General features: G+C 43.0%; 3 protein-coding genes across 3 annotated transcripts in view; all 3 read right to left on the bottom strand.

Moving 5' to 3' along the window:
- The window catches only part of LOC147235856 (E3 SUMO-protein ligase PIAS1-like), a 21920-nt gene extending 20813 nt beyond the window's left edge, over positions 1-1107 (bottom strand). The window contains exon 1 of the mRNA XM_086144185.1: positions 616-1107. Coding sequence (XP_086000311.1) covers positions 616-1102 — 487 coding nt within the window. The 5' untranslated portion in view covers positions 1103-1107. The remainder of the gene's footprint in view (positions 1-615) is intronic.
- A 34735-nt stretch (positions 1108-35842) lies between these two features.
- Positions 35843-42893, bottom strand: LOC147235857 (SKI family transcriptional corepressor 1 homolog-B-like). Its single transcript, XM_086144186.1, has 9 exons — positions 42639-42893; positions 40423-42117; positions 39853-39928; positions 39661-39723; positions 39307-39369; positions 38242-38316; positions 37829-37903; positions 37172-37237; positions 35843-36930 (listed from the first exon to the last, which is right to left on the bottom strand). The coding sequence occupies exons 2-9, from the start codon at positions 42076-42078 to the stop codon at positions 36833-36835; spliced, it is 2172 nt and encodes a 723-aa protein (XP_086000312.1). The 5' UTR covers positions 42079-42117; positions 42639-42893; the 3' UTR covers positions 35843-36832.
- Positions 42894-49067: 6174 nt separating this feature from the next.
- map2k5 (mitogen-activated protein kinase kinase 5) lies at positions 49068-101984 on the bottom strand. Its single transcript, XM_086144187.1, has 22 exons — positions 101342-101984; positions 101026-101074; positions 99499-99566; positions 95314-95383; positions 94804-94844; positions 93304-93371; positions 93139-93187; positions 92111-92175; positions 85515-85554; positions 84761-84829; positions 82504-82585; positions 81373-81434; positions 78671-78719; positions 78467-78540; positions 77320-77370; positions 77128-77199; positions 76058-76087; positions 70206-70232; positions 69848-69880; positions 65498-65559; positions 63680-63725; positions 49068-52377 (listed from the first exon to the last, which is right to left on the bottom strand). The coding sequence occupies exons 1-22, from the start codon at positions 101465-101467 to the stop codon at positions 52267-52269; spliced, it is 1344 nt and encodes a 447-aa protein (XP_086000313.1). The 5' UTR covers positions 101468-101984; the 3' UTR covers positions 49068-52266.
- Positions 101985-121709: the final 19725 nt, after the last annotated feature.

A 121709-nucleotide genomic window follows, 5' to 3' on the forward strand; every position in this document is an offset into this window, starting at 1 on the left:
GAAATGTCAGCGATGAAATGACAGATGAGGAGCCTATCGGTGGAACTGCGGAGACAAAGCACTTCGCCAAACACACTGACAACATGTGTATAAAGTCTCCCCCTGCTTTCTTTTATTTAAACTGTGCTAATATATTACTATCATATCGAATAATGCTGCAGTTATAACCTTTAGGTCTTTAATGAAAAAGACAATCCAATTGTTCAAAAAAAAAGAAAAAAAAGAAAAAAAAACTGACCCCGATCTTCTAAAAGTCTAAAAGTAGTCTGTTTCACCGCCGCCCTTATTATCAAAGATCTGGAGGGTACGGTTTTACCGAGGTCAGAGAAATGCTGCTGTCAAAATGATGTACTACAACCATTACTCTCAGGCTTCCAAAAATATATGTTTAAATAATTAAATCAATATAAAACACATCAGCCTACTCGTCTTATGGAGACTCCTGCATGGTCAGGGGCAGCTGGGAAACTAAAAAGAACATTGCTTTATCTGGTTAATTATCAAAACCCTTTTCTCATTTTTCCATCTTTACCAAGCACTCAGTTCTAGCGCAAGGACAGAAAGGCTTAACAAACACATCTCCTGTTGAATCCGAACAAAGATGCATCTTCTCACCGAGGCTGGTCGGCTTGATGAGCTCGTCCAGCATGTCATAGAACGGCAGCCTCTGGAGCTTCACATCTGGGTGGACCGGGTGCAGCGAGGCGGAGGTGGGCAGGTGGTGCGTTAATCCCGTCAGCTCGTGTTTCCCGGGGCCGAGCAGGGAGAGGGGTAGCAGGGCGGCCGGCGACGGGGCTCCGCTGTGACCCGCGTGACCCTCGTACGCCAGCTGCGTCAGGCCGGCGGGCAACGCGGCCCCGCCTCCTCCCACCACTCCAGCTGTGGCCGGATGATGCGGTCCGGGCAGGGCGAGCTCCGAGTGAGACACCATTTTTGCGGGGAAGCGCCGGCGGTACAGCTCTTTGATCTTCATGTGCACGGCGGGGCTGCAGCCGGCCTTCAGCAAATGCAGCGCCTTGGTTAGAAGCTCATGCTTGCGTCCGTGCTTGTTTCGTCCGGCGTAACCCAGCAGCACCTGCAGCTCCGACACCCGCAGGCTCATCACCATTTGCTGCGACAGATGGAGGGTGCGAGAAAGATAATGAGAAATTATTTTTCAAAGCTGAGTGCTTGTCTGATCAAAGAACCAATCAGAGCGGTCATTAATCAATGAGGATATATCGCTACTAGCATGATTAGCAGCTCTAGTCGCATATAATAAGCGGATTTTTTTACGTGCGTAAACATGGGCTCAACAGTTTCTGCGGGCATCTAAATCTACCGGCATAGAAATCAGCACTTAACAGCTTTGTTTGCATTGGAAACAGTTTTTGATTTTTACTTGAAAACAAAAGCAGGTTGTTGAATTCCAAGCCGAATTCTTGTGCTTTCTTTCATCGTGCACCAGTTCCAGCAGGATACTGGGAGATTGAAAATGTATGAGGTATTTCCCCGCAGGTCTTCATGAGACCAAGGCGGGACAGGACCTCTCACCCTCTGCTGCCCACTTGAAAAACACTTTTTGTGAGTCTTTCGAAGTGAAACAGAGCCCTTTCATAGAAATACATTCTTCAGCCGGCTGGTGATGTTTGTCTTCAAATGAAGGGCTGAATCAAGATGAAATCTTTTTCAATTAAATCTGAATGAGAGATGCATCGATTGCGTAGTTGATTAACCACTTCTATCAATTATAGAATGAATATTTAATCTGCAGTCTTGCCATCGGAGAAGGCATGTAGGGAAAGGCAAAACCCATGAAAGCACCTTATTATCCTCTTAATTCATTCTTAAGACTGTTTAATTCCACTGTTAGAGTATCTGTGTTTATTTACAAGGGGCAGGATATTTTCTCAGTGAAGCAACTATGCAATAACACATTTTAAAATATCTTGTTTTCATAGTGTGACTACTGCAGGTGGGGTGCAGTGAAACAGGAAGGTGGCCATTAGAACACGGTTAAAGCACTAAAATACCAAATGTATATTTTACCGCTGTTTCCCCGGATTAAACAGTTTTTACGAGTGTGAACAATGTCGTTTTGGAACGTCAGTGTGAATATCCCAACCTGTGATTTACCCAATTCTCTGTGAGTTTAACCGTAATGTGCAATGAAGACTGCGGCAAGGTCGGTCACCCGACAGAACGACATCTGCCCATAGCACAACAAAGTGGTCAAACTCGTCCCCGATTTTGAAGGAATCACAAGTTAACCGGCAAAACTACAAAAGCGCGCACCCGCTAAACTTAGCAGGAACATGTGTAGAACATGCTCCATAAACGCAACGCGAGAGGCTTTTTTCGACAAGACACCGCCTCGGGCTAGCTTGACATTAGAAGACATGATATAACCCACGCATATGAAAAGAAAAAAAAAAAACCCAAGCGAACAGAACATAGGCTGTCAGTACTTCACAAACAGAATAAGGATGTCGTTAAAACGAGCAGCAGTGCTCATCTTTGAAAAAGACCAGATCGTCAGACCCTCTGACAACCCTGTCATCAATAATTATCTACATAAAACATCTCTTTCCAGTCAAGTTTTCATGCAGCAGCTGACATGAAACATCCAATCTGAAATGCGGAACAGGCAAAGCCTGGCGTCTTTCGTATGGACGGGGGCCAATGGTGCGGCAGCCGATCCGGAATAGCGGTCCGAGACGTTTATTTCAAAAAGCTATGAAATATGTTTCGCATCGACGCAGGGGTGTTGGAAAATACAGCGCCGTGACGTGTTGAGGTTCAGACGTTTTGGTCAACACGCTTTGACAACACTCACAGTCATAGTAATAAATCAGAAAAATGAGAAAAGTCTGCATTAGTCCCAGATGAATGATTTTGCAAAAACATCCCTTATCAGTCCAAATGGCCAGTGAATTCTGGACCAACGTCAGAGTTTACCACGAAATACATACATTTTAAGAATTACCGACAGCCCTAGCCATCAGCCATTCAGGATGAAACCAATGTTTTGGTGTTACTTCGGCTTGAAGAAACACTCAGTCGTGGCTGCTTGGACCCTTGCGAGGACGATGTGCCAAGCAGCTGGGCTTAGTCAACCAAAGCTATGCTAACATGACTCGGTGGAGTCAATGATGATCACAGAGGATCACAAACAACTAGCCAATTATCACAGTTTGTCTTTTTGGAGGACTTGTGGGGTCCAAGAGTTGTGTATTGGACATGGCTGCTAAGTAAACTGAAATGGACTTGGACTTCAGGGAGGGCTTTATCCCATGAACACCTCTGTATTGTACTTTGACTGTATCTTCCAAAGAAAATCTAGTTGGTGTAAAGTTTTTCGGGGCAGGAATATTGACCAGGTGTGTCCGATTGCTAACATCTCTACTTGTGTAGCTATTTAGCGCACCCTATTGAGGCGGACGGCGAAGAACACAACGCCAAACAACGGATCCTCTGCTCTTCAATTAAGACCCAATTTCTGAACTTTTGCGGCAGAGCGCTAAAATAATTCTGCTGAAGGTGTAGCTGACGAACCCTGTAAATGGAGTGCTGTAGGAGCGTTATCAGGCCGCCCCTGCTAGTGCTGCTCACGGGAGTCAAGACCCCCCTGGATGGAATGGCAGCGAAGGCTTATCTCTGCTCTGCAGAGGACACCGATGTTCTTTTTGGGTGTTTGTCAGGAGCGCGGCAGCGCAAATTAAGACGACGAAGGGTGGAAGCGCCACTTGTGTTCGGTTCTGCTTAAACAATGGAACAAAGCATCTCAGTAGGGGGAGGGAGGGATCTATGTAAAACAGCCTCCAACTTGGGGGTAACAGAATTATTTGGGACGTCAAAAGTATTTTAGATTGTACCACGGTGCAGCAGATACCTAACAAAAACTTTCCCTTCTGTGCACATACAGTGACGCTGTACTCGGCGTTATCATTTATCAATACAGTGTAGGTTGAATTAAAAAAAAAAAAAAGAACAAATGAAGAATTGATGTGATTAAAAACAGATTTTAAAAAAGGAAATCCAATATAACATGGAGAAAATTTTACAAGGTCCGTAGCTTTCCATATTTCTCAAAACATGTCTGAAAGGGATGTTTAAGATTCAATAATTCAATCGAAAGTTTTCAAATTAAACTGACATTTACAATAACATTTGTGACAGCCGCCGGCTATGGCCTAAACAAAGCAGGCAATACAGACGCAGGGTTTTCTGCTCCATCTTCTTATCAAATAATCTAAGAAGTAAACACCTCCTCCCCAAAAGAACTTATTCGCGTCAGCATTTATGTTACGCCCCTCGTCTTCCCTGCAGGTTCTTTCTCGGGGACATTTACTTGCAAACTTGTGGAGGATAGAAGTGAAGCTCATTTTATTCCTGCCAAACGTCAATGTCGACGTGTTAACCCGCTGGAATGACAAACACAGCTAACACCTCTTGCAAGTGTGTCAAATATGTGCAGTTTAAACATGAAATGAGACATCCGTCTATTACGTTACATTTATTTTGCGGGATCAATATTTTAAAAAATAATTTTGCCGACTTTTTCACCCAATTATTGCAACTCCTTTATTAATCTAATTTTAATGAACTCTTCAAGGCAAAAAAACATCAGTGTCTTAGAATCACAGATGATTCATTCAGATATGCAATCAGAAGGACATCACATATTTCTGACAAAGCAGACAACACGGTTCGGTCTTAATGGAGGGAAAAAACATCAGCAAGCAGACGTCCATGTGTGAAAGCTATTCTGGAGGCTCCCTCTAAACAACACGACGGTTATAAAGACACATCAGTCAAACAGATGCTCCTGTGGCAGGATGAGGCCATCGCAGGTGCAGCGCAGAAGGCAGAAACTGTTTGTAAGCAGATTCTAAACATTTATGGATTTTTATTAATGAAATAACTTGAGAATATACCGCTGTTGTGTTTATTATCTGCACAAAGAAGAGGAACTTTCCTGCTGGCGACATAAAATGACCGGTTCCATAAAATATGCATGTGGTAGAAAAGAGGGGGATGTGAAAAAAAAAAAAAAAAAAAATGATGACACTGGCTGTCCACCATTTCAAACACACACACACACACACACACACACACAAACACACACACACATGCGCAAAGCCTGCCGCCCACTCTCCCTCCAAAGCAAACATGCACATAAAAGACAAAATACACACCAGCATAAACACTGGCTCACATTAATCGGACACACAAAAAAACAAGGGACACACACACATACTTCCACCACACTGCGGATGTGTAACATTCCTTTGCCAGGAAAAGCGGGAAAACAAACACAGGGGAGAAAACACTGGAGAAGGTGGAGGAAGAGGAGAGATAGGCGGGAAGCACACAGGTCTCCATATCTCCCCTTTCATTTTCGGTCATTAAAAGAAAATCAACCTCAGCGCCGCTGTGACTGCGGACTGTTTTCACGCAGCACTTAGAAAAAGCCTCCATTGTTTCGGTGGAGGCGACTTCTGACCTGTTTTCAGATACCAGGATCTTTTTATCTTTCCTTGGTATCAGACCATTTAACTCGTTTGGATTTTTTACAATTACATAAGGACCCAGTTAGTACTCAATAACGCGGTCCAAACCTCACGACCAAACCGGAGTGGTAGCTTGTACATGGGGTCTGTGGCATTCAGCACAGGGACAAAACAGGTTTTTCCACTCTTTATATGGGCCCCCGTGTCTTCGGTGATGTAAAACACCTGACCATCTGTAAATACGTGATGCTCCTTTTAGGGCTGTCATTGTCTAGCCTGGCTGGCACAGCAACACCTTTCTTCCCCTTGGCTGCAGCCTCTATCTGAAACGCCACGGCTTTTTCAGGGAAACACTCCTTTCTTATGTTTTTTACATTTTGTTTTTTTCACCTGTGTCCGCAGTAGACGATGCGGTCCCTGGAGGAGGGGGAAGGGCACCGGCTGTGAGCCGTCGCGCTGAAAATCGTTTTAAAAGAAAAAGTGTTCTCAAACCCCAACTTTGAATAGACGGGATTACAATAGGAGCAGGTTTAGGAGAGAAGATGGACAGCGGGAATTTTTGGTGCAGAAATCTGGAACGGACGATTTCCGATGTCCATGGATTTGGTCGGAGATGCTGAAGAAATAATTATGGAAATACAAACCCCAGCCCGAACGCGGGCCCGTTTGTTTGATTTGAAATACCGTGTATTGTTTTTCCACGGCCGGCTGATGAACTTCTGAGAGTGTGGTCAGATCAAATACATCTCCTTTATTTCCTGATTGCGTCTCTTGGTTTGCTCAGCTAAGACTTAACAGATGCCCCCGATTAGCGATTCTTTGTCCGCATATCATTTCTAAAACACAGCTTTGGGTGTGACGTTAAAATAAAACATCTCATATCAGTTCTAGAACCCCGACGTTTCTAATATTTAGATATGCCGGTATGCAGGGGGGAAAAAAAACAACCCTTACGATTTGGGGGAAAATAGAATTCTATGTGCCTGGCATCATCAGAACACATCAAAGAATTCAAGGTGTGTGTGAGTGTGTGTGCGTGTGTGTCTGTGTTGTAGGGGGGTAACAACAGCCACAGAAAGAACACTCCTCTGGAAAAAATGAAAAGGATTTCACGATGCAGATCTAATACCATCAGGCGCACAGCAAAGACATATTTCTTTTAAACAAAATCTTTAGGGGGTGATTTTTTTTTTCCTTGTTTTTTTAAAGTACACACGCTTTCCTAACAAATGCAGAGAATGTTTTGGCGTTGGCTTGTATTTACAAAAATACCTCAACATCGTTGGACATTGCTGTGTTTTGGTAACGGCCAATTCCTGTGTCAAGGTAAGAAATAATTCAAAAAAAAAAAGAACAACAATAACTGGGGCATTTTCTATATCTGAGGTATCTTTTGAATAAAAAGCAACTAAAATGAAAAAAAAAAAAAAAACATAAGATAAATCACAAACGTGTCAGCATGGGGAAACAAAAAGCAGAATACTGCAGCACCAGAGACAAGATTGCAGACGTGCCTCCGTGTGAGAGAAAGAACAAGGCCGTTTTAAACACCGAGACTTTTATATTTCACAATAGCCTTCGGTGTGTGACGTTTAACCGATTGAAAACATGGAAAAACTCATCAGTTTCCCATTTTAAATATTCTCATTTAAGGATATAACTGTATCACTAAATAAAAGACTGCACGACAACAGCGTCAATAGAAAAAAAGAGAGAAAAAAAATCAATGTAATTTAATTCAAGTCACACTGAAAATTGCTTCAGCTACAGAATACTAAATTATTCAGTAAGTCATGACAGCCACCCGCATTCCCCCGTCTTTCAAAATGTACCACTTTGACATCTTCTTTTTGGGGTCTCTATTTTTAAGAGTGAAAAAATATCAGTTTCCCTGACAATACCGCCGGCGACGGGTTTATTTTCTGTTTTTTTTTTTTTTTTTTGCAAACACGCTCCCTCTACAACACGCAAAGGAGGAAACTGTGAAAAGCACAATGCGCTCCAAAAAGCACCACTTGTTCGTTTGGCAGCACTTTTTCCGTTCCTTCCCGAACCTTAGCATCTGGATCTGGGTGACCGGCGCGGAGGACCGGTTGAGGTTTCCATAGGAGACATCGATGTGTCGACTCTGCTCAACCACATAGGCTGGAGGAACAGGAACATTCTGACCGGATCCAGCCGAAAGCACGGACGAACTTATCTTTTCGGCTAAAGCTTGAAAATCTTTGAAATATAGATTACATTTCTCAATAATGTATCCTGAGGTAGGCTTGACCTGCTAAGGCCGCTGCGGCTATTTTCTTTTCATGAAACTTTCTTACTTTCAAAAATGAAAGTAAGTCGCTGTCTGTTGATGTGGGCAGATTGAATTTTAAACAATGATTTAATTAATCCGATCTCGCCCGGTAAATTAGGAAGATTCTCGTATACAGAGAAGAGTGGCATGGAGGCTGATAATTTGCTAGTGAGAATGACGGATGAAGGGATGGGGGGATGGGGAGAGGGAGAGGGAGAAAGAGAGAGAGAGAGCAACTGAGCCTCCAAACCTAATGAAATTCTCCACAGCTCCAGTGAAAACAGAGCTGGGAGGGCGGAGGAAGGAGGAGGGAGAGGAAGAGGGGGAGGAGGAGAGCGGCGGGGCTGGAAGTTGCAGCTTAGATGGACACATCATGTGAGACGTACAAGATATTTTCACTGGAAGCTTCTCTTAAACACACACACACACACACACACACACACACACACACACACACACAGGAAGTTTCAACCTGCTGCACAGCACTTCTAGCTCGCCTCGGTATTCAAGATTATTTGATGGAAAAACAAAGATGTGTTAGTGGGGATTTCGGCGTATTTTTAAGAGTTTGGATTTTCGATTGAAATCAGGCGGGGTTTTTTTTTTTCTTCTTTTTTCGACCTAAACGGCCATGCGACCGGACTCCGGCCAATCGGATCCAGGCGGTCTGTCACCACATTGGGATGAAGGCCATGTTTACAGTGTCCGATGCCCAGCATTCCGTATGAATAAACACCTCTTGTGATGTTAACGGCTTTACAGCTGGAAATTTTTTCTGAAATGTGAGAAGTTCCGATATGATATGTGAACACCTACAGTCTACGAGCCTGTGAGGAAGATCTGAAACAGTGTAATTCGCAAGTGAAAGCAGCACAGGCAAGAGTAGCCACAGACAGTAGCATAAAGCCATGTGAACGTTACCATGGTTGCAGTGGAATTTCTCCAGTGAAGACACATGTATACAATTTGTGATATATATCCATCCAAATTAGGCCCCGGAGCAAGAACCACAGAAATGTTTAGAACAACAAAATAATTCAGCACTACTCCGGCACAATAACGATTTGAAGATTTACGGCATGTAAGCGCACTTTGATTTCATTACTGTAATGGAGGACGAGGCATGTAAACGCCAGACATGTTGATCTTGCTCATCCATCTGTGACAGGCCTTCCCGAGATAAGAAGAGAATTACCACAACTGCTTCTCAGCATGGCTGAAGTTCAACAAGCCTTTCACAGATGTTTCGGTGACGTGAGGGGAACCAAACCAAAAATGTAGAAAATACCACAAATTTTATATTGACTTGTATCAGACTCTGGCAATTCCTTGCCATGCGTGTCAGTCCGGTTCATATGCCAAGGTCAAATGTCTGACCAGCTGTGTGGTTATCATACATCAACAAACTCATGGCGCCACAATGGCCATCTCTGTTAGTTTGTTTTCAGTTTTTTTTCCACACAATCATAGGATAATGACATTATTCAATTATTAATTCATTCATTATCTTTACTGAGTATCCTGCACTCAGAGTGGCTGGGGGGCTGGAGTCTATTCCAGTTGTCATTTGGCGAGCGCTAACCACCTAGCCGCCCTACCGACATTATCATAATTGGCAATTCTGCAAAGAGAAGAAAAAAGCGATTGAAGTCTGGATTAAAAAGAAGTGCAAAAGGATCCTAAAGATGCCCGAAAAGCATATTTTAAGGCGTGCAAACACCGGCTAACTTTAAGAGAAAAAAAACTTTCTGTTGGATCTTAGCTTTTCAAACCCTCAGGTGTGCATATAATGGAGCCAAACACCCCGGCAAACAAATGAGAAAAACAACAAATGTAATTTTCAGTGTGAGACTCTGAATTTGGAAGAAGAGACTCCAAGGAGACTGCAGGGGCTGGAGTAGGTTGAAACAGCCCCAGTTCCTGATTAAAATGCTCAAAAAAAGCTCGGAGGATTATTTGAGTGGCCAAGTCACGAATTCTGGAAAAAAAATCCACAACTGGTGCTGCAGCAGGAAAGCCTTATTTCAGTTCCATCGTGATCCAGAGAGGTCTTTTCCGTGCCGATCTCCCATATTCGACAGTTCACACAAAAACTATCTAGAGTCGATATATTTGAAATAAAATCCCTTTAAAAACAAGCCATTTTATCGGAAAATTTAAATTAGATGTTAAGGTAAATGGCCATGAGACTATTGTCCGAATCAATTTGAGAAGGAAAAAACAATCCAGCTCTTGGACCCTCAACTCAAGGCACTGTTCATACTGTCAAATTATAAATGAAACTACAGTGGAAGAACAAAATAAATAAACAGAGAGGAGGTAATTAAAATCTGAAAAAGCCTCATTGTTTTGGTCGCAGTGCAGCATTATGGACTGCACTTTTCATGCATTCAAATAACTAAAAATCAGCCTGCAATAACAACTTGCGCTGATCCAAACACCAGGGCTTTTCCATCCGCCAAGACAAATTTACACGTAAATTGTGCCCGTGATGAAGACGTTTCAGAGTCTACATACTGTATGCATCGCTGGCGCAGGTGTATTTGCATTCATCCTGATGTCGGATAAGCGTTTCCTGACCATCTCTAATGATATGTGGACTCCGGTACCCCTCCCTCTTGCCATGAACGTATTGTGCCAGGGTGGCTAGGTGGCGGCGGGGAGCAGTCGGCTTCACCGGAGCCGCAAACGAAAGAAAACAGGAAGCATGCAGGCCTGTTAAATGAGGAGAAACAGGTTGGAACTGGCCAGCGGCCGAGGCAGCTTTGAATGGGCTATTTTATCTTGCAGGGGGAGACACTGGGCTCCAAAAACGCTGACCGTCCAGCCCCGAGCTCCGGTTTCTCAACACAAAGGGACAGGAGGCGAGTGAGTCGTCTGGCGGACGCCACGTGAACCTTCATCTGTTTGGACTGCACGTATGTAAAATTTACTGTAGTTCCTCTATTTATGGAACTGCGGTGATGTTCAGTACTACTTCTTTCTTTCACTTGCTTTGTTCCCGTAGCTGTGGCCTTGTTTTCGTCATCTTGATCTTTTTTAACTTTTTGTTTTGAAGATGAAAGGTTCATGAGCTGTTTTTATTTATATTCTTCCTCAAGTTGATCAGAGCATCACCTATTGAGGTTTCTTCTAAAATCTTTTTTCCGAAATATGATGTGTCTTTCTGGGAATGTGACGGTCTGAAAAATGTGGGTTGGTTCAATCTTTTGGTTTGAGGTCATGGTTTATGGTTAGGTGTGTTTTTGTAATGGTAGGGGAGGGGCACCTATGGTTTCCAACAATACAACTAATGTATTTATCTGAAATAAACAGTTTAGCTGAATAAAATAGATATAAGTTGTGTTGACAGGCCTTCAATGTCTCTTAACAACGTTTAAGAATTACTGTGAGACTTTCTGTTCAAACGAGTCGACGCACTTTAATCATATGCTGTTGCCCTCCATCCTCCGGGACTGTATCGAGCTACGATTCTTTCAAAATAAACACATGCTTTCTGACCGACCCTGCATAAAGAGGATGTTTAAACGCAGAGGGGAGAGGCGGCTGTTCTTTCCCTCCCTGCTCTGATTTCTTTTTCTTCAGAGAGGGTTGTTCCCTTTAAACAGCACTCCATTTTAGAAATGTTACTACTAGCATTAGCCACACATGCTACACCGTGTTTTTACACTTGCGCCACTTTGACAGCCACTCTCATAGTTAATTTGCGGTTCCGCAATGTTCCCTGTGACAGTAGAGCACCGTGGTGTTGACTGACAGCGAGGCTCCACAACTCCTTCCTGTAAACTCCCAAATTTTCCTTTGTACTTTTGAGGCGAGAACTTTATATCATAACTTTTACCCCCTCCCTCACTGACATTTGATTACATTTAAATTAAAAATACACTACATGTGCTTTGTGTAATTTGTATTAATTAAGACAATTTCGCAAGCAGGCTTTTTTTTCCGGACAAGCAGAAAGACAGACGTGGACTTTTTTAAACTGAAAGTGACTGCTATCTTGGAACGATCCAGTCGGCTATGCGGAGAGCACCAGCGTGAGTAGCTAAATGGAATTCAACTGTCATTTAATGCATGAATTATTCTTGTCTTTCATTTTCTGTCTGATTGGCTGTTTTTTTTTTTTTTTATCTGAACTCACATTCTTACACACAAGTGTAGAAACAATTTCAGACGTGAAACTGCAGAACATGTGCACTCGAGTGAACTCGGGTGTTGCACGGTTATCGTGCAAGGTGACGTCATAGAGACGGCACATGCACGCCACAAATGTGGCGCACACAACGCTGGCATGCAAGCACAACACCCTCACACAACCCTGCAGTCTATGCACGACACCAGACATCAGCTTCGCACCGCTTGCCCGTGCTGGCCGACAGGCTTGAGCACACAGGCTGAAACGCACTGCTTGGTCACCTGACTGTCATATGACGTGACACACGTATGCACGCATGCACACACACAGACAATGGCAATTCCTGCAAGTGTGTGAATAACTGTGCTGAAAAACCACAGCTAGTTAAATCATTTGCATTCAAACAGCAGATTAAAAAAATACAGTACAGAAAAGGAACCAGAAAGGATGCTTCCTTATACAAAGAAATCTTACATTTTTTTGAACTTCGTAAGGAAAGTTATTTGCCTAAATGTGTCATTGACTTGTCCGGAAAAATTGGAAACAACTGGTCAGACACAAAAATGAACTTGGACATGCTCACAAACAAGAGCAACCCAATTGAATCAGTTCTAAATGTAAAAAGGTAAAATGCCTAATGGAGACAATTGGTGAAACGCTTATCTACCTATGCCAGTAATTAAATACACTTTACAATGTTGTCTCACCTACCCTTTTATAAGGGTTTGCCTATATTGGACTCTATCAGTTCCAATTCTGGTTGACTTGCTGCCAACCATTCTACAAACAGCATCTGCAAGCAGAGGTTGTCCGAGGCAGTTGCAGCTAGGACGCGAATGGCTGGAACCATTATTGCTGTTGTGCGCAAACAACACTGTTCTGGCCCCATCAAAAGGTGAGCACGAGCTGCACCGTGTGAATAAATGGAGCACAGAATCCAAAAAGAGACAGCGCACTGGACACTTGTTTATTTTTAGCCTGGAACACGTGTCTGAAATAGGCTCAACCCTCTGAAACTCTCGGTGGATTATTTAAGTACATTTAGTTGAAAATGCATCGCCCAGTGATTTTAAAATGTCTTTTTTTTTTTTTTTAGCGCTGTTAAGACTTTGCTTTTTCAGGCACGGAGGTTAAAGGTCTGCCTCGTCGAATTTTACTCAATAAACCGAAGGAGTCGAGGAGATCCACAAGCACTCCAAATGTGGAAAAACAAACGAAAGATATTCCTATCATCCCATCGGTAACACGAACAATATGCTCCTTCTGCTTTTCGGGATTTGCTCGCTAATACAAGCAGAGTCCAGCGGCCTGGAGGACAGCCATGGGTTGAAGGCAAAGGCGGGAGAGGAACCCTGGCACCGCTGCATGTTTTTTTCCCCCACCGTTTCAAGCAACACGGGGTGACGTCATTGACTTGCAACACCAAAGTGACAGGAAACAGCGAAGGCCTTATCTTGTGGATCCAAAAAAAGATTATTTAAACAGGATTATGCTAACAATGGGTGTAGAAGGCAGGGCCATCACCTGGCCTAATGGGCTAGAAATAAACATAACAAACGCGCCCGAGGATGTTTTCTTTCCACTAATCCAAAAGACAGCAATATATTAATAATCTCAAAATCAACCAGAGCTTAGAAATTCTATAATGGTCTGATGGGTCTCACATAACAAAGTGATTAGGCAGTGATACGGGGTTAACCTGTTAGCACTGTCCAAAAACTGAGCACAAAATGCTAATTGCGTAGGCGGCCGACATCCCTTCCCTTTGAGCTGGACGTGTTTGCTAGCTGGACTAAAAATCTGTTCCACTTCACTCAGTTTTGAAAGGGTGAACAGTAATGCAGTTCTTTTGAGTCCCCTCGAGACAGAGAGATGGTGAGGCTAATAATGTTGTGCCAAGCAGTTTCTGCAAAGGTTTCTGCATGGTGCGTGTGTGTTTGTGTACATGTGGGTGTGCATAGTTTGTGTATACGTGGGGTGTCTGTGTGTGGGAGCAGTGGGGCGGGTGGGGGTGGGGGTTCACACTACCTGGCCATTATATAAAGCTCCCACTCTCAGCTAGAGGGCTGTATACCGAGTGCCAGATCCCTCCCCATCCTACTCTCCGCTGTCCTCCCATCCCCCCTCCTCTTAGCCTTCTAGCTTCTGTGACACTGAAATACCTCCGCCTGTTGTTTTTGCTCCTCTCGCCCGTGGTATCAAAATCGCTGCGCTATTGGTAGCTCAGAAAACGGCAGAGTTCCCACTATGTGCGGGAAAAGGGCCATCCTTTAACCGAGCGCGGCTGGTTCCAGGTACCCAGCAGGACAGAGCTCAAAGAGATTAATCTTCTTGATCATTAGCACATTATAAATGCAGCACCACCGCACCTGAGGCTAGAGAGGTCCTGCCCTGGCTCGCCACAGGCAGGGGGTGGGAGACTGGTCTGTAATCTGGTGCCAAAAACTTCTAAGCAAATGCTGCCCTAGAGACAAAACAACATGGTACCAAAGCTGTTTTTTATTTTTTTTATTTTATTGTTTCGGGGTGTTTTGGTGACAAAGACAGTTGGAAGGATGAATCTGGACAACCGCTGCATGGTCGGAACTACGGAACGAGAACAAAACAGGAAGACACTTGTTGAATAATCAGTGACCTCACCATTGTGCTGGAGCTGAGAAGGAACAAACATTAATCAAAAGGTAGTAAGAACAAAGACCCGAGGCTCGCAGTCCCACTATGCCGGTCCGGCAAGAAAAAGAGAAAATTGAAGGACGATGCCAGTGAGTTACTCGTGGCCTTTTCATCCTGTGGCGCTGGCAGTGATCGGCCGACGCCGAGATGAAGGGGAGTCGGAGAGAGCGGCAAAGACTGCAGGGCGCAAAGCAAAACATGAAACTGGGGGAGTGGAGAAGAGCTCAAGATACCTTTTTATCCTCTCAGTGGCCCATCTGGATGTGGGGCTCAATCTAAGGAGGGCCTGGGGACTGGTATTACATAAGTGGAGTCTGGTCATTAAAACTGGCACATTGGGATGGACTGTGAAGAATTAAGTCCTGAAATGTAATTTCTAGTTTGCCATCCACCTCACTGCCACAGATTGACTGAAGGGGCACAATTAATTCGAGTACACCGGAGGGAAGGTGTATACATTTTTCCTGGGTTGTATTCTAAAGATTCCCATTTAACATAATCCTACTTCCTGAATTACTTCAGCAGGATTTCCAATGAAGTAATTTTTTTTTTTTGGCAATGCCATGAGACTTTAATTTAAGGTTGCAGCGTGGTATCTAAATCTTATATGATATGTGTACTCTTCATAAAAAAAGGTTGCTAAATGAAAAAAGCCACAACATAATTGTGTGATACTATCATCTGACCGAATGGGAAACATCGAAACAAAAGAACGATAACGATCCAAATAAGAAGTGTCAAAACATGGGGCCGTCATGTGTGCTCAAAAGAACATGTCAGCAACCGTCACATGAAAAATAAAGATGGAGGCTTATGTGTATTCCCCATCATATAATGGCTTAATACAGACACCCCATGACGCAGCCATGTGACGAGCTTATACTAGCATGTGTTCTCGCCATAAGCGCCACCCCATGTGCGTTATCACAAGGCTGATACATACCAAAACTTCATTGTACCGTCTTTTAAAATAACATAATGATGCCAGAGGGTTAGGGTTCAAAAAAGGCACAGGGGGCTCGGAAAGGTCAAGAAAACAAGAGGATGGTCGAAAGGAACTTAGAAAAATGGCCGATAAGTAAAACAGAAAATGGCTCCTGTAGAAATGTGACACTCCAGGGTGACTTACTTAACCTAAGGAGGGAAAAGGGCAAAACATGGACACCAGAATCAGGATTTGTCAAATAAAGGATAAGAAGAAGACACCTATAAAAGAAATTGAAAACACAAGGAAAAAGGGGTTTGACCGACAACCTGGTCCTCCAAATCCTGACCCAAAAAAAACCACTGAAACAACAACTGACAGGATTTTTTTTTTTGTGGCCACCTTGACTGTGCACAGATTAAGATGATACCCCCAAAATGAACAACATTCTGCTCATGGAGAGACAGAAAGAAGGGCAGAAAAAAATGTTTCAACGTATTCTGTTCAAATCTTTAAAAAAAAAAGGGGGGGGGGGGGTCCTTGACCTTGGACTGCTTTGTGCTTTTAACTGAGATATCAGCTGCCGTTCTTTACAGCGACTATCTATCTTGGCCCTCAAAAAAGACCATCTTTTTCAATTCTTTACTCTGACTTGCTTTCAGGCATGCAGACTTGATACAATAGTCCCATTTCACTTAACGGTTTGAAACACTTGTTGACAACTTCTTTGCACACAATTGGCAGAGATCAGAATCTTGACCCCGCCATCCCCTGACAGTCATATAAATGTGATAACAGGTTGGCTACAGCCTCTGAAGATGTTGCTCTGGTGACAAGAGAAATCCTCAAAGAGGACGACAAACAGGACAATAAAACTGCAGTACTTGAGACTGTGTATGTCTACTGATACATTTATGGAGAAAAATAATACAGAAACCCAGAGAATTACAAATGCAGTTTTCAGACACTGCATTCCTAAAACAACAAATTGTCTTCACAAATGCTGAGACATCCACGTTGGACGGTTTTGATCTAGATGGGACTGAAATAGTAACGAAACTCAAGTATTACACTTGCTACTGACCCAAATCATAGAGCTTTTTTTTAAAAAAACAAAAAAAATTATAAAAATAATTTGGTATCTGGAGCGATCCTAACAATTGAGTTAATCAGCTGAGTAGCTTCCTGCATCTAAATGTCTTGCATGCTCACAATATGGAAAATGTGTCCCTTTTGTCTGCACCTACTAAAATTCGAAAAAATGCATTAACCAAAAAATGCAAATTTGATTTCCCCCCTCTTTTCAGAGGCTTTTTTTATGTCTCTGACAGACACAGTCACATTCTGCTGTTTGCATGTAGTAACCACTGGTGCATTCATCATAAAATGCTCTGACTGGCAGAGCAGATCCAGGGCGAGGTGCTACTGTGCTACTGAAGGGTGAATTAGTATACGCCTCAATTGCAAACCAGCACACCTTGGTCTCCCGCTCACTACTGACAGTCGTCAGTCATTCTCACTTTTCCGCTCAGTCTCTCCATCTCTGTGACCGTCACCTTTTAACTCTGTTGCTACGGATGCTAATTAGCCAATCCTTTCAGTTGACACTTACAGTGCTACAAACTAGTGACTGACACCAACGGGCAAAGCAAGGTTGAATTGCAGCTTCGGCACAAGTTAGTTCAGTCCAAAGAAACTGACGTTAAAAAAATCTGAACACTTTAGGAGTAATAACGGCGACACTAAAATTAGCTGAGCAAAAAGTCCCTGATTCTGTCCTCTAGCACAACATTAGTTGCTCAGACATTAAAACACAGATGCGTCAAGGCATGTGTCCAATAAAATTCCAGTTGCCTGGAACCATTCTCATTTGAAAGGCTATGGAGTCATTTGCCTATCGCCCTGCAGGTAATAATAACTTAAGTTTACTTGCCTTGTTTACTTTGTTTAATACCCTACTTGGCATGGAGATAGACAGGAGGAGTTATGCTGATTTCTGCTGAAGTTCATTATTTCCTTAAACCAGTCTTGAAAAATTCTCTAAAACAGACACACAAACACTGTATATATTAATACTTCTAAGTCTCCTTACCATATGGTTGAATTTTTTAGCTAAGTTGAGTCTTATTATAGTAGCGACAGCTGAAGTATAAATAGTTTCAGACAAAATAACCGTTCACAAGACCTGCATCCCTCTGTCATATGTACCATTCATTCTGCTCACAGTGGTGCAAGGGGGTTGGAGACAGTCCCTGCTGACAACGAGTGTGAGGTGAGGTCACCCTGAACCTACTGCCGATCAGTCAATGGGTGACAATAATGGGATGAATACTTGTTAAAGCGGTGTCCAGTGTTAATTTCCAGTAAGGTATGAAACAGTCACGGTCATACCGAGGTGTGAATCGAATATCTTATTCGGGGCATTTTGCTGACGAACCAAGAATGCTCATAAAGATTAATGCTATGCATCAAGCTAACTGTGTGTGGAGAATATCACGAACTTTATGATAAATAAAAAACAAACCATTTTTAAACAGCAAAGACAGTGGCTCGAAACAATTTGCAGCAAACACGTCTGTGGCTCTTCGGTTTTATTTTTCAAAAACCACTGCACCAAACGGCATGCTGGGTACAGCTCTGTAGCCGCCAGGTTACAGCAGCCTATTAGGAGGCGGGAGAGAGGCTGCAGTGGATATGACGTTCAGGAGAGGAGAACAGCGGGGGGAAAGCAAGAAAAGCTGCAGAGGCACCTGAGGAAAATGTGCACAGTGGAGCATCTGCGTCTGCTGGGGGGGGGGGGGGGGGGGGGGGAGTTAAGCAGATTTTATAAAGTCACATGTGGAATAAAGGTTTATTGAGCCATTGTGTTTGCCATCGGTGAAAACACCGGCAGCTGATCTCCATAGGCATCAGCGAGCGGCTTGAAAGAGCATCCATATATATTTCAGTAAGGTGGAGGAACAAACGGATCTGATATTGTCCAAATTAAACTTTTACATTTTGTAACTCTTTCATGCATTCTGATTCAAAAGCTTCTAATATATACTGTACACAAGTTTTGTTATTTTAGCTGTTTACGAAAACACATTCGGGATACAATTATATAATCAATATGGGCTTAAAGTGCAGACCCTGAGCTGTAATTTGAGAGTATTTACATCCAGATTGGAGCAAGGGTTTAGGAATTACAGCTTTAATATGTAGTCGCCTCTTTTTCAAGGGACCAAAAGTAATTGGTCAAGTGACTCAGAAGGCTGCAAAAAAAATAACATGGCTGCACAGGCTCTTCCCTCGGTAACCTGTCAACAATTAAGCAGATAAAAGGTCTGGCGTTGATTCCAGGTGTGGCGTTTGTATTTGGAAGCTGTTGCTGTGAACACACAACATGCAGTCAAAGGAGATCTCAGTGGAGGTGAAATAGACAATCCTGAGGCTGGAAAAAAGAAAGAAAGAAAGAAAGAAATCCATCAGAGAGATAGCAGAAATGTTAGGAGTGGCCAACCTGGACGTCCACAGAAGACAAGAGTGGTGGGTGATTGCAGAGTCCTTTCCATGGTGAAGAAAACCCCTTCACAACATTCCACTCAAGTGAAGAACACTCTCCAGGAAGCAGGTGTGTCTGTATCTAAGTCTACCCTCAAGAAAAGACTTCATGAGAGTAAATACAAAGGATTCACGGCAAGGAGCAAACCATTAATCAACCTCAAAAAAAGAAAGTTCAGAATTGCCAAAAAACACCTGTGAAGAAGCCAGCCCAGTTCTGGAACAGCAGTCTTTGGACGGATGAGACTAAGATCAGCGTGTAACAGAATGATGGGAAGAAGAAAGTTTGGAGAAGATTTGGAACGGCTCACGATCCAAAGCACACCGCATCTTCTGTAGAACATGGTGGAGGCAGTGTGATGGCACGGGCATGCGTGGCTTCCAATGGCACTGAGTCACTTGTGTTTATTGATGATGTGACAAAAGACAGAAGCAGCCAGATGAATTCTGAAGAGTGTAGGGATATACTTTCTGCTCAGATTTAGCAAAATGCAGCAAAGTTGAATGGACGGCGCTTCACAGTACAGACGGACAATGATCCAAAACATACTGCAAAAGAAACCTAGGAGTCTCTTAAAGCAAAGAGGTGGAATATTCTGCTATGGCCGGCTACATACAATGTTTATATAGATATTTTCATCTATGAACCTTTGCTCAGTTACACATATAAATATGGTGATACAAAACACCAAGCATTGCGCTGGGGTGTTGATATTAAACTTGTCACTCTGATGTCTATGATGAAGGCAGCTCAGAGTTCTCCATTAATGCACTGCACAGTTCTGGTCAGCGGGAGTTGACCCAGAGTTCCTGGGGAGAACCGTCGTGGACACAAGTCGAGGTCGAACCCAGGACAGAGATCTCAGCACCGCGTTCCCCTCAAAGAAGCGGTTCAAACAGAATTAGACCATTAAGACTCTACATAACTCAAAAAAGGTTAAATTGTGGTCCCTCTTAGGCTGTTTGAAAATAAATCGAGACAAATGTAAACGACTGTTTTAGCTGCAGACCTACAGGCTTTGTGATCTCAGAGTGCTCTTTTACTTTCATCCAAGCACAAGTCTCTGATTGTTGTCTTTTACCCTGTCAGTCATTGCTCAAGCATTTAGATGAGGCTTAAAATAGTTTGATTGATTGGTGTTTCAGTCCATATTAATAATTAGTCGGCACACTGATGTTACATGAAGTACAAGTCACAAGAGGACAATATGATATGTATGTCTGTGTTTCTTTCTCCTCGCAGACAATTTACCCTGATTGCTTATCGTCTGTGATTTGCAAGTAGAACATAGATTGAGGACAAGCGTTCGCGTCTCCGCCGTCAGGCTTCGATTCTGTGAAAAATACTGCAAATTATACTTTCATCCGTTCATGCGGAGCTAGGAGATGACATTTGGAGGAAATACTGAAATAGACTCAAGACGCTCTGAAAAGAAAGAGATCTTGACCTTGGAGCGATTTGTGCTTTTACTGTAACTATGAGCAGTTCAGCTGCCAGTCTTGACAGTAACCGTATTAAGGTTTTCTTTTTGATTGAATTCTCTTTGAATTCACTTCAGACAGCAGCTTTGCTTATCGATAAGGGTTGTAAGGAGTACATGGATACTACATAGAAACAAAGAGAATGCAATTTTTATTCATTAGCCACGATATCAAAAAAAAAAATACAGAAGCTCTGAAAAAAAAAAGGTCAGCGATCAAAGTTTAAAAGCAAGGACGGGGGGGAAGAAATTCCATCAGAAAAAGACTGATCATCAACTGGTGATTGTTACAGGAAGTGTAAGTCATCTGACAAAACCCATGTGAAATGACAACGTGAGCCTATATGGAATTTTCTTCCCCTTTTTGATGTTGTAAGCTGAATTTAAAAAGAACTGGTTCAATTCTACCCTTTTTTTGCAACATATCTCAGCGATATCTTGCTGTGGAAGAGGCGTAGGAGAAACACTGGAAAGGTGTTAGAGCCATCTAATTAGAGGGTAAAGTGTGTGTGAGTGTTTGCAAGCCGGCACCCGGTACAGCTTTTGCCAATTTTTAGGGGGTGGGTGTGTGCCTGTGTGCGTAGAAGATAGTGCTTTGAGTGGTCAGTGGACCAGAGGATCAGTATCTGCGAATGCAGACCAGCAGGGGGGCCGTCTCATGTCCACTGCAGTGGGCCACGAACTGACACATAACCCGTGCCCATCTAAAATGTGACCTGTTTCCACGGCAACCGAACAAAGTCACTCCATGAGCCAAAGGCTTCGTCTCACCAAATCCAGCTGGACGGAGGGACGGCCCCGGATGGCTGGTTTGACTGGGCCGAACACAGGACCTCCTGTGGCTCCACAGACGAGCGGACAACCTTCATGAAATGCTGAGACCGAGGGGGAACGTCAATAAGTCTGTCGATGACTCTGTTTTAGTTAACAAGAGCTCTTTGCAGAACTACAGAACAAAGCTCTGGGACTTCCCAGTGTGTGTCTTAAATCCGTGTGATGTGTTAAAGGCGACGTGCCGCACTACTATCTGTTAGATTTAAAGGTTTTAAATGCCACTCGGATACATCGAGGATGAAGGGATTTTACTTATAGGAGACGATTGAAATTGTATCTTTGACACCAAATTAAGACCGATTATGGGCTATGAGACCTCTATCAAAAGTGTCACATTCATTCGGCGTGATCGAAGAGTCAGACCTCGTAGCAGATCTGTTGCATCTTCAACCTGGCAAGAAAATTTAACCTCCTGCTCCAAGAACATGGGTTCTACTCAAGAAAAGGCGAGTTTTGGATTTTCAGATAAAAAACATGAACGGAGGTCAGATCATGATCCAGTCTTATCGGACAACGGCAATCATATTAAATATTCGGGGGTAAAAGTCTCGTCACCGACTGCCCTTCAGATTAATCGAGGAGCCACAGTCAGGATATTGCCGCTGATGACGAGGGTAACGTCTCTTTTTTGATGGTATGGGACGCCAGTGAGGCCAAATTGAGGGGTAACATTATCGCTGGAGGATCTTGACTGAACACACAGAGGCTTACAGGGCAAGGAAGAATTGGAAAATGAAATAAAAAGATTGGAGAAAAACAAAACAACATAAGGGGGGAAGGATACTTTAAGAAAATGAAATAAAGCTGGACTACAATTGGATAAGGCACTAACATAAGGCAGGGGCAGTGGGGGGGCTTTTAGGTTTATTAATAGAAAATGACACAGAAAATAAAGCAAAGACGGTCGCCGGCTTTTGGTGGAGATCCACCAAAAGGAAATATCTGACTCTGTTGTGAAATATCATGAACAATTAAATAAGGGTCAAGGAGTGGAATCAAAGACTGGGAAAAAAAAAGGTTTCAGGCCTCAAAATAAAAAGAAGTTTCAAATGATGATGATTAAATGGCAGAGTCCTCAAAATAGACAACTAGCAAGCTAAAGATAGCACTATTTGCATGTGATATTTTACTTTTTGCGATGAAAAATACATTTTAAAAAGAATACATGCTTATCTCTGTTTGTATGCGCAACTACGGCTGATAGGACATGATAAAACATTTTTTAAAATCAATCGGACGGTTTATGGACATTTGTGAAAACAGATATTTGTCTGGTACAGACAAGGATATAGGGTACTGGGGGCCAATCCTTCCAACAGTCCCCATCCAGATATGTAACGGCAATTATAATACGCTAATTAAGAAATTAAAAATACCTTGACACAAAGGAAACCCCTACGCCTTTCCTTAGCTTGGCAGAGCTGAGACGAGTCTATTGCCCACACTTCTCTTATTATTTCCTCCTTTGCCGCTCAGAGTGCCCCTCTCCATTTTCAACATGACACAAATTAATTTCAAAAATTCATTTGGCAGAGAAGGAGGCAGACAATGAGACTTAGCACACTGGAGGTCCGGGCACGCCGAGCCTCAGACAGTAATTCTGGTTAACTACAATATTGAAACGGATCCGAGATGACCGGGAGCCAGTCGGGGTCCGCACCGAGCGGAGCACGTAAAATCGACGTCCACGTAAAGGATATAAAGTGATAACGACTGGCGAAACACAGTTTGGAGGTTTGGACGACAGTTAAAAACCATTTTTCAAGGGTCCAGGATGAAACTCGAGGGACTATTCAGGGGAACTCAAAGAGCCACACCTGCAGCACAGGACCTCTAAAGAAACGTCAGAATTAAAACTTCAAATAACAAGCCACAAAAAGAAGAGAAACCGTCGACGAAAATCTTGGATTTTGTTCGCGAGACTGAAAAATTTTACCTGATGAAAACCTGTTTTTAACAGTCTTTACCAGTCATTAAAAAAACACTGCCAAATAATCCAACGGGCGCAGAGACTGAAGTAGCTTTAAATCATATAAAGAAGCACAGCAAGTCTAGTTAATGTGATACACTATATTCACATATTCAATTACTGGGAAACAGGCCATGGCATTAAATTCACTGTACTACTTCTCAGCCAATTCCAGAGATGTAGTTCTCTCTGATGGACTTTAAATCAAAAGTATTGCATCCACGACCTCCAATTCATAGTTGTCCGATGGTTTTATTTGAATGTAACAAATTCAAATTCAAAATAAATTCAAGTATGCATTCATTTGTTTGCCTTCAAAAGTGCGGGTCCTCTGTCAAGGGATGCAAAAAAAAAAAAAAAAAAACAACCTGCCAACCCCAAACCCGAAGCTGCACGTGCACGGAAGAAGGATCTCGTAAGGAGGGATTTTAATTTCGACTATGCCCTATTTGGCTGGAAACTAGAATTCAACTGTTCCAGTATAAGAATGGAAATAAGAGAAGCTGGCAGGCGCTGAAAGGATCTAGGGGAGCAGGGAAGAGGGCCTGTATCATTAGGGATTAACCTAGCCACAGGCTCTACAAATAGGCTGTCTCCACCTATAAGCCGCCAGCGCACAGACAGTTATTTGTATTGCCAGGTTGCCGCAGACAGAAGACAGTTCAAAGAAGCTGAGGCGGATCGGGACTCCTGTATAACAAAATTAAATGCAGCGGAGAACATTCAGAGACCTGGCAACATCAGAGCTCCACGAAAGAAAGACTCGGTTTCAGGTGGTCCTGTTAATTTAGCACATTTTAATAATCAAGAAAAAAGGGAGGGTGCTCTTCTTTGCTTCATTGCATTTGGAGGTTTTTGATACTGGCTGGAAATAACGTGACACTTCACCGTATAAATTATCAGCGACGGTTTTGATTTTCAATTTAGATTTTCAGTTTCTTTCAAGCGACAAAGAGGAGCCACTTCGCTTTTGGCCGCTGAGTCATAACGTGAAACTGAAACTTCGGTTTTTACGTCCACAGTGTGTAGAATCCCTGTCAACTAGTGTGTCATGTGACGGGCACTTCTCCCTACTTTATATTCCTGGCTATCCAACGAAAAGGTGACAGTTCGAGGAAAAAGCAAAATCTGGTCTGTGCCGTTTTTGGGGCAAAAACAGGCAACGGTGTCGGGGGTGGGGGTGACGTGTTTTTGGACAATGAACTCTCTCCTGTGGGACCGCCAACAGAACTTCACTGATGGCACCAGTATAAGACTTGGGTGTGAAGTGGGAAAATCACAACGACTACCAGATGAGTCACGTTTGCTGGAGCAGACAGACTTAAAAGACGGGTTCACTGTCAATACTGGAAATTCACAACATAAATAAGTTTACTTGTCTTCATATTCCCTTTGTAATTGAACGATAACAATAGCTTATAATATACTATGTACAAGCAAGTCATGTGACAATTTAGATTATTGTATTGACACAAAATTGAAAATAAAATCTGTCATATCTACTTTTTCTTCTTCCTCACATTACATGCACAAATTGGAGGCGGGCGGTATAAAGAGAGATCTGAGGAAAAGCATTTTGAGAGTACACCAGTGTAAATTTGCCCAGTGGTATAAATCTGGATTGCACTGTGTTTGCTGGCAGAATTCACATCTTACCTGCCAGACCATAAATACAGAAGATTTCCAAGCGTCACATTGGTGGGATTTTGTCTTTTGATACATGTGAGGAGAAGAGAAAACTCAAGATTCTGTGATAGCGCAGCAACAACCGCCTCGCCGCTCTCACTTGACTGATCCGCACAGAACCCCGGAGAGCCAGAGACCCCGGCCGGAGATTGCCGACGGCCTGGCCGTGACGAGTCGGAAGAAGGGGAGGAAAAGGCGACCGTCTGGTCACGTCAACATTGGGTGAAAAGCCCAGGAACACAAAAAGGTGGAATGATGTGGATCAGACAGGTACGTGGCGATCGGGGCGGTGCTTCTTGTTCTCCATCACACCGAGCGTTGCGGCTCGATCGCAAGCCCTCCCTGGATTTCTGGCCCAATCGTCCCGTTGTCAAACATGTTTTCGGCTTCACACCGATCAACACCACAGAGTTTTACAGTTGATCTGGCTGCCGCTCCTAAGACCCCATTTGCATCGGAGTAGATTTCAGACGCGATTATGCAAATTCAAATTGCGCCCCGAAAACTCAATGCGCCACTTTCCATCATGCGCCAAGTGTCCGGATCGCCGCTACACACAGGAGATGAATGGGACCTAATGACTTCACTCCTGACACGAGATTCAGCGTCTCTCCACCAAAAGTCAGGCTTTTTACTTTTCCAGGCACTTTTTCCCCAAACACTGCGATCGTGATTTATTATTTTCTAATGTGATAGAAAAAAGCTCCAGTCATTCTGTGACTGAAGTTGGTTTTCATTTTGTGCAGCCAGATTTCATCCAATTTCGCACAAATGCTTTCAGCGAGGAAAAGGTTTTCTTACCATTCTGTAGTTCTGCGGATTTTTTTCAATGCTTCTACAGAATACAAAATAATACCGGGAAATGTAGCTTTAGTTACAGCTACAACTAGGCACTTACCCCTCTGGAGACATTTACTAATTTGTAAAAATTAATTTCCAAATAAGAATACAGTAACATAGAAGTTTACTATGGAGCCATGCCACAAATGTCTCAACATTCTGTACACGGCCTCGTCTGCTGCTGCATTTCAATGCATCGCGACACATTCAATTATTGTATATTAAAACCAATTGTGGCCTTAGAGTTTTTATTTTCCTGCAAATGAATTAGCGTAAATGTCTTGAGGTTTTTTTTTTGGGGTTTTTTTTGCCATTAATGAGAAATGATTTCCCAAAGCCATGATTGTTTCTAGTCATCAAATGTATCTTTCGTGTCCATGAGAAACTGGCTGTAAAATGACTTTTCTGTCAGTCAAGAAAATAACATGCAACAATCGTCGCGCTCGTATCTACAGTGGCAGCCGTTGGGTCTGATGAGCTCCAGAATGAGAAATTCGCAAACATTTAGATGAGCCGGCACGTACCGACACACGTGACGGTCTTTGCAAAGCCAGGTACAACGACATTTTAAAAAAACCCATTTGAATCAAATGAACCAAAAATTATTTGCTGAAGCAACACGTTTGGCCCAGCTGGAGACTTGAGGACGTTTTATTCTCCCGCTGACAGACAACTTGAGCAGAAGCAAAGAGAAACCGCATCACGATTGGTACAGTCCATAAGCCAACAGTAGCCAATATGATTTATACTTGACACAGCAACCAAATGATCAGTTTGTTGGAATCAATCCCTTTTGTATCAATGATGTTTTTTGCCGATCAGGAGCTGAACAAACAGTTGAAAGCATGTGATACTGTTGATGCTTCCAAAGAGCATCTGAACGCGTCTTGGAGGTTTTTCACAGAGTTCTATGTTACGAGCATAAAACCAAACCGACGTTTAACTCCAAATGTTGAGGAATGTCCTCATCTCAGCACTTTCAACATCTTTTCTATTTTCCTTCGTCTTATTTGATAGTGAAAGATCCCGCTTTAATTAGTGGTCAGTCCAAACAAGCAATCCGCCTGGAGGATTTATGATGCTGTAATAGCTATTTAGCAGCTCTTTTTTTTACATTACACCCCCCCCCCCCCCCAGGGCAGCTAATTCGTAATTCTATCTTAAGTGAAAATTAAAAATCATTATAGTGATGATGATGATAATAATAATAATAATTACAGCTACAACACATGACTGCAGTTTCCAAGCACAGAAAGGCTCTGAGTGGCAGGGATCACTCTCTCACACACACACACACACCAGATTTGGTTTTTAATAACCTTATATCACGGAGGCCTGGGGGTGCAGGCGGGCGACCTGACCGTGGCAGCGGCGTGCACAAAGGACAGTGTATAGATCCACGGACCCCGGCCAGGCCCGGGAGTGGGAGTGGGAGTGGGAGTGGGGTTGCGGGGGTGGGAGGGGGGGCTAAAAATAACCCGACTCTGATCGATACCTGCTGGAAAGCTGCGCCTTTTCTGCCCCTATAGGCTCAGACCCCCCCCCCAGCTTCCACCCAGGAGCGGGTTTGGACGTCCACACACACACACACACACACACACACACACACACACACACACACACACACACACACACACACACACAAGCGATGCGTTCAAACGCGACTCTCCGAGCTCCTGACGCGCTCGATCGTTATAATGCGCCTGCCATCAACAGGTAAAACGGGCGCCAGGTGCAAGCGGAGGGAACGGGAGCCTCCCGGTGTGTGTGGCTACCGGTGGCCACCGGCGGCCACCGATAGCCACCGGCGACAACTCGCGCGCTCCTAACGGAAAGCCTCTCGCGAGTGATGCCCGCTGTCATCCCCGCCGCGAACCGCTCTCCCTCCCCCGGTAAAGAAAGAGGGTGGGAAAAAAAAAAACATTTCGAGAGTCACGTACGGCTTGTTAATCTTTTCGGGTTGAAATGTGACAAGATAGCAGAGGGGTGGAGGGAGTGGGCGGCGGGTGGAAGCGGCCGCCCGGAGACCGAGCCGACCGGGAACTGGGGAAAACGGTCCGTTCAGCTCGAACCCGCGCGTCTCAATATCAACATAAACATGCCCGTGAAGGGCTCGGCGCTCCCGAACTCAATAAAGTTCCCGCCGCGTTCGGGCGATAAAACGCCGCCCCAGCCGCCAACTCGCCGCCCGGGGCTTAAGAGAAACGGCGCGCCGGGCGACTTGACAGCCGAACGCTCGCCAACCGAGTTATTTTATCCCGAATTCAGGCTGCGCCTTACCTTCAGTTCCGCACTCTCCGCCATCTTGTATTTCTCTGCGCAGGCGTGGTGAAGGCTGTCCGATGACTAGGGCGCGCGGAGCGCCGCGCGAGCGCGCACCACGGCGGCGGTGTTGCGTTCAGGTGCACTCCACGCAGCCGTGGAAAAAACACGACTGTCAAAACAGAAAATAGTACATTAAAAAATAAAAAATAAATAAAACTACTCAGGAATGTTTGCGAATTTATTTCCTTTCTGAGTCATGCATGAGCTCAGATTTAACTCGTAAACAATATTTTGATGGTCTAATATTCCTAAAGTTCTTGTACTTGTGTGTTACAAGGCTTAAACTTTCACTATTGATTCCTCTCATATTGTATGATGTGGACTTTCTGGCAAAACACACATTATAAAAAGGGTCTTTTTGAATAATAAAGTGTATTTATCCTTTCTTTCTATTGTTTCGGCTTGCATATTTTACACCAAACTAATTTCATTGAACAAATCGTTGAGGTAACAAGGCTGTTATATTTGGCTTTATGTCCTGTGACACGCACACACACACGCACACACATATATATATGTATGGAGGACTGTCTCAGAAAATTAGAATATTGTGATAAAGTTCTTTATCTTCTGCAATGCAATTACAAAAACAAAAATGTCATACATTCTGGATTCATTACAAATCAACAGAAATATTGCAAGCCTTTTATCATTTTAATATTTCTGATTATGGCTTACATCTTAAGAAAAGTCAAAAATCCTACCTCAAAATATTAGAATATCATGAAAAAGAAAGTTTATAGATCTATCTATCTATCTATCTATCTATCTATCTATCTATCTATCTATCTATCTATCCCTCCATGCACCCACCATTCCATCCATCCAACCGTCTTGCTGTCTGTCTCTCCATCCATCCATCCATCCATCCTCTATCTTTCTATCTGTCCGTTTGTCCATCTGTCCATCCAGCTGTCCCTTCACTCATCCATCTGTTCATCCATCCATCCGTTCATCCATCCACCCGCCGTCCGTCCGTCCGTCCGTCCACCATAATCCGTCTTGCTGTCTTTTTATCTGTCCATCCATCAATCCATCCATTTATCCATCCCTCCTTCCCACTATCTTTCTATCTGTCAGTCCGTCCATCCAACCATCCACCTGCCATTCCACCATCCATCCATCCGTCCAATCGTCTATCTATCTGTCAATCTATCCATTAATCCATCCCTCTCTTCATCCATTAATCCATCTACCATCTATCTATCCATCTATCCATCTATGTATCTCCCATCCGCCCGCCATTCCATCCATCCATCTGCCTTGCTGTCTGTTTGTCCATCCATCCATCCATCCATCCATCCATCCACCCAGCTGCCTGCCTATCTGTCCATCCCTCCCTTCCTCCGCCTATCTATCTATCTATCTATCTATCTATCTATCTATCTATCTATCTATCTATCTATCTATCTATCTATCTAGACGCCCCATCCCTCGTGCACCTAAAGCTGTGTGACAGCTCTGCTGGGATTTTAATGAAAAAAGTTTCTTTGTGGAAGCAAGTTTTTTTTCTTTAACTCCATCGCAACTCCTCCCTACCTCTTTCTTTTTTTTTTTTTTCTTCAAAGTAGTGCTTACCTTTTCTCAGTCTTCCAGCCTTTGGCTTCCCACCCAGGTTTGTATGGCCGAGTGCCAGTGAGGCTTTTCGAAGCCAAAATCCTCAATGTGGGTCAAATAAAATCTTTCCTCCCGCTCAAATCCGCATTAAAATACAACTCCTGGGGCGTAATCCCATCACCTCTTGCACAATTACCGTATATAATATAACATTTAAGAGCTTTACTATGTGTCACCGCTTGGAACTGGAAGTAACGCTTCTGCAGTTATTTTTATAAAAGATACTTTAAACCCCCCAAAATACTTTTTGTCCCAGTTAAAACAGTCAGAAACCCCGGGAGGTGGAGAGGAGCAAAGACATTTCACCTGGGGAGAGGAGCTCAGTGCCGCGAGCACCAGGAATAAATCCCCTTTCACTCTATCAAACAAGCCAGAAGGGGGGAAAAAAAAAAAGACACGCATCGTCTATTAATCTTCAATGACGTGTAACTTCTGGAAAACATGAGACGCAGTACAAAACTGGTACAAAAACACAAACTAGAAAGCGAGAAAAATGAACAACGCCACAGGGGTGCCTTTTTTGACTGTCTACACACACACTTTCCTCTAGGTGGCGCTATGTTCTACATCCACTATGCTAGCTAGCATGCTATTTGAGTTAACAATAACAACAATAAAAATACAGGAAATTAAAATATTCTGTTTTTTTCTCACATTTAATGAATTTGAAACCGTTTTCCAAGACACGGTTCGGCAAGCGGTAGCTCCTCTGATGCTGGGACTTTTGAAAATAAGTATCTAACTATTTTAGGTTGTTCACTTTTAAATGTAATTTAAAATGTGATGATTATGGCAACCTTGCAACATCTAAATAAAACAAATAAGATATTTTGTTGCTCTTTCTGCACACGGCGGTAAAGGTGCACAGAGAGAGGATGGCGTTTTTGGTTTGTGTCCAGTAGATAATTTAACTTTTTTCATAAATCCACGAGGGACTCAAATAGACATTGAGTATTTTCTTAATAGTAACCTTTAACCTTTTTTCCGAAATGTTCAAAATGTTTTGTTGTGTGCAGACATGTAATTTTGTTTTCACTGCAGTTGTTCATTGATCAAAAAAAATGCATCTATTTTGTTTTGTACATTGCATCAAGGTAAAAAAAATAAATGAAATAATGTTATATGCCGTGTTAATTCATTTTAAATTTCAAAAAGGTGCTCCTAGTGTTTTCACTACTGTGGGGAAACGGGTCCAAATGTTGCTCCGCATTTGGGAGTCAAACAACAAAAACGTCAGGAAGCTGACGTCACTCTAACTGGACTCAAGCATTAAAACAGACACAAAACACACAACAACAGTAGGGATTTGTTTAAAGAAGGAAAATGCTTGGTGGAAACCTCGATGCCGATGAACACTGGACGCACGATCGTTATCTACTTGTCAATTGTGAATTATGGACGGGAGCTCACACTAGAAGACCAAACAGGTAGGGTTCTCAGAGATCTGTAGAGGTTGATTCTCGCGTTTAAAGGGTTAATGATGCTTTACGTGTCAAGCGGAGCAGATTTTCTGGATTTGGTTCTCAAATGCATACCTCCAAAGGATTGGCCAATTCTCCAAACCCGGGCCAGCGTTGAAGGTTGAGAGGTGATGGGCCTCGTACATCCACACGTCCATCTCAAGTCTTGCCGCTTCTTCCGACTCCGCAGCGGCTGCAAAGGTCACGCTGCGCCGACGGAATATCAACCTCAGCAGGAGACAGCGGTAGTGAGGAGACGTATCTGTGGAAAAATGGAGAGTTAGAGATGTGTTTTCTTGTCTTGGATATTGAATTTCTTCAAGTCCAGTTGCCACGACAAGAAGAGACATGTTTGAGGTGTGGTGTTTCCAAGGCCAGCACGAGGACCAGGGCCGGTAACGCAGCAGATATCGTCTCCTGGACCGATATTCAGTCTTGTCTGACCGGCTAGCGATGGCGTCCGCAGGCTGGCGACAATGTCGCTATGATGGAGTGACTGACAGACACGGGGCATGAGGTGGGAGAAGGTTTTGGACGGGAATCCAAAGGAAGGACGTCCGGGAGTTTGAGTTTTCGGCCAGTTTTTATGTCAGTCCAGATGCCGATCATCTCATCCTGACCCTTCTCCACAAACACCTTCACCATCATTCATTTTGTCGATAGACAGGAATGCAGATGATGCTAAAAGCAAGATTGTATCTCCCTTAGAGACCTCAGCTTCAACCACAACAAGTGAGGAGGACTCAGGTCGGACAAGAACTTGAGGGGAAGCGGATCTTGATCAATCAGAAACAGCCAAAAGACTTTCGAGGTGTCTGCCCGCCGGTCGGTTCTCCGGCAGGCGTTTAAAAAGCTACCATATCATCAAGACGGAAAGGAATTAGAGTGTTCGGGTAAAAAACTAAATTCTGCTTTGTTTTTTTTTGTTTTTTTTCCCGGGATGATAAATAATTCAGGATTAATTTTAATTGTCAGAGTCACCAGAGTGCATCAAAAGATATGGCTTATTAAAAATTAATTTCGGATGGTTTGAGACTGATCTGATGCTGCATCACTGAATAGGAGCTATTTTATACACACACTTACAGACTATCTGAATATTCATCAAAAAGATGTGAAAATAGAGAGAAATAATTTCCCCTTGGATCAAAAATAACCTCAGAGATATTTTCTTAAGACAGTAAAACTCAAACCCCCCAAAAAGTCATTATGTCCTCATCATGAATGTACACTATTTGTCCACTAGATGGCGCCAAAGCATTGCAATTGAATCCAGTCTGTCAGTCCCAGGAAAAACTCAACCATCCTTCCTTCTTGGCATTGTTTTCTTTTCATTTCAGTCCTATTTATTGTCAGGCTTTGACAAATCTACCTCTGACGGTTTAATATTTCCACTCGGCCGCGGAGAAATCATCGCGAAACAACAAACATTAGCCTCGGGGACCGAATCTATTATCGGGGAAAAAAAAAAAAAACATGTTCTCTTGAGGCCATTACAAAGAATCCCCCGCCGGACGAGCCCGGCCGCTTGTTTCACACGGATAGAATCCCACGGGTTTTATAATATCATTATGTATTGCTGCCAGCTGCTGTATTGTTGATGGCCGGTGGCGGGACAGGTGTCCGCTGACCCCCCCACCCTGCGTATCAGAGCAAATACTTAATCACAGCAAATACTGTCAGACAATGTGTCCAACAGGTGGCTAAAACGTCGGCCTCCGTTTCCAACGGCTGATATTAGCCGGTGTGGTTTGGGTGTCGGCTGTGCAAATGCATTAGCTGTCGGTTTCCGGTGGTCGACGGGGAGCGGGTAGAGCAGAGGACGCGGCGGGAGGATAATGGAAAAACATATCCCATAATCACACATGTAGTTTGGCCTGCCCTGTGTATTACGGTTATCTAACAAACAAGTGAAACGGCAAAGTCAAAAGTTAAAGTGGACTTTGTCGTCAATGCATCCACATGTTTCACGCATGCAGCGGGGAAAATATAATAATATCACAGACATCAAGTTATGACAAAAGGAACAAGGTTATTGATGAAGTTCAAACAATGTAATCACTAAAAAAAAAACTCAAAAAGAATTTCAAAAAAACAGAAAGGCAAACGCTTTTCCATGTTTTTATGTTGAAATTATTCAAAAACTCAAAGTTTATCTTTTTCCTCCCCACAGTCCAAACACATGCAGTCTGTTCATTCATTCATTTATGATCTAAACCGAGACCCGGGCATTTTACGGCCCGCGGGCCACATCCGGCTCGTTTTGCTCCGGCCGGCTTAACAATTTTCCTTGAATATTTTAATAAGTATTCTCAATCAATATTGAATTTAGAAACTCCTTATTTTTTCCCTTTTGTAAGGATGATTGCATACAAAATAATGTCGGTATATTTCCATGATCATTAATGATTTCATAGTTGAGAAAAGATGCCAAAAAAATGTAAATTTTTCAATTGCAATTTTCAGTTTGTTCAATTTATTCGCTACCTAGTTGGCCCGCGCATAAAAATGTAATGAGAAATGTGGCCCGCCAGCCAAAATAATTGCCCACCCCTGAGTTACGGTCTCCAATTAACCTCCAAGAAGACTATCAGCCAGACTGAAAGTTGTGTTGCAGGTTTGTGTTGCGTGGCTGTGACCAACAAAAGCTATTGTCATTAAACAGACGTTTTAACTTCACACTGGTGTTCTCCCTGATTACCAACGCTACAATATGAAGTTCGCTGCTGTGAGAGAGGGGATACAGTGAATAGGGCTCGATGGAGAAGTTTGATTCGCTGTGGACACCCCTGAAGGGAAAAGCGGACACAAATAAGCCGAGGAGTCGCAAGAAGAATCCCTGGAATAACGAGCGCCCCCCTACCATGAGGCAGGAGAACTGCGTGCCTCACTCAGTGGCTCTTTGCTGTGATAGCTCAGTACAATAAACTAGTAACGCGTATAGTTGTTGAGGGAAAAAAACAATGTACATTGGAAATGTAGTTCATATCACAAAGGTGTTGGAACATTTTAGTAGCGACAGCAAGAAGGTCTTAGTCCAGAGCATGCCAGCAGTCAGCCATCATTGCGCAATCTATGTTGAGGCGGAACTATCTGCAGCCTCACCGCACATCTCTTCTCAGAATTTTTACAGTAAATGTAAAAATCCAGCAATTTTGAATGCAAAAATCTAAAACAGGTGAAATTCAAAGAAAAAAAACTTTTATAGTGCAATTCTGATCAATATAACCATTTAATTATTTTTTTCATTTGACATTTTTAATCTTTTCCAGATTGGCAAGTGAGGCATGGCCTCCCCTGCCTCCCCTGTCTGCACGTCACTGATGTACTCCACTTTCACTTTCACTCCAAGCAATCGCGTTTTTTTATTGACGAGATTTTTTGAGAGGACAAAACAAAGTTTATCATGTTCATCCACTGAAATGGGAAATGGGAAAACCATTTCGTCCTGAAAACATTAACCACACCGCCACCTCGCGGTGTTTGTCAAATTCAGTCTGACCAGTCTGGTCAAAGCCGGATGCATTTAAAGACATCCGGCTGGATTAAATCTGTGTTATTAAGCGGATTTCGAGCAAAAACTCAGGCCCCTCAGTATAAGAAAAAAAAGCCCTACTTCCTCTGCAGAAAAACCAAGAGAAAATGTAAATTCTTTAATTATTCGCAGCATAAGGACACAAAAAGGTTTATGAGTTGATCTCACCTGTTTCTGCAGTAGCAATGAGCAAAACGATCGATCATAGATAATAAGCATGATTTACACTGAACACACACACACACACACACACACACACACACACTCGGTTAGTTTTTTTTAAACTCATGTTTTCGACCAATTATTATATTTCATTTGATCTAACCCATTCAACTGTATCACTTGTCCTGCAGAGGACCCCAATCCCTCAACAGTAAAACCTTCCGTCAGTCAGATTTGTTTAAAGTTTCATCTTCGAAATGACGAATATGCTTCAATTACAAAGTGATCGGCGACATCGGCCTTTAAATTCAGACCAAACCACCACAGTAACACTTTTCTGCAGAGATGCTGCATGTCAGCGGCGGTCACCTCCTCAGTATTCACAGGGACCAGGTCTCAGCGCGCAGGGGTCAATTTCAGCGACAGAGAATTAACATCCGTCTTGTTGTCAGTGACTTGGTGCCGGTGTCTGGACTCCGGATGAAGCTCCCGAGGACGCATCGCCCCCTCCCTCTGAAATCAATATCTATTAGTTTGTCCCCTCTGACGATTAGATTTCACTATCAGATCAGGCTGCGACCCCCCCCCCCCCCCCCCCCACAACCCACCTCCACCACTTGCACCCCTTCCTCCCCACAACACGTCAAACATCATAAGCGGTGCAGACGTGGATCCCCATCGGCTGTGGGATGCACCTGACGCCTTTCATTCCACCTGTTCGCCGGTAGATGGCAGCATCACACCGGTGACTGCAGAAAGGGAGGAGCAGGAATATTAAATTTGAAAAAAAAAAAAGAAGAAAATGGTCTCACTTTTTTTTTTATTAACGCAGACATGATTACATACATAAATGCAATTTCTGGGTTTGATTGATTTGGATAAATTAAATAGCTGACTGAGAATAATGTAAGGAACGTGTGTGTGTGTGTTTGTGGGTCTGTGTGTATGTGTGTGTGAGGCGAGTGGCAGGATCTCCAGCAGCGTCTTTAGAAAAACAAAAAACAAACAAAACATACAAATAAATAAAAACATCAGGTGACTTTTTTTTTTTTTTTGTCTGACGGTGTTAAACGACCTCGTGGTTCTCCGCTCAGCGCAAATAGTAGATAAAATCTGTCATTAAAATCAATGTCACATGGTGGGAGGACATATAGATATGTTTGTATGTGACCCCCGGGGATGCTGAAATAAGTGCTCTATTCAAAACAATAACCTCTATTATCTGATAGAAATGTGTTTGATTTTTTTTTAATTTAAATTATTTTTCCAGGAAACAGGGTAGCATGGTCAGGTGTCAGAAGTGTCGCCCGTTTAAAGTGCTTCACGACAGATACGGCGGCGGGGAATCCTCTGTGAGCCAAAAAATGAAACTCCCTAACAACTCAAGACGCGTTCAAACCGGGGAAAAGCTCAACAGAGGGGTTTGGAGATCGACGTCACGAGTATACGAGCCATTGCACATCGTCGGCTGTGTGGTATATAGATATTTGCTTATAGTGCTTCTTTACTCTCTGACCTTTCACTCCTTGGTTTGAGCTTCTGTGGAAAAGTGAGCAGCTTCGGACCCCCGAGTCCCCACGATCTCTTCCGCTCAAGAGTTCAGTTTGTCTGGGTCGGGGCGGTGATGGCGGCAGCGGCGGCGGCGGTGGAAGTCACTCCTCCGAACCTTAAGTGCTATGATCGGTGTGTGAGCGTGTCTGCACAGTCCTCGGGGTGAACACATCTGCAGCCCCGAGGCTTGCACATGTGTGTGTGAGTGATTCTTTTTTTCTTCTTCTGTTTTTTTTTTTTTTTTTTGGCTCTGCTAGGGGTGGTGGTGGTGGTGGCGGTGGGAGGGGGGTGCCGGTGGGGTGGGAGAACTACGGGGGGAGCAGCGGGGGTTTGAAGGTGCAGGCTCCGGTGCACTGGCGGGGGGTCAGCATCTTGCAGGAGAAATGGTGAAGGGCGTCGTGAGCTTCTGGGGAGGAACAAGTCCACCAGTGAGAAGAAACGTGACAACCAGGGCCTAACGGTGCGTTCAGGTGCAAGAGGAGATTGTCATTCCCCTTGAACGTCAACACCGACGTCTGACTCATGAACTCACTTTTACAAGAGGTTTCTTTTTTTTTTTTTTTTTTTTTAAAAAGTAGCACTTGCATATTAATCTACAGGCAACAGAGGACATTATTCATGCTCCTATTTGGACCAGTTAAAATTACCTTTCAGCTTCTGCTGTATTGCATAACGAGCCTTTCTCTCTTGGTCCAACTCGCTGCACAAAGTGTCTATCGAGAATAAAATAAATACAAATGGTCACCAAAAAAAAAAAAAAAAAAAGAGTAATAGAAAGGAATGAAACGTGAGCTGCTACATGTAGCATTAGAAGTCGGGGCTGTAACGTATGACATTTGCCCTCCACCCCCTGCCCCCCCCCCCCCTCCATGGTATTTAGAGTGACCCCTCCGTGTACTTGAACCCTGTATTTAAACTACTGTAACGTGAAACCGATCCTTTAACGGGCGGCATTAGTTGCTGTCTACCGCATGTAACCGATACAGCGCGACATAATGGCCTGTCTATTCAATTTTCCAGAGCATGATTTAGAGGAAAATAACCTTTGCAAACAAAACAAGGCGGTTTCAGGTTTCACCTCCCTGGAGAGGGGGTGGGGTGGAGCACGGGGAGGTGGCTGAGTGGGGGTCTGATCGTGAACAACTGTAAAAATAAATACAGTCTGGAAAAAAAAATGACACAAATGGTCATTGTTTGAATATGCAAGTGTCACTTTTCCATTGTTTGGGGTTTTATTCGGATTCTTATTTGGACTTGGGGAGAAAGAACTGGATCCAGAACCCCAGCGAGCGGAGAGAACCCACCTCGGACAATCTGCAGCTGCTGGACCATTTCCTCTCTGTAGGACAACTCCCGCTTCATTTGGTCCTGGAAATTATCTGAGGAGCACCAAAGGCCACGTCAGACACGACACACACACACACACACACACACACACACACACAAACACACAAACAGCCATGATCGTTTGTTTCTTTTCTTTTCAAATACCTACAGTGCAATTACCCAGACTTTTTTCCCCCACATACACTTGGAAATATACTTGTATATGCTTTTATATACCCATATATTTATACTGAGTTTTATTTTTGTTTCTTTTCATATTGATTTTTATACACGTTTTTTTTTTTATCTCGACTCTGTGAGTAGAAGCCACTGGAACGAAGAAGCAATTTCCCCCTTGGGGATCAATAAAGTATTCTGATTTATCCCCTACCTTTTAAATGTTGGAATTCTCTCTCCAGCTTTTTCCTCAACTCCACCTGCTCCACGAGCTGCTTCTGCAACTCCTCTGCAAAAAAAAAAATTAAATATATTCTTACCCATTCAAAATAAAAAAAACAGAAACCACTTATAATTTGAGCGCGGTGCAGAAACGGTGCCACCCCAAGGTCATTGTTTAGAAATTAAAAATTAAATGAATTAGATTTACTTTGGCATATTCCAACTTAAGATGCTGGTTAAGTTTAAAATCTCCTTTCTGTTTTATTTTATTTTTTTATTTTTTGTCGAACGGGAATGGCGACATCAGGTGCGTCTGACAACAAGCGTTTCTCCGCCACCGCGGTAATTGCCAACATGGCCTTGGGGCGTGGGGTGTGTGTGCGTGTGTGTGTGTGTGTGTGTGTGTGTGTGTGTGTGTGTGTGTGTGTCGGTGTGTGTGTGTCGGTGTGGGTTGGGGGGGGCATCGAGACGACGCTGGGGTCCCGAGGTTTTTCCAAGCGTTGTAAAATAATTAGCTGGAGCGCCTCGGGGGCCGCGGCGGCTCTGTTCGTTAAAATATTAATAGCCTTTAAACGATTTCCTCTTTATAATAATAAGTTTGAAAAAAAAGAAACACTCCCCGCGTGTCGTGATTAACCGGTTAACAGCCACGGAAACACATCAGGCCCCCGAGTGGGAACGTCTCAGTGGCGCTTTTTGGCGCGTATTCCTCCGCGGACGCGCAGCCGCTGCCGGAAATCAACCTGCAATTTCCTGCGGATGGAAACGAGTCCAGGACCTATTTCTTTGTGAGTTTTTAATAAAAAATTAACCACCTCAAACGAGGTTAATCCGGATTTATGCATTTTTGAACTCGATGTGAAGAACTTTCATTTTTGCTTTGTGCTAATAAAATCCGGCTTCTTACATTTTTGATAAATAGAAAACGAACGATTGATTTAATATTGTAAACACGCGTCTCTTCTGGCAGAACATGAAATAAAAGAGCCTTCTAAAGGCGCGTGATTATCATAATAATGATTATTATTATTACTATTATTATTATCATTATTATTACCTTTAGCCATGTTCTCCAGATCCCTCTCCCGGACGCTGATGTCGATGCGTAAAGATCCATCTGCTGCGCAAAATAGACCATCAATAAAATTTTAAGAATGAAATCGTCTAATTTGAACAATTGTAATACTAGTTATAATAATGGTAATAATAATAATAATAATAATGATAATGATAATAATATATAAATGATAGTCAATCGCCGAGCTGTGTGTGTGTGTGTCTGTGTGTGTGCGTGTGTGTGTGTGTGTGTGTGTAGGCCTGCACGCCAAACAAACACACACAATTACAGTGCATGGTTGGAAGTGGACACCAGATGGATATTTTTTTTCCAAATAATAAGCCCTTCCTGTACCGTGTCTCTCCTTGTGCTCCTGATAGGACGCAGAGTTATGCTGCTGCAGCTCTGGACGAACAGCTGAAACATAGACAGACATATATTGATTATTGTATGTTTTCAAATATATTTGAAACAAATAAAAAAGAAAAGAGAGAGAGAGTGAGAAAAACACTATTGTGAGAGTGTGTGTGTGTTTAGGGGGGTCACCGTTGGACGTGCGGGGGCTGCTCAACGCGGGTGGCTCTTCCGGGAGCGCCTGTCCGTCCCTTTCACGTACGTGCACCTGCAAATGAATAAATTAATAAATGAATGAATGGATGAATGAAAAATGGAGGGGTTAATAACTGCGCGCCGTGAAATGACGGGGGTCATTTGCGGCTGTTATCCGGTAATTACGGCCTTAATTCTCTCTCATTTTAATTTTCTCTTCTTTTTAAGAAATGGCCTACAATTAAGGGGGAATCAAAGAAAATGTTTATTCATGAGAAAATATTTTAGTTATGTTATTAAGTATTTAATAATAGGAGCGGTGTGTGGGGGGGGGCAGTGAATCCCGGAAGTGGTGAATCATCTTGACAATAAAAACACAGCAAGATGAATTATATAACATATTATAATATTATATATCATCTTTTAGGTCACATAAAATGCAGATTGTAATGTATAATTACAAGAGCAAGTGAAATAAAACGATCTTCATTTGGAGAGGACAATATTAATAATAATAGTAATAATAATAATGTATGGTAAAGTGGCGACACCCAGGTTTTTTCTTACCTCCCGGAGGGGGGAGCCGTGGCCGGCCTCCTCCTCCTCGGACCCGGAGCGCAGCGAGCCCTCCGTGGACGCGGCCCCGGGGCTTGCGGCGGGCCGCTCCTGGCTCTCCTCGGCCGCGGAAGAGGAGGAGGACAGCCGGTCCGGCGGCGGGGAGCCCCGGTCCGTCCCAGGAGAGATCCGGATCTCCTCCTCGTCCTCCTGCCCCCGGTTGGATTCCACGTCCACGTCCGGGTCGTCGTCGTCGTCGTCGCCTTCTTCCTCGACGTCGTCCGCCGCGCTGTCCCGGTCCGGGGACGCGGATCGGTAGCTGGAGCCCTCGCTGGCGAAGTCCGGGGACAGGTAGCCGGAGCGCGGGCCGTAGCCTTCCCGGCTCCCGTAAAGCTTGGCGATGGTCTCGGCGTCTTTGACGACGGGCCGGAAGGCCGAGACGTAGCTGAGCTTCCTCCGCGCCGTCTCGTCCCCGGACTTGTCCTCGTCGCTCCGGGCGTCCCCCGGCGGATGGACGCCGTCTTTGGGCGTGCCGGCGCCGCGGTCCGCCGGCTCCGGGACGCCCGGCAGCTCGGGCGGCTTGGGCGGGGAGCCCGGGTAGGGCGGCATGGGGAGGCCGCCGGCCGCGGGCCAGAACACGGGGAAGGCCGGGTAGAGCGAGTCCTTCGCGGCGGGCCAGAACACGCCGGGGACGGTGGTTTTACCGGCGTCCGGTACGCCGTCGGTCTTTTTGTGACACAGCCCGTAACCCGGGAAGCCGTAGGGGTGGTGGGGGAAGAGCGGCGGGGGGATTTTCTGCAGCATGCCGAAGTTCTTGCTGGGCACCGGGATGACCGGGTAGCTCCGAGCGCCGGCGCCCGCCAGCCCCGCGCCGGTCCCGGCCGGCTCCTCATCGCAGCGCAGCGTCTTGCGCGGGATCTCCGGGGAGCCGCCGTGCACGCCGTGCTTCACCGGCGAGGGCATCCCCGAGCCGCCCAAGGGCAGCGTCCGCTTCCGGCTCCCACCGTTGAACATCGCCTTCACGTCCTCCCACGCGTGGTTCACGTCGTCCGCGGTCTTCTTCTCCGTGAGCTTCAAGTGGCGCCGCCACGAGTTAAAGTTGGCCGCGTCCGGCTGCAGGTACTTGGACTCGGGCGTGCGGTGCGAGTGGAAGATGAACTTATTCGGGGAGAAGTACATGCTGCAGAAGCCGCACTTGATGCACTTGGCGCGGGAGCTGTTGTAGCGCGCCGGGATGAAACTGCCGCGGCAACCCCACGCACATTCGTGGGACACGTCGAACGCGAAGTTCTCCGGCAGCTTGGGCGGCGTGTGCGCGCCCAGGAACGACTTGCACAGCCGTTCGGCCTCCCGTTTGGTGATCATGCCGCAGCGCCGCGACGAGATGGGCATGGCGCCGGCGCGCCGCAGCAGCTCCAGCTGCACCGGCGTGCACTGCACGCAGGTGATGCCCAGCGCCACCCGCCGGTTGTGGATCTCGTTGTAGCTGTAGCTCTTTAGCAGCGTGTTGGAGATCTGCGCCAGGCAAAGGCGCTCCTTGCCGTCGATGACCAGGGACACGATGGGAACCCCGTACAAGGACGTCTCGCTCACCTGGTTGGGCTTGAGCGGGGAGGGCCCGGCGCCGGGCGGGGAGCCCGGGCCGCGGCCGGGCATCGGCGACTCCATCCCTGCGAGGGGCCTGTCAGTCACAGGAGGAAAAGGCCGCTAAAAAAAAACACAACACAAAAAAACAAATAAACATCACGTTAAGATTTGGTTTTTTTTTTTGTTTTTTTTTTGTTGCTTTACTGCGAGGTTCGTCTGGGTTGCCCGGATCCGCTTTTAAATCGGATCAGCGCCTAATGGAGAAACTACTTAAGACTCGGATAAGATCTTTACGCGCGGATCAGGCCAGGTGGAAAAGACGGCCTGAGCCGCGCCAATGCGCTTAACGGAGAGGAAGAGAGCAAGCGGCAGCTCTTAAGCCGATTTTTCCAGTAATTACACAGATCCCGGCAGCGCGTAGTCGACGAGGTATAATTAAAGCTCCTGTAGAGATCAGCCACCATCCGTCCCCGGGTACCCGGATCCCCGGGTCCCCGGGCCCCATCACCTGTGCCCACTTACTTTTTCACGCAACAAATACACCTCTCAACTGCCCAAAAAAGCCGAATAAAAAGTAAAGCGGTGGGAAATTTCACGACTGCCTCTTTAATTTAAACCAACAAAAAAAAAAAGGATAGTACCTTTCAACTCCACCAAAAAAGGGACGACACCCTCCGGTAACGGATGGACCGGAAACGGTAATCAACACGGGGTTGGACGGGGGCTGGAGAGCCGCTGGGTCCGGGAGGAGCGCCGGGACGGGTCTGGCGGTTCGCTGCGAGTCTCCCGTCTTTATTTCAGGTTGTTTGCGCGCAAACGGGACGCCTCCATCCTGCCCGAGCCCACGGAGGTGAATGACGCGCGTAAAAGGAGGTACATGGCACCTCCCTCCATCCCTCCCTCCCTCTCCTCCATCCCTCTCTCTCTCTCTTTCTCTCTCTCTCTATGTCATGATGCGCTTGAACACATCGATGTTGATAATTGTGCAGCAGTGACGCACAAACACGAACTATCCCTTGCACCCCCACGCCGTGCATCACTAAAGTGTAGTGGCGAAAACTCCTTTTCGACGCGAAAACTTCTCTCCGTGGGGAAAAAAAACACACACCAAACCCCCCAAAAAGTTAAACTTGCGGCCATCTGATAGGATTCAACACCGGCTCAGTTGATGTCGATTTTTCAACATCTTCTTCTTCTTCCACGTGATAAAGCAAACCGGATGTGCACAAACAGGACGTGACGTCAGCACAACCAAAACTGCCTTAAGATCTCTATTGAAATATTTGGAGTATGGAGTCATGGTTTTGCACACCTGCAGGGTGGATGTGCAGGTGGAAGTGAACAAATCTGACGATTCGGGAGACCGATCGGCGGCCCCGGAGGGGGGGCGGGTCAGTTCTCAATTCGTGGTGGATTTATATGGATAAACAAATTTGACACGGCCCGCGGGTGCAAAATGCACAAGGGTTTCATCTGCTTCAAAGTGAAGCACTTGATCCAGGTCTGGAGGAGGAGGAAGAGGAGCTCCCCCAGTCCCGGTTCCACTCCTGGTGCTCCGGCCTCCAGCCCCCTGGAGGGCATGAAGGTCAGGTTCTCCGGGGGGTTTCATCACCCGCCCAATTCACCATTGACTAGGAAATGTTTCCTAAACTCCAATTGAAAATATTGAGAATAAAATAATAGTAACAGATGAGCGACCCACATCCGAGATGACCCAAAAGAGGTTTTTCCTAACAGATTTACCAAGTCTGACAGCGTGAGTGTGCGACCTTTTTTTTTTTTTTTTTTTTTTCAAATGTGAGAAAATCTGGTCTCTAAAGATCACAAACACAGGGCAACTGTCTTTTTAAATTATTACTTTTGTTTGTGTGTGTGTGTGTGTTAATGTGTGTGTGCCCGCGCAGGCTTAAAGCCATCCCTCATCTGAGCTTGTTTTGCCTCAAATCACATTTTTCCAAGTTCCTCGTATTAAACTAAATCACTGTTGAGAGAAAAGTATCAACCGCAACAACTGAATGCTTCCCTTATCTTTATCCATTTAATCAGACTAATGAACATTAATGGTTACTAATATCATCGCGGAGTTTTGAGTAATTTGTGTATATTTTAGTCGAGAGTCTGTAATGAGGTGATTAATTGGGGCAGCCTGCATTTATGTGTTTCAGATGTGGACACGTTCATATTTATAACATACTAATTAGCAGGTAGAGTGAATTTAAGCGTTCAAACCAGCTGCTCTTGTTATTATGTATCATAATATATATTACTGACAGGGAAGAGTTTTCCTTTTTCCGGGTGGACAGTAAACGCAACACAGCTGTTTGTTTTTTTTTGTTTGTTTTTTTTGCAACACAGTAAAACAGGATTGCGGGTTGAAATTCGGAATGCTTTTTTTTCTTTTCTGACGACGCGTAGGAGTGTGATGTGAAGCATCATCGTGATGATCTTCATCATCATCATCATCATCATCATCATTAAGCAGCCAGAGCTTCCTGCAATATTGATGCTGAACCTGATCCTCAGCATCCTCTCCTCTTTCAGCATCAAGAGGCTTCCCCCTTCATCCCTCCCTCACCCACCCCTCCACCGCCAATAATTACAATTTTATACTGTAATTATTCCTCGCTTTTTAATTATTTACAGAGCGGGCCTGAATGCAGCCTTTGTCGCTGCTCGTTTCGGGGAGAAACGCGATCCGGCTCGGCGGCGGCGGCGGCGGAGGCCGGGGGTTTTAATTAGACGTTTGAACGGTAATTTCAGGCCGGTTGTTTTGCGGGGACTGCGGGAGACAGATCGCACCGGCGCCGCTTCGTTCGACCTCAGGAGTCGAAACGACCCCTCCATCCCGGGATAAAATATTAATGCACTGCGCGGTGTTGGGATTATTTAACGCGGCGGAAGGAGCGACGGTTCACAACTAAGTTTATTGCCCGGTTGTGAGCTCTCTTTTATTTTTTCCCCATTTAGTTTAATATGAATTAAAGCAAATTTGCAAACCATCTGTGGAGATCGGCTGCCCCCTGTGTCGTTTATAGACATATGTAGAACAACATTCAGTACAAGTACCGGCAAAAAACTTTTTCTTGGATATAACTTTGTACTTTTTCTCATTATTTCCAGCAACGTAATTGTTTGACTTTGTGCTTTTAAATGCCTATTTGACAGGAAATGTATGACATGACGCCCCCTCATGTCGTGATTCTTATCTCCATCACAGTAGCGAAATAATAATATTACTAATAAAAAAATGACAATAATAAAATCGTTATAAAGTCTGTTTACGTAGCTGGTCGATGACGTCACGCTAACCGCGCGTGTAACCGGACTTGCGGGGGGGGGGGATTTCCGGTTCCGTTTTTTTTTTCTTTTTTTTTTTTCCTATTTTTCCACCCACCCACACGCATCAAATGTCACTTAATGTAAAATAAAGATAAAACCAAAGTGTCACCGATCAGGACGGGTTTAATAATGTTTTATAATTAACGGTTGTATCAGCAGCCTGTAAAAACCGGGGCCTTATAAATCCAATTTTACGGGCCAATCGATGCCCCGGGCGGAGGAGGGGGGGCATTGATCCCCGCCCCTCCGGCCGACCCCTTCTTTTTGTTTCCAATGAAAAGAGCATTTCGATTGCACTTTTTTCTTTTTTTTTTATTGGAGGGGAAGATTCCGCCGAGAGGAAAGCGACGGCTCGAAAATTAAACGGTGACATTTTAATTACAGGGCATTGATAAAAAGGAGGGGGGGGGGGGGTGCGGACGCGATAATCAAGTAGGGGACAAAAAAAAAAAAAAAAAGGGGGAAAAAAAAAAAAGTCAACCGGACAATTCAAAGCAGAGCAAGTGGGGAATTTGGGAATTGCGGGATGCGGCGGGGTGCGGGGGTCAAATGAAGACGCATCCCCGAACAATGAGCGGTCAATATCCCGCGGGGTGGTGCGGAGGCGGCGGGGTCCCGCCAGATGAGATCGCGGATCGTCCAAATCCCACCCCTCACACTCCTCCACGCACATACACGTTTTATCATGAGGGGTCACGCGTTGTGCGGGGCCGCCGCGACACGTTACACGAGTGGACGACATGTGTCACCGCCCCCGCGGGCGCCGCCTTAGTTAAAATCGAGCCGGGAGATTGGCGGCACCGCTCAGGCCGAGTTAGCAGGTTTATGAGCCTAAACATTTTGGGCATGTGTGTGTGTGTGTGTATGTGTGTGTGTGTGTGTGTGTGTGTGTTGGGGGTGTAGCTGTAGGCTGCAGAGCCCCCTGAGGTCAGTTCGTGAAATTAGTGGGTATAAATAAAAAATGCAGTGGTTACTTACATGGAGAATCTCACTGTGCACTCTCCTCCTCCTCTTCTGCTGAAGAAATGCATCACACACACGTTTCATCTTCTCTTTATTACAGACTCTGCAAAATGTTTGACACCTTCATTAAAAGCACATCAATTGTGACAAAATGTGCAAAAATGCTCTCTAAACGCGGCAAAGTCGACCTTCTGTTGGCGCAAAAATCAGACTGTTTTGCTCTGCAAAGTTTATGTGCAGCTGATTCAGCATCTTTCCGCCCAGCTGTCTGGGTGGGGGCGGGCGGATGGTCCTCCTCGAGCCACTGCACCGAACACTGACTACAAAACGGCAGACTCCATCTCGTCGAGGTCGCGACTGTCAATAAACTGGGGTTTTTGCGACAAGAGCGCGAGGGGGCGAGGGACCCGACCGTATCCGTGTTGAGGATTCTGGCACGTTTGGCCACGACAGGGCCTGATACGGACGTCCTCCATCGCCCTGCGTGAAGACACACTCCTCCTCGCACACTATTTAAAAACATAAAATATTCTTAACCTCGACATCTTCATCCCCGCTACCTCCCGTCTTTTCTTCAATGTCGCCGTAAAAATAAACGAGTAGAATCACACCTGAAAGCGGCTTTCAGGCGCAAATTCCGAATTAATTAGCCTCCGAATCGGCGCGGTGCTCGACGGCGTCGGGGGTCTGAGGACTTTTTTCTCAACCATCCAATGGATGTGAGAGACGTGAATGAGAAAAAAGAAAGCGGCAGGTCAAAACTTTGAGTTGCCGAGGTGAGCGGGACCTCTCTCCGATGTCTGCGGCGTCGAGTTCAAACCGGCCGTCCTCTTTCCTGGGGGCGAACACAAGGACGAGCTTCATGACTCGTAGTTTGTATATTCTGAATTCCCGATTACCGGCTCAGACCGATTGGTGTTTGCATCGCAAGGTAGAAGGGGGGGGTCTGCCGCCTCACCATCTCGCCATCAAACAAACCTGAAAAGGGAGCGGTTGCAGAAGGATGGTATATAAAAGAATGAAAAACTACCCGTCCTTCTAATTTCCGCCGCTCTTTTGAGAACGCGTAGAAGCCAACACGTGGTGTCAGGGACTGCCGTTGTTCACAGCGCCGCTGCGAATCTATACGTGACGACCGACAGATGCAAGCCCCGCCGCAACTCGCGTCAATTAAAGTGTACAAGGTCTCCGGTGAACGAACAGAATATCGCTAACGGTAAGTAAAACAATGAGACGGCGAGAACTCCGGTAAACGCGCTGAAAACGCAGAGACCTTGTGGGTCTTTTGTGAATCCGTCGGGATAAAGCCTTTTCGAAGGCGATGGTGTCACTGCCGTGGCACTGTCCTCCGCGCAGTCATGCGGCTTCTGGGCCTGAAAGATCCAAAGTTATTATTTCCATTTCAATCGGCCTTTTTAAATTGGTCATTCCGTATTGAAGATCTCCCCCCCCCACCGAACAATGATCTCAAATCCTGACCATTTCTGGACAGCCTTCATCACAGCAGGCTAGTTAGCCCTTTGCTAACCCAGATATCATCATCAGCATAGAAGGAAAGCTCTCTTTTGTTTATAGATATTTCAAATGAGTACTTTCCATCCAACGTATCCGCCTGTGTATCTTGAATGCGTGGCTCGGCTGGGGCTCGTATTTTTCGCAACGTGCCATCTTGAAAAATGAAACGTTGCCGTCCGAGTGTGTTTAAAACTCCAAAGAAACGACGTAATCTTCTAAGGTGCATTTTAATCACCTTTTCTCAGGTTAATGAATGTTTTTAATAAGCAAGGACGAGGCTCCTGTTAACTAAAGGTTGACTAAGATTAATTATGAAATGCAAATTTGACGGTGAACTTCAGAAACCGGGGTGCCCACAGGTTTCGGGAGACTCGGCGCCGACCACATCTAAACGTCCAGCCTGTTAATGAAGGGACAGCGACGGAGCGCTTGGCGTGAAGTCACGTGACGTCGGAGGCGCCGTCCTCAAAGTGTCCAGAGCCTTGTTAATGGGATTTTAATGAGGACGCCATCAAGCTGCCTGAATGAGCTTTCACCTCACGCGCGCACATAAAGAACCCGAGGACGGGGAGCTGCCGTTTCACGGGGGGAAAAAACAATACAGACTTAAATAATTTCCAAAATGAGAACCCTCTGAAGAAGGAAAACGTTTTGCGGGGTAATAGAAGAACAGGCTCGGAGTTTGTCCGAGGGCGGGGGTTCAAAATCACAATAAATCTCCTGAAAAGAGCGCGACACGTCTCAGCGAACATCCAGGTCCGCGGTGGGAGTTTTCACCCCAGCAACGATGTCCGTCATCATGACGACACGGGACTTTCAGTGCAATCCCGATATCTGGAGTCAATGGTATCAATAAGTTAGCTGCAAATATCGTAATGCTTGAGAAGGTGATTGGACGGGGGCGCGGTTTACCGGTCACCTGTCAATCACTGGACACCTAGTCTCTCTCGCCGACGGACAATTTCGTCTTCAATGAACCATCTCATTGTTTTTGGACCGTTGGAGGAAGATGGATAATCCAAGAGGGTGAACATGGGGACTCCACAGAGACCCTGGTCTGGCTGGATTTGGATCTTCAAGCTACAGCGGCTATCAGAAGTGACAATTCGGGTGAAGCGGTGGTAAGATTCTTACCTGGAGACGCCGTCCTCTCCACTCCGAGTCTTTGTGAAAGTAATGGGATTTCCTCTTCGCTATGAAACCGTCAAGAACCTGAAGAAACAAATCAGTCAAAGTACTGAGTCGCCTCACTGTTTACTGTTGTGTTTTAATACTTTTAACTTTATTTTTACATTGTGTTCAGAGTATGTGCCAACAGGTGACTACAGAAAAGGCCTTGATCAGCAAGTCAGACCGGGATTCACTGACTTCCTGTTTTATGATGTAAGTAGTAGAAATAAAAAAAAGGATATGAGTGATATCCTCCATATACTGGAAGATGTGAAAAGAAAAAGAAATCCCACAGGCTTCACTCATATTCTAAGAATCCGAGAACACGCTCCACAAACAGAAACAGACTGCAACACTTTTTACATTTCAGGTAAACGTAGTAAACTTTCAACAGTGAAGCAGAACTGGAATAAATATGAAGTGACAAAGGGCACGTGGAAAAATATTGTGGAAAATTTTACAAAATAATAATAAAAAAAACAAACAAAAAAAAAAAACAACAACAACAAACAGACTTGTTTTTGTGAAAGCAGTGTGTAAATTCAGAGTGGATTCGGGGATCTGGTCCTCCTGGAAACCTTCCCTCCGTTGTTTTAATCTCAAGTCAGGTGAAGGTTACGAAACACAAGACGGGCACATTCATCTGTTTTCAGGACCCGTTCTGGTTTCTTGGGATTTTCCTCCTAGATGTCACCCCTTGCTAATAAGGGAGGTATTTTGACGCAAAATGCCGTGTTAATAAACGCAAAACGAGTCACTGCAAATTACTGTACTACTAATACAGTGAGAGAACAGGGGCGCGGGGGGTGATGGGGGCGTAAAGCACAAATGTCAGGAAGCTTCTGTGCCCGCAAGCAACATAAATGAGCTGCAAGACGAGGGACAGCAGTGTGAAATGTCACACGCGTCGGGATCACGTAACCCATTCATCAAGGAACCAAGTTTTGCTGCTGACGCGCCGATCGAAAGGCACGATCGGATGCTTTCCCGTCCGTGTCGTCACCTGTTGGAAGAGCAGCAACGCGGTGAGTGGTTCCCCTCGACCCAGTTTCATTCCCATTCCAAGCCCATCATGGTTCCGCTGCGTTCCAATAGGTTCCTAACCAACACACACACTCATTCTGATTCATGAAGATTCGGTTGACAGTGAACACCGATCTGATATTGTGTTTTGAACGAGAAATGTGTATATTTCTCTCGCCTGGCTACTGTTGAAAGTACTAAGGGCTCAGGATCCACTTGGAACTTGTGTGTCTTGTGGCATTGGGACACAGCGCCTCTTAACCTGTCATAAACACACACACACAAGTGCGCAATCTCTGCAGAGGGAGGATCTGTTGCACAGGAGAAAATGCATCATTAAGCAGCAGAAAGTCAAACTCAATGGGTCAATTGAACAGGTTAAAAAAAAAAAAAAAAAAAAAATCAAACCCGTGATATAGAAAATGTGGTTTCAGGCTCGAAAACATGAGAAATTCAAAATGCACGGCTCTACACCTGTGAAGGCCGACGAGGAACACACACACACACACACACACACAGGAAGAGAAACTCCACATATGTAGTCATGTTCGTGTTAAAATGAGAGAGCAGATTGAGATATTCCGTGTGTGTGTGTGTGTGTGTGTGTGTGTGTGTGTGTGTGTGTGTGTGTGTGTGTCCTCGGCAAGCGAAAGGTTATCAAGGTAGAGAAGGCGATCGGCATTGGAATGAGAGAATGACACGTCAAGCCTTTTCCCGTATCCCTGACATCCTTTTCAGGCGACGGCTGCACTGCAGAAATCAAGTTACCGCTGGCTGCTTTCACTTCGCCTCCGCGGAAGGGGAGGCGTTTAATTGCACTTGAGCGCTGCACATTCCACTGGCTGCACATAAAGACCCTGTCAAAGCATTCACAGTCACTTAAGCCACCGCGTCTGCTTCAGTTGTGGAAAATCCATATAATTCGCCATTTGGCTGGTCAATGGTCTTTGGTGTGAAGTGACTGCATTAATGGTTTTCATTGACAATAAATCTACTGATCTCATTAGACGACACAGTATCTCAGGGTATTCGGTGATATATCTTATAAACGGAGGATAAAGCAATTATTGAAACTGAAAAAGTGGTTTGGTTTTTAGGGGGAAGCGTAATCTTTTTTTTTTTCCCCAGCTCCTACATTGTCAACCATCCGTAATTTCTCTTGCACTTAAGAAAAACAAAATGCAAATAAATGAAAGTCGAGGTCTGTTTCAGCACTATTTCCTCTCCAGTAGTTCGTTGAGGGGGGAAGAGAGGGAGGGAAGGAGGGAGGGGGTCGTGCTGGTGTTCCCCGGGATCAATGTTCCAGAGGAGCCATGTTCCCCGGGTTCAATATTTTCTCAACTCACGTTAGCCCAAGTCGCGGGTTACGGGTTCGCAGCTCTGGAACGTCGAACCACGGTAACACTGACGCGCATCCCCTCTCATTCAGTGGCATCCGATGTCAACAAAGTCTACACGGGATCTGGTCTTTCAAGTCACTCGCATTTTAAATTCAAAAAATGGTCTCGGTACTTCGGTCGGCCGTACAACTGCCGGGGAAGCGGCCTTCTTCCTCGCTTCGTCGGGGAAGAAACAGCCATACGGACACTAAGGACCTGCAAACCAATCTCCTTCTCTGGGTTCTGGGATAATTTACAGTTTTTGTGTTGGTGATGGTGGTGGTGGTGGTGGTGGTGGGGGAGCATTGCTTGGGAAGAGACAACCTAACCCGACCGTGCTGAGGTAATAAATCACATCACTGGTCCTAACAGGTGCACACAGGGGCAGATACTCACAGGTGAAAACCTTGACATTCACAAGAGGGCTGTCAACAGTTCAGTAAAGCACGAGACGGCGATCAGAGATACCATCGCAGGAAAAGAACAACAGCCTCGGCGGCGTGTTGTCGTTTTACACTTTGAAAATGATAAGTTTTGTGAAAATCCCTTCCTGTCATCACTCCCGAATCGGAAGGTCCGATGCATTTCACGGTACTCCTGGGCCGGAAGCAACAGGGTGAGGTCGCTGCTGAACTCTGCACGTTTCTGAATGCAGAGCGTAATGTTACAGTTCAAGGGAGGTGGCCTCTTCATCGCTGTGGCATAAAAAGTGCAGCTAAATGTAGAATTACTCACACGAAAAGTCTTAAAGAGCGTAACAATCTTTGTCCGGCGACAGTCATTTTTGCACAGTGCAATCTGACCCTCCTTGACCCGGAAGCCTTCCGCAAGAGTTCAGAGTTCGGGATGGGACGTGGCGGTCGAAAAGGCGAGGGCGGCATCACATGCGGCCCTGAGCCTGCTGCACTCGTCTCTCCTCCAAACAGCGACAAACCCACATCGACACGACCTCCGCGTTCCCGTCGTTGTACTGGACGATGAAGGAGTGATCCTGAAAACAGAGCATAGAGAGAGGGTTCAATGACTGCTTCGATAGACATATTGGTTTATGAAGATCGAGAAAAAAAAATCAGACGTTTCTCATGCCCAAAGACGTCTTTGCGGGAGAAAAATGTAAAAAGCTGAAATAACTTAATCATTGCTTTTCCGAAACACAAAGACAAACGATTGATTGTCAATATTGTTGACTTTCTGATGGAAGTATCACATCTCTCAGCTTTTTTGGAACAGTAATATTCAACTCAATCACTTTTAAAAAGTTTATTTGTAACCCATTTGAAATATGAATAATACATAAAAAGATATTTTTCATTAATATGTATAAGTGTTTTTTCAATAATGCAAAAACTGCATGAATTATTGTGCCTTGGTGTTTCTGAGTGTTCGCCGTTTCTCCCCCCGTCTGCTGTTCCTGTGACGGAACAGCAATCAATAGCAAATTAAACCGCTGGAAGTCAGAAAACTCAGGTTTCTACGCGCGTGTTTTACAGCCGCATCTTTTATGATCAATTCTATTATTGACAGACTGGAGCCACAAACGACCACAGCGGCTCTAAAACGCCGTTTAGTTTTACTCCTATAATTATTCCAAAACATTTATCAAAGAAATAATAATAAAAAAAACGACAAATAAAGCAAACAGGAAGATCATTAACCACATTAAATAGATTCTGTATCACACTCTCGGCGTAACGAGTGTGTTTACAGAAAATCCTTTCGATCCCCGCAACCTTCCGAACGGATGCCCCGACATCCCTTTTCTGCTGACGCTAACACTTCTGCTGGATGCTAGCTTGGCTAATCTAACTCGAGCGGTGGGGCGGGAACACGCGTCAACGCCCGTGACGTCTCAATAGCACCGTTCCCAGCTTCGACGGGGGGGAAGACCGGATTCTGGGGTCACGAAGGTTGGGGGGGTAGGGGTCAAAGGTGAGGGGGGGGGGCGGGTTTGACAGTGAGACTAATCAAGCAAAGCTGACGGTGAATTTCATCCTTGTCGTCTGGATGTCCAATTAGTTAAACAACGGTGTGGTCGGCCGGTTTAAATGAATTTGTCAACATCAATTTTAACAGTCACCCCTGAACAACGAGGGATTGTTGCTGTCGTCCCCTGTTAGCGGGAGACTGCAGGCAGAGCGCCGTCCGAACCCGTGACGTCCAGCTGCGTTTAAAGGCTCCAAGGGAAGGCAGCAGAAGCAAAGTGCTGAAATAAAAAGTCTAGGGGCGAAAAATGAGTAGCATCGGGCGAATAAATATATAATCTGATAACAGCGAATTGGTATTGTTTATTTAATGAAGAAGAAACAGAGATTTTGCGAGATTTTTCGTTTCCCGTCCTGTGATGGATAATTGAAACGGTGGACATTCGGGAGAAACGCATTCTCATAACGCCGACCTTTAAGAGTTCCAAGTATTACGTGATGGCACCCTTTAAACTGCTGCCATTTATTTGATGAACTGGTGAAAAACAGAGAGCACGTGCAGATTGTTTTTGGAAGGTCGAAGGATCCACCTTCAAGGTTAAAGCACACCTTACAAGTGAGGGCCAGGATATTCTTCCGATCGTATTTATCTCTGCTGAAACCGAGAACCCTGATCAAAACAGATGTCCGGTAACGGACAAGGATTTTACGGCCTGCGCACAATCCGTCGGCGGATGTGATATTCAGTAACGCAAGTATACAGGACTGTCTCTGAAAATTAGAATATTGTGATAAAGTTCTTTATCTTCTGTAATGCAATAAAAAAAAAAAAAACTTTTTCATAATATTCTAATATTTTGAAATAGGATTTTTGACTTTTCTTAAGATGTAAGCCATAATCAGCAATAATAAAAGATATGGAATATTTCAGTTGATTTGTAATGAATCCAGAATATATTTGTTTTTGTAATTGCATTGCAGAAGATAAAGAACTTTATCACAATATTCTAATTTTCTGAGACATTCCTGTAGAAGCAGCTGCTACAAAGAACCCGCATATAAACTTCACCCCTGCATTGAACTGAATGCTTTTCACTATGCATGTATTAAAATCAAAAGGACACACGTTGCCCAACCACTACGTCACGTTTAGTTTGGTTGTAGTTTCATACTTCAGGGGGAAAAAAAAAAAAAAAAGCAAACATATGTGCTCCAATTCTGCACAAAGTGTAGAGTTGCGAAGGACCGGGGGAGCCCCATCAATCGTCTTGTCCTTCTAATGGGCAGCTGGGGTTGACTCAGTCTGAGGTTAATTACTCTCGTGTCAGTGAGTGTGTGTGTGTGTGTGTGTGAGATGGGCCGGGTGTGTGCGGCCGAGTCCCCCTTTGAGCTGAACACTGGTCTCATCTATCATTCCTCCTTTCCTTGATGCAGCGGGCGTGATGATAAAGGAGCAAGTCCGGAGTGATGTTAAAATCCGTCTCTCCGCCCGGCTCCACAGGCCGGCCGCCTCCACCGGAATGCCACTCAGACAGAGGAGCGAGGCTTTGGCTCGGCGAAACGCACCTGAACCCACGTCTTCACACCAGCGAAGCCACGTTATCTGAGGCCAAACAACCACAACCTGCTTCTATGCCTGCGATGCTGATGAGGAGTTTCCCTGAAGCTGTCCTTCAGTCCGTCTCAGCCTTTCATCCTCCTCCGGTCGGGACTGAAAAGCGCCTGCTGACAGAAAGTAGGTCCGAGAAAAGACCGACCGAGCTGACGGAAAGCGATCGTCGGAATGGCGGCGAAATATACTCAAGGCTGCTTCGACGGTCGAGAGCGCCATTTCAGTTCCGCAAGAATGAAATGACACAAAACCAAACTCTTCCAGGAATAGAAATGCAGACATTTGAATCGATCAACTAACTAAGATTGAATTCGGCGACGGGAATGAAAATATTGTCAAATTTCTGACTCTTGGTTCTATTTAATTGACCCTCAAAGACGTATTAAAAGCTGCCAGGTTGTATTAGTGCATTAAATAGAGATGAAAAAAAAAAAAAATCACAAATATGGAGTGCATTGGCGAAAAGACCCGAACCTTTTGGCTTCGTTACACAGGCGGCCACGAGCTGCGAGGGGGTCAACTCGAGCTGCTTCCTTCTCTTATCGTCTGCCTTCTATCAAAAATATAAAAATTCCCGAAGTGGTCAAACGATCAAGTACTTTGCAAGAAACATGCAGAGATTTAAGAGGAAAAAAAAGGAAACAACCAAAATGAAGACGATTTGTGAGGGCGACACATGAGCTTTTCTGGTATTTAATCGAACAGGTGTATCTTGTTGTGGCTTGCAGTGTGTATGTGTGCGTGTGTGTGTGTGTGTGTGTGTGTGTGTGTGTGGGCTCTGAGGTTGGAAAACCCCGTTTTCAGATTCCTATCAAGGGTGCATATCAGCTGTCAAAGTCGAGGTCTCATGAATACAGGTACGCGCACACTTGGGCGCTTTATAATTACTCGCAATATACTGTAAGGAAGAAGTTATAAATATAAAGTGGAAAAACTACAGCGGGGTCAGCGAAGGTGTTCTTCCTTAGCAGCGTATAGACAGAGGTGAGGGAGGGGGGCTTCATTTAAAAGCTACATTAATCACCGTCTGGCCACATCAAGACGGGATAACCACTGGAAAACGTTTCTTCTCCAACTCAAACGGCTAAAAAAACCCAGGGGAAATTCAACCTTACTCTTTAATTGTCTGTAGTCTTTGACGGGGTCTGTTAAATCTAAGATTAATTCATGCTATTTTAAATAACTGTATGATTAATACCCTCAGAACAAATTAAAAAAAAAAAAAAAAAAAAAGGGAGAGTTTGAGGCAATTACAACCAGCAACTGGTTGTCACCTCATTAGAAGAGCTTTGCAAGAAACATGAGTGGGTGTCAGTGTGTGTGTGTGTGTGTGTGTGTGTGTGTGTGTGTGCCAGACAAAAGGAAAGGTGAAAAGGTAGAAAGAATAACTGTTTTTTTTTCCCCAGACTTACATGTTAATCACTCGCTCCCTCTGGAAACTGGCAAGCACCGGTTGCAGAGAGTATGAACACTTGGTATGAGCCGCGATACTTCGGCTTGTCTTAATGCGCGGGGAACAAGGGAAAACTTCTCCTATGACTGTTACGACAACGCCATTACCCTTCGACTTAATGATCCAAGCACCTAATGCCTCTTTCAAAACTATCAGTGGCTTTTCCAAAAAAAAAAACAAAACAAAACAAAAAAAAACCCCAAACATCTGCACAGTAAGGCAGGGATTTCTCCAGATAGTCATCAATAAATGAGCCAGAGCACTAAATGTTAGCCATCGAAATGGAAAAGGTAAAAAAAAAATAAAAAAAAAAATACAAAAAATAAACTCAAGGGGTTACAGGCATCATTGGTTTCATGGCCTAGTTTATTTTTCAACCAACTACTAAGAACTGAACAACTACTATTTCTGTTGTCACTGTGTTCAGAGAGCTTGTGTCGCTGCTGAACGATCTAATCCAACAAGTAAGTCACTACCTATTTCTATTGTAAGTCACTTTGGATAAAAGCGTCTGCCAAATGCAGTGTAATGTAATGCAATGTAACTACCGTAGCTTCCGCTCACGGTAGTCAAGTCGGCGTTAGCAAGGATGTACTCTCACATGGTTTCTCTGCGCCATTTCGGTGCTGCGTTAGCGCCGTACTCAAGTCTGGATTTTCACGGTACAGGGGCTGCTTCACATTTACATTTGACCAGTAGTGATCCAAGTCCACCTTGCAGCAGCAACAGTAGCCCTAAGAAGACGTCACCGGGGAAACCGGGTGAGGCGCAAACATCCCAGGGTATCTAAGACATTTGTAGGGCCCGTCTTACTGACCAATCGAACTTGCGTCGGTTTCTTCAAGCTAGCCTGGAGGTGGCGGTTGTAGCGACTCTAAGAGGTGTCTTCTAAATTCTTTAAAATTCAATGCAGGCTCATCGTTTTAATATAACTATCAATACAGAAATGTCTAGTGTATTACAGCAAAAAAAAGTTACTTTGTGGGGAAACGACTTGAGGTAAAAGTACAACTTGAATAGCCATGCTAAGCTTTCATAGCAACCGCTCTCTTGCTCCATTGCTTGTTAAGCCAAGTATCTCGGATTTTAAGGTTTATGCAAACTCCTATTATGTCAGAGATTTTTTGACGCTTATGTGAAAAAGGCCGATCAGCCTGCTGCCTTCGACTGTCCGCTCCACCTGTCGTTCAGAAAGATGTTTCAGAAAGAGCCAGCCCGCCCCGTGCCGGTACGTGTGAATGGGATTCTTGACCCAAGGGTGAAATGTGAAAAAATTTGGAAGAGGAGGTGGTGACAGGAAAGTTTCAGGGAGGAGACAACAGTGATTTTGGCAAGACCCTGAGAGGACGTTGTGACCTCAAAAGTGCGATGATATGTAAGCATGAATGTGAAAATGCTTTTCCCACATGGTGCTGTGTCAACAGCGGCAATTCCTCAGGTGATAGCGCTCATAAAGTTTCGAGATGACAAAACCATCGCGGCTGAGATTTTTTTTTTTTTTTAAAAAGCAACATGTGTGATATGTCGTACATTTGCGCTTTCGGGACAATTTGTTGCTCGCTGCAGCCAAACTGCAGAGTGTCCGAAATGTTGCGCCTGGTTAGTTAAATTATGCAGAATGAGGCGTCTAGAGGTGAGGAGGGAGAGAGGAGCTGGTCTGCTCATCACGACATTGTGTCTGCAGTACCGCCACGAAATTGTTCGGTCAAAATTCGGTCAAAAAAGCCGCCTTGTGCAGCTTTTATAATATGCTGATGTGCTCCATAATGGCTACATGAAAATGGTCAAAAATTGGAATGGTCGAATGGAAAATTTTAATATTGGCGTCTTGATCAAAACTTGATGCTCAGCTTCTGCCTTTGTGTGAATGTGTGTGTGTGTGCATGCGCGTTAGTTTAGGGACAGCACAAGATAGGAGGGATTCTTTTGTGATAGACCGAGGGGCTCATCTGGTGTCTGTGGGGTCGAAGGAGGGGTAGCGAATTTGTCTGTGCGCACGCCTATGAATAGAAAAGCAGAACGGGAGGGGGGGCCAATGACAAGGGTGCTAAAAGGCTGTATGGAGGCGGCCGACAAGGGAACGAGGGATGATGAAGGAGGGGAGGGAGGAGGGAGAAATGAAACGTCAATCAAATTTGCGATCAAAGAATATCACGGTGAGGGATCGTCGCTTGTTTTTCTTCTTCGCGCAAATGAAGTCGTGCAAAAAATAAGCAGGACATATATCACGACGACGCGATCCGCAATCCCGTTACGTTTGTTTCTTTTTTTTTTTTTTTTGTTTGTTTCCTCCAAAAACAGGTTCCCGCCAATGCAGGACCCAGACGTGGCCTTGTGCCGGAGGGAGACGAGGGAGGTGAAGGACATTCTGCTTAGGATGAAAAGCGAGAAACCCCAGACGGAGGAGGTCATCACCAAATACCTGCAGCTAGTGTTCTGGGGGCGGGCCAACGGAAAGTCTCCTCGACTGACCGGCGTCACCAGCTTATGATGACCGGATAGGGTGTCCATGATGAAAAATGCATTAAGTGGGGAAAAACAGACTCCCTCCTCTGATTCCTTGTGACGGCAAACAGAAACAGGCCAGAAATGTTATTGACACAAAAAAAAAAATGAATTGATAGTGTAAGAACGGTAGGTCATAAAATGACTGGGGGACGGGTGTCTTATCCGACTCCGTGAGGAGAACGGTTTGCGGCGCAACAGACTCCGGGAGTCTTTTGGACCGACTCGAGATGAATCGAAACCAGGAGCAATCCAGACTCATCTTAACCTGAACCAAAGCATTGTCTCCCATTCATAGGAGTAATTTAGGTGTTTGATAACTTAAAAAATCTCCGGTTATGCCCAAACCTATTAAACAAATGCTTTACTGCTTTTCTCTGTTTCCAGTGGCTGTTTGTATTTTGAACTTTACGGATAATATTTTCAGATTAGCTACTCGCCCGCTTTGCTCCGAGGATTTCACTTAAGCCATGACGAATTAATAATCACCTTTTAAAAATGTTTCATGATTTACATTTGCCTTACTTTAAAATTATTAGAAAGTGATTAATTTAAATTTCTTATATGAAATTGTAATTTCCTTACTTATGAGATTTTTTGTAATTTTTGTAATTTTATGTCAATAATTTATCATGATTTTCAGATTTTTTTACTGACATTTTTGAAACATAGACAAATTAAAAAAAAAAAGTATTGTTAACTGTGTTGATTTGTCATTTCCACTTGATAAAGTGAATGTGTTTCTCTAACTTTTATGATATAAACTTGTCGTCATTCATGTTCTAGTTGTGCCCTGTCGTAGCAGCACAGGGAGGCCTTCACGAAGGTCCTGACCGCTCTTCAGCATCAGTGAAACCACAGAGGTGACAAGACAAACAATCCGAAAATGACGACGGCTTCGGTCCGGGGGAGAGCAGTGACACCCGCGCCGGGTGTAAGAGAGCTCTCCGTGAGTCATGTTCCAAACCATCTGGGCTCAAATTAATTCAACAAGATTAACTTTCCATTTCATTTCCATCTCTGTATCCAGTGTGGAGGATCCTCGGTATGCTTTCAAATATACAAAGTACTAATTTACAGCTTTCACAGCCCATTAAACTGACACACCATATATTACTGACTTCACATCAAGAGCACCATAACAGGTAATTACTTAACCTAAAAACCAAAAACCATAAAAACATACAACCTGATCGCTCGCACCTAGTGTCTAATTTACTTGTCGAACCTTAAATGAGACAATAAACATTAATAGGTATCAATCAAACTAATCCAACAATGAAAAACTTTCTTAATCTTCTACTCAATATTCAGAGAAAGTCTCCTTAGGAATTGGCGTAATAGCACTTTCACTTTTTGCGGCACAAAACTCCAGATGTCGGCTGAAGAAAAGTTCAGAGGGCCATTTCAATATTCTTACAAAGTATGGAATAAAGTCAGATAATATTATGAAAAGGTGCGGGAGTTTAGCACATAAAAATTACCATGAACGTTCTTCATTGTGAGCGTTTCAAAGACACGTGATAAATTAGTTTGTAAAATCTCGTGCAGAATGTAAATCGGAGCAACTGCAGTGAAAACACCCACTGGAACTGCAAGGAAACAATTTGACGGAAAAAGGAGAGACATTTTTGTTTATGTCTTTTTTTTAATTAAGAGTAATAGTATTAAAGTTAAGCAGTGATGGGTTCTGTTAGAAATGTGCAAATGGTATTTTGAGAATGTTAAAAGCAATACAGAAAACCTCGTACTGCTGCAGATTTGTTGTTTTTTTTTTTTTTTTTACTCTTGATGATACTGCATTCATTCTATCAGTGCTACTTTAACCCGGACAATGGATCCTTCACTACACTTTTCTTTGCTAGCGCCATTATTCGCTCTGCTTCATTGTCTAGACATTGCAGGAGCGGCAAAACAGGAATACAACTGAAGAGAATAGTAAAAGAAATCGGAGGAAAAACTCTGATGTCAGTGGTACGAAATCCAATTTGTGAAACTTAAAAGCCAGGAGGCTCACAGTCAAATCGCAGCATTTTCAAGAAGAGGGTCTAAAACCATGCTGAAGGTAAAGCTGTCGATGACAGCGGCCAAAGTGATTAGAAATAAGAAATACAGACGCCTGGCAATCAAACGCGAGCTCTTCCTGTCACTCGTGCTATTATAAAAATGCATGATATGGGCAGCAGTCAAAGTATCATCAGATCTCTTGCAGTTACCTTCCAGTAGAAATAAGGCGGTGAGATAAAAACTGAAAGTGAACGGCGGCAGTTTGTGTGCTGCGGCAGCAGAGAGCGGGGACGGTGTGGCAGGGTGCATTAACATACAGATAGAATAGGTAAAGAGTTTTAATGTACTCAGGAGGCTGGGGTAATGTGGGAGCAGAGTGAGAGGTGGGAAAGAAAGACGGAATGAAGAGGAGGAGGAGGTGGAGGAGGAGAGAAAGACAATCAGCAGGCTGGCGCCACAAAGCCAGGCATCCATGACCTTATATTTCAGAGTATCACAGGCAGGAGAAATGAAAGGCCTACAGGAAGACAATAATAAAAGGGGGAAAATGGAAAGGAGGGAGGAAAGGACGGTGCAAAGAGGCAAAATGAAAGATGTAGAATTAAACAGAGGGATGTCAATTAGTGTCGCGCAGAAACGTGGATGAAGGAGACAAAATGAACAATCGCGGCGCTGAAAAGAAAACCGAGAAGAGGAGAAACGGTGATATTTGGTTTAAAAGGAACCCGTATCAACTATGGTGATTTATGGACAACACATTCCTAATGCATCTCAGTAAATATGAAAAAGATGGAAAATGAAAACAAGTAATATTCTTCTTAAACAATAGGATCAGGGTATCAGTGCAAGACGCGGGACAATTTTTTTTTTTAATAGCTATTTTTTTTTTTGGTGTTTGCTGTTTTATTTGATAGCCAGTTCATTGTGCTAGTCTGTACGCTAGCAACCTAGTCATCTTCCAAAGTCAATAGCAGCCTATGACGCTTGAAATCCAGATATAAACAAAATTGTTAAACGATGTCCGTTTCAAGGTGGTATTACAATATCAGACATATTTTCACTCAAAAACGGTTGGATCAAAAGTGTAAAGCCTGATCACCAGCAACTTTGAGAACAATGAGAAGTCGTGCCTGTTCCCAGGAGATCACTTTGCTTCGAGGCGCACGTTCTCAGCGAATGTCCAACATTCCCCTTTAGCCCTCCAGTGTGGTGTGAGACTGCGAACACGCGGTCTGTTAGCAGCGCCGCATTTACACCCCCCAATTCTCTCCGTCCCCGCAACACTGAACGTCAGCCCTCGTCTCTCTGTGGACCGGACTGTCGCTGTCCTTGGTCCTAACACGGGCGCCAGTGCATGTTGCAACTCTTAAAAGGCAGTTTGTGAAAACTACTCTGGTCCTGCGTGCTAATGCTGACACAGAGAAACCCTCCACACAGGGGAGGCCCGTGGCGTGATTTGGAAATCAGTTAGTCACACTGTCAGGGAGCGATTGAGTCACCGAGTAGGAGTCGCTATATGTGTATTCATCATTTTGCGGGAGCTTTTTGTAATGTGACAGAATCATAACTGTGGCCCGAAATACTACAAGCTGCCTGAGAGCTGGCCAGATGGCGTGTATACTTCGCTGAGTTTTCTTATCCGGCGACATATTTCCATACTCTGTGAGGACAATGGGATTTTGCCAACTGCCAATTTTTTATTCACTCTGACAAAATAGGAATAATTAGAGAAACAAGAGAGTTGGCAAAAAGGGAAAAGTAATGCACAACACACTTGATGGTTAAGTTCAGCTTTGGGGACTAAACAGTAACCTTTTCCAGACAGATGATGTATCTAGTGACATTTGTCTGCCGATGTCAATCAATATAGCATTAGGTATGGTATGTCTTCATAAAAAGCCTCAATCATGACAAAACTGACTTATTTTGAATACCATCTTCTATATCATATGATCAGGCAAAGTCCACCATGATATGAGACTTTTTTTTACAATGGTTTCAAGTAATGAAAGTACAATCTTAAGGAAGTCGGGTTTACACAAATAAGGATGTAATCTTTTCATCTCTGCATCTGTCATCATCCGCTGCTCGTCAGCTTTAGTTCACGTCTTGTCTGCGCAATTCTTCATCAAATTACGAAACACATATTGCCTCTTGTGTCTCCACATATTTTCTTTTATATCGAGTGGACCTCAGGGGAGGAATGTGCTCTTCTGCTTAATTAAGTTTTAAGCAGTTCATTGTTAAAATTAAAGGACTACATGTTGTTTTCAAAGGCACAAAAGAGACAGAGACAGAGACACTTCAAATAATTTTGTTTTGTCTGAGGTTGAAATTTCTTCAGGCGAAAAAAAAAAAAAAACCCCACACATCTTGAAATTTTGTAAAATAGATAAATGAAATAAAAAAATAAAAGGAAAATATTTTTTGACTCTTGCACAGCAACTAGGTCAGACTCATTCAGTTTGGCTCCAATGCGATGAATTAAACAAATTATTGTTGAAGTAGGTCTCAATCCTACCTCAAGGTTTCTCTGCGACCTCCCTCTGACATTTTCATTACAAGTAAAAAGTTTATTACTGTTGTTTCCACACAGCGTTACCATATTTCAGCGTCCCTGACCCAGGCCATTGCAATCACTGCGAAAAATACAATTGTATGTTTCAAAAGCCTCAGGGATTTTAAAATTATGTTTAATTGAATTTTTTTATTGGATCATCGCCTTATTCAAAATTTATATTTTGCGAGGTCAGAGAGGTTAGAACTGTTTAATGGAAAGCCTGGTTTAACTTACCATTAGGTTATTTGGCGCGGGCCTCTCTTTGGGTTGTCGCCTCATACTGAAAGAAAGAAACAAGCCGTCTATATCCGTCACCATTATCAAGATCATTTTTTTTCTAACTTCCATGTTCTACATACATGCATTTTCAAATTTGTATCCAAAAGGAGGCTTTAGATGGAAATCATAGCAGTTTTGATGGAAGAACCCCCCTGCCCCCTCCGAATAACATGACAAGTTAAAAGGATAGTTTTAACAGGAGTTCCCCTTCCTCATTGCTGCTCAGAGGCATGATTGACAGGGGCAACGCTGTCTTCACATTGGTCCGACCTTTAATAGCGATTCCCACTTCTGCACGGTAAAGTCTGTCCTCTAAAATAGCCAATGACAATTTTAGAAATCAGTGCATGAGACCGTAGCCTCCCTGAGAAATGTCATCGGGGGAGGTGACCGTGAATGAGAAAGGAAATGGAGGTTTGGAGTGACGGAGCTTTTTGTACATTCTTTCATTAACACAACGCCTGGTAAAACAACCAAATGATGGGCAACACTATGCAAAACTCTGAACTGGTATTTGGAGGGCAGGGAAACTTGTGGCTGACCTAAATGGTTATTGTGTGCAGTCACTGCTTGGATGACCTGCGGAGGATTTCTTCGCCAACAAAGTTCTCATGAAGAAGAACTCAGAAAGAAGTACAGATGTATAGGAGTTGATTTGGTACTTGAGAGAGAGGGACACTGCCATTTTTTACCATTTTTATGATACAAATCTGAGAATCTGAGTGTCATCAGCAAAAATAAGCACTTTTTTTTCCCCAAATAAGACATCGTTCATGACAAGTATAACTGGTGGCAGATCTTGCTAGCTCGGTTTAACAAACGCAAACATTAACATTAATTAATGAATAGTAGATTTTAATTGATATTCAAGTAAACACTCAAAGACACAGCAGTGGAAGATCATTTATAAAATCTTCCTGATTGGTATTGGCACCTTTGCATAATAGCTGTCCCAAAAAGATTCAGGAGATGAGTGTGCATGTGTGTTTGCATGCATTTATGTGTCCTCCACCTTGTGTCTAAGTATATTCTTTTACAATTTGACCTATATAGTAGACATTTCGGAGCGGGCGAAGCAACAGATTTATGAATCACAATGAAAGGGTCATTACTTCCTAAGAGTAGCTGGGAGTGGGAGAGGGGGCTTTTAGCCCTGCACTGGGGCAGGACAACGCACTTGTGTACCTCAGGGTGTCCTGAGAGAAGTGCCCCGCTTGAGTAACTCAGGTCAGCGTGGGGGACAAACAACAGCTGGCATCCCCAGCAAGTACTGTAAGTGCAGCTTGTACACAAACACACACATTGTTTGTTTTCGGTGCGGGTGTGTGCATGGGAAGCGCGCGCTCCGCTCGAGCAAAGGTAAGGGTTACACGAGGCTAATGAGTTGGAGGCAAATGCAGGGTAAATATCATCTTTGTCTAGTTGGCTTAGATGAATCTGTGTAATCGGCAACGACACAATAAACGGGTATTCAGTCGGATCAGCGCCGCATACAATGGCTAAAAACATTAAAAGAACAAAGCATTTCAAAACATTACAAATCCATTGTAAAAAAATTGTACCTCTTAGTCATAGACAATATTTACTTGACTGAATAGCTGTCTTTATTCTGCTTGTGTGGGAATCAGATGATTTAACACGACACATATTAAAGCAGACAATGTTTTAAGAAAACTGAATTTAAAATACAAAAATAACAATTTAAATGTGTTTCTTGGCTACATTTTTTTTTTACAAACACGGAAAGATGAATATTGTCGGTCAATGACTTACCACTGAGTGACGAAGTGAACAAACTTCTCACTGAACTGCCCGACAGGGAGAACAGGAGGATCCTGTTGAAAGAAAAATAAAGAAATAAAACAAACATTTGGACAAAATGAAGGATTTTATTTCTGCACGACTGTAGCTTGCTGATACTTGACCTTACCTAATACAACCATACTTGATTCAATCTCCATAATCATAATCAATTTTGCATGCATGGAAGTGTTACGAAATATAACTTCAGAACATTTCCATGAATGCAAATTTTGTAATGATGAGTCGTCACTTTAAGACTATAAACACACACACACACACACACACACACACACACACACACACACACACACACACACACACACACACACACACACACACACAAGTGCAGCAAACAGCACAACCTTGAGATCCTCTCAAATGCTGGGATGACATGGAAACATATGGACACAGATATTACGAATGAATTCATAAAGTACTAAAACATGCATAGAATCATAAGAGCCGGGGTCTGGAATCAGGGGTTTATTCAAATGCAGGGGAATTATAACTCTTTATATGTGAAGCCCTGCTGTGCCATTAAAAACACCTCTGGGCAGTGTTTGCCATTCCTTAATGCTCTGATCGGCAGGCTCCCGCAAAGCATGATGCATGAACCCATTTAAATTAACAAAGAAATGGGTTCCTTCTAATCTCACTGCACTTCACAGTCTCGCCGCCGCTTGGATGAGTGATATATCATAGTGTATGCAGACACACATCACACAAACATACACACACAAACAAATGCCCTTGAGCACTGCACACTACAACCCTGAGTGTGCACTCCTTTTAGAGTGAGTGCACCAAATTATTTGCAGCCATTCTGCTATGATGCCTTCTCCTTCTCGCTCTCTCACTCACAGATACACGGCATCAGCTGGACTCATAATTTGTGGCAAAAAACTACAAACTGCAGCTTATGTTGACTACAGAACTAATTTATGAGTTGAGCGGGATAAATGTAACACACACTCCATTGGCGATTGCAACGCATATTTGCAGGCACATGCACTTTCTGTCGACTGAGACAAGTGCGCGCGCGCACACACACACACACACATATATGCACACACACATCTCCGGCTGAGAGGAACACTGCTGCAGCTTTGATGTGGCAGCAGGCTGTGACACAAAAGACAAGCAGGCTGATGAAAGTGGCTAGTCTGTGTAAATTATTCCTCTGGTTGTCAATATGCTCCGCTACGAGACACAGCGCACACTATGAGGGTACAAGGGTAGGAGTAAATATACATGTCATTGCCATGGAGCAATTATTAGGCAAAATTAGATTGGTAATTACAGGCTTGAAAATAAAGTGGGAGTTCTTTATTAGAGCAGCCACTTGCTATTTAACAAACAGAAGAGAGGGGCACATTAATGAGGGTGGACAGTGGACAGATGGTACAGCAACTAAAGAGAACTTCTCCGTAAAAGACCTCAGACCGCAGATCTAAGATGATAATTGCACTGGATAATTTCGGATTATGTATATGTATGAGAGGGGTTTGTGTTCTATGAATGATAATGTAAAAAAATATTTTTTGGCCTTTTTTTTTTTCCCAATCCTCCCAAGTGCTTTTGCTTTGAAATTCTTGAAGAAAAGAGGAGACTGCGAAGCAAACCGTGCGCTTGGCTCAAGACAACAAGGTAAGCGAGAGCATGTTTCAGTCAAATGTTTGATATGTGGAAAACCAGTCAAAAAGATTGTGTTAATTACATAACGATAATTGTTTGTCACTCTATCTTGGATGTTGAACTTTTATATGGTCATCGTTTTATTTTTTTTGGTTTTGATTGTACCCCCAAAGGTATTATCAGTGTGTGTGTGTGTGTGTGTGTGTGTATATAGGGGTGTGTGCTTGTGTAATGAACAGCTCCAGGCAGATTGCCACACTCCACCCTCCACCTTGCACACACCCCTAGCTAGAATAATATTAATGATCCACTGACGAGGGAACATTTCTCACTCGGCCATTACAGCAATTTTCAAACCCAGAGTGCAAATCACTTACAATATCAATGTATCACAACTGAACGCAATAAAAAATACATGTTGGCATCACACGTACGCAAATGGGAAAAACGTCAGCGATCCATCTTTTGTAGCAACTAATGCTGAATTTGTGTCAAGCCAAATTTAAAATATCTGAGCATTAAATGATCTGCTTCAGAAGTGGTGTCAGCTCATTCTGATTTTGCAAACTGTGCCACAGGGTAGTTGGGCTTTTTTCCTTCACGTTAAGAAACTGGTCTGCTTCCTGTTTTTAAGCATAAGACTGTAAAGTAACTACCTCTTCCAAGTTGTGCCAAGTTCTCATCTGTAAACCTATCTGGGATACGGTGACACACGGCCATTCTTCGGTTATCCCGCAGCTTATTGATGTCAAAGCCTGTCCCAATCGTCAGCCTTTGCATTCAAACTCAATAGGCTTCATCTTTACAAAACGCGCAGATCCTTATGCCTCTTCCCCTGAAGCGTAGCGTGAGCTGGGACATTAAGGTCTGGCAGTTCTGGCTCACCAGGGATAACACAGTGTTTTCTCGCCTCGGGGGGAGACGGCAAAGGGCACAGGAAAAATAGTTTGAGTGATGCCTCCGTCTGGCTGACTAATGAACAGTTCAGCCAGGGTCAATCCATTACAACCGAAAGCATTTAATTATTAATTAAGGCCAATCTATAGGCAGTTAAGGACAAGTGACATTGTATATTTAATGTGCAATATACAGTAGCTGGTGAAGGAGGGTTTGTGGGGGGGGGAGGTTGGTTTGCAAGTTGTTGTGACATTTTTTTTATTTTTTTTTATTAATGTATGTCACCAAAGCAATTCAGGGGGGCAAGCTCCGTAGGCAGGATTGGTGATTTGAAGAGCGCACATTCTCATTCATGCCCGCAGACATAGCTAATAAATAGTGTGAGGAAAAAAATCAAAAACAAAACAAAAAAAAAACCATCATGGCTCGGCCCAGCAGCACAGTGTGGTGTCCTGGTCGGAGATATTTCAAATGGAAAAACTAGGCCGCAGTTGTTTTGAGCAAGTGACGGGAATGGAGGGGCAATTCAGATTCAGACGTGGCCGAAGCAAACCCCGCATAAAGAGGGCTGACTGATACCGCAGATTACACTGGGAGCTGAATTCAGGAAAACACCTCCTCACACTCCTCTGGTGTTTAGCGCACACCCCTGGCTGTCTAACAGGGCAATGAACAAAGCTACACAACACGATTGCAGCCATTTGGGGCTCAGTTACTGTTTGTATAGATTTTGGTTTCGCGATGCTCGTTCCGTAAAGCTGTGGTATGTTTACAAACATGTATTTTCTATCCAATAAACCAATACTCCAAGGGAGGGACAAACAACTGTGAGATATTGAAGAGTTGCAGCTTTGCGACTTTACGAAAACCAATTCCTCTGTTACACTTGCGCTAACCGCACTAAAATACATTTACGTATGTACAGCAGTCTCATAAAGATATCGTTTTAGTGTTAAAGGGTATTATATCCCATCGATGAGAAGCACTCTGCAAAATTATTATAATCATGAAAATACATGAACAGTACAAATGTTGAGTCCAAATGAAAAAAAAAAAAAATTCTTCCCCTCTCACTGTCAAGAGTACAAGCTGCAGGTGGGGTTTCTTGTGATAATTTATTGATACACCTGTCATAGTCCCAGCTTGTTTTGGTCAGTGAGCACAGCGGTTGCTGTTGCTTTTGCTGTCTTGGAAATGAGCCCACTGTCCATGACGTTTTGAGGCTGGCCTTCTGAAAGAGCATATTTTAAAATGATGCGCTCCTCCGACAAAGTCCAGCTCTTGTGAAAAGAATCGTTTTTACTGTTGCAGAATAACGTTCAATATAGATTTTCATTCAGCTTAGGTTTTTAATATTTCAGCTTCTACTATGACCTAAAACGGGAGAATGCGATATTTATTACGCGGCACGTGTGCCTGTAATAGTAACTGCATATGAATTGGATATGAATCGAATCGGATATGGATATGAATTGGATATGGATCTGGATATGAATTCTGTACAGGAACGTTTAGTGAACAAATGTTTGCCTGCTTTGGCGTTGGCTCTGTGGCGTGCAGCTTTGGTGGCGGCTGTGCCGCTGTGCGTATCAGTCATGACAGGTCAGCCCTCCATTGTAATGTGAGCATACAGATGTATATTGCCCGAGGCAGTAGCACGGGGCGAAGGGTTGAGTGAGTGGGGAGCAAAGCTGCCTGAGCGGTTTGCTTCATTAGGAAACAAAATATAAGCTTTCCAGGCCATTAGGACTGACTTTAGATGCAAAAGCACATAAGACGAGGACTCACCTCATCAACGATGCATTGCAGTAACTGAAGAGGCTGGAGAAAGGGAGAGACGAAAACATGTGCGGGGATGTGGAAGTTCTTAGCAAGAGGCAAAATCAATTGTGTGATAAAAGAAAGTATCTACTGAGATTAATCAGGTGCAGCGAGCTTAGACAAAGCCATCCTTCAGGTAGTGAATGTTTTTATTATTTCACGACAGCACCTCATATACTACCAGCAGTTTAAGCATGAACTAATATTTCTTTGCAAAAAATGCAATTGACTGAATTTTCAAATGAGAGAGCCACCCAAGAGTAACAGACTGTAGTGTGGGAGAACTCTATTTTCTTCTCTCCAATTCCAGTGCAATAAAACTTACCATTAGAGATCCTTGGTTTTTCTGAATCTGTAAGACAAGACGGAGACGAGGGGAAACAGCAATAAGTAATTAGCATATCATAATCAAGACGATGCACTTGGACACATTATGATCACTGGGAGAAAATTATTGCTTTCCTGGTGGCAATTTGTGTATGCGTTAACACCATTTACATAATGAAAACACACAAATGTTAATGGCCTCGCCCTCATTTGTGGAGAATGGAAGTAAAAGATCCACTAATGCTCATTTTCAGAGTGGCAGTTTATTCCTGCCCTCCAGGATGTACCAGGATGTAACTGTTACAATCAGCATGATCAAGTGTTCTAATGAGAACGTTCAATGTGTCACTTTCACAGGTGCATTAGCGACATTTTTCTTCATGTTCCTCACAGGTTACCGCCGTATTTATAATTTTCTGGTTTCCGTCGCACACATGGTAATTGTGTTTGGTTTGTTTATGCTTTCCTGAGCTTTATTTATTTCGGTATGTTAATGAAGAATCAAAAGTTAGCCTTTTTTTTTTCTAAAGCTACTTGAACATTTGAGATATATATATTAGTTTGGACACACAGAAGTCAGCAAAAGGTCAAGGAAGGATGTTAAACGATTTCAGCCGTGTGCAAAAATGCAAAACCAAAACGTAGCTTTAAAAATTACGGTGAAAAAGGCGAATTCCAGCTTGGAGCACAGAAGCTCCTCACAATATATGATCATGATATTTTTCCGGTGTTCATACAGCAGTGTTGCAGCAGTCAATAGCTTTCAATTGATGTGAAATACATCACATGACCATGAAAGTGGATTCTTTCATGGAATTTACCATTCGCGTTGAAATGTGTAATCAGGGAATGTTCTGAAAGTTAAACTACTGTGGGCAATCTTGGACACACACACGCACGCACGCACGCACGCACGCACGCACGCACGCACGCACGCACGCACACACGCACACACGCACACACGCACACACGCACACACACACACACACAGACACATATGTACAGAGAGAATGATGGAGAGCGGGACAGAGCATTATCTTAGATAACTAGATGTCACAGAATTTCCTTCGGGGACTTAATTTGAAGCTCAAAAAAAGTAATAAACCACAACCAATCCAAATACATTTAAAAATCACAGTGTCATGTAATTTTGCACCAGAGAAGCTTTGACAAGTATCCTGAAACATTACAGAAGTGTGTTTCAGCCCAAGTTCAGGGAGCATGTTTCAGGGACTTGCGGCCCCGCGGTGAAAAATAAAGCTGTTTTTCGCTTTAAAAACCTCTGTGATCACCTGGCTGTTTTAATTTTCAGAACTTCACAACTTTACCCCACAGACTGAATGATGGACGGTCTTGGGCCTACGCTCAGCTGAATGTCTAATAGTGTTTGGTAAATAAATTGCTCATTTCTCCTGTTGTCTTGACAGTGCATTATAACACTTATTGATTTGCTCAATTAAATACAGGTTTTCACACACTGTAAATACCAGGGGAGTCCTAAACTGCGAGTATATCCCGTTTTGACTGAATCAGACACATTAAACGCAACTATGAAAAAGTAATTTGCTCAGAAATAATTACTAGGACCAAATTGCATGCTGCTCCAGGGGTTGAAATTGTATAGTGGCAGATGAACTTATTCAAGCATACGTGAGCACTTACTCGTCTTGTGCTGGTGGCTTATACGCATATAAAAAAGGTGAGGTTTAACAGTTCCCGATTGCTAATCCTTTCTCCTACTTTGTTGGTAGGCATATAATTGTCTACTCGACGTTTATCCCGAGAAACATAAACAAGACTTTCGCTCGAGGACTAATCTAAGGACAACTTAACAAAAGCTCGGAAGGGAACCGTCTTCTTCCCGGTCTGTAAGAAGTCTATGTAACCCATTACCAGCCTCGTATGTCTATTAGGAGCCTCTTAATTGGCTAAAGTCTTGTTTTAGTGTTTGCTTAACAACCACAACCAAGTCGATCTGTCAGCCTGAAATTTACGTCCCTTGAATGATAAACTATTAAAAGCTGCAGCTCTTCTACCCGCTTTAATGCAGCTCTTGATACGGTTGATTCACTTGTGTGTCACGCGGCTGCTTTTTAACAGCACAAAGCTACTTTAAGTCATACTATGGAATTACAAATATAGTATTTTGCATTCATCACATGCAAATACATAATAAGGTGTGTAAAGAATATGCTTCGTTAAAGATACATGGGAGTGATAGATGTTCAACTCCGACATGGGAGTCATATATTAATAATTGTTTTTGCAGAAGCCTTTTGAACAGAGATGACCTAATAAAGTCTGCTATTTTGGTACTGGGAAAAAAAACAACAACCCACAAACAGTGTTTAAAAAAGGGCATATCACATAATAATATTGCATATAATACAGTGTCGTTTTCTGGCCTGTTCATCTGAGAGGAGAGGATCTGATGGAAGCAGTGATGTGTGACTCAAGCTCCCCAGACACCCGCGCTAAAATAAAGATATGGTGCTTCATTCAGAAAACTATTCACATCTGGAAAAAAAAAACAAAAACATAAAATGAGGAGAAACAAAAACAACCATTGAGCAAACAAAAAGACAACGATCAATCAGAGGCAGTAGTGCTGGCGGCTGGATACACACATCACATCAGATCTGGGGTCTTCAAAGACTTTCAGTGCGAGCCGTGTGAAGAAAAAAAAAAAGAAAGAGGAAAAAAAACTCCATTAACTCCTGACAAAGAATGCAAATGAATCCCTACATGTGGTGAAGTGGAATTAAAGACACCATCTCTAATCCTGACAAACACGAGGTGATGACTTCACTCTCGGTGTGTGTTTGCGTATGTATTTGTGCACGTGAACTAAACAACACCCACGAATGACAAACATCCACATTTCGCCATGAATGCCCCGCAGACGGATGATGGAAAGTGGCCTTAGAGGTTTGAACTGAAGACGCCACAAAGTCTGAAACAACTTCAACGGACAGCTCTGGCATCCTTTCTATCGTTCACATCCTCCGACCTCAGTCTGCACAGAAACGTTGTGTGTGAAGTGAAGCGGGGGGTGGTTTGCATAGACAGCTGTGCCAGCGTCTGTAAAACTGACAGCTCAGGCCCGGGGACTTTGGCTGACTGCGCCTGACGAGCTGGATCCAAGGGCTGTTGCTACAACACTCTGCTACAGCCTGCAGGTGAACGGTCTGCAACGCCATATGGGGCGACGGGAGAATTAACACTGAGACGAAGAGACATGCATGTTATTAAATTGTCTAAACTGTATCTATATATAATAATGGGTATTTCTAATATATGGCCAGCACCGTCCATATCAATGTGGGTGCGACCAATTTTATCATGCTAACTACTCGCATGATGATTAACATAATAATAGTAATGAATGAATGGATAAACAGCAGTCCGCACCAGGCAACGCCGTTAGCTATAGTTAAACAGAAACCCCATACAAATGCATGAACCACCATACCATGTCATCTTGAACACAGAATTGTCACGCTTCCACAAACACACCCTTAAATCCAGCTTTCATCAATCAGGACCTGGTGATTAACATCGGGACTTACCAAAGGGCTTCGTCGTAACCAATATTCGTTGAAGACAGCCGCTCTCTTCAGTAGGAACTGTTTTATTTCATCTATTTGACATTCTTCAATAGGTGGTTTTCAGTCTCCCTCCATTATGGCAGCCGTCTTGAGTTTGCTCTCGCTTATGATTTGTAAGGCCAATTTGAAGATATTTTCAGATCCAAGTGATGAGAGGGCTGATACTACAAATGTTGCTGAAGAGAAGTGTCTAGTGTTGGTGTGCATTTAAGGAGGGGGTGGTGGTCTGCACTGCCAATCTGGCTACAGATGCTGCTCTATCAATGACTGGAAAAAGGTGGGTGCTCAGACCACATTCAGACTAACAGTGCAGAAAGCAAATGGAGGCCAAACCTTTTCCTTGTATTTTACTACAGAAGCCCCTTTGTTGCATGCCGCTGAGATTCGATCATTTCGAGGCGACGGCTGTCAAACAGGTAATTTTATTTGAGCAGAAGGTCGAAGCCCTGTCGGCATGACAATTGCCCAAAGTAAAAAGACATCACTCGCGGTCTGCACTATCGTATCAGAGTGAGGGGTTTCAGTGTAAAAAGGGAAATTAAGGGAAAATAGGTAGAGGCGTCGGTTGCAGAACGCTTAGGGCAACAATGATGGATATTAACCTGACAACTTGAACAATCTCAACAAAAGGATGAAAGCAGTAACAAATTTGTCCCTCTTTGCTTCAGCTTTCCAGCGACAGTAAGACAGATAACTCTTTATCTCTATGAACTGTGCATGCTAACTTTCGGCAGTAAAAAACAAAACATGAGACTTGGTAGGTTGCTAAACTTTCATCATTGGTTCTGTCTTTGGATTCAGTCACTGAATCGCCATTCCCCGCCTCATATTTGCTCAAAAAAATGCCTCTGCAAACTTACCAACACATTACCTAAAATATCACTGGCAAAGTCATTCAAACTTCCCCATCAATGTTTTGTAAATGTTTGAAACAACTTATTTTTATTGACAAATTAACAGGACTAGACTGCATCCAAGGCTAAGGAGCAAGCATGTGAATATCATGGTGGAAGTACTAAATACTCAAGATTGAACAGCTTATATTGGGTCATTTGGGAGTTTTTCAGGATCGGAGAGAAAAGCGAGTAGACTTGTTCATGCTGCCTCAGTGATGTTTCTACTTTGACAGCTTTCTGAGATCAGCGACTATTTATGCCTTTCATATTGGAACACACTGATTAGAGTGCAAAACACTGTCAAACACCACACACACACGCAAAAATTTTACTTCTTCTCAAACTATTCAAATGAAAAAGAACAAAAATGCAACTACAAAGTTGAAAAGTGCTGTCCATGTGGTTAATTATCTGGTATCTTTTTAGATTCACAGTGATTTGTTACTTGTAATGGAGCTTTAATGATAGTAGACGGGTTTAATGTAGAAAAACAGACATATTGTTGAAATTGCACCAATTTGTTCTGAATATATCTCAGGCAGTTCATCATCTGATTCCTAAATGGATGGTTGACTGAAATGTTCAAGAATGTGCTTGTATTTCTCTTCACTGATGGAAAAGGGCAAATTCGGATTGGCAGCGGCGGTGGTTCACTAACCCAGGGTTTGGAATGCAAAACGAGAGGTTTTCTGTAACGTAATGAATGTTTTCACTTTATATTTTACACAAAGTCCTTCAGCAGGCTAGAGAAAAGAACACACCCTGCAACTGACATAATCTGGCCCTTCACATTTCGTGCAGGCAGCCAAGAGGGAACCTGAGGTAAACAGATTCAGATTTCTCAACAAGGGATTAGTAGCGTAAACCCATTTGAAGGGCTAATTAAGACTTGATGAGATTGGGAAGTCACTTTTGTGGTCGGCAATTACATCTGAGCAGGACTTTAATGTAATGAGGGAAAAAAAACTGCAATGGACACATTTAAACACTTTTGAATAACGAATATTTTTAAAAGGGCAGCAAAGGGCAGCAAAGTTTGACTGTCAAGTAATATTATTATTATTTTTTTCAGAAAAAATTAATCAATCATTTCGCTGTAATTCAAAAACAACAGAGAAACAAAACAAGAAACTACTGACCGGCATATTTTATGTTGGATAAATAGTCACAGAAGAAAACTATTAAGCCTTATTTGGAGAACACGCATAAAAAGGGAGATAATACGAAACGACTTTTGTTTGACTCACATGAACTATGAAAGTTTTGAAAAACATTTAGCAAGTCTAAATTGGAACAACTCTGAATCGAGTGCCTGAATTACACATGTGACAGTGAAAATGACTTACCTGTGGATAGGGGAACATGCCAAGTGCCAACTGTTTAAAGAAAAATAAAGATAATGAGTGCTACAGGACACTCTTAAATGTGCTTCTTTTCAAATAAATTACCTCGCGATAAACTCAATATGCATACTCGTCACACTTCCAGGGAGTCTTTGGCTCAGTATGGAAGACATAGTTTACCGAATCCATTTAGTGGGGCAATAACATGTAGAAATTCAGAGGAGGAGAATTAGCTGTATGGCTGCCTGATTGGATTGGATTGCATTAGACTGCACATGAATTGAAATCGTAGAAAATACTTCTTAAGCCCCTGAAACGTGCAGAACTTGAGACTTTCAGTCTTTGAGGTGAGCTTAGTGACCACCTGCTGGTAATACTTCCTCATCAAACAACGGCAGCTATTAGTTAATAACCCCCCCACCATTACCACCTGCTGAGAACATAATGGAGGGATAAAGAGAAGGGGGACAGGATTGTGGGATGGTTGCATATATCTGTGTTTGTGCATTACTTTTGCGGGAGGTGGCCGTTAGTTCTCCCTGACTAGTTTCTCAGGATTGGCATTTTTCATCTTGGTCAAGGGCAGATTATTGGCAACATTATGTTATTAAAACGTCAAAATGCTCTATCTTCTCTATCAACATAAATAGGCCAACAAGTAACTCACAGATCGATCCAAATTGAATGGGAGTGCAAGCTATCTCATTTAGTGTAATGCGCAGCTGCATAGATAGATATAAAGAGAATAGGGTCACAGCATCCACTGCAATAAAATTCCATCTTTATCACACAGAGATGTCGATAATTTTGACAGCGTTCTTTTCCTGTGGACTCCTCCATTATTGTTAAAATGGTAATGATATGAAGCATTATTGACAGACAAACTGAGGCCCAAGCCACATTCATTTGTTACACCGCGGAGGGAGAGAAACAGATGGAGAATCAATGACACGGGAGAAGGTGGGGGGCAAGAGAGATGGGAAGTGTAATACTGAAATTTAAGTGTTATATGAAAATGTAGAGTGTCAGTCAAGACTGGGTTGACACACACAAATCAACCAGTCATCCATTACCTCCATGAAGGAGATCCCCACACTCCACACATCTGCATGGATCCCGTATTGTTCCCCTGATATCCTCTCTGGCTGCGGGAGAGAAAAAAAGAAACCGAAAAATAAAATCGTTTACCTACAAGAACAGAGTTACAAGCTTTAAGGCAACCCATGTGTTCACTACAACCACTACAGCACTGTGAAGTCACTTACCGCCATGTAAGCATTAGTTCCCACATACGTTTTGGCAATAGAATTCACCAACTGTAGAACAAACAAACAAAAAAAGACCCATCATCAACGACACTAAAATGAGCAGGATCATGTGACGAACTGTAAATAAAAGGACTGACAAAGAGAGAAGATAGTAAACAAGAACATAAAGACAGTGAGAAAAAAAATGAAATAACTTCAAGGAGTCACTGAGTTATTGTGTTACATTTGGAAACCTTAAAATACATGAGCTGGCCTGAAATTATATTACCTAAATGTTCTTACAGCTCAGGCTGATATTTTAGTCTTCCCCCTCACAAAAGGGAGGGCGCTGAGAAATTAACGTGTGCGTGTGTGTGTGTGTGTGTGTGGCCACCAATGACAGGGCCGTAGATAATAAGTGTGTTTCCCTCACGGATGCTGTCTATTTGGAGCATGCTCTATAGAGAGCAAGAGCGGGTCAGAGAGTTTTTGTGCGAAAGACGGATACAAAGACAACAGAGCTAAAGAGTCAGTGGAAATGTCGCTGCTGTGAGTGTAACACACAGCCGACTCAGAGCTTCCAAAGAGCTAAGGCTGCAAATAAATGTCACAATTTACCACAGAAGGGGAGTGTCTGTGTGTGTGTGTTGAAAGGGGACACAATCAGAGCTGATGTCTTTAGAAATGTTGAAGGTCTTTCCCTGATGATTACATTACAAACACTGCCACTCTTGCCCAAGACACACACGAATACTGGGACATACGAAGACACACACACACACATGCACGCACACACAAACACACATACACGCACACAAAATGACAAGGCTATTGTCTGCCACCCACGCTTTCTCCACCTCTGTTGAATACATATCAATGAGGCTCTCCGTTGTGTGCGCGGGTCACAATTATAACAGGAGATTTTTGGAAGCTGCAGAACAATGGAGTTGGATGGGGGGTGAATGTAGGGGACAGACCCTGGGGATGGCACTGATGTTTTGAGTTGAAAATGGATGCTGTGAGTGACAGGCTGACCATATGCACAGATCTGTGTGTGTGTGTGCGTGCGTGCAGAATGAAAGACTGTGGCGAGCAAAGCAATTGTTTTCCTCTTCTCCCTCCCGTCCTCTCCCTCTCTTAACCCCATACAAACAAATCAGAGTACCTGCGTGCTGACACCAAAGTCACAGAGCTTGACTTGTCCTCGGGTGTTCACAAGCATATTGGAAGGCTTGACATCTGCAGAGACAAAGTGTTTAATGGAACTGCAGCATCAGCACTCTGCAGCTGGTCTTTATCAACTTTGTTTTTTATTTTTTCTATTTTTTTTTTTTTAAATAAGACACGGGCCACAAATTACTTTACTCACCTCTGTGAAGTATCTTCAAGCTCCACAGATACGTCAGACCTTTGACCACCTACAAGCACAAATGTTTGAAATCTTTTAACTTCTAAGTTTATTTCCATAAATGTTGGTGTGTGTTTAATGCTTAGTCCTGAATCAGTCAGATTCAGCAAATGTCATCTGAGACAGGAGGATGAACTTCAAATGTAATAGAATCTTCATATTTGTGAGTTGTGATCGGCAAATAATCTGTCAAGTGAATTAGCAACAGAACAAGATAAAAACAACGAGAACCAAAGATGTAAACTGTGTGAAAAAAGGCACACAAAGGTATTAAAATCCAATGTCAGCTTATTGGTACAATGCAAAACAGTGAAAATATTGTTTAAGAGCAGAAGATTTTTAACACTACCGCCGCTGGAGAGCTAGTTTGTTGACCAATGAAGGGTAAAAGGCCGGCTGATGGATATCTGAGCTCAAGCAGTGTATCCGGATCATACGCTGTACAAGGGGTAGACAACTAATAGACAGCAGCGGTTAGTGTAACTGAAGGGACTATAAATGTTGTCCTCTCATATTTCCCTGAGGTTTACTTTGGACTGCCCATCAGGCTTCGCGCTAAAACCCCAGGGAGCCTTACTGTGAAAGACAAGTAGCGGAGACATATAGAATATCCTAAATGTAAAATGAGGCACTCCTGGCGCTACGAGTGGAGTTTTCATGCGACATATGCACAGACTCGACTGCAGACTATTTTAACTTGGAGCGCTTGGGAGCAACCGGATGAGTGAGGCAAGCCTTTTAGAGAAAATTTTTTAATAACTAAAGCTGACAGTTTCCTTAAGGTGGCTTTATACACCAAACAAACACTTTAAAAAAAGAAAACACTAGAGCTCAGAAAAAGAGCGCCTTGATGAAATGTTTTGCCCCTGGACCGTCCATGAACAGGTGCTCAGATTACACAGACGACCTTATTGTGAAAGGCCCCTTTCTGGACAGAAGGTTCCAGACAATATTAAAACTTCTGATGGCGAAATGTGTGTTGTATTTTTTTACGGTCGAGCGGGAAAACAAGTGAAGTTTGTTTTAGCATTCCTATGAATAAAAGCTGGGTTATGTTAGTGTTATGGGGTCGGAAAGATGAAGAGAGATTTTTAAAAAAAGGAAGAAAAAAAAAAAGGAGGGTTGGTGTAACCTTGGTCCAAAGCAATCAAAATGCTCCTGCAATAAAATTAAATTCTGATATTCACTTTTCAGGGGTGATTTAATGTTTGTCAGTCTTCACTTTTCAATTTTTAACACCTTCCGGGTTTGACAATTAACGGTGAATAATAGAAGTAGTCTCTTTAGATGAGGGTGAGTGAAGCTTTTAACAGTGTATGAAAAAGGAATTAGCCAAACCATCCTCTGAAACCAGACTTTTTATCCGGTCCCCGTTTCTCGAGGACTCTTTTTTTTTTTTTAATTACCTTTAGAATATACAGGTCTTCAGTGCTCATGAAAAAACGTCATTTCAAGTGTGACCTATGCCCTTCATATGACTTGTTGCTGGTAAAGAGAGATTTCATTCACTGAGTTGGACCCCTGCCTGAGAGGCGGTCAGTGACAATGAGGCGTCCAGTGTCTGAGTGACCTGAGACAGTTTTTAAGCCTGGGAGGACACGACCGCCGAGGGCGGTGATATAATGTCATTGGGTAAGAAACTGAACCCCCGGCTGCTCCCGATGGTCTGGTTAGTGCCTTGCTTGGCAGCTCTGCAGACATCGGTGTGAGTGTATGTGTGTGTGTGAATGGGTGAATGTAATCCAGTGTGAAGTGCTCCGAAAGTGCAAGGTGATGAAAGCCCGACAGTATATAAGTGCAGGCCCTTTGCCACTTAACTGAAGCTCAAAAACAAAGTTGTTGTTTTCCACTCCTGAGCAGACATCTAATGGGGCTGCGCTCCTGTTACTCAAATTCACAGCTCAGCGTACCTTCACCGATAAAACCCTTGACAATAGATTTAACCAGAATGACTTCCCCTGACTGGAGCGCCCCCATGTATGCACCCAAATTCCTACATCAACAATGTAATTATTTATTTATAAGTGCTCTCTAGACAAAAAAATGGTGCAAGGGAGAGACTTCCTGAGTTAAAGCGGCATAATCCACATGAACTTCAGACAGCAATAAGAAGGCACAAAGACTACGATGTCCTGGTGCCTTAAAAAGAGGCGTCTCTGATACGTGGCACTTCACTCACACCCTCGTGGGTGTTTCTCCTTCTGCGCTAATTAACAACTGTGATCGGGGAAAGACGGGAGAGCTGTTTGAATTAACACAGACTAAATAGCTGTCATTGTTTGATTACGGATGAAGTTTGAGGGGAGGCAAAGAAGAGAGGGAGGGAGAGATGAGAAGGGTAATGAGTATGGAAAGACGTGCATTGATCAACATCAAGGCCGTTCCTATCAAAATGCTAGCGTTAACTGGCTAAAAAAGGAGAGGGGAGCATATGGGGGGACCATCACTGATTTTTGTCTGCCATTTCAACAAATAGAGGGAAATTAAAACATTCACACCTGTGGTTTCCTGCTATTTCATCAAGAAGATAGCTACCCCCCCCCCCCCCCCCCCCCCCTCCACACACACATTCTTAATTTGACATACGGACGCCAAGTTGAATAAACGAAACGAAATTTTCACAAAAAGGTAGATTTTATGCATTTTGGGAAAAAACAACTTACTGCCACAGCGATCCTACCCAACACGTGCTCCGGGATTCTTTTGTACACGTCAAGTGAACCACCTGTATCAGAAATAAACCAAGACAAGGAAAAAGACAACAGATAAGAATACACGCTAGTTTTAACCACACAAATACGGAAAAATATAATTTCAGAGGAACTGAGGTTTACTTTTTCAACCGGCATTTCCCCTCCAAAAAAAGGCTCGCTCTCCCTCTGCTTCCTTAAACTTAACGTCTGTCTTCCGGCTCAAGGACTTCACGGCTCTGAGCCTCGTGTTGCCCTGACCATCTCTAAGCGTGGTCCCGCTGAAGAGCCCTCGAAACACCCTGACAGCCTTCAGACATCTCCACTTCACATCAGGTCAACAAGGATGGAATGGAGCTCTCAAATTTATCAGTGGTCAAGTCTGCCAGCTAGCATATCATGTTCAAATGACAACAGAAATTGAAGTTGAAACTGTTAAAAAAGGTATGTGACGACTGAATAAAGACCTGTGGCCTATTTTCAATTGTTTGAACAGCAGAGAAATGAGATGTACTCAAAGCAGGAAAAGAAATTCAGAACTGTCCACTTTTAACATGGACATTGGTGGGAAAGCCATTAACTGTTCTTAAAAGTCCTTATAATACTGACTTTGTGCATACTTTTGCACATAACCTTACATTGAATAACACAAGACGACCGGTTCAGTGATGTCTCTGTGTGCTGTTCTACTTCCATGCCGTTGTGATTTCTTATTTGCAGAGGTGAGGAAGGACTGGAAACTACTGATCAAGGACGAGTCCCAGAAAATAAAGAGTGCTCGGATGTTAGACTTTGCTGACAATTTGGTAAATGTGTGAAACAGGGCAATCACTGCATTAACACATAGTTGAACAAGCTGGCGTGCGCGCGCACGCACACACACACGCACCAATACACACACACAAATGCACTTAAGTCAGGATTTATCACACCCTTGTAGCTTTTAGCACACAGGCATGTAAAACAACTCGCCGAGATAAGACATACTTTTGATTTGCAGATGTGTAAATGGATACACGAGGCAAACGACAGCTCCCCGCTGTCCACTCCACACGCCTGTGACTTGACAAGCACAAAATGCAGGTGGCACAAGGGGAAACTCACCGTCCATAAATTCTGTGCATATGGATATTCTGTTCTCCACAAAAAAGGCACTGAAGAAGGTGATGATGTAGGGAGAGTCACACTGGAAGCAGACCGAAAGGCAATAGTTATTATTCAGCAGCATTTTTTGGGGGACAAAATTAACAGTTGATTTCAAAGAAACTTGAAAATGAATGACAAGGAGTCAGGCCTGATTTGGGCTGAGGGGGATACTATATCATTTTGTTCATTTTGCATGGGTTCAAATGAATTTGACTTGTCTTAGTAATTGAAGATGTATTTTCTCTTTAGCGACAGATCAGAATAACTAAATATTTTAAATGGTATCTGGACTCAACTTTTGCAATCTTGTGATTAGAAAAAACAAACTGGTCGGAATCCCCTGTGGCAATAAGCCCTGGATTAGGCAGAATCCCAGAAAAAGAGGGATTTCAAATTTTCAAAAGTGTGGACAAAGTCTGGGAGAGAAAAGTGGCAAAATAAGATTCACACAGAAATCTAGTACAATGCATTAAACTGTAAGGCCGTACAAGGCTGAGAAAGACTGAAGCTACATCTTAATGAACAGTTAGCAAAGCCAGAGGTGCTACTACAATACTACAGAAGCAAGCAAACCAATTTGCAGGTCAATGTCAACCAACAGAAAGGCAGAAAGGTTCTTTCAGTCTTTTCAAGGGACCCGGTAAAATAAGAAGTCGTGCATGAAAATAAGTTCTATTGGAAGCTGCAGTATTAAAGCAAATATGCTCCTCATTAAAAACAGCGCTTGAAAAATTAAGGCAAGGGCTGTATATTAATAGATAATGTATGATGCCCTGTGTGTATCTTTTGCCTGTGCATCAATTCCAAAAACATTTTACATATCTGCCAATGCCTCTACCACTCAAAGTATGAGCCTGATATATCATCATTCCATCTGAACCATCGAATACAACACAAATACCGATCTAGAAAAATCTTCTTTCAACCTGAACCACAGCATCTTTTTTCCACATTCGGCAGTTTGAAGTGAAAACGAAACACTGAAAGGTTAAAGCACTGCTGGATAAAGACAGTAATGCTGGGAATGAGTTTTAAGGTCTAAACAGAGTCTCTCAAATAACGCATGCAGTTTTCCTTTAGTAATCTACCTTTAATTTCACTCAGGGTGCCCTTAGGTGCGAGGCTCATCTCTCTGGCACATTTGTAATGGCCAGAAAGAATTATTGTCTGCCCTTCTCTAAAAATCCAAATTGGGCCCACTTCTGTAGCCGTTCAAAAAAAACAAAGGTAGACATAGAGAGGGAAGTTGCAGTATATAAACAAGGCAATATAAGAAGTCAAGACCGTGGTGCTGCACAATACGCATTTTGATAGAGTTTGAAAGCATAAAGAAATATTAATATCCTAAGATCATGGTAAGTCAACATCTCTTTTAAAACTCAAGGTTTGCAACAGGGTTCTGTTTAAGCTCGCAAATTTCAGGTTTATGAAAGGCAGTATTAACTGCTGGTAACTGCTTGGTAGGCTGGTACCATCGAATGAAGCGTCAGAAACAAATCGGTATAAAGCACACACGTATATGTACGTTATATATAAGGGTCATGGCGTGCCTCCACCCCCACTCAGTTGTTTTGTTAGCCAGTGCGTAAATACAAATCCGATTACGAGATGAGTCATTATCCTGCTAAGAACATCGTCAGTCTGCTGTTTTACTTACAGCAGCAGAGCAATGTACCCATCTTCATCGGGGAGACAACCGGCGACAGGACCTTTTAGGACTTAGGAATATGGCTCACAACATTGACAGCACTACTTTGGATGCCTCATGATCTGACAGAGGGTCTAGCAAACCCTGATTGTTTGTTAGTTTCCTGCTGTCCTGTTTTCAGTCCCACAGGAGATTGTCGTGCACGACCAGAACATGAACATTGTTATTCAACTGTTGTAGACAATTTGAACTATTGCACACAAATTGCCAAAGACACACTTCAACTCTGTGAAATTATATATTGTTGGAAATAAAGCAAAAACTTGACTGTCTGTGTCAAAGATTGGACTTTTTCAAAAGGGGTTACATCATACTTAAAATGTGATAAAACAAAGTGTGACAAGTTAAGACAGATGTTTGTCGTGCTTTTCACTATTTACTGTGAGCAATGGCACAAACAGAAAGTGGTAGTGGAGTAGTGTGGCGACTGAAAAGGGGGGGGCCACTGCCAGGTTTTATCGCCCAAAAAACTCAACACTTGTCAGGCCTGTATGTTCCGGGGCTCACCTTGTAGAGAATCTCTAACTCAGACATGATCTGCTTCTGAAGTTCCACCGTGATATCTAAGGGAATGACCTGTGTAGAAATAATCAGGATCAGAGAAGCAGACAAAGAGAGATGCTAAAGCAACACAGGCCACAAAAACTATGAACCACACAATCATTTTGTTATATAGAGAATTGTAGTAGATAGCAGCATTTAAAAGCAGAGAGTACAATAAATACCCTGTAAGTACTTTGGTTGAGTGAGCATAACAAAGATGTAGCTTTTACAGGATGTTCTTCAAAAGGATGTTCTTTCATCCTTTTGAAGCCTTGCGCAATTAGCAAATCCTGTTAAATTAGTCCAGCGTCCTGCCCTTGGTCAAAATGTAATCATGAGGTCCATCTGCATGCAGTTTACGTGGCACCTGCCATTATTTATGATCAGAGTTGTTTGTGATATTAAAGTATTGGGGTTCACGTTTGTCTCCCGTAACCCGATTTGTCCAAATCACTGGGTTCCTTTGGGATCCTTTACTGATAAAATCTGATACCACTTTACCAAGAAGCGCTATAACGCCAGGCACGATTTAATTCGACTGCCGATACAACAGGGTATCTTTTTAATGTGCAAAGTTTAAACGGTCTTAAAAGTCATTATGAGGGTTTTGTGATCAAAAGGCACTGCATCAAGCAGTCTGGTGGCAAGAGGACTCAATTATATTTTTTTATGACATTTTTTGATAATAAGAAAAAGACAGTCACTGAATAGGTCTTACCTTGACTGCTAAAACCCTCTTTCCAAGCAGGTGATATGCTCTATAAAGCAAACAAGGAGAAACATGAATCATAACTGGAAACATTATTCTTCATTCTTCTGATACTTACATCAAGAGCCTCTATGATTTTTTTGACTATTGACAGTGCTCTTGTTTTCAGGAGTCCTTTGACGATCGAACGGAGAACTGGTAAAAATATCCAAAAATGAGCATGACAGTTAAACACTCCTAATCTGCGTGTTAACATCTATCTATATTTGAGGGAAAAATGGTGTATGCTATAACTTTTTTAAAGGGTCAAAGGTCACCGCCCAAAACCAGATCCAGTCAGCCCTATTTCTGCTTGTTCCAGACAGCGTTTTATGTTGCAAGTAAACCAGCCCGTAATGATTTAATTATCAAACTCCTTCATGACAAACGATGGTTTTAGTTACACCCCCTGAAGCTTAGTTTACGGCAGGAGTGACAGTATCTCCAGCCATCTCAACATACAATCCTCAAGGACGGAGAGTGTCCAACAGCTGCCAGGTGATGGAGATGGGGTGGGAGGGGGGGGTCGTCACATGGTTTACTTACGAGCTGGCTTAGCGTATGTGATCCTGGTGCCTGCTCACCTGTCAGTGGGTGTCCCAGAGAGAACTTGTGTGGTGCAAGGTGTGATTAATGCGTCTTGAATTGGAGTATCACATTGCTCTTGGGCCAGACACCTCTACACTAGTTCAGGCCTTAATTAACAACACGTGTTAGTGCCACGTCAGGTATTTACCAAAAGCTAGAACAAACAATTTGGATACCAATAGCATCCATGACATGGAGAGCACAAAATTAAGTACCAGCAACAACAGGAAACAGAGACAACAGTTTTATTGTTTTAGAAAAGCATAGTAAATGAGAGAACTGGCTTTAAGGGGACATTTTTCTTTCTAGATGCTTTAAAGAATCCTCATTAATGTGGAATGTTTAGTACTATTTCTTTAAATACAAGTTGTCAGCACTTGATTCCTGCTTTGCTTCCCTTTTCAGCCCACGTGACGTGCATGAGACAGATAAGATGCTGTTATCAACTGTAACACAGCAGATAGGTCAAAGGTACAGCAACATATTAAGCTATGCAAAAAAAAAAAAAAAAAAAACAGAAAACCCCAAACTTTAGGATGTGCTGTTATTTCTTTTCACGTCAGACAAGTCATGACCGGTCATGTTTTCTCAGTTTTTTTTTTTTCTTTAAAAACTGGATGCCTGGCGTTTTGACGCCTTCGTCCTTTTTTTTTCTTAATCTACAACGGAGCAACAAAGTCTGACTTCTTGATAGGGGAGCAGCATCAAGTGTCGATTGGTCAGGCTGTGACCAATCGCGTCAAAGTAAATTTATCCACGACAGCTCACAGGGTATAATGAGCCTCCTATACAGATAAAGGTATGGTGTGACTACTGCTTGGATAAAGCTTTATTCCTAGACTGTCCTTGACCACCTCAGGGACGAAAATTCCTATATGAGTTACAATGACAGGCTTTTGACAGCAGAAGAGATGGGGACAAGGTTACATAGCCGCACCCCCCCATCACTTCCCCCTGATCTGACCCCGGTAAACGTGCCTCATTGCCTAGATCTTATTTACACTCTAGCTCCTCTGTAATAAAAGCTCCATCATGCAGTATTCATGTGGGCCTCTCTCGATGTCTATGAAGTGGAGGCTGTGGGTTGGGGAGACTGGTCCTTTAGATCAGGGCTAACGTGGTACATTTACACCGCCACGTTGTTGACGACCCGCCTTTCTCACAACCTGAACCCATTACCCGATACAACTATGATGGCTCTCCAGACACAGAAACCTAAACACAGACAGGCAGGTACATAAAATCTATATATATATATTAACACACAAAAATCCTTCACGGGAGATGTGAGGACACTGTCTCCTGACATTTTCAGAAAGCCATATGGAAAAAGTCATCGCATCCCTGCGCACCACTGATAGAAAATAAGTACATGTCTGTGAGAACGGGTGATCAGAGGCTGTATTTTGTGTTACAAAGGTAAGATGAATGGCAATGGCCAATATTCAATACTGTAGTTCAGAATAAAAATTATAGTCTACACTACTGTTGCTGTTAATGTTCATTTTGTGACTCATCTGCTTTGACACCTAGGACAAAATAAATCTTCATTGGGAAGAAAAACACCAGTTTGAAGTGAAAAGGTCTGAAAAGGTCTTCATTACACTGTGAGCAGAAATTCAATAATGTAACATAACCTTCTTTGAAATAAAAAAAAAAGCAGTCTAAACTTACCTCAATCATGTTAAAAGTATTTGGCAGAACTGGCTCTAAATGCCTGCATTACAGGGCTATTGGGTAATTTAGTTCTGCTAAAACCTCTTATACTGGGTGGTACCGGAAAAGTATATCGTTTTCTTGTCCGTTTGTGATACCTTGTATTTCAATGAACACCTTTTCCGTTGTGATATGCTTTAAATAGGAAGGAAAATAATTCAGCAACTCCACTGCTGATACTGCATGGTCATTCATTCAGTGACGCTGCCAAGGAGGCCGGCTTGGCCAGTGTGAGGGACACACCACTGAGACTACAGCCGCAGGTTCTGATTGACAGCCAAGTGCCGTCACGCAGTACTTGGTAATGGTTGATTACTGAAAAATACAGATCTCTTTGGTTCACTGTTCAGATGTGTGCATTCTGCTGTTCTAAGTTCCAACACCCTCTTTCTGGACCACGCACAATCACTCCTGCTGTAAAACTGGCATCTCTGGGACTGTGCCCTTTGCAAGCTCAAATCATCAGTAATACTCACTCAGTGTTCAGCATTCATTAAGCTCTTATACAATTGTGCTGATTTTCAGGGATCTCCTGACAATTACCGGGGCAATTTCGTTCGAAACAAATGAACAGCAGCAGCAGCAGCACTACAGTTATATTGATCTTTTGTCTGATTTAACAAAAAAAAACTAAATGGAAAAAAAAGCGGTTATTAAAAAACAGCCTCAATGACGACTTTTTGAGAATAAATCTGAAGTCTTATAGAGCTGCTTATGCTAATATCTCCACCTAAATTACAAAATTTGTAATTCTTGTCATTTTCCTTGCAATGAATGCTTTCTCCCGTTATACACAATGGTGGTGCGGGAACTGGACAGAAAATGTCGCAGCTCCAAATAATTACACCAGAAGTGACTAGTGATGACCATGGAGCCGCTGGTGTATTTTGGTGTATTTTCTACTGCACACGTGTATTCAAAAAACTGTAACTACACAAGGTACACGGACTCAGACTCAGCTGCCCAACTCAAGGTTCCTTTTCCAATAAACAGTTTCTTTAAATTTAACAGGATAGTCTCCCATTGTTGGTACACTGGAAAAAAAAAAAAAAAAACTAATTTATTTTGCATTATCAAAATAATCTATCATCAAGAAATCCTTTCTCATGGCAAAATTCAGATGGATATACAAGTTGTAGTTCTAATCTGTGTATCATATGGCATCGTCTTTGTCTCAAACCATATGTCGCCAAGGACAAGGTACTTTGAAAGTAACACTTTCACAGTTAAAATTAAATGTGCACCGATGGGGAACAACTAATCTAAAGCGGTCTGTTGAGTCGCATTTAAAGGGACAATGATACAACGTGTGAACTTAACCCTGTTAAATTGGTTCTAAACACAATTTTAAATTGTGTGAAAACGAGATACAAGGTAAACACCAATTAGCGGGGGAGCTTGGGCCCTTCAACATTAAATCTAATCAATGTAGTGACAAAGCAAAATCGATAAAGACAATGGGACTAAAACCAAGGGTGTCTAAGTACATGCCACGACTGTCACAGCGTCTCAAATGTGTTAGTTTTAATTGCTCTCTAAGATTCATGAGTCACGAAAAATAGCTTGTGTGTCCTTGTTATTGTATTTATAAGCCGTGGAGTCGGGTAGATTGGGGGACAAGATGGAACTCGGAGAGAGTGTGTAATAAAAAACGTGGGCCGACACTGATGGATGGCCGGGTCAGCGCGTAGCTTTAGAGAGCTGAGGTGCTGGCAACATCCAATTGATTCTAAATGGCTCTGGGTCATAAATGGGCTACGAGGTTAAAAGGTGGGAAGCCTTTGGTAGTGGTTTTCACACGTGATAAGCCCAACATGAGCTGGACCAAAAGGGGTGAACCCGACAAGCGTAATGAATTGGTTTCCTTGCAGAACCAGAAACCTGTCCAGACTCAAACTATGGATGCAGGCCATACTTTCAAACCCTGCCCAATTGGCTGCGTAAGGCAGTGACAAATATCACTTGGTAATGTTATTAAAAATTATTATAATAGAGCAGTCACCCTTTAAAGTAGGGACGACAGTCTAGAAACTACAACTTTCTTTGGACTCTTGGCAAATTAATTATTTCTGTTTTTTCCAGAATTAATTGGGTAATTTTGTTTATTCCGTAGTTCTGAGACATCTCCGACAGTGCAGGTACAACTAGCTTTGTCTGGAGTTTGACTAGCAGCCCAGTCTCACCAGCAGCCTGCATATAATCTGTGATTTTCCGTTAAACAAATTCAAAAGGCACGAAAAGGACAAAGCTTTGCTTCAGCAAGAGAGGTTGATTTGGGGCAAGACGGGACAAGGGTGAGTGATAAACAAGTGACAGGACGACGGCACTCAGAAATCTTATTAATGGTTCTGCTTTCATTCATAACTTTGGAGCTTTCCGTGATGGAGGACAGACCCTGAGAATCTTTGTTCTTGACTTGTCTTGTCTTGTTAAGAAATCTTGTAACATTGAAGGATTTGCCTCCCAAGTTTAAACACAGCTGGAAAATACTAATTTCTTATTCATGGAACAATTTTGAGAGAAAAAAAAAAATAATTTGAAGTTTGGAGAAATTTTGCTGACTAAACATGTATTCACAACTTCTTTCCGACAGAACAGCAATTAAAGTATACATTTTTACCCCGGTTCCTTTCTGTACCATGCCACTCTGTCTGTTGCCATGGGTTACACTATGATGGCGAACATGTGGTCAGTCAACCATTCTTTTGATTCTCGTGTTTCAATCGAGTAACAATAAACCCTAATAGCTATAACATTCACTCATTTCACCAATGGACTTTTGGGTTTGTTTTTGTTTTTTCGCTATTTATTTTTTAGCTCAGCAAGCATTTGGTGCAAAAGCTGGTGTAACCTTGCATTGACTGCGATGTCAATCACTCCACTTTACATTAGTCTTTGCCCTGAAATCTTGTTAACTTGGTAAAGGTTCTGAAAGCAAATATGAATGAAATGGTGAACTGCACAGACAAGAACTGTTTGAAAATATTAAACAAGAAAATAGGTTTTTCTTTAGTTTTGATGAAAAACATTCTGATGAGTTGGTCTTTTTCTTCCACAATAGGAAGTTCCAACATAGTGGCACTTCTAGATGCAAACTACTTATGTTACCAGCAGTGTTCTAAACACTAAGATATAGGGGCTTAGTTTCAAATATCACAGGCTGAAAAAAACATTTTATTCATAAAAGCATGATCAAAACAGATTTGTAATTATCTGTAAAAAGTAATTCCGTAAAAATAAATGGTTTCAATCTCATTGATGAAAAGCATTACTAAAAAAAAAAAACAGCACTTGAATACCCAACATCTGGGTTCATTTATTCTTAGGTCTGAGTATTATTTTCTTTCTTTTCAACCCAATTGTTAAAATATCAGCACAAAAGTATATGGATTTTCTGTGGGGTTAAAAGGACTGAGAAGTTGTGTTTGCAATATCAGCCTTCCCCAGCGTACTGTAACCATTTCTAGTGGCCAACTGATCAGCACTCCCTTTGTCTGACCACCACGAGGTGGGCTTTTAATGAAACTATCTCAGCGCCATAAAAGAGCAAAAGGTGGTTTAAGAGAAAAAAGAAATAACAAAAAGGACAGCAAAGTGGATTTGCTGGATAGAAAATTTAGTGGTTCTGCTGGAGAATGCGTGAGGTAGACCACTCTGTCAACTCAAGGTTAGTCTGAGCAGTGATCAATACTTCAATCTCAATAAAACAGCTCAATAGTAGTGGATTGATGTGAAGGGGGGAACACAGGGTGGGGCAAGGCAGGCTGGATGCTGCAATACAAAATGCCAACCTTGTCATAATGTTAGCAAGCCAGTAATACATCTACCCTGCTAGTGAGGATGGAGCCCCTCCATGGTGACAGGCGATGTGCTGTACTATAGACCGATTAACTCGACCGCTGTCACACCTTACAGCCTAAAATCAATACCATATATGTTTGCAACCTTTAACGCAGAATAAATAAATTGAGACACAACCCAACTTGATGGATGTCACACGAAACGATGAGATAAAAGTGAGGAATGACGGAATGGAGGGGGCATAGGGAATAAATAACCCCACAAAAAACATAGAAACCTGAAACATAAAAAGCATCACGCTCTTCAGAACAAAACTGGCCAATTATTTTCAACATTCTTCAGTAATACCTGGCCAGTACTGCGGCTACGACATGTCTAAATCCACCATCCCCACCAATATGTATCTTTCAGTGAGATTTGGTGTCATTGTAGGTTGGCCTTGCAGCAGCAGAGACACTTACTTGTAGACTGTGCCTCCGTTTCCGTGGCCGAGCTGCTCTTGATAGTGTATATCTTGGGCATTTATCTGCAAAGCAATAAACAAAGAGGTGTACAATAATGGTATGGATGTTATGCGTAATTACACAGGTGAGATGAGGTGATGGGGGCACGGGGGGCGGGGGGGGGGGGGGGGTAGAAATGTTTACTGGAAGCTGTCAAAAGACAAGTCTACAGGTCAATCCCAAGTTCAGCAACAAAAGGAGAGAAAGCAGAGACAGGAGGAGGTGGTGGAGGAGGACCTCAGGATCAATACTACAATTTGCAGTCCAATTTATAAAAGGACATAGTGCTTGAGTGAGAAGGGGAGTGACGGATGGAGAGTTTAATGATGATTTGTTCACTGTCGTTACTCCATCCCGCATTTGATAAAAAATGTCAGATACAGGTTATATAACACAGCACGTGTTAAGATGACAGCTATGAATACGGATTCCTCCCCACCCCCACCTGACCCCGACATTTTCTTTACAAATGACGCATATTTGTTCAAAAAATTAAAATGTATTCAGTAGAGCCCAATTAAAAGGTCATTCTGCAATGACAAACATTGGGCACATGTAAAATCGGTCATGACTGAAAAGGACAGGATGATTTTTTTTTTCCCCCCTAAACAGAATGACTGCATGCCGGCACAGAAACCGCTCATTTCAACTGACTTGATAACCATGATAGAATGACAGATAAATGAATAAATAGACAGAGAAGGAGAAGAAAACACAGTTCTATTAGTTCACTTTTACTGCACAAACCTGGGAGGCCACTGACTTAATTGCCTCCCCGACACTCCGACAATTGTAGTTGTGTGTCTGTGTAAGTGAACACAACAATGGACTGCACACGGTGCAAAGCGCCCATATATGGCATCATTACATACACCCACTGAGAGGCCAGCCCGGGCACTGTTGAAAATACGTGGTGGTCAATTGAAACAAGGTATGAAAGCATGGGCCATGGTATAACAGCTGGTGAATTCTACTTAAAGGCTCACCTGTCCATTTGTCAGGATTCTCTTCAGCTCAGCAGATGACTTCTTTAAGCTAACAGAGGAAAAACACAGTTGCGGTTGACTTAAGTATCACTGACATCTCTTTACTCCTCTGTCAACAAACCACTGAAGTCTGTTCTGGAGAGCATTAATGGTTCCCAAGCTTACCTGTTGTTGGCCATGGGGTCTGGAACAGCATGAGTGCAGTCATTGGCTGGGTTAGGCCTTGTATTAACCTGAAGGTTTGCAAACACACATACTCATGTCACAACGTGGGGGCACATGCGAGTGCACATGCACGCACACACACACACACACACACACACACACACACACACACACACACACACACACACACACACACACACACACATGCGCGCACACACACACACGCACACAGAGTGGTCAAGGCCAAAAGAGAGACAGGCAGACAGATAGGCATATGGCCAGACCCCCTAATGAACAAGATTAAAATACAAGCACTCAGTTCAGACTGGAGGTTAATGGGCTTTTGTGCCAGAGAGGGGAGGCAGGTAATAAGAAAAAAAAGAGGTCTCCAAATGGAGAGAAATGGCTAGCAAAGTGCAGAATGAAAGAAAGGGAAGACTAAAACATATTTGTCTTCAAAAACACCAAGTTCTACCGTAAAAGGGGTTAAGGGTGACAGCAACATTTTTTGTGACAAATGCCCGACTCGCATGGGAGATTGTTCTTCACATCAATTCATATGCATGTTTACTTGGGCAATCGCAATGCTCAACCCAGATATCGAACACGAAGGAAAAGACGAGACCCTTTTAAGGGGTTACTAAAAATAACTAATTTAATTGAGGTCAAAAGGCCGATGTGCTGGGTCCACTAAGGCATGGGGATTCTCTCTTTAATTAGTGCCCAGGAAGACCTAATTTAAACAGCACACTAGACTCCCCTCAGCCAATTACTACTGTATTAAAACTGGAAAAAAAGAGGAGAAAGATTACAGAAGGACTTATGGCTTTTAGCAAACATCATCTTCTCAAAATAGACCCTTGACCCTTCAAGAAATCAATGTTCCTCAGAGGATACATAAATAAAGCATATTCAGTATTTAGGGGGTTGGGGATAGTGCATAACTGAAATGGAGATGGATATAATATGGATCATCTGGAGAGACAGAGGAGATGTCAAGTCATTTAACCCATGGTAATTAGCAATGGGTTTCAATAGCAACATGTGCCTAGCATAAAATGGGAAAGGTCCGGGGAAGGCCATTTGTAAAAGCGAGTGAGGGGCTTGTAATGACAATTTCATGGTTGAACAATGACATCTTCTTACTGCCCGACTTACTTTGGCCTAACCCACACTGATGTTCTTGCTATTATGTGGAATGAGAGGATAATGATACTCCGGAGGGGGATCGGAGTTTCGGCGTAACACCTAGATCTCTGCATTCCACAAAAATAATTCAGAAGAGAAGGGCGGGAAAGCAAAATGTCCTGCTGCTGTCGAGCCGAGTCATCTCCATGCAAAGACTCAGATGAGGGGAGCAAGAGAATGAGTGAAAGAGGAGAGAGCCTTGACTGCAATTGACATTTCAATAAGTGGAACACAGTGTTACCAATCCATTCACTTCAACCCCCCTCCTCATTCTCTGTGTAAGGAAGCTGAAACAATTATTGAGATAGGTACCTTCAGGCCATGTATGTTCCGGATCCCCGGAGTCTTGCCGGCTGAAACAGTAATTGACTAGATTGAAGAACATATCACTGGGCCATTTACAAATGTGTTGAAAAGGAATCAGTTTTTATACAAGGGGAAAAAAAGGAATGAAATGAGGGTTACTCTGAAATTAGTTGAAAACAAGAGAGCGATTGAGATGTTGGACTCTTGAGACAGCTGGTGGTACGGTAGGGAGGGAAAACAGTCACAGAGAGCAAAAGAAGTGGAAAAAAAAAATAGGTTCAAAAAAAAAAAAAAAAAAAAAAAGAAATAAAGGGAACAGAATGATGAAGGAAATGACAAAGGGAAGGAACAAAGCCTGATGGAAGAATGGAGGAAATTCGCCAACATTCTGTCAAAGGCTTCGAATGTATCGGATGTCTACCTATTTTGATAGAAGCATCACATTAAATTAGTAACAAAAACAAGGAGCCTTTTAACCCTCTCATCCATTATAAAATGTGGACTGTCATTGTGTACCTCGTGGAAATATCTGTAGAGGGTCTGGCAGCAGTCCTTTCATGCGCTGCTCACTCAGTGTGCTGCAGTACTAAAAGAGGAGATAAAGTCAAAAACTGGATGAACTCGTGTGAAAATAATGACGGTAACATAAATGGGAACCCGGATAAATACAAATTAACAACATCTGATTGCATCGACCATAAAAACCCTATTTTAATCACTGATCTGCTCACATCATCAACAGCAACAAATAATCTGCCATAGACACAACAGTTAATTTGCAATAGAACTCATAAAACAATTAAATATTGTGAGAATGACTGTTTCTAAAAATGGGAGCATGTTGTGCTGAAATCTGTTGCCGATGAGAACCAATGCCCTATGGGCTTGTTCTGAAGGAGTGTAGCATTAACCCCTTTCTCCTCCAGGTCAACAGCTCACCAAACACTCATATCCTACAGGACTAACACGTGTACACACACTCGGGAGCCTCTCAGATGCTTGCCAAGCCAATGCAATAATTGATGTTTCAGTTAACCAAACCATCTGTTAAACTGTGAGTGTGTGTTTCTTCAAGTCCGGGTGTCAGTATGTATGTATGTGTGTGTGTGTGTACGTGCTTGCAGCACACCCACGTCCGCTCCTTGTAAGAGGTATATAATGAAAAGATTTTTAAAAAGCATCCATAATTCTATTACAACAGGTACAGCGGACATTTGGTAAGATGCAAGGCCAGCGTTGTTGAAATGCGAAACGTGTGTTCAGTGGTTTTATTCACGTTCTTTTCCTGTATAAACCATCAAGTCATTACAGTGATATGTAAATTTGCTCTCTCATTGTGGGGGAAGGAAAGGGGGAGGACGATGGGACCAGCTTGGATGGGAATGGATCAGAATGGCTACCCAAGTGGCACAGCTGTTATTAAAAGGCCTATTTATCACTGTCAGATCCCTCTTCGCTTTTAGCCCTATGGTTTTGCCCTACAGCGTTCTCACTGCTCCACATCCGAACAATGGGCCTAATACCAAAAACGTGTTGTATGTGTTGTATTGGGAGGGGCGGTCGGGCTTCATGTACCTTTAATTTTCCGCTCAGCTAGTTTATTGATTAAGGCTGCAATTACCACCTAATCTCTAGTAGGTGTATTATTAAAAGACATTCTCCATTGTTGGCCAATAACTAAACTGTGTCCAATCCCAAATACCATCGCTCAGCCTTGAGGGACAAGTGGGAGGGCGAGAGCAGAGTGTGGGTCTCATCATCATTAGCAGACTAAAGGGGAATGGGAGAGAGGATGGTGGAATTAGAGCCAGTGCCTCCGCGGGGAGTCGAGCGAGGATCGGATGAGGTCACATGTTTTTTTTAGTACTTGACACAGGCCAGTCTTTAACTTTGAACAGAGGTATCTGTCTTTCAAGGTGTCGAACAATGATTAGAGATGCCTGGAAGACGAGTGGGTCTCACAGGAGCATGTAGCAATCAATGCTCTCAGAGATGGAAGATACTTTTCACGATAAATGCCCTCTCAGGCAGATATTCATTAAGTACCAAGTTTCAGCATTAATTTTATTCCATATTAAGAAGCGTGCAGGCTTTTGCCTGACAACATGAAAGGGTGTAATTAGAATGACAAAAAAGGGTGTAATGATAGCAAACCAAAAAGTCTGTTTACAAAGATTCAACACCAACGTGGATTAATGCTTGCGTAACAACCGAGAACTCCTAATGAATTACCTCACCTTTCACCTAACATGTCGTTTTCCATAATCCCTATTAATTTCATATAATGGCTGTCTGCTACCCTGGAATTAACAAGACTGGGGCAAAATTCCACCTGAGTCTCTGCGGAGGGTAAACGGCAACCACAGCAAACAACCACATGGAAAAAAAAGGAAAAGAAAAAAAGAAATCTCTAAACACAAATGCAAATGACTGCTGAAATGCATAACCCTTCCATTACACATTTAGAAAACCCAGCCAGTGTGAATTATATTTTAGCAAGCCTGGTATTTTCCAGGTGATCAGCAGGTTTTTTTTTTTATTTTTTTTATTTGACTGTCCCATGAGAAGAAGAAAACCATTACAGTACTGCTTGATTTGTGTGGCAAACATACATTGTCCAAATAGGTTTTTGAAATCTACGTATGATGCAATGCACAGTTGGGGAAACTGTAGTTTTCTGTTGGATTGAATGAGGTGCAGCTTGACATCGAGATGTAAAATGCTGCATATGGTTATGCCATTTCATACATTTTACATCTGATTTGTTAACAATATTGAATTATGAAAGTGCCTTTCAGAAAAAAAAAAAACAATTGTTATCTCTCTCTAGAAATTCCTTCCTGCTGCAACTGAAGTCACTTTTCATTCTATTCTCATGCTGTAATTGTGGACAAAGCAGAAGCTATCATTTCCATTCTTGCCAAACAAACTAAATAGGACTTATTGACTAAATATGGTTCCTTTTATTTCCACTTTGTGAAACTTGTAGTTAATGTCATGTAAAAACAAAAGAAATAAGCAGAGATAAGAGTGGTTCTAGTATTAAAATTCTCAGGGTGACCTGGGAGTCCCCTACGTAGAGTCCCAGTAAGAAATTGCTTGTATGGTAACAAAAGAAATGCAAAACAACTTTTTGACTCTTTGCCATTTATGTAAATCTTAAATGTGGCTGAATTCAATACTTTCAGAAATCTTCACCTGCACAACAGCTGTCTCTTTTTTGCATAATCACCCTGCAACCCTATGCTACCTGATGATTAAAAAGCAGCCAGAAGTGAATGCATGATAAATTTGGACAAAAAAACAAGAGCGAATGTGCCTGTGGCTCTCGCAGCATCATTGTGAGCTGATGGGGGGTAAAAGACATCTACAGATGAAAGTAGATCTTGAACAATTCTTCAGCCCAGGGGGCCCGCTTCTTAATGAAGCAAAACTTTAAGTACTGAATAATAAATAATAAAAATTGACAGTAATTTAGCTTCAGCGCACCTCGTACAGCAACCCACTACAGATCATTAGTCTTACTGTCCGTGGCATGAACAGTAACTATGATGGGGCAGGAAAATGTACAGCACTGGCTGAGGACTACAAACAACAGGCAAGCCAGGTATTCGGTTGCTGAATATCAGGTCAATACTATCATGGTGATGTATCCCATTTTTCTGAAAACCTTAATTATCAGATATGATGTCTAGGGATGATCATGATTATGGATTCGAGGCCACTCAGCTAAGTTTAGTGGGTACTTTCACATTCATCTCACATGTTAGACTCCTAATCTACATGTTAATAACATGTCATTGTAGGCAAACACCAACCTTTTTTCGCATAAACAGCGATTGGATTATTAGAATCCAAGTTCACTCAGGAAATTGATCATCAGCTTTGTGATACTGATAATCAGCAACACCGTTTCTTTGATTAAGTCCAGATAAAGCTTGGATATTTTCAGTTTACTTGCTGAATAAGTAACTCAGCCCACTGAGACAGCAAGGATTTTCAAACACTCCAAATCTGCACTTTCTCAAGAAAACAGAGCAGGCAACACTCATCATGTGTGAGTGATGACATACTGTGTCCACACTTGGTTCTCAAGCTACAATGGAAATTATTCTAATGCCTTGTGGGGAGCATGTATTTAATAATGTCTTGGAAAAGTCAGTGCCAAAAAGCTAGACTCAATGGAATCCCCCCCCCCAACTGCCACCACAGGCCAATTCATTGCCCACTGTTTGCAAATGTACTTCATATCATAATTTAATATCATTCTTCAAAAGGTAGCCACTGTTCAGATTGGTGCCCAATAAAAAGGGAGGAAAGATGTTGAATGTTACACTGACCGAAAAAAGAAACAGGGCACCACCAGCCGTTTCCTTCTATGTGCTGTCAAGTTCATAATATTTATACAACCTGAAATTACAAGCGTGTCTCAAAACCCATTAAAATCTGTAAAGCAAACATTCTGTGTTCTTGGACCGCTGGACTGGAAAACATCCACCATACAACTTTATTTTAAGCAATGCAAGGACCCTTTGAGAAAGCAAGAACAACGCTTTTGTTTTCATTTCAAGGAGCTTTCACAGAAAAAAACAGCTACAGATGAAACAACAACCTTTAAACAGTTTTAGTGATGCAACTGGTACAATGGGTTTGTGACGCTGCAAGACAAATTGAAGCTTCTTCACTCATTTCGATACTCACATATGACAACATGGCCTTGAGTTCTTCATCACTTCTTACAGTGATTCTGTCACCGACCTCGTCTTCATCTGAAAAAAGAATGATACAGGCGTTTTTAGAAATTTGGAACATTATGTCATCAGGGTGTGTACAGCTAAACAAAAAAAAAAAAAAAAGAAAAATTTATGCAAGAATCAACGCAAAGCAGCTTACACAGACCAAGGTCATCTCAAGTTACCCGCTTTAGAAAGCAGAAGCATAATTTGGAAGATTGTGCTGTGGTACAATCGCGGATGACAAAACAGCAAAGGATATATTCGATTATAAAAATATGGGAATGATTTCAAATGACAATTTTCCATTTAAGACTATTGGAAGGAAGCTTAGCTGAATTTGAAATCAAGTTTAAGATACATTCAAAGGGACAAAGAAATGCTACTTTATAAACTTTTGTTGACGCTAAAGCAGGCAATATAGTTTTCTTTTCAAGTGCTCTTTTAACAACTACTTTTATCAACTACAAATTCAGACCCTTACTAGAAACCGATAAGTATTAATTCTAATGAAAGACTCTTTAACAGGCAAAGGATAGAACAAATAGTTTCAGCTCTTTCAATAAGACAGGTGTTGCAGTAAATTATAGCCTCATTGCTGCTACTCTGGTGATTATTTTACGAAGCATAATCAATCAATAAATTGGCTCATTTTTTAAGATGCCATGCAACCATGGACAAACACCAGTCATAAAAGCAACACTCAAATCTCTCCCATTTCAAATTGGTTTCAGTTATTGGTTTCAGTAATTGGTTTCAGGAATGTCTCATTTTCTAGGTGACTTGTCTCTTACATAAGAGTAATGTGTGGACACACGAGTTACTGCATGATGAGGTCAAAAATAAAGGTCGAATTGAATTCCTTGACAGTATTTTACACTTTGGTGCAACAGATGTCACATCGAAAGGGAGGAACAACTTCAAATTTGCAGTCTTAAGTGACAATTTAGTGACTGATTGTAGCTTTAACTGGTCATATTTTGACCACGAGCCACACTATAAGTTGTTTATGTAGTTCTGCTGCTCCATTCTAACTGTTATTAAAGAAAAATATTTCTGAGGGGGATCTCCTGGGGGCAACCTGAATTATGGGCTTACAATCAAGACAGGTGCCTCTGTCACTGCCGTTTGATCAAGGGGTTCAAACAGTACATTTCAAATTGACCCTTTTCAGCATTTGACATATTTGATACTTATACCATGTCTTTTGACGTGGGTCGAAGACATACATAGTTCATTATTCACTGAATTCTTGTCAAAGTTACAGAGGCAGCAGGTTTACCCGCTACAGGTAAGTAAACCTGCTCCCTCTAATTGGCCGTTGCAGGCTTATCTGCATTTTCAGTCAGAAATCATGTTGCGTGATGTTGAGTTTATTTCTCCTGCATGATTTTTTATTGAATAAAAACTTGAGAACATAGGACTACTATAGATTTGTTGTAATTTGTTTGAGTGAAACCTGGTACTTTTAAGGCAGCAAACTGTGTAAACTCACATTCAAAGGCAGTGACGGTGGCCTCGGGCATGACGTCTCTGATAGCGACCTGCAATATTTTGGAAAAGACGATATTAATCTAATGAGGGAACACAAGAACAGTTACAGTACACTTCAAAGCGACGACAGAGGAAACAGAAACCAACCCACACTGTTATGTAACTCACTAAACAGTTCCGGGTAAAAATATTTAAATACAATATGAGAAGTTTTCTATCCAGCCAGTTGTGACCTCCCTCTATTACTTAGACAGCTGTCCAAAGTGGCAGCGCACAGCAGTGACAGTTAGCTTGAATGTAGCATGATGAGGACTCACCAGCAAGTCACTGAAGTTCAGTAAAGATGGACAGTCGACGGCCGAATCCATGTCCCCCAGCGGCGTCTTTATACGGATTACTATTCCTTCCGTGTCCATCGTGTACAGGGTTTTCGAGTACAGCATGAGCGCGTCCGAAACGAATGTAGTTTCATAACAACTCCTGCTTAAGCTAACGGGCTAATTTCCTGCACTGGCTTGCTAGCACACGCTAGCATCCTGTCCAGGCACTTATGTTGGGTGATGCGCAGATTAAAAAAAATATAAAAACTACGGTAACCGGTAAAACTCGGTCACTGCTGGGTCCGAGGTCACGTCATAACCGTGTGACCCGCTAATCTTGTGCCGTAAGGACCTAATTGTGCAATTCCGTAACGCCTTGTCCGGGATGTTTAGCCATGAATCGAGTTTTGAGAGGAAATCACAACTGTTCCCAGCTGCGACGCTTCCGAATCAACATCCGGTCAGAGCCTTTCAAAATAAAAGGCCGAGTTTTTGTCATCTTTCCAAACTTGGCCTCACCATAGCTCCATAGCTACTGGATTTGTGATTTTTTTTTTTTTTTTTTGTAAGTTTCCCAAAAGTTTTATATTGTTATCAAATTTACCACTGTGTCGATCAGAAGAGTGTGTATTCACATACTGTCAGCTTCCTGTCTTGATGATGATCTCTCAATTGTTCTTTTCTTATTACAGGTGAAGTAGCATGGATGGCTTGAAAAGTGTTCTAAGTTTTCAACATCTTTTTGAGATTTGCTGTGTAAAATATTTCAAAAACTTTAAATTTGAGCACCAAAAATTATCATGCATACACAGCAATTACACTATATATTCATATTGTCTGTGACACTGTTGTCACTATGCTGTTGATGAAGCAAAAGACATGTATTTAAATGGCGCGTTTATAGAAGAGCACGGATAAACTCTGGTTAAAGAAAATAATCTCCAATATTAAAAATGACTTATTAAACATGCCATTTTCACATTTGAGCACGTTTGTCAAACGTGACACCCATGTAAGTAACTATTAACTTGAATGGTAGCATCTCCATGTAAAAATCTCACCTCAAGTCACTATTTTAGGTTTAAGCCTTGGATGTCACCTAAAATGCCTGCAATTTGACTCACATTAGTAATCAAAAGGAGAATTTTTTTCAAAGTGGTTCTAATGTTTACTTCTGTCACTGTACACAAACGGAATCTACTTGGAGGTTAAGTCATCACTGCATACCTAAACTAAAAATAAATATCATACTTAAAACTTTTATTGATTACTTGCTTATGATTGAGGAGCTGTTCGCTTGCCCAACGGCTCCAATTGCAGTCTCAAGAACGAGACATTGACCCTCGGGCAAAGTGGAGTCTCTTCTACTCCTAATTTACGGCGCCTCGCTCACAAAGCTATTACGGTCTTTTGACACATGCTGTTTAATGATAAGAACTTATCAAAGCACGGTCTGTTTCTCCATGACCCGGCTGCTCCATCCCTTGAAAGGCACTTTGGCACAATTTATAATGATTTAAAAGTTATGGGAATATTCATCGAAACTATTAAGTTAAATTTCAAAGCCCAGAATACAAAAGGTTTGGGATGGTTGGTCGATTTTTGCGTCGGTTGACCCGAAACTGTCATTGCTCACGAGAAGTAACTTTTATATTTTGTGAAAAGTGAAGAAAAATTGAAATCCAGCTCCAGCCTTATTATGGGATGTGAGAAAAAAACTAATCAAAATATTTGTTAGGGGTGAAATTATGATTTCTACTGCTACTTACCTGCACCGTGACAACATCAAGTGGAACGTACGGGGGGTTGTCCATAATTGTAGGCTGGAATATAAAACTACATAGATGCCCTTTTTCAGCTGTTAGACACATAACTTACTTGCTTGAGTAAATTGTCACACACACCCACACACACACAGAGTCATCACATTAACCGACCCCGATCTTAACTCATCCGTACAAGCAGTTGGTTAAAGACCCATTGATTTCCATGTAATGCCTGAAATTATGACTTTGCCTAATTGTTACAACGGCGTAAATGGGAAAACAAGGTAGGGCTATCAAGCTCTCTGATTAATGCCTCCTCCAGCACTGCCCTCTGATGAAAAGCAAAAGATCTATATGGCACTATGTCAAACATGCTCTCCCAGGACTCAACGATAGGTCCTTCTGCTTTAGGGGCAGCTGGAATGAAGCAGAGTCAGCAATCCACATTATCAGAAATCAAACTCCTGACTTAGCTCGGAGGAGAAAGCGGAGACGGAAGGCCGGTACTCACTTTCTGGTAATTAAGAGCCATTTTATCAGACCTCTTCTCTCGCCCTTTACCTCTTTTCTAACTATTGACAAGCTGCTTACCGCAAACAGATCTCAGTTTGACTCTAAATATACGAGGCACACTTATTTAACTTTCTCTGCAAAGAAGGAAAAACAAGGAAACCAGAACAGAAGGAAAATCGTCCGACGGCAATGCCCACTGTTTATTTACTGATAGTTTTACCACCCTTTTCTTTTTGCTTTTGTTTGTTCGCAAATGACAGTGTGTAAAAGAAGCAGCTTGTAACCTGTTTTTACTCCCCGTGACCCGACGATGATTATTTCATCAGCCTCATTCCAACCTATTGGTCGGACTGTTGCGTTTAATTAATTCATGAACTGAAGTCAGCACAGCAAAGTATGTGCTGATATAGGAGATTTTGAAATACTATTCGCCGCCGGTTAAACATTGATCGCCCTGGCAGACGCTGACGACCGGCCTTCAATCCACAACGTCCCTTTAAATAATCTCCGTTTTATCCAAAAGGAAGCTGAGGTCATTTACTGCAAGAAAATCCAATCCAGCTGGCACCAAATGAATAAACTTCACATTAGAGCACTGTCAAACATGAGAGTCTTGACGATTGTCGTGTTTGACGTCAAAAACAAACACGAAGTTTGTCCAGTAAATAAGAAATGTTCCTATTATGACGTGACAAAGCGACTATTTTGCAGCTTTTTATCAAGCAATCCCAAAGAATCCAACGTCTGCTTGAAATAATTGTTAAAATCTTTTGGAGTATTTGTACTAATTACATTACAGCTGAATTTTAGCTATGACGCCCCGTTCCAATATAACTACATGTAAATTATTCCACAAAACGTTTAGCAAAACCCAGATTAGCATTTTTGTCCTGCAAAGAGGTCAAACCCGTCTCGGGCCTCCCGCGGGCCACATCCGGTCCATTTTGCTTTTTTATCCGGCCCGCAAAAACGATTTTCTTTGAATATTTGAACAAGTATTTTCAATCGAAATTGAATTCAGAAACTCCTAATATTTCCCTTTGTTTCATTTTGTATGCATGATAATAAAATAACGTCGGTACATTTATATGATCATTAATAATTCAAAGTTGAAATAAAATTTAAATATTTCAATTGCAATTTTCATTCTTACATGATACCTAGTTGGCCCGTGCATAAAAATGAAATCAGAAATGTGGCCCGCCAACCAAAATAATTGCCCACCCCTTGCATACATGACGTTAATAAAAAGCAAAAAGTACCACGGTAGTGAGAGAGAAAGACACTTCAAATCTTACAACAGCAACAACGACAATTATAACAGAAAACAGGGACATCCCTTCTCATTAAGCCTTCCGGTAACCGCCTGGCCCCGCCTAAACTTGTAATTGACGCCAGGATGAATGAATTGTTCAGTCCGTTTCGTCTCCTTCGATTGGGCTCCGACCCTCCGGCCGCTCATTGGATTTCAGTTAGTTTACCATTTAAAAACCGACAGAATATTAACATCGGTGGCCATTAATATTACTTGGCACGGGTCACCGCGCCCCGTGTCGTAGCCCACAGTTATAACTCTTCATACGGTCGGGGGGCCGACAGAGTGGCTGACGGGAAAGCGTCTCTGGGTTTTTTTTTTTGGCCGCAGAACGGATCCCCGGGACCTGCTTCGGGTTCAGCGGGAGTACCGCGTCCCGCCATCTGTTCAGGGCCGCGCCGTCCGGGCTCCCCAGATGCGAAGCCTCCGGGCTGAAATGGAGACGTGTCTCCTCAGCCTTGAAGCCCGTTGTTTATTGACGCCGCCTGAGTCCCGGCTCAGATCGATACCATCTCCCTTGGATAGCCTTCAACGGGCGCACTCCAAATTGAGGTCAGGAAATGTAGAGGGTTATGGCACTTCAACAGATATGAATTGCGGGAGTTACTTCCGTCGTATGTTACCTCTCCCCTTCAAAGTTCATCTCCAAATTGACCTGTGATGAAGCATTTGCGGTGTTGAGGGGAAACCGCGCTCCACGGGCGAGAACGGAACGTCCGACCGCCGCCCGGCTCCTCGCGGCTCCCGCTGCCGTTCCCGGACGCTTGGATTCACCTCTGAGCTTCCCTTTATGGCCGCGTGTTGTTTCTGTTGTTTCTAATAAAGACGAAATATTGGTGCCTTCCTGACCTGCTCATAGGGGCCATAGAGAAATTTATGGGGTGTGTCTTCTGTATAGAGGCTGCTTTTGAACTCAGCTCAACATAAATAACGCATCTCTGGTTCAGCTGAGCTCCGACGGACCTTTTTTTTTTGTTCTTCCACGCTCTGGTCAAGTGCAAGATGTGACTACATGGTGTTTTTTCACAGGACGTAGTGGGGCGCAAAGGTGCGTCTGAAGCCTTGAGATATTTCACATCGGTGTAATAGTTTTACGAATGTGCGCCGCAACGGAGAATTCTTCATCGGAGCTCGACAGCAAGTTGATACAATATTTCCCCCCTAGTTTTCTTCACGGAAAATATAACCTTTGAAAAAAAAATGGAATCAATGAAAACAATATGAATGAAAGTTATGAGTTAAATATTAAAAACGAGATTACATATAAATAAATAAATATGCAAATATATACATTTTAATTTTATGGTAAATAAATACATACATATATGAAATAAATGAAAATTCTCATTTGCGTGTGGGAATGAAAAGAACATTAACATAATTTTAAATACAATTTCCCACCTTTACAACAGTTCCTCTGGTGTAATTGTATTTTATTTTATGATTATTTAAGGTTACCACTAGATCTGAGATGGTAATTAATGTCAAAATTATGAAATTGATAAAATATGAAACATTTGCATAATTCTGTCCGTGTGTGTGTGTGTGGGTGTGTGTGTTTGTGTGCTTGTGTTCGCGTGCACGGATGCTGGCGGAGAGTGTCAGATGACCTGTTTGTCAACTGAAATATTCATCAAACAGATCAACGGAAAAGTCTGGCAGTCTTTTCAAATGACAACCGCGTATTAATAATTGATCGGGAATAAGGAAAATGACTTAGTGGGTCTTTTGGACGGGGAGGGTTTTCTTTTTGTAAGTGATGCCTCTGACCTTTGGTGTGTAAAAGACCTCGCCGCCGCGCGAGCTCATGTGTCACGTGCGCCGCAGACCAAACTCAACGGACCCAACAGTGAAAGTAAAACTAAACAGGGGAACATTGTAAATAAGTAAACAAATGTTTGGTAGCAGAGTGATCATATTTTTTTTTTTTTATTTTCAACATACTTATTTATCATTATTTCCTCAAATGCACCAAATATGAGTGATATTTCACGATTTTGTGATATCAGCGGTGCCTGTATTAGCATGCTACCGTGCTTAGCAAACATATAAACTTATGAAATATATCAATGTTATTTAAATTCTAATATTTATTTCTTGAATGTTATTTTTTAGCATACCAATCAATGCATTGATGATATTGATTATGATAATGATCCGGGCCTAATTACAAGTCCGAGCGGGAGAAATCCAGATAGACAGAACAGTTCTCCATCGGTTATACTCCCGATCCTGCAGAGTTTCGCTGACCTTTGACCCGGCGGACAAACGTTTTCCCGCGAAGGATCGAAGATGAATTATATCATTTTTGATCTGCAGAGATGATCCACCATCCTCGGTTAGTCAAATCAGCATTAGTGCTAAATTTGGTCTAATTTACAGCTGACTGCGCTCCCCGATGAAAGGTCGCGGAAACTTCCGGAGGGGTCAACGTGTCGGTCCCTCCTCTCAAGCGGGACCTTCCTGGCGGCTGGAGCTCTCGAATCTTTATCCGCGTGACCTCCAGCCCACAGCCACCGATAGTGGCTCAACAGCCGTTTCATGGTTCCGCTTCCCACGTGAAGCGAAAACTGTATTAAAGCCACGGAGGGTAAAGATGTAATGGATCTGAAGGGCTCTGGTTTAAAAATCAATTTTAAGAATAAGAATAAGAACAATTTTATTCATGCCGAAGGAAATTGTTGTGCCAGAGATTCAAGTAAAACATAACAATAATAAACAATAGTGGGAAGGAGGGAGAGTAAGAAATACAAATAAAACTATGAAGTGTCGAAGTCAAGGTTATAAAGTGTTTTAAGGTCTTAAAAATTAATTAGTTAATTAATTAATTTAATTTCTGCAATTCTGCAGATATAATTCTGCTGTTCGCTGCTGATTGCAACTTTTGCACATTTTGTTTATATATATTGTCATATTGTTTTGGTGCAACTACCTGCTTATAGAAGGTGTTAACGTTGTTTAACACGATCTTTCGACAACTGTTCTTGCACTGTCCACTTTCTGTTGTGCGTGGTTGAAATTTCCCCGCCGTCGGACGGCTTAAGGAATATTCCTTTTTTATTCTCTTAAAAAGCAAGATTGAAGGCGATCTAAATATGAAATATAACACCTTACTTGACCAGCAGATCTGTTCTTTCCCTTTCAAATAGCCCTTTTCCTCAGTCAGCTTTTCTAATGCTTCCGGTTTGGTCGAAGGCCTCGGGGTCAGTGATCCTCTCATTACGACATGGCACAATGCCGCCGTTATCCCTTAAAAAGTGTTTTGAATGAAATAAGTTAAACCAAAATATCCCTCAAAATAGACACATAATAAACCCTTGTTTGTTTGGATTGAGCTTGACCTCCAAATACATTTGCAAGTCTGCTTCACATCGTCGCCCGAAAACACTCTCCCTCCCATGACAAGCTAGATAAACGTACCGTATCTCAGTATCCTTGGTGAAAGTTTAGACTATTTGAGCATGCAAAACCCAATTCTTTATATAAGCGATTGCTTTTTTTATTTTTATTTATTTATTTTTTCCAAACACGTTTTTTTCAGAGCTTTTAGCTGTGATTTGAAATTCTCCCAGTGTGTGTGTGTGTGTGTGTGTGTTTTTCCACGCTGCCTCATTGTGGCCCATAACAAAGCCCTGGAAATACAACCTCCAGAGGTCTTACCTGGATGTGGCAGCCCCCCCCCCATTTTCATTAAAATCTGCCATGGCGCAGCTGGGGCTCCGTTACACCACAATGTGACAGAACTATACAAGGGCAAACATATTCGACCCGGAGTCCAACCTCCGAACGGATAGATCCATTGCACGTCTCAATTTTACAACAAGTTTGAATGCAAATGGATGCGAAGCGTATTGTTGCCCTCCCCTCCCTCCCCCTCCTCCCGCTGTGCTGTTTTTTCTCAGCTTCCCGCTTTAAAAAACGAAAGCGTAAGAATTTACAACCTTGTCCGAGGGGAGGGAAAGATGTTTGTCGACGCTCTTGTTTAACAGTAAATATCATACTTGCTGTTAGATACACTTTTAAGGCAACAATGACATCCCAGGATGATTCCTCCTTTTTTTTTTTTTTTTTTTTTTACTTTTTTTTTCCCCCGCATCTCTGCAGTTGCAAAAATTAAAGCGAGTGCAATCCCCCGGACCGCCGTCATGATTTTGTCGGGCACATGAGAGTAACGCAGGTATTGGAAAGCAGGTAATTGAAGTGTGTGAGACCACCGGGCTCTGCTGAGACGCCCGAGTAAAGTAGCGAAGTAATTACAGGTCATAAGTTGAGCACCTCGATACCACGGCGGGCAAACCCAGGGCTGAGGCTGTCAAGCACTCTGATACACTCACACACACACAGACGAATGTGCATGTGCATGTGCTGGTATCTAGAGGCCCAATGTTGGATGACCATCTTCCGAGGTTATTTGTCAACAACCCTTCGACCTTTCTGATCATAACAGAAAGCGGGTCAGTCCGTGAGACAGTGCCTCCTAGTGGCGACAATGGGAAGATTTGGGGGAAAAAAAACCCTGTGGACCCCAGAAAAAAAAAAAAAATATATATATATATATATATATGTATATATATACATAAATATAAGCTAAGGATCTTCAAAACAAAATCCTTCAAAACATACAAACAATAAAAACCAAAGTGTGTCTGGCATCAATATTTCATTCTCTACGCAGAGGCTTTTTTTTTTTTTTCAAATTTGATTTAGCACACAGCATCTTCCTGGTTAAGTGATTGCGTTGAGGTGAGGTGATGTGAGGTGAGGCGGGGGATGGGGACACGGTGCAATTGGCTGAACTCCTCCAGGGTCAAAGGTCAAGCCTTTAAAAGGGAATTACTTCATAGACACAATAAGGGATGACAGTTTATTTGACGTCTTACCACCACTCCACTCCCCTCCTATATCCATCCCTGCCCTGCATCCTAACTGCTCCCCAGAGAGCCCTCCCTGTGTGTGTGTGTGCGTGTGTGTGTGTGTGTGTATCTGTGTGTGTGTGTAGCTTCATCAGTGCAACCGTGAACTGCCTCCCAGTGTGTGCGTGTTATTTTTAATCTATTTTTTAATGAACATTCCTCGACTTAATTAGAATCCCGTGTCGGTGTAACCTGACTGGAATTGGACTAATTAATAAAATTTGAGTTGTGAAACAGCATTAAATACATTTCTATTTGTGTGTTTCCGGCGCTGACACGCGGGTGTGTTTGTCAAAACCCGCACTACATCGTGTCGGACGCCCGGGTGTGTATTCATCGCCGTGTCGCTGTCAGACGCATTTAGAAAGAACTGACTGCATTTAAAAGCAAATTGCGTGTATGTGTGTGTGTGTGTGTGTTTTGGTAAAAGCAGGAGGCCGCATGAGTGATTGACAGCAGACGTATGCGAGTGTGTGTGTGTGTGTCAGACCCAGGGGGATTAGGAGAGGCCGCACGGCCCGCCTGGCAGGTCATTATCAGTGTGTCACACAGCGGCTGACGACTTCTTCCACTGAGACAAAACACATGACACACCACACACACCGACTCCCGCCCTGAGTCATTGAGGAATGCCTATCCAAGCCAATCAATCGGGCGATCAATTGGAGACCAACTGGCAATCCCCGGCAATCAATACGGTCCTTGTTGCGTTGCTCCAGAAGAGCCACAATGGCTGTGGCACTTAATTAGGTTGTTAATTGCAGTGTTAAGCATTCAAAGGTACCTTCCCTTGACGCTAATGGAGAGTGGCTGCAGGATTGGGCTATCGGCAGCACTTTGTTAAATTTAATCACAAATCCCAGTAATGGCGCAAAGCTGTGATACAACAGGTCCGACGGCGGCGGCGGTGCGACGCTCAGACGTGAATTCGCCGCCCGACCCTTGCTCTCTTTAACACGCCACTCTGCATTCTTTGGGGATGGTGAGGTTGTTTCACGCTAACGGGACGCTACGCTAGTTTGGTTACGGCGTCATTGCAAAGATAAAAACACCTCGTTTTACACTAACAATAAATAAACTATATATAATCATCCAAAAGGACAAACATTTCTGCATCGTCCGATGTCGATCCATCTGGCAGACATTTCATCATAAACAAAAAAATCTGAACGGCACAAGAGTTAAAGTCATGATTTTGACGTAGTACTTGGAATATTTCAGTTTTGATCCCATCCTTCAATGGAAATAACACAATCCTGCCTTGTGATTACAGCACAATACATACAAAATCAAAAAATGTTAACATATAAAACATTTAATATAAATGTTTTATATATTAATATAATATTATCATTATATATATGAATATAATATAAAAACATTTTTTTTGCTGTGAGAATGTGCGCAATTTTTTATTGAGAGTTTTCATCATTTTGAAATATGGAATATGTACCTGTAAATAAAAGATAGTTTAGATGTTTTACATTCTCTGAAAGTCCTGAACAAGTTATTAAAAAAAAAAAAATCTGACTCAGAAAAAGGGTCAAACACTAGTTATAGCTTCATTTGTTACTCTTTATTATTAATTAAAACATAATAATTTGACTTTTTTGTGTATTGTTAAACTAGCCTCATCTAGTAAAGGGAAGAAGATGCTCATGTGGTGTTCAAGGACTTTACTATTGTTGGATTTTCTCCTTTTCGGTCATCACCGTTATACTTCCGCTGCTTCTGGATGAGATGAAACTTGTAAATAAAAATATTTGTTTTTTTTTTAAAGAAAGAGGGAAAGAATATTGGGCCTTTTTAAACTCTGACAGAGAGAGTCTGGAGGTTTAATTTGAATTTGATGGGTGAAAAGTCACCGAATCCTTCACTGAATTACATATTTGAAGGCCTTTCTTTAAAAATACACACAGCAGGGTACTGGTGAAATGATGGCGAGTTGTGTTATTTGTTGTTATCACTGTCAAATAACATTTTGAAATGCATTTTATTGCCATTCATCGAGAACTGAACAGGGAGGAAGTTTTCCTTTTCGCGGTGGATTGCAGATGCACACGTACTCACCAGCAGAAGGAGCTGCCGTGCAAATCGCAGTAACTCCGGGTTCGAGGGCCCTTTGACACTTGGGCGGGAATTGAACCGCCAACTCGGACGATGCCAGAAGCCGCTGGCGTCCCGAGAAATGGAGACGAGTTACTCCCTCGCCGCTGCTGAATTATTTGGATCAAAACAGCGTTTGCGGGAAAAGAGGGTTTCATTCAGGTGAAGTTGGACGTGGGAGGCACGGGGCGGCGTGACGGACGGGGGATTAGCGGCCCCGGATTAGGCCTGACCGGGTTTCTCGGTCAGTTACAAAAGTAAGATCATTTTTACGCAGGTGGCGGATTTATCTCTGGAGGAGGGTCGAATTTGGAGCGCAAAGATGTTGTGTGTGTGCGTGTGTGTGTGTGTGGTCGGACCTCTTTTGCTTTTCACGGCGTCGTCACCGTCGACTCAAAGCATTGCAGCTTGATGCTTATCCGTTCCTTCGACGCACCAGACAGAATTTGACATGAAACAGAGTCCTCGGTTTTACAGAGCCGCCCCTGAACGCAGCACAGGATCCCTGCTTTGTTGGGCAATTCCAACGGCTCCGGGGGCGCGTCGAATCATCGCGATAACAAGGGGGGTCAGCGGGCGTTTCCGCTGCGGCGTGACTGCTTCCGTGGCCTCCAGCTCGTCACCGGACCCGGTACCAAAGTGTCGGGGGTGTAGTGGAGCAGGTGAAAGCGGATGTGTGTGTGTGTGTGTGTGTGTGTGTGTAGGAAGGGGTGCTCTAGGCTCCAAGAACAGGCTTGCCAATGATTAAAACAGCAAGGTGTGCAATAAAGCGCAAGGCAAAGTGTTGCCTTCCATATGGGCCCCCGGACCCTTAGGGCTCTGGCCACCGATTGAGCCCCCCTCCTTCACACACACACACACACACATACACACACTCTCTTCATCATCCTTTCTCCTCTCCCTCAGCCCCCCAGATGGTTAAAAAAGAAACAATTTCCCCCCTTTCTCTCTCTCTTTGCTGCTGCTGGCCTCCCTGGCCGGGATTCAACCGTTTACTCCAGTAATTAACAGCACCCATAGCACAACAATGGCATGTACACACACACACGCACACACACACACACACACACACACACACACAACGTGACTTAAGAGGGGCGGTGACGGACGGAAGCGGCTAAAACGTAAAATGAAATGAAACAAACAAATAAATAAATAAACCGTAATAACGGTACCACGGGAAAGGGGGAAGGCGGAAAAAAAAAAAAAAAAAAAAAGAGGAGGTAAAGGCCGCCATGCTGGCAATGATTATCTGATAATTAGAGGAGACAAAGCTCTTTCTCTATCTAGTGGCAAAACACTGTAATTACTGCCGTGACAGAAAATCAAAGGCTACTTTGTAAGCAGCATGAAAAAAAATTAACATTTTCGGGCCCCGGAGCTGTATGTCCTGATTAGAAACGTATTAAATCAATGCATTGCTAACTGCTGGGCATAAATACGTCCCCCCCCCCCACCCCACCCTTGAAGGGGGGTGTAATTGCGAGAGCACAAAAAAAAAAAAAAAAGGGTTTCAATTTCACAAGGAGGAGGCTCTAATGGCGGTATTGTTCGGCAAACGTACACACCTTTTGTTCTGGGACGGCGCACTTAAATCGGGACTTTTTCTTTTTTTTTTTTTTTCCTCCCAACCCCTGGAGTGTGTTTATTATTTGAGGTGGAGTGAAGATCAGCAGCAGAGGCCCGTGTAAAAACCCCAGGTCCCTGCAACGAGGGTAAAAACGAAAAAAAAAAACCCTGTGCAGGGTTACCGCAGCTGTCAAGGCCATGACAGTGCGTTTTCATGTTTTAAACACATTTGAGGGGAATTTTTTGGGAAAAAAAAGTGACATTGAAAGCGCTGCCAAAGCCCTCGATCTTCAGGATCCTACGGCATCACGGCGAAGCTTAGACGTTTGGGGTTGATTCTCAAAGCGGCGGTAAAAAGGTAAACGAATAAATTGGACGATTGCCGTGTTTCCATCTCCTCTCTATTCTGATTGCCAATTTTTTGATTGCGACGTGCGAAAAAACAGCGATAAAAATCTGGGTTGATGTGACGACGATTGGTTTATCTGGTTGTGTCGCGCAACGCTGTTCCTGTGTGTCGAAATCCGAATTATGCTCCGATTTTTCAATTTCCTTGACGCCTCCATCCAAACGCTAAGCTCTTGAAAAGCCACGTGGGTGGTGACCCACCTCCAATCCTCCTTAAATTGACAAAAGCTTGCCATCTCTAACATACCCACAATTGGCTCTCGGGAATATAACTAATTACTTCACATCTGTATTTATTTGACCCGGGTGGAGTTGCGCCTTCTGTCGGCGGTGCCAGCCTGGGCCTCCTCGGACACGCTGCGATTTATCTCCGTGACACTTCTGGCGCGGACTTGCGCCAACATCAATTGTGGAATGGGGGTGGGGATGAGGGTGTGTGTGTGTGTGTGTGTGGGGGGGGGGGGTTCTCTGCAAAACTGTCATGCAACAAAATCCAGCATCATGAGCAAAACGTGCTGGATCAGCTGCAAAGTGTTGTTGGTGGCGAAGAGAAGGATCTGGATTGGATTCTAGCGCCCTCTAGTGGTCAACTAGGCGAACTGCAGCCAGCCTGCTCTGCTGTGGAGAGATGTTGAGCTGCAGAGTCCAGCTGGTTATCCAGGGGAAACAGGACATAAAGACAAAAAACAAGGAGGAAATATCAGAGCTGTGGTTAATAGTGTTATCGTCAATAAAAAAAAGAAAAGGGAAAAAAAAGCTTGGCGGGGGCCGAGAACCGGCTGGAAGGAGGGGTCAGGCCACCGAAAATAACGGAAAATACTTTAAATGTCATGGTTACGCACATGACATTCTGGAATCTCCTTGGAGATTTTTAACCGCATAAAAGTCGAGGCAGAAATATGGCTATTTTTATTTTAATCTACTAATTAGACGATTGCAATTTTTCCCAAAAGTCCCTCGTCTGTGCAAAATGTCTTTTCTCTTTTTTCTTTTCCGAAGAATCGACGCCATCGCTGCCACCGCCGCCTCCGCTCCCTGAGTCTGAATACGTCGAAAAAATAAAAATCAAACGGTATTATTTTACAATACGGCATCTTGAAGGTGATGGTTGCCCGGGGGCAAAGAATTCATAAAGCTGTGTAGTTAATTTAAAACAAATTTACATCATAGCGTTGATTATTTAAAACACAACTTGGAGAAAACAAGACTTTAACTTCTTAATTATTCTTCTTCACACCGCATTTCCCGTGCACACAGCCGCCTTAAGTGCAAATAAAGCCGCCCATCTGTTTGTAATTACAACCACATAATTTCCGTCGTTGCGGCTAATCATTTGACTGCACATTTGATTAAAACCGCCGCACTCTACAGTTTTGTGTGTCAGACGTTTGGCAGATCGCGGAGGAACGCAAAAGCTGCAAAAAAAAAAAAAAAAGACATGGAAGGTTCCACAGACCGGGCTCGGGGCCTCTGCGGCCTCCTTACCACCGCCGTTTGTCCTATTTGGCTAATTCCTGGATCCGGTGACGTCTGGCCCGCGCTCCCATCACGTGCCGGTTTCCCCGAGGTGCCTGTGGAACGGCACAGGCGGGGCCTTGTGGCGGGATTTCGCCTATTAAAAAAAAAAAAAAAGAAAAGAAAAAAAGAGGAGGGGGCGTCATGTAGCATCGTTTTACGGCATCGCGATGTGCGCTAAACGACATTATGAACCCCGGGGCAACGGCGGAAGCTAATGATGGGAGGATGATGGCGGCGCGGTGTTGCCATAGAATCCAATTTCCAGTGGCTTGCCAGATGTTTAGCATCTAAATGTGCATGGATCAGTGACAGGAGCGCCTATAGAGATTTCCTCATTTAGCCGAGAAGGAAACGGGACTTGACTGCGTCCCTCCACCCTTTAACGCGGGGATGAGTGAAGCTCCGGGTTGAACATTTAAATAAACAGCGTTTTTTTATTTGACCATCAGATTAAAAGGCTTCTGTGAAACAGAGTCCCGATGTTTGATTATAAAATACGTACAAATAAACCAGAAAAATAAAAAGCTTGGAAAGAGAGAGAGAGAGAAAAAAAAGACAGGGCTAAAAAGTAAACAGGAAGTCAAAAGGTGTTGAAAATTAGAAAAACGACAATTAGGAGCAAAAATGTAAACTAGGTCACAATTATAATGACGTATTTCACGTCTGCTTCTGATAAATGATTAAATCTCGGCTAAAAGCCTCCAAATGAAATAAAACTGGACTTCGTGATTCCGAGAACGCTGTATTTCACTGCCTCGTGCTCGTAGAATATATTAGCTTCTTCGAGATATACTGATATCGATCTTTAACGTCCAGTTTTAGTCTCGGGTTCGGTCGGGCGCGCCCGTCTTCGGTTTAACACGGCAGACCTTGATTTAAAGAGTCCTCGGGGTGAACAATTTACAGTTTAGAAAAAAAAAAAAAAAAACTGAGATGAACTTTGAACAATCCCCGCAGAACCTGACGCCAAACCACCGGGGGATCAGTGACGGAAGGCCTCGCCTGAGAAAAAAAAAAAAAAAAAGAAAAGGGAGACAATTAACCCAACTGTCACCCCGGAATCCTGGCGCCGCTTTGGATCCGGCCCGCTCCGCCGGCGCTCCTCCCCGCTCTGGCAGCGGCGTCTGCGGAGGGGAAATGGTGGAACATCTGTCGGAAGCAGACACGGACCGGCGCTGCTCGATGGGAGAACAAGCGCCCGAGAGCTTCATTATGTCCCAGCTGTTGGGACCCGCTAGCAAACGCTGCCTCGGCAGGACGCCTCTCCTGGCAAAACGAGCTGCGGAGGCCCTTCTCGTGGCGCGGCTTATTATTGCCTTCCTGGCCGGGGTGACGTGACCTCGGTGCAGGACCGGAGTCTGGATCCCGTCCTAATTCATATCTAAAGAGAACGGCATTCAGCGGAACTTAAGAGTGCATCGACTTACGAGTTATTCCGCGATATGAGTTGATATTTTTGCTTGGTGATTCGAGTCAGACGTCCCTCCTGCCACTCGGTAGCTCGGCTTCAATTGACGGAAAGACAGGAACATGTAGTTGACGAGTCCAAAAAGAAGCGGAGTTGTTGTTGTTGTTGTTGTGAGATACCGTGACGGAGACCAACATCCGGGAGACATTTACGGGGATTTGTTGCAGCAGACAGCGAGAACGTTAACAGAGGAAGCATCGGAAGAGTCACAGCCAATGAAAAAAAAAAAAAAAAAAAGGACTCCCATTCATTCCGATTGCTAAATTAAGTTTAAAAATAAAGTGTACATCGAGGTGTACAATACGACGGTGCGTAGCGAGTAAGTTAAGCGATTGAGCGCCAAATGAAAATTCCCCAAACTTCCTCCTCCACCGTCTTCATCTTCGCCCGATCCTCAAGGTAAAACACCAAATAAAACCAGTTTTGTTATGCATACTTATATTGACGATATTATTTGTTATTTATAAAGTACATTCTTCTCATTAAAATACTGAACAAAATCAGGGGATTGGAATGGATAGATAGTTTCAATTCATTTTAACCTGGAAATTTAATTTCATATACGAGTAAATCGAGTTATGATCTCTTATGATCTTACCAGCTCGCAAGTCAGGGCATCATCGGAAATGTTTGGTGATATTCTGCCAATCATACTGTTGTATTCCCCGTGCTGCGTTCAGGGAAAATAATTTCCCCGCTTGCAAAACATTTGCCTTATTAAGCGCAATCCAAAAACAACACAACAACGACAATGTACTTCCTGGCGTCACCTGAACGTCCACACAGGTGCACAGGCGCAAAGTGGAAGGTCAGGAGTCCAGGTGGGGGCGTCAGTCCGGTCGACGTTCATAAAAAGGGACCTTTAAAACTCCAAAAATACATCCCCCAATGCAACCCTCAGCTTTACACTCACCACGGTGGGACGCAGAAGCTCGAAATGCAGCCAAAGTTCCCCCGGCGTGCTCTCTCGTGCCGACGTTTTTCCCCTGAACCGGAAGTCCACAGGTGCCTCTTCCTCTTCTGCTACAGCTGCAGGCGTTGCTTGTTCCACCTGAATGTTATTAGTCATGGTTCAGCAGCCGCTGGGGCCTCCGCAACACCTGGACTACACCTTTTCACCAGGCAGGGATTCCAGCCATCATTAATCAGAGCAGTGACGGCCCATGGACGTCAGTAAACACACACTGACTCTATCTGTTCCTCTGGTGTTTATCGCTGTGTCCGTCTGTGTGTTTTACAGAAAAAAAAAAAAGCAATCGAATACGGGTGGAGGTGGAACAAATAAAAAAAAATAATAAAAAGGCTGAAATTAATTTTGAAAAAAAAAAAAAAAAAAAAAGCTGACGTCTCGCAACTAGTTGTGCACCTGCGCGCTTGATTTCGCATTCACTCCGCAATGGGTGAGCAGAAGGCGCGCGTCTGACAAGTTTGACGTGCGTGTTCGGTGGCTGGACGCGCAGCCGGCGGCCTGTTGGCGTGCATCCTGGTTGGCACGCGTGAATACACTGACGGACACGCACGTCGCTCAGCTCGGCCGCAGATTAACGCCTGCTTTCCTGCCGGAGGAGTAACGTAACACGGTGACCTTGTGACCTTTTGAGATGGATGTGTTTTTCCCCGGCCAAACAACCTTCACCCGCCACATCCTTGTCACCATGACGACACTAGACTTGGTGTTGCGTCTGCTGAACGTGCAACAACTTCCATTTAAATGTCACTTTTGAGGCGGTTTCACATTACCTACTAAATTTCTTGCAGATTTATGGAACATCTTTTCTCAAGTGTAGGCAATTTCAAAGACTTTCAAGCAATGTTTCAGAATTTTCAATTATCACTGATGTAAGTCTAATTTAAGAATATAATGACAATATCAGTCTCACAGTTTTAAAGAGACACTGGATAGAAATGTTGAAATGTCGAGAGCAGCGTCTTTCCCTTCTTGTCCACCAGAGGGCGCTGCTGAGCAAAGAAATCTGGCGGAGCACCAACACAAACCAACTGCTGGAGGTAAAACAGGAAAAAATCAAAATATTCCTGCGAAAGCGTTCATTCAGGATTTGGACGTCCAAACACACTTTCGTTTTATGGTGTTTATTGTGGGAGAAGTAGCTTCCGTTGTTGCTTTAATTGTTTTCAAAGAAAATTATTCCAAAGAGGTTTTCATTTTTGCAAATAACATGGGTGGTTGCCAGTGGTTTCGTTTAATGACGGTTTCATTACTCATTAATTCATTTAATTGATTTAATTTCGACTTGCTCTGAATCACGTTTACGGAGTTGAAACGAATTTGGATCGATTTTGCCTATTAGAAAGGAAATCTAAAGCCTTAAAAATGTGGAAAGCAGCTGGCTGTAATTCTCACGTTGGCCACAGGAGGGCGCCACGACCCCATGTTCAACAGGCTAAGCTAACAACTAAAACCAGATGAAATCTTCCCTTTTCTCATCCAAGCGCTGCAAATCATCACAAAAATGTAATAATATATATATATATAAATCAAGTGTGACTCTTAAGATGAAAATAGCATTACAAAATAAAAAACAACTCCGCCTTTGAGGCTTCTGTAGAAAAATGATACAAATGCATTCCATGTTAAATGATCTGCCAACCATAGATAATAATTAGTAAGGACTAACACTCATAAAAATGAGAGAAATCATATTTTCCAGCGGAAAAAAAAAATGATAGTGTATTATTAAATGCTCATCTTGTCTGCAGTACATGGAATCAGACTGAAGCCCGGGACCGTGGCTAATCGGTCATTTTTAGAAGAAGCTTTCCGGCGGCAGATATAAAAACTTTATCTAATCCATTAAGTGATTTGGAATGAGTTTGTTATGTAGAGAGATGGAGGAGACACTCCGACTGGAACAACTTGATCTTCTCTGACCTTTTTTTTTTTTTTTTTTAATGTTTTCTGGGGTGCCTGCGGAGTTGCTGAGCCGCCTTCACCTTTCCCCCGCCTTTCAATCAGGACGGAGGCCTCGCCGTTCCCCTTCGGCTTTTAACGCGGCGGTAAGAGAAGAAACAAGAGTGTCCGCCTCGGGGCCAGTAATTACAGTTTGTGCCTCTGAAGAAAAGCGCCAAATTATCCATCGCATACGAGGAAATCCCCAAACTACTGAAGGAAGCAGACACGCCACTAAACCCCGAAGTGTCTCCAGACAGAAGCGCCTGTAATTATATTTCATGCAACCCAACTAAGCTACAAATCAAATCAGTGGTGATTTACAGTGTTTTTCCATATTTGATCAAATAAGGGTTGGACTGAATAGACGGCCGACCTCGCTGAAATAAAAACAAGGTTAGATGTCTCGGGATTATTACAACGTATCTCGTTTCCTTCTTATTTGACATGTGGGGGGCTTTTTTTCCTTTTTGTTCTTTCCTGGATCACATGATATATATTTTATTCATAGAACAAACAAAAATATAAAGCGTCACATCAACATTTTATAGACAAGTGGCAGGAGAAAACAAAATATAAAGGATATCATTTCATACAAGACATCTAGAAAGACCTATTCAGAACACAAAAGCAGATATCACAACTAATAAAGATTACAAGTGGAGAATGTCAACACTTGGAGGGTGTGTGTGGAGGGTCAAGCGCTATAAGAAGAGTGTATGAAGAGTTCTCTTGCAGAAAATCCCCTGCAGGGGAGGAAAAAAAAAAAACTACACTGACAAGGTGCGTCAAAGACACAAGGAGCTCCACAAACGGCCGTCTGGTCTCAGACTGGTAGATGCTACTCTTTCTGAAACAAATAAAGAAACGTGAACTTCCTGCTTTCCGGGAGAGAAGGCAGGGTTTTCTGTCCCGGCGGTGTTAAATATTAGCACCGCCGGGTTGGCAGACCATTAAAAAGAAAATAACAAAACAAAGAAAAAAAAAAATGACAGGGTTAATGTAAATAAGAGCTGTCTGGGGGGGGGTTGAATGTTGCGGGTCGCCCCTCCCGCTGAGTCTTTGTCTCGCGGGGAGGAAACGCTCGGCTTCCACCGCAGCAGGTGACCGACGGGACCGAAGCTAAGACTATTCTTCTTTATTTCAGGATTTCTTTTCTTTCTTCCGCTGACAAAACCCAAAAACATGAAAAAAAAACAAAACAAAAAAAAAAACCGATAACATAGAAATGTACTACATGTACATTAAACTAAAAAAAAAAAAACGAAAAAAAATGAAAGAAAAAAAAATTAGAATTTAAGGAGCTACTTATTTACATGCATTTAAACTACTGGAACATTTCCCTTTATGAAAGCCTTTTTTTTTTAAAAAAAAAAAAAAAAAGAAGAAGCTGTGCTTTGTACTGAAACTACTTCTTCACAGGTGGAAAAACCTCCCAAACCTGTCGGCAGCGAATCTTTCTATTTTCATACAAAAAGACAAAGTCGTCCCGGCGCCGTGATCTACAAAATCGACCGCGGCAAAACAGCTAGGCGTCTGTCCTTTTCACGGCTTTCTGTGTTTCTATGTTTTTACAGTCCTGAGTGTTGGAGAATCCAGCATCACTGACGGCGAGCGCGGTGAAGATAAAACCGACGCTACTGGCTGGAGAGACTCCGGAGGAGCCTGTTGCTGTCTGAACTTGCAGATTCACGGTGGACGTTTTCATTGCCGGTGCTGAGTGTTGGCGAGACGCTGCCTGTCAAACCGCCATGTCACATCCTCGACATTTCATCAAATAAATCTAACACTTGTGTCACTGATCTGAGCTTTAAATATATCGTTTGAATTTAATATCATAATCTTATTGTTCCTTATTATTTTTCTTTGTGCATCTTTTTT

The sequence above is a fragment of the Fistularia commersonii genome, chromosome 3 (genome assembly GCF_037954325.1).
Source record: "Fistularia commersonii isolate RoL2024-O1a breed Wild chromosome 3, RoL_Fcom_v1.0, whole genome shotgun sequence".
In the NCBI taxonomy this organism is placed as follows: Eukaryota; Metazoa; Chordata; class Actinopteri; order Syngnathiformes; family Fistulariidae; genus Fistularia; species Fistularia commersonii.

Excerpts from the sequence above, each read along its gene's own strand:
- LOC147235857 (XM_086144186.1), bottom strand. The coding sequence starts at position 42,078 with ATGGAGTCGCCGATGCCCGGCCGCGGCCCGGGCTCCCCGCCCGGCGCC. Across the intron at positions 39,929-40,422 it reads ACGGCTCCCCCCTCCGGGAG|GTGCACGTACGTGAAAGGGA; the intron begins GTAAGAAAAAAC and ends ATTCATTTGCAG. Across the intron at positions 37,238-37,828 it reads GCAGCTGCAGATTGTCCGAG|ACACTTTGTGCAGCGAGTTG; the intron begins GTGGGTTCTCTC and ends TATTCTCGATAG.
- map2k5 (XM_086144187.1), bottom strand. The coding sequence starts at position 101,467 with ATGCTGTACTCGAAAACCCTGTACACGATGGACACGGAAGGAATAGTA. Across the intron at positions 101,075-101,341 it reads TGAACTTCAGTGACTTGCTG|GTCGCTATCAGAGACGTCAT; the intron begins GTGAGTCCTCAT and ends AAAATATTGCAG. Across the intron at positions 95,384-99,498 it reads TCAAGGCCATGTTGTCATAT|TACTGCAGCACACTGAGTGA; the intron begins GTGAGTATCGAA and ends CTCCTCTTTTAG.